Source organism: Lacerta agilis, chromosome 7 (assembly GCF_009819535.1).
Source record: "Lacerta agilis isolate rLacAgi1 chromosome 7, rLacAgi1.pri, whole genome shotgun sequence".
NCBI lineage: Eukaryota > Metazoa > Chordata > Lepidosauria > Squamata > Lacertidae > Lacerta > Lacerta agilis.
In genome coordinates, this window is record NC_046318.1 from 83,247,688 (window position 1) to 83,376,761 (window position 129,074).

Consider the following 129,074-nt stretch of genomic DNA (forward strand, 5'->3'; position numbering starts at 1 on the left):
GGTTGAGCACACGCTTGCAACTAAGTTGCTCACGCAACTTGGGCTGGGTCTGGCTGGCTTTTATCTGGCCCTATGCTTAGGGCGGGGTCCCGATCCTCCGGAGACTCGCCTCTCCTCCGGGCCTGGAGGCGAGCACTCCTCCTGCAGACACTTAACTCCCTTCGCCTCTCTGCCCTGAGCCTCTGTAGCTCAGGAGAGGATGGTGGGTTACTGGACCCAGGGGATGCCTCAGCTTCCTCTGAAGAGGCTGGGAGTGGAGCACCTGCAGGCAATGGGTCCTCCCTCCCATCAGGAGCCAGAGCAGACCTGCTGATGCTGCACCTGGGGATCCAGCACAGGTGGGATCCTTCAGGCTCAAGCCCTGGCCCCGGCTCAGCTGGTTCTGGAGGCGGGGAATCCCGTGCAGGCTGGGATCCCTCAGGTTCAGCATCAGAGTCTGACTCCCAGGCCATCACAATTAGGTAACTAGAAAACATGGATGTCTCGGGTATTACTGGTACAAATCTTCTTCATGTAATTCAGCTTCGTTATAATATTTCCTGCATCCTGTTAGTAACAGTAATGACCTTTCCTCCCATTCCCCAAAGCCTAACCTCTCATTTTCTCTCTCTAATCCTCCACCCCCAACTGCCAAACCCCCAACTGCCTTCAGTGGTTGTTCCCCCCTCCTTTTAGAATGCCAACTAGCTCCGCCTCCCAGGGAACACCTACCTAACATGGGAGTGATAGGTTAACCCATGATGAACCTGAACCATCACCAGGAATTATTCCGCCACATTCGCCCCACCCCACAAAGTCCTTGCATAGGCATAGTTGTACATTTTAAACGATGCCGAAGCAATGTATTGGAGCTTAATCAAAACCAACAACCCAGTATTTCCCTTTGTACACAACTTCTTTGTTCTAACATCACTTAACAAATTCTTTACCTTTACCTGCATCTTATAATCGGATTCCCACCTTTGTCCCCTCCTAATGTTTTCCAAAGAGATGCTTTGCGTTGCTTTGCACATTTCCTGTGTCCTTGTCGTGGCATCATGCAACACCCTGAGAATCATCTGCCTATTTAGCAAGTATGTCGGCATGGCCAATTCCTTCCTTGCAGAACACATTAGTGGAAACACTTCGCGGTGAAGCTGTTTTGCAGCATGGGACCCTCTGCTATGCACTGCCAAACCCATACTCCCCTCCTGTTGTTTCCTCAAATGGCACTCAGAAGCATCACTGTCTCCAACTGTGGAGGCAGAGCTAAGCCACCGTGGCTATTAGGTATCTATAGCCCTCACAATGTTGACAAGCTGGAAGGTGTGCAGAGGGGGCAACCAAGATGATCAAGGATATGGAAACCAAGCCTTATGAGGAACGGTTGAAGGAGCTGGGTCTGTTTAGCTTGGAAAAGAGGAGACTGAGGGGAGATATGATAGCCATCTTCAAATGGCTGTCCCGTGGAAAAGGGAGCAAGCTTGCTTCCTCCTGCCCTGGAGGGTCGGACTCAAACCAATGGCTTCAATTTACAAGAGAGGAGATTCTGACTCAACATCAGGAAGAACATTATGGCAGTATGAGCTGTTCAACAGCGAAAGGTTCTCCCTCGGGAGGTGGTGGACTCTCCTTCCTTGGAGATTTTTAAGCAGAGGTTGGATGGCCATCTGCCAGGGATGCTTTAGCTGAGATTCCTTCATTGCAAGGGGTTGGACTAGATGACCCTTGGGGTCACTTCCAACTCTACAAGTCCACGATTCTATGAGAAGATGGTTCAACTAAGCATCCTGAGTCAGGGGCACCATCTTAGGGGGACCAAGGGCCCCCCATTTTTCAAGAGCGGCTCCCCTCAATATTGCACAGCCTGTAGTGGACCCTATCAGACCTCCTCGGACCTATCCACAGCTGAGGCAGTCCCCGTTGGGCCTACCAGCAACTGCGGCAGACTTCACAGCCTTCTTCCATGTGTGACATCACTTCTGAGATAAATCTGGGACTGTCCTTGGAAAATAGGGACACTTGGAGAGTCTGTTACTGTGGTTTAGTTATATGGGAAGAAGAGGTCTAACACGCCATGCAGATGCAACCGCGATGTGTCTCACATTCTGAAAGCAGAAGCAGCTAAAATATCCCATGTCTGGGTTGAGGAAAAGCTGACATCTGAAAACAAAGCATTAATGCTTTCTTTCTTCTTCTTCTTCTTCTTCTTCTTCTGTGATCCCTCGTAGCCGAGTAAGATTGTCTTCCATGAACACGGTTTTAACAGTGAGTCCGTAAGTGACTGTGGAGGCCAATTCTGGATCCACACCTCCTTCCACGGTGGGGACATGGGTTTCTGGGTGGGAGTTGATCACGGTGTGGATTTGCCAAGCGTGCCTTCCTCTTAGCTCATGTCTCCCTTTTGTCCTGAGTTCGAGTGTCTTCAAAGCCCATGACACCTTTGGTAAAGGCTGTTCTCCAACTGGAGCGCTCGCAGGCAAGTGTTTCCCAATTGTCATCGTTTTTGCTACTTTTTTTTTAGATTTGCCTTAAGAGATTTCTTTAAACCTCTTTTGTTGACCACCAGCATTACGCTTTCCGTTTGTAAGTTCGTGCCGGACACCCTCAAAGACGAGCAGAACCCAGCGCCTGTATCCTGAGCTGCAGACTGCGGCTTGGCAAACCTAAGATAGGCTCAACTGACATAACAAGCTCCAAGAAGTGTTGCACAATGAGAAACGGGCTCCCCCAAGCCTGGCAAGTCACACGCGCAACTGTGACTCACCGTTTCCAAAGCCTCCTACACAATCCCATTGCAAATGTGGCGATACAACCACCCACAGAGACGGCAGGCAGGCCGCACTCTCTGCCAGGGGCGGCCTTGCAATTTGTGAGTCCCAGCGGAAGGGCGAGGAAGCAGCACTTAATTTCGAAAAATTAGAGGTGCCTGGGATCAGCTGTATCAGGAAGAAGTCCTTTCCCCTTAATCCGAGAGGCGGACGAGCTGGTTGAGTAGTTGGGTTGGTTGGGCTTGCTTTCTGCTTGGCCCAGGGCCAAAGACCTGCTTCTTCCTCCCTGAAAATTCCTCCCTCCCTCCCTCACCCCCGCAGTCCTGAACTCACTCTCACAGGGGCCGAAGGTGGTAAGATTTAGCCCACACGAAAGGAAGCACTTTGCACACAGCTAAGCTGTGGAACTCACTGCCACAGGAAGGTAGCGGCGGCCACCAACTTGGATGGCTTGAAAAGAGGCTTAGACAAATTCATGGAGGGCTAAGGGTAACAATGGCCACTGGCCACAATGGCTATCTTCTTCCTCCTCTGTCGGAGGCAGCAATGCATCTGAATACCAGTTTCTTGGAATCGCAAGAGGGCAGTGTGCTGTTGCGCTCAGGTCCCTTATGGAACATGGCTAGGACTTATCAGTGGCTACTGGCTAGGAAGAGGAAACAGAACCTCCATATGGTGGCTAATGGATTGAGGTTGAATCCTGACAAGACAGAAGTACTGTTTTGCAGGGACAGGGAACTGGCAGGTGTGGGGGACTCCCTGGTCCTGAATGGGGTAACTGTGCCCCTGAAGGTCCAGGTCCGCAGCCTAGGAGTCATTTTGGACTCACAGCTGTCCATGGAGGTGCAGGTCAATTCTGTGTCCAGGGAGGCTGTCTACCAGCTCCATCTGGTACGCAGGCTGAGACCCTACCTGCCCGCGGACTGTCTCGCCAGAGTGGTGCATGCTCTGGTTATCTCCCGCTTGGGCTACTGCAATGCGCTCTACATGGGGCTACCTTTGAAGGTGAGCCAGAAGCTACAGCTAATCCAGAATTTGACAGCTAGGCTGGTGACTGGGAGTGGCCGCCGGGACCACATAACACCGGTCCTGAAAGACCTACATTGGCTCCCAGTACGTTTCTGAGCACAATTCAAAGTGTTGGTGCTGACCTTGAAAGCCCTAAACGGCCTCGGCCCAGTATCCCTGAAGGAGCGTCTCCACCCACATCATTCAGACACTGAGGCCCAGAGGCGTAGGAAGCCTCTTGGGTGCCCGGGTAAGCGTTTCCACGCGGAGGCACCCCCCTGGGGGCGGGGCGTCCTGACACATGCATCGTGACAGACTGCCCATCCCGCTGGTGGTGCTGCAACCCGCCGAGCGAGCGCCGGACGGGGAAGCCCCACGAGCCGACACTCGCGCGGGACAGCCGCATAGCGCCACTGGCGGGTGGACCCCGGATGGGCCGCGGGGTGCAGCAGCTTCGCTCCGCAGCTTGCTCGGGGCCTCCCGGCAGGGCGGGGCTGGCCCAAGTGTCACCCCCCCCCTCCCCTGGAACCCGGGGCCTACCGCCCCCCCTCGCGACGCCCGTGCTGAGGTCCAGCGCCGAGGGCCTTCTGGCGGTTCCCTCACTGCGAAAAATGAGGTTGCAGGGAACCAGGCAGAGGGCCTTCTCGGTAGTGGCGTCCACCCTGTGGAAAGTCCTCCCATCAGATGTCATTGAGATAAGTAACTATACAACCTTTAGAATGTATCTGAAGGCAGGTCTGTTTAGGGAAGTTTTTAATGTTTGATGTTTTATCGCTTTATTATTATTATTATTATTATTATTATTATTATTATTATTATTATTATTATTATTATTATTTTTGTTGGGAGCCACCCAGAGTAGTTGTGTTTTTGTTGATGTTGTTGAGCAGCTGGTGGTAAACCATGAGAAAACCAAAGTCTTGGTTTTCGCAAGGAAACATAGGTTACACAGCTGGAGCATGGATAACCACCGGATCGAGCAAGTCAAAGCCTTCAAATACCCAGACATAGTTTTCCAATCTTCAGGGCTTTGGGATGTACATCAAAGATGGGTCAAAGAAAAAGCTGCCCAAAGTGCAAAGATGTTATCCCGCTTTTTCTATACAAAGGGCCATAAATATATACCAGCAGCCCTGAAAGTCTTCCAAGCCAAATCGCTGGCTCAGTTACTCTACGGGGCCCAAATCTGGACAGGCAATCACTGTAGCATTGTTGTTGTTGTTGTTGTTGTTGTTGTTGTATTCAGGTGTGGTCTACCTCTAAACACCAGTGGCTAAGGAGCAAGAGTGGGAGATTGTTGGTGCCCAAGCCCTGCAGGAGAGCCTTCCAGGATCATCTAGTTTGACTGTTTCTGCAGTGCTGGGAATGGCAAAACTCTTCCCCAGCTCTCCCCAGAGATAAAGGTAAAGGGACCCCTGACCATTAGGTCCAGTCTTGTCCGACTCTGGGGTTGCGGCGCTCATCTCGCTTTATTGGCCGAGGTAGCCGGCGTACAGCTTCCGGTTCATGTGGCCAGCATGACTAAGCCGCTTCTGGTGAACCAGAGCAGTGCATGGAAACGGCGTTTACCTTCCCGATGGAGTGGTACCTATTTATCTACTTGCACTTGACGTGCTTTCGAACTGCTAGGTTGGCAGGAGCAGGGACCGAACAACAGGAGCTCACCCCGTCATGGGGATTCGAACCACCGACCTTCTGATTGGCAAACCCACAGCGTCACCCTCGTCCCCTCCCCAGAGATAACACTTCCTATCGCTTTAGCATTGCAATAGGAAAAGTCACGCCTTGTATGTAAATAAAAAGCTATTTCTAAAACTCAGATGTGACTGTGTTGAGGTAGGTAAGCTGCTCTTTGCACAAATATTAGCCTTTAATTCGATTAACAAAACAAGCAGACCATCTCCCAGTTTAACAGGTTGCATGATTAAGGGCTTGGCATGTTCTGTCAAGCTCCTAAATGTCAGGAAACTACAGCCCTGAACAGATGCATTATTTAAGCAATATAGATACGATATGGGGTGTTCACCTGTCCTGAGGGTTGTTCCAGCTTTACAAAGACTTTGGATCTGGATGGCTGTCAATAGCAGAGCGGCGGATCGAAGCCCCAGACACATGGAATGGTAGTCAATTAAGTTTCACTAAGAGTAGACCTAGTTACAGGTAGGTAGCTGTGTTGGTCTGCCGGAGTCGAAACAAAATAAAAAAATTGTGGAGAAGTGTGCATGCACACGAAAGCTCATACCAATAACAAACTTAGTGGGTCTCTAAGGTGCTACTCCCCTTCATGGATCACTGCCTTGTCGTGGCAGCATCTTTAGCATCTTAAAAAGTAAAGACATCACCTTGCCGACAAAGGTCCGTATAGTTAAAGCCATGGTTTTCCCAGTAGTAATGTACGGAAGTGAGAGCTGGACCATAAAGAAGGCTGATCGCCGTAGAATTGATGCTTTTGAATTATGGTGCTGGAGGAGACTCTTGAGAGTCCCATGGACTGCAAGAAGATCAAACCTATCCATTCTCAAAGAAATCAGCCCTGAGTGCTCACTAGAAGGACAGATCCTGAAGTTGAGGCTCCAGTACTTTGGCCACCTCATGAGAAGAGAAGACTCCCTGGAAAAGACCCTGATGTTGGGAAAGATGGAGGGCACAAGGAGAAGGGGACGACAGAGGATGAGATGGTTGGACAGTGTTCTCGAAGCTACCAACATGAGTTTGGCCAAACTGCGGGAGGCAGTGAAGGATAGGCGTGCCTGGCGTGCTCTGGTCCATGAGGTCACAAAGAGTCGGACATGACTGAACGACTGAACAAAAGGTGCTACTGGAAGGAATTTGTTGTTGTTGTTGTTAAGAGTAGACCTATTGAAATTAATGTGCCTGACTTAGTGGGGCAAGAGCAAAGGGGCAACCATTTTCCAAAGGACCCATTCCGAGGCCTCTTCACCGTTCTGAAGTTTCAAACAATCCCTGTTTTTCCAACATCTTCCTTCCGAACTGAGTCAGAGAGAATTAAACAAGGGAAGTCAAGCCCCAGTAAAGACTTCCCATGCCCAGTGGTGGACTTTGGGCACTCAGATTTCCGCGCTGCCTAAATTCAGCGATCCCTGACTCTCCTGCTCCATTCTACAACATTGTTTCGGCACCCCCTGCTGGCCAGCGCCCAGTCTTGCGCTGCCCTAAAACCACCCCTTCATTGCACAGTCGAAATCCCAGCCTGAAGCTTTTAAGCCCTTCGCATCGAGGTGAGCCAATGGCCAATCCAGCCAGGTGGAACCGCTTCAGGATCCAAGGATCTTTCATGCCTTAAGGGAGATGCTCCAAGTCCAACCTGTAACTCTGGAGGTTCAGAAGAAGAAGAAGAAGAGGAGGAGGAGGAGGAGGAGGAGGAGGAGGAGGAGGAGGAGGAGGAGTAGTTTGGATTTGACATCCAGCTTTATCACTACCCGAAGGAGTCTCAAAGCGGCTCACATTCTCCTTTCCCTTCCTCCCCCACAACAAACCCTCTGTGAGGTGAGTGGGGCTGAGAGACTTCAGAGAAGTGTGACTAGCCCAAGGTCACCCAGCAGCTGCATGTGGAGGAGCGGGGACGCAAACCCGGTTCACCAGATTACAAGTCTTACCACTCTTAACCACTACACCACACTGGCTCTCCAGTGGGGGCGCTGTGGGCTCTTGGCCACAGCCTTAGCAGCTCCTGGCAAGGAAAGTGGGGATAATGAATGGGTGGTGGACCAAACTTTGGCCCAAATGAAGTTATTAGGATTCAGGAAGTTGGAGTGGGGTGAAAGTGCCCTCTCCCATGATTATAGAAAATGTTTACGAGAGTGTGGATTTTTGTAAAATGTCTGTCCTTACCTTAACGTTAAATGTGAGATTTAAAACAACAACAAACCCTGACTGCTGATCTGACCACATTCCTGGATGGCATGCCTCTCCCAGAAGGACATTATGTGTGACATTTTTTGCTGGGGAGAGGGGACATCACTGTTGCCGGCATCCGTCCCTCTCGAGAGAAACAATGGAGTGTGCCTCCGGGGGTGGTTGAACCGCTGCGTTAGCAGCACTGAAGTGACCTCCCCAGGGTGCAAGCCTGGGCAGTGTGTCTGGGGGAAACCCAGCCAGATGGGCAGGGTATTATATAGATGACAGGACTCTCCCACCTCTTGGCCTCAGAGCAAGACGTTTGGCACCAGCTTGGCTGCAGGAGGTGTACAAGGTGCCATCCAACTGCCTTAAGGCTCCACTTTAGATCTGTGTAGAGTTTACTCCTTAGCCTTTTATTCCCCCAAAGATATCCTACAAGGCAGCAGAGGTTTAGGGTCAGAGAACAGGATGCTGGGCTAGACGGGCCATCGGCCTGATCCATCCGGGTTTTTATTTTCTTATCAGAGAAGGATACTGACAAGCTGGAATGTGTCCAGAGTAGGGCAACCAAAATGGTTCAAGGCCTGGAAACGATGCCTTATGAGGAACGGCTTAGGGAGCTGGGTATGTTTCGCCTGGAGAAGAGAAGGTTAAGGGGTGATATGATAGCCATGTTCAAATATATCAAAGGATGTCATATAGAGGAGGGAGAAAGGTTGTTTTCTGCTGCTCCAGAGAAGCGGACACGGGGCAATGGATTCAAACTACAAGAAAGAAGATTCCACCTAAACATTAGGAAGAACTTCCTGACAGTGAGAGCTGTTGGACAGTGGAATTTGCTGCCAAGGAGTGTGGTGGAGTCTCCTTCTTTGGAGGTCTTGAAGCGGAGGCTTGACAGCCGTCTGTCAGGAATGCTTGGATGGTGTTTCCTGCTTCGCAGGGGGCTGGACTGGATGGCCCTTGGGGTCTCTCCCAACTCTATGATTCTATGATTCTAAGGAGAGCAGGGACAGGGCTGCTTTTTCTCCAAACAGCCAAATCCGGTAATTTTTTTATTTTTATTTTTTGCTCATTAGAGGGCAGCATTCTTCAATGGAATGTGAATTATGATTTCCTTGGGCAAATGGTATTATCACTTGTTTACCAGGCTGGCCTTTCCCAGCCTAATCTGGAAATGCCAGGGACTTTCTGCATGCAAAGCAACTGCTCTGCCACGGAGTCATGACCATTCCCACTTTGGTTAGGCAAGATTAGGAGTGTCTAGGCTCACAATCCCAAGGACTGGACTAGGGGGTTGGGCTAGATGACCCTTGGGGTCCCATCCAACTCTAAAATTCTATGATAATTCTATGACTGTTTTCGCACGTCCATTCGTGATGCTAAAATCAGCCCCGAATCTCCCCGATGTCTAATGGGTGGAGTACCATCTTCATCCAGTACACTGATATTAGTTCGCCTTTCTTCCCAAGTGATGTGTAAGATTTTTTGGAGACGCCGTTGATGGTTGACCAGTGTTGAAGCAATGATTTTTCAACCTCAACTTCGTTGGACGTGTCATGTGCAGATGCCTGATCCAAAGCAACTACTCTATTCCGAACTTAAGAATGGGAAGCGTAATGCTGGTGGTCAACAAAAGAGGTTTAAAGACTCTCTCAAAGCAAATCTTCTCTTCTCCAGGCTAAACATACCCAGCTCCCTTAGCCGTTCCTCATAAGGCATCGTTTCCAGGCCTTTGACCATTCCAGCTTGTCAGTATCCTTCTTGAACTGTGGTGCCCAGAACTGGACACAGTATTCCAGGTGAGTTCTGACCAGAGCAGAATATAGTGGTACTATTACCTCCCTTGATCTAGACGCTATAATCCTATTGATGCAGCCCAGAATTGCATTGGCTTTTTTAGCTGCTGCATCACACTGTTGATCATGTCAGGTTTGTGGTCTACCAAGACTCCTAGATCCTTTTCACATGTACTGCTCTCAAGCCAGGTGTCACCCATCCTGTATTTGTGCCTTCCAATTTTTTTGCCCAAGTGTAGTACTCTGCATTTCTTCCTGTTAAAATTCATCTTGTTTGCTCTGGCCCAGTTCTCTAATCTGTTAAGGTCATTTTGAAGTGTGATCCTGTCCTCTGGGGTATTAGTCACCCCTCCTAATTTGGTGTCATCTGCAAACTTGATCAGGATGCCCTCAAGCCCATCATCCAAGTCATTGATGAAGATGTTGAATAAGACTGGGCCCAAGACAGAACCCTGTGGCACCCCACTAGTCACATCTCTCCAGGATGAAGAGGAGCCATTGATGAGCACCCTTTGGGTTCGGTCAGTCAGCCAGTTACAAATCCACTGAATGGTAGCATTGTCTAGCCCACATTGAGGCTCCAGTACTTTGGCCACCTCATGAGAAGAGAAGACTGCCTGGAAAAGACCCTGATGTTGGGAAAGATGGAGGGCACAAGGAGAAGGGGACGACAGAGGATGAGGTGGTTGGACAGTGTTCTCGAAGCGACTGGCATGAGTCTGGCCAAACTGCGGGAGGCAGTGGAGGATAGGGGTGCCTGGCGTGCTCTGGTCCATGGGGTCACGAAGAGTCGAACACGACTGAACAACTGAACAACAACAGCCGTGTTGGTCTGCCAAAGTCAAAACAAAATAAAAAATAAAAAAATTCCTTCCAGTAGCACCTTAGAGACCAACTAAGTTTGTTCTTGGTATGAGCTTTTGTGTGCATGCACGAAGACGGGCTTTGAAGACGCTCAAACTCAGGATGCAAGGGGAAACGTGCTAAGAGGAAGGCAGGCTTGGCATACCCTCACCGTGATCAACTCCTGCCCGGGAACCAATGTCCCCACTGTGGAAGGACATGCAGATCCAGAATTGGCCTCCACAGTCACTTACGGACTCATTGTTAAAACCGTGTTTATGGAAGACAATCTTACTCGGCTACAAGGGCTCGCCAAAGAAAGAAGAAAGGAGTACCATCGACGAGAAAGGCAAGAAGGAAGGATCTTATTTGTTTCCCGTTTTTCCAATCTCAAATTCAGTTTGCCACATTCCCGCATCTATTCGTGCTTTTGCTTTAAAGTCCTCGCCAGCATGTTAGTCCAGCTTTCTCCTAACAGGCACGTTTGGGCAAGCGATTTCCCCGCAGATAATGTGTTTTGCCTGTTCTTTTCACTAACAAATGCATTTGTTTGCACGGTTTCCTCCTAGCCTGTGCAGCGCTGCGACATTTCAAGATGTGCCAGTTTTGAAGGATAGTCCCGTTTTTGGTTCGTGTGTTGTTTGGGAAGGTGCAGTTTAAGGAATTTTGTACCCAAATGCAAACTGAACAAACTTCTCCCTCCCAATGAAGAGGGAAGACAAAGGAACATCCCGCCAGCCTAATAGGTTTACTGCAAAGCAATGTAGGAGATTGGCCCCACCCAAAAAATATTGGAGGGGACTGCCCTCCCCCCCCCGGTTGATGGGCATTGCCATTCAAATGGTGTGAATATGCTGTGTCTTGTGATCAATTATGCAGGGCGGGGCTCACCTCCACCCCACCCCCCCATATTTTATTCAAGTTGGTACCCCTGCAAGGCAATGTCAAAACAAGAGGGTTGGGTGTTTGTGGGTATGTGTGTGTGAATATTTGTGTGGTGTTGAGAAATAAAACAGCGAGGCCATGGGAACCTGAGTCTACACACAGATGCAGAAGAAAATGAGGAGAAGGTCAGAACAGAGAATCAGTTTTGTCTAAGTCAGCAGTGGTGTCCAAACTTTTTTCAAAGAGGGCCAGATTTGATGAAGCGAAGGGCCGAGGTTTTTTTTGTTTGTTTGTTTTTTAAGGATTTTACCCCCGGAAATAAACTGCCACAGGGGCCGGGTTAAACCAACCGGTGAGCCGGATTAGGCCCCCGAAACGGACTTTGGACACAAAGACCAAGAAGTCTCGAAGAGTCATTCAACCCATTACACAGAAACAGGGTGGTTGTATTTTGGACTGTGCCACTTCAAAATGCAGTAGGGGAGGTTGTATTTTTGAATGCCCACACACACACACATTAAAAAAAGATTCCCCATTTTGTTGTAAACCTGCTGTGCTCATTTACTTAGTGGCACGCAGAGAGATTTTTATTTTTTCGCATCGGTGAGCGTTACAGAAAATGGTCCCCCCCCCCCGTCATCACATGCAACAAAAGGCAACAGCACCCCGCGCCGTGTTTGTAGCATAGCTCTCAGCGAAGCCAGAATCAGGCCTTGTAAAAAGAAGACGTGGAGATTAGTGCCTCCCATGAGCTTCCAAAACAGACAGTTGCTGATCTCTACCACCTCCCACCCCCCATTACAGCCCCGTCCGGAGGATACAGGCAAAGCTGGCGAGTGTCGCCACGATCATGAGAGCATAGCTGGTTTTCACGCTGCTGGGAGCACCGCTGTTGCAGTAATCGGAAATGCAGCAGTTGGTCTCCATGCCCGTTTGGCCACTCTTGATCTCAAAGTTGTTTGGGCAGCTGTCTGCACACCACTTGCTGACGGAAAACTCACTGCCTGCAAAACAAGAGAATTTAAGGGAGGGAGGGAGAGAGAATGAAAAATTGCTGCGGGATTCAGTGGCAATAGTCAACCCTGTTTGGAGATGAATTTCACTGACTTAAAACAACACAATCCTATCCACGGGCATTATGTAGCAACAACAAAGAACCCCTCTACGCGGGGCTGCCCTTGAAACTGTCCCAGAAACTCCAGCGAGTGCAGAATGCTGCAGCGAGGCTCCTCACGGGGTGCTTGCCGTGGCACTCGGGAGCATATTCACTGTTGTAGCTTGGGGTTAGTGATTTCGGTAAGTGATTTCAGCTCTCTGACATAGCAGGCAGGAGACAGCTTCTTCATGTAACACTCTTCATTCAAGCAAACAAGACTGGGGAACTGAGGAGAGGGAAGCTACATTTATAGGGACAGAAGACTGGCTAGAAAGGATACATTTTGGAGGGAACAATCTCAAGCAATCACAACGCTGCCTTTTGATGGAAACCAATAAGACTGAGGATCCAAATACAGCAGCCTAAATGACCCAATAGTAGCTGTTCCTTCTGGAACAGAAAGGCAGTTACTTTACCCTAATGCGAATTCAGACAATAGTAATACAGATATAAAAACCACTGAATCAATACACAACATTCACCCTATGCTCTACCAGCTGCACTGGTTCCTGGTGGAGTACCGGGTCAGGTTTAAGGTGCTGGTTTTGACCTTTAAAGCCCTATGCGGCCTAGGACCCTCGTACTTACGGGACCGCATCTTATGGTATGTCCCGCAGAGAACCCTAAGGTCCATGAATAATAATAGCTTAAAGGTCCCGGGCCCTAAGGAAGTCATACTATCCTCCACCAGGGCCAGGGTCTTTTCAGTGACGGCTCTGACCTGGTGGAATACTCTGTCCCACAAGATTAGGGCCCTGCAGGACTTGATCTCCTTCCGCAGGGCCTGTAAGACAGAGCTATTCCGCCTGGCCTTCAATTTGAATTAGGCTGGTCCTCTATTCCCTTTTCCCTTTCCTCTTCTATGAAGAAACCCATTCTGGGACGCCACATTTAAATTCTTCCCTGGTCTCCTTGCTGGCCCTAGTAGGACCAACTTGGCCAGTTAGCCCTGGTGATCATTTGATGTCTACTGACTGGGTTTTTGTTTTGTTTTTCTCCCCAAATGACCCCTGAATTTTTGAATTTTATTGATATTGATGCTGCGTTTTACGTTGTATTTTATGCTGTTTTTAAGTTCCATTTTAATCAGTGTTTTATATTTGCTGTTGGCCGCCCTGAGCCCAGTTTTTTAAACCAGGAAGGGTGGGGTATAAATAAAAATTTATTATTATTATTATTTTATTATTATTATTATTATTATTTATATAAATGTTTTTAGTAGCAAACCAGTTTGATACACAGTTATTACAGGAGGAATGGAATAAAGAATCTCAACTAAACATGGTGTTCTATAACAAGGGTTCTCTGTGCCTCAAATTAAGACTCACATAACAAAAAATATTTAGAATTTACTGGACTCCAGTATGCTTTTTTTATGAAAGGGTTATCTAAGACATCTAGCTGCTGGAGATGTCGCAGGGATAAGGCTTCTCTAAAACATACGTTTGTACAATGTCCCGTGTTGATAAATTTTTGGCAGAAGGTAATAGAGACAGTCAGCACGACATTACAGAATAATCTTAAATTTGCAGAGGAAATTATACTTTTGAATGGTTACAAAGAGAGACTATGAATGGACTCTCCCTGGCCTTACTACGGCACAAAAACAGGTTTTGATGAACTGGAAAAATTAAAATGAGGCTCCCACGATTGGATTGAAGATATGCACAAACTTGCTACACATGAACAAGTTGCATACAAACCTAGACTTGCCACGGGCAAATTTAATTTGGAATTCATTTTTTAATACTGTAATAGGTTTAGGACTAAAAGGTAAGGGACCCCTGACCATTAGGTCCAGTCATGTCCGACTCTGGGGTTGCGGGGTCATCTCTCTTACTGGCGGAGGGAGCCGGCGTACGCTTCCGGTCATGTGGCCAGCATGACTTAAGCCGCTTCTGGTGAACCAGAGCAGCGCACGGAAACCATTTACCCTCCCGCTGAGTGGTACCTATTTTCTACTTGTGCTTGACGCGTTTTCGAACTGCTAGGTGGGCAGAGCAGGGACCGAGCAACGGGAGCACACCCCGTTACAGGGATTCGACAGCCGACCTTCTGATCGGGAAGCCCTGGGCTCTGTGTTTAACCCACAGCGCCACCCTTCCCTAGTTTAGGTCTAGTTAACCACAATAGCATTTTTTGGTATGTACGGTTACAGGTCTCCCCACCTCCCGTTCTGTTTTTTTTCATATGCCTGCTATTCCTTTTTTTCCTTCTTCTTTGTGTCTTATCTTACTCTGTTCACTTATCATTATGTACTTTTTATCTTACAATATTAATCCTATCCATGGTACTTCCACAACACTACTATGTTCAGGTGGGATTCAGTCACATGCCACATGCCAGCAAATTCAGGTTGAGCAATCGGTATTGATTGGGAGGTTTCCCTTTCCCAAAAGACTGGGCTTTTTGCTGTGATGCAATGCCTATAATGTGCTGGAATGTGCTTCCAAAACGAAATCTCCTGGAATAGCCCATCCCATCCGATCTTCCAGTAAATAAGTAGACTAAAGGGTCATTTAAATGTCAACACTGTCTTTCTCACTGCAGGGTGTCCACCCACAGGCAAATCTATGCAAAATTAACTGAGTTTTTAATTGATCAAATCTTCAGTTCCAGCCAGCCAGACCTATGGAGTACAGCTTCTTTTTCTCTCTGCCTTCCTGCAAACAGATCATGAATTTCCCTGAAACTTACCAGGACCTCTGTGGGCCAACGACACGCAAAATCTGTTCATATCCGAACACCTCTTCTTGGTGCATTCCTCGTGGGATTTTGCTCTTTCACACGTGTAACAGTGCAAGGATGAAACTGCAAAAAAAAGGTGGGGAAGTGGGGGGTATTAGGTTGCTATAGCTACAAGATTTCTACCGAATATTCTTTGGGTGTATGCGGGGGGCACCAGGGCTGGCATCAGCACTGCGGACCCCTGGGCCACTGCCAGGACCCCAACACAGTGGCAGACCCCCACTACTGGCACCCGTCCTGGGACTCCCTTTATTAAAAAGATTTCCTGGTCAGGGCTCAGAGCGGCTGGGTTCAGCTGCCGTTCTAATTCCAAACAATGCTCCCAATGCCAGCTTGCTGAGGGGCATTGTGGGAAATCTAAGTGGCCGTTCCCAGCCACCCTTTGAACCTGTAGTCCTTGAGATGTTTCTACACTCCAAATCCCATCATGGCCAGGGATGATGGGAGTTGTAGTCTAATAATAATCCCTGTCTGTCTCTGAAGGTGCTGTTTAGCCACATGGCTAATAGCCATTGATAGAACTCTCCCTCCAGCCATGAATTTCTCTAATTTCCTTTTGAATCCACACTTTCATAGAACTGCAGAGTTCGAAGGGACACCAAGAGTCATCTAGTCCAACCCCCTGCAATGCAGGAATCTCAGCTAAAGCATCCATCGCAGATGACCATTCAACCTCGTCTTAAAAACCTCCAAGGAAGGAGAGTCAGCAACCTCCTGAAGGAGTTTGTCCCACTTACTATCAGCGAATTCTTCCTCATGTTTAATTGGAATCTCCTTTCTCGCAACTTGAAGCCATTGGTTTGAGTCCTACTTTCCAGAGCAGGAGGAAACAAGCTTGCTCCATCCTCCATGTGATAGCCCTTAAGATATTTGAAGATGGCTCTCATATCTCCTCCTAGTCTCCTCTTTTCCAGGCTAAACATACCCAGCTCCTTCAACCGTTCCTCATAAGGCTTGGTTTCCAGACCCTTGGTTGCCCTCCTCTGCACATGTTCCAGCTTGTCAACAAATTGTGATGCCCAGAATTGGACACAGGGGAAAACACTGTACTTTGTATTTTTATTTAGAATCATAGAATCCTAGAGTTGGAAGAGACCACCAGGGCCATCCAGTCCAACCCCCTGCCAAGCAGGAAACACCATCAAAGCATTCCTGACAGATGGCTGTCAAGCCTCCGCTTAAAGACCTCCAAAGAAGGAGACTCCACCACACTCCTTGGCAGCAAATCCCACTGTCCAACAGCTCTTACTGTCAGGAAGTTCTTCCTAATGTTTAGGTGGAATCTTCTTTCTTGTAGTTTGAATCCATTGCCCCGTGTCCGCTTCTCTGGAGCAGCAGAAAACAACCTTTCTCCCTCCTCTAGATGACATCCTTTTATATATTTGAACATGACTATCATATCACCCCTTAACCTTCTCTTTTCCATGCTAAACATCCCCAGCTCCCTCAACCGTTCCTCATCAGGCTTGTTTTCCAGACGCTTGATCCTCTGGGTCGCCCCCCTCTACACAAGTTCCATCTTTTCAACATCCTGGTTAAATTATGGCACCCAGAACTGGACCCAGTATTCCAGGTGTGGTTTGACCAAGGCAGAATAGGGCGGTACTACTGCAGTGAAGGATAGGCGTGCCTGGCGTGCTCTGGTCCATGGGGTCACGAAGAGTCGGACACGACTGAACGACTGAACAACAACAACTGCTTGATCTAGACATTATACTTCTCCTGATGCCGCGAATGCTTTGTGGCAACGATTTATATAGATGCAATTACTCATTAGGAAGGAGGGGAGGCCTTTTCCTGGTTTGCCCTGGTTATTATTATTATTATTATTATTATTATTATTATTATTATTATTTATTTATTTATACCCCACCCATCTCCAACAGAATGTTAAAATACAATAATTAAACATTAAAAGCTTCACTAAACAGGGCTGCTTTCAGATGTCTCCTAAAAGTCTGGTATTTGGTTTCCTCTTTGACATCTAGTGGGAGGGTGTTCCACAGGGCGGGTGCCACCACTGAGAAGGCCCTCTGCCTGGTTCCCTGTAACTTGGCTTCTCGTAATGAGGGAACTGCCAGAAGGCCCTCAGAGCTGGACCTCAGTGTCCGGGCAGAACGATGGGGGTGGAGACGCTCCTTCAGGTATACTGGACCGAGGCCGTTCAGGGCTTTAAAAGTCAGCACCAACACTTTGAATTGTGCTTGGAAACATACTGGTTGTAGCACTCATCAATTTTTCCCTCTGTGAAACAACTCTCCCCATTTCTTCACCATCAAGTGCTTGGCTGAGCCATCCCTTCTGTTCCCTAAAGTTGTTTACCTGTGAGGCACTCAGTCTGTTTTGGGTGCCACCCTCCTTTTTAAAGTTGGGTGTATGGTAAGTTGGAGATTATAGGGTGATACTGGGTGCTCTTGTGATGCCAGTAGGCGTGAGGTGCCTCTTTGATGGGAAAGAACTTCAAAACAATGGGGTGCCTGAGCTTCGGGGTGCCTGAGTTATGGGAAGGGAGAGGGCAGGGTGAGGTTTAATGGTGGAGCTGACTCACTCCAAGCCACGAGATCAGTCCATAAACTTCACTCGCACGAAGAGACGCTGAGATGCAAGAACAACCAGATCTTCCACAAGCATTGCTTCATGCTGTGCCATATAGGCAACCCTTTGACGCTGCCCTTAGTACGACTTTTGCATGGGCTTCCAGAGCCAGATGTGACATTTTGGTGCAGGCGTCACCAACCTGGCACCCTTAGGATGTTTTGGACTGCAAATTCGCATCAGGCCTGATAGGAGTTGTAGTGCTCCTCTCTGCCTTGGGGTATTGCTGGCTAATTTGTGTTTCCGTTTAATACAGCTGTATAATGGTAGTTCTGGAGGAGACTCTTGAGAGGCCCATGGACTGCAAGAAGATCAAATCTATCCATTCTGATGGCCATCATCCCTGAGTGCTCACTGGAAGGACAGATCCTGAAGTTGAGGCTCCAATACTTTGGCCACCTCATGAGAAGAGAAGACTCCCTGGAAAAGACCCTGGTGTTGGGAAAGATGGAGGGCACAAGGAGAAGGGGACGACAGAGGACGAGATGGTTGGACAGTGTTCTTGAAGCTACCAACATGAGTCTGACCAAACTGCGGGAGGCAGTGGAGGATGGGGTGCCTGGTGTGCTCTGGTCCATGGGGTCACGAAGAGTCGGACACGACTGAACAACTAAACAACAACAATGGTAATTCTCAATAAAATCAACACAAAACCCCCTAAGACACCAGGTTGATGAAGGCCATCTGAATGAACAACTGCAGCCCACCAGATATTGCTGGACCACGGTTCCCATCATGCTTGGCCACTTGAGTCTGGATTCTGGTATCAAGAGAGGCAGAAGTACTCTTCTTCAACTATGACCCAAACTCGTGTCTATTTTTAGACACCTCAGCATTGTGCCCACATGAAGCATCCTTTTTCTAAACTGAAAAAAAAAGCTCTGCGGCAGGTTTGGGGAACCTTTGGCTCTCCAGATGTTGCCAGACTAAAACTTCCACCACCCCTTGCCATCGGAGGAGGAGAGAAGAGAGGAGGGATTGCAGGGCTGGAAGGCTGGCACCCAGAGATGAGGGAGAGGGGTTCTCTCTTTGTGACTCGAGATGTCAGAGAGGGAGAAGCAGATCTCTTAGATCTCTTTTTGGATCTTCCAGGGGAGTGCAGAGCCGCATCAAGGAGGGTAGAGCACTTTGCCCATCCAGAGGGAGGAGTTGGATGGGAGGAAGTGGAGTCAGAGGGGGAGGCGGAGGAGCAGGACATAGTCTTGTCGCTGGGAGCTAGGCAGCGCCTTCGTAGGTAGGATGAGAGCCACCCACCAGACAAGAGTGTGAATGTGTGTTCGCAACAGCGTCAGAGGGTGAGAGAGTGCAATGGGCAAGATCACCCCACCTTGTCTGTAATCACTTCGTGGGAAGGGTGTGCCAATGGCAGGTGCATCTTTGGAGCTTCCGTTCAGCTATGAACCTCTTGCCCTGCTCCTGTACCTTCAAATCTCAACTTGCTGGTGAGCCTGTACCATGATTAGCCTGAATAAATATCTCTTCCTTGCTAGCAAGAAAGTGTCCTTGTAGTCTGGGATGGGTGCCTGATACTAGACAGGACATAAGAGCCAAAGGCCCATCTAGTCCAGCATCCTGTTCCCACAGTGGCCAACCAGAGGCCCGTAAGAAGCCCCAAAACAGGATCTGAGCACAAGCCCATTCTCCCCTCCTGTCGATTCCTCAAACGGCATTGAAACGCATCACTGCCTCCAACTGTGGAGGCAGAGCTAAGCTACCATGGCAATAGAGGAAGTGGAGGAGGAGTTTGGATTTGAAATCCCACTTTATCACTACCCGAAGGAGTCTCAAAGTGGCTAAAATTCTCCTTTCCCTTCGTTCTCCACAACAAACACTCTGTGAAGTGAGTGGGGCCGAGAGACTTCAAAGAAGTGTGACTAGCCCAAGGTCACCCAGCAGCTGCATGTGGAGGAGCGGAGACACGAACCCGGTTCACCAGATTACGAGTCTACCACTTTTAATCACTACACCACACTGGCTCTCCAGTATCTATAGCCCTCACAATGGTATCAAGCTGGAATGTGTGCAGAGGGGACAACCAAGATGATCACGGATATGGAAACCAAGCCTTATGAGGAACGGTTGAAGGAGCTGGGTCCGTTTAGCTTTGAAAAGAGGAAACTGAGTGGAGATATGATAGCCATCTTCAAATGGTTGTCCCGTGGAAGAGGGAGCAAGCTTGGTGTCTCCTGCCCTGGAGGGTCGGACTCAAACCAATGGCTTCAATTTACAAGAAAGGAGATTCTGACTCAACACCAGGAAGAACATTTTGGCAGTATGAGCTGTTCAACAGTGAAATGTTCTCCCTTGGGAGGTTGTGGACTCTCCTTCCTTGGAGGTTTTTAAGCAGAGGTTGGATGGCCACCTGCCATGGATGCTTTAGCTGAGATTCCTGCATTGCAGGGAGTTGGACTGGATGACCCTTTGGGAACCCTTCCAACTCTAAGACTCTTTGATTCTATGATTCCTCATCCACGAATTTGTCCAAAGTCATCTAGGTCGTTGGCCCTGGCTGCCTCTTGTGGGAGGGAGTTCCATATTTTAACTACTCAATGTGTGAAGAAATATGTTGTTTTAGAAAATTTAGAAGCATAGCATATTTAGAAGAATGTTCTATTGGGAATCACCACTATTGGACTTTAGTTAGACCCAAAGGATTTCGGACATGACCACATCTGTATGTGGTGACAGTGGGCTTGGGCAGTCATTGTTCCCTCTCTGCTATTTGTAGCCATACATTGTCAGCTACACACCGGCAAACTCAACATTTGACACACCTAATTGCAGTCGTTAATGGTCATCAACAGGTTTTCCACACCCATCACCCAATCACCCATACCCACCACCCTTCTGAGTAATACCCCTCCTCACCATCTCACTATATATAAGGGTCTGGTGACTTCTATTTCAGTCGAAACAAAATAGAAAATTCTTTCCAGTAGCACCTTAGAGACCAGCTGAGTTTGTTCTTGGTATGAGCTTTCGTGTGCATGCACACTTCTTCAGCTTCAGTGTGCATGCACACTTCTTCTATTTCAGTGTATCTGAAGAAGTCTGCATGCACACGAAAGCTCATACCAAGAACAAACTTAGTTGGTCTCTAAGGTGCTACTGGAAGGATTTTTTTATTTTGTTTTAACCCAGAAGGTGTGAGAGAACACAACAGCTCGAGGCTCATGGTGATCGCTAGGCTGAGCAGGTTTTTCAGGCTTTCCCTTATCAAGGGAAAGGTAATTAAGATCTGGGCATGGAGCGATGGAGTGGGAACCTCAATTAAGAAGAGCAGAAGAAATTGCCTTATGCTGAGTTGAACCATCTGGTTCACCTTAGCTCAGCATTGCATTGATTGACAGTGACTCTCCTGGTGTTCAGACAAAGGGTTTCTCCCAACCTTACCTGGAGACACCAGAGATTGAATTGGATTGGATTAGGGATCATCTGCATGCAAAGCACATGCTCTGTCTCCAAGACACAGCCTGTACCTGCAGAACTTTAATCTACATAGTCCAGTTTGCAAGAAAACTTTCCCAGCACTCCTCCATTTAGCAGCACCTAGAAATGTGCGAAGCACCGCTTCTTTCCACATCAAGCAAAATGTCTGGAGACCGTCGTTAAAATAAGGACTGTGAGGATGCTCCCTGAGTTTTAAGTCACAAGGATTTTATTTGCTTATTTGGCAAGTGCTTACAGTGTTTTTCGCTCCATAAGACGCTCCTAAAAAGTAAGGGGAAATATCTGTGCGTCTTATGGAGCGAATGGTGGTCCCTGGAGCTGAATTGCCCAGGAGCCAAAAGAGGATCATTATTTTATTTTACAAAGAGAAAAGGGGGTGTTGAAAGGACCCCGCTCAGCAGCTGATCAGCAAGAGATCGGGAGAGAGATGAGTCACCGGCTCCCTTTCAGCCCCGCCCTCTTGCCCAGGCCTCCATTGTTGAATGTGCTGCAGAGGGAGGTTGGATAGATAGATAGATAGATAATACTTTATTCGGCTATAAGCCCACAAGGAAAAACAAATCAATAAGAGGGAGGTTGTTTGTTTCCCCAGCTACATGTGACTGGCTGATTAGATTATCTGCCTGCAAACTGTAGAAATGGCTCCCTTTCCTTAAGAAGCTGTAGAAATGTGAGTTGAACCCCATTAAAACGGGGCTTTTCCTCTTTGCTTTTCCCCCTTTGCAAAAAAGCTGCACAAATCTGAGCTGATCCTCAAAAAAACAGGGCTTTTCCCTTTGCAAAAAAAGCTGCACAAATTTGAGATGATCCTCAAAAAAACAGGGCTTTTAGAGGAGGAAAACCAGAAAAAAATGGTTTTTTTTCTTGTTTCCTCCTCTGAAAACGAGGTGTGCCCTATGGTCCGGTGCACCCTATGGAGTGAAAAATACAGTATATTCCTTTGTGCTTTGTAAGGAAATTGCAGCTGTTGGTGGTTGATGCAAAGAGCCCTCTGTCTCCTTACCTGTGTGAAGTCTGAGCTAGCTGCAGAATAACCACTGCTCAGTGGCAATAAATAGCCAATAGCTAGCAGGTTAAAAAACCCAAGTCAGCGAAAGACTCTTAGATAGCAGGGCTGCCTGCCTGGGAATAGGAAAAGCTGGGGGAGGTTGAACATGGACCACCTCCACTCACTAAAAAGCAGATGCTTTAAGAGCCTGTGTAACGGGGTTTGTCAACAGATTTAGATTGCTTCATCTTCAATTAGAAACGTTAAGTTTCAGCCAGGAGTTCCCAAGCAGAACAGTTGCATTTAGGGATGGACAAGCCTGACAAATCTGATTCTCTCATCTTTGCGTTCTTAAATTCAGCTTTCCACATTTCTGCAGCTATTTGCAAAATATCAAGAATGATAATAATTCTCATGAAAACTCACCGGCATTTTAGTGCTAATTTATTCTAATAAACACACTCCCCCCCCAGTGTACACAGTTTTGCAAACAATTCCCCCGGTATGAAGAAGAGTTTGGATTTGATATCCCGCTTTATCACTACCCGAAGGAGTCTCAAAGCGGCTCACATTCCCCCTTCCCTTCCTCCCCCACAACAAACACTCTGTGAGGTGAGTGGGGCTGAAAGACTTCAAAGAAGTGTGACTAGCCCAAGGTCACCCAGCAGCTGCATGTGGAGGAGCGGAGACGCGAATCAGGTTCACCAGATTACGAGTCCACCACTCTTAACCACTACACCATGAAGCGTTTTTGCATGTTATTTTCACAAATATATGCATTTTGATGCACACGAATGCCGACACTGGTTTGGCTGGGGAACCGCTCTGCAAAAATCAGAGAAGTGCAAATTGCAATGGATAATCTGTGCTTTGTTCCACGTATTGGTCCTAGAAGTGCAAATGATGTGGTTTCTCTTAAAATGCAAACACAGTCAGTTTCTTCCCCCATGTCCCTACCTGCAAAGAGCTGAGAATCTAAAGCAGCTATCAAAACCTGTTTTCAGCAATGGGCATATGCTCTGTCCACTGCAGGATCTCAACAAGAAGATCTGCCCACCCCTCCTTGGCTTAACCCCAGCGAAGCTCACCTTGCTCCAGGCAGAGGGCTGCAACAACCAAGAGTACGGCAGTGAAAGTCTTCATCCTGGCAAGCTCTTAACCAGCTGGAAAGGAACAGCTGGCAATTCTGACATTATATGATGCTCATTTAGGGCGGTGCCGTCAGAGGGAGAAGCATCTGATTGCACACAGGTTTTTTGCCTGGAAATTCCCGCTGCGCTTGTTGTGCTCCTAAAAACTCCCCCCTCCCCCTCCTTTATTTTTTCTGACCCGGGATGGTGAACTGAGTGCCACATGGCAGTCTATTTTTCTTGGCTATAGATGCAGATTTTTTAACAGGACGCAAGCACAGCGTGTTGGATTCCACCTGTTGCAACGTGACACGGATGTTCAGAAGGAATATGACTCAGTTTGGGGGGCTCTTGGGTTAAAACCAACAGAGCCTAGGGCTTGCCGATCAGAAGGCTGGCGGTTCGAATCCCCGCCATGGGGTGAGCTCCCCGTTGCTCGGTCCCTGCTCCTGCCAACCTAGCAGTTCGAAAAGCACGTCAAAGTGCAAGTAGATAATAGGTCCCCGCTCTGGTGGGAAGGTAAACAGCGTTTCCATGCGCTGCTCTGGTTCGCCAGATGGCCACATGACCCGGAAGCTGTATGCTGGCTCCTTCGGCCAGTAACGCGAGATGGCACTGCAACCCCAGAGTCGGACACGACTGGACCTAATGGTCAGGGGTCCCTTTACCTTTACCTTTTTGAAACAGCAAAAGGGAACAAGGAGATTTCCTGCTTAGCCCGAGGCCATTTTCGCCTTCCCAGGGCTTTATTAAGAAACAGTTGTAAATAATACCACACATGCAAAGGAAGTTTGGCTGGGGGAAAGATGCCTATAAAAATGCAATACAGAAAATATGGGAATGCCAATGGGATCACTAAAATGAAATCCAGCCTTAAATTTCACCCTGAATTCCAGGTAGCAACCCAAGATGACGTCACAAGAAATAGATTGTCAGCCAGATAGCTAAAGTTTTTGAGACTGCAATCCTGTGTCAAGCGTATTCAGGGGAAAGACATATATAAGTTTTACTTTTATTAAGTTCCTAGAGTTACCATTGTACCTTGCTGGAAATCATATTTCTGTGTCTCTTACTAGATTTGTCTTAAATACTGAGGCTTGCGATTGTGGCAAGCGTACAAAAGGGAAAGAATCTGAAATTCTTATTAATCTGCCTTTATGCCTAATGTGCCTTGGTCTGAAACTGCCTTGGTTTGCGCTGGTCGATGATCTCCGGCGGGCTAGGGACAAAGGTGAGAGCTGTTCCTAGTTCTGCTGGATCTCTCAGCGGCCTTTGACACCATTGACCATAACATCCTTCTGGACCGGCTAGAGGGGGTTGGGAGCTGGGGGCACTGTTATAACAGTGGTTCCGCTCCTTCCTCCTGGGCCGTGTTCAGAAAGTGGTGATGGGGGATGAGTGTTCAAAACCCCTGGGCTCTACTTGTGGGGTGCCTCAGGGTTCCGTCCTCTCCCCCATGCTTTTTAATATCTATATGAAGCCGCTGAGAGAGATCATCAGGGGGTTTGGGCTGGGTGTTCATGAGTATGCGGATGATACCCAGCTCTACCTCTCTTTCAAATCAGAACCAGTGAAGGCCGTGAAGGTCCTGTGTGAGTGCCTGGAGGCGGTTGGAGGATGGATGGTGGCTAACTGAGGTTGAATCCTGACAAGACAGAAGTACTGTTTGGGGGGGACAGGGGGCGGGCGGGTGTGGGGGACTTCCTGGTCTTGAATGGGGTAACTGTGCCCCTGAAGGACCAGGTGCGCAGCCTGGGAGTCATTTTGGACTCACAGCTGTCCATGGAGGTGCAGGTTAATTTTGTGTCCAGGGCAGCTGTCTACCAGCTCCATCTGGTACGCAGGCTGAGACCCTACCTGCCCGCGGACTGTCTCGCCAGAGTGGTGCATGCTCTAGTTATCTCCCACTTGGACTACTGCAATGCGCTCTATGTGGGGCTAACTTTGAAGGTGACCCGGAAACTGCAATTAATCCAGAATGCGGCAGCTAGACTGGTGACTGGGAGCGGCCACCGAGACCACATAACACCGGTCTTAAAAGATCTACATTGGCTCCCAGTACGTTTCCGAGCACAATTCAAAGTGTTGGTGCTGACCTTTAAAGCCCTAAACGGCCTCGGTCCTGTATACCTGAAGGAGCGTCTCCACCCCCATCGTTCAGCCCGGACACTGAGATCCAGCGCCGAGGGCCTTCTGGCGGTTCCCTCACTGCGAGAAGCAAAGCTACAGGGAACCAGGCAGAGGGCCTTCTCGGTAGTGGCACCTGCCCTGTGGAACACCCTCCCATCAGAGGTCAAGGAGATAACAACTACCTGACATTCAGAAAATACCTGAAGGCAGCCCTGTTTAGGGAAGTTTTTAATCTGTGATATTTTAATGTATTTTAATATTTGTTGGAAGCTGCCCAGGGTGGCTGGGGAGACCCAGTCAGTTGGGTGGGGTACAGATGTAGACCATTCTTGGGCTCTGAGCTCTTGAGTGCTGGAGCATGTACACAAAGAGGCAAACACCATGCAGGATACAACAGGTTTATTTTGAATTGCATATGCAAAGCAAAAGGTGCAGGGCAAAAGCCAGACTGCACGCGGAGAGACTAGCATGCATTCCTTATATAGATGATAACAGGAATTCGAAACTTAATTCATAATTAGGACATGTGTTTTACGGGAAATCAGGTGATTTATAAGGAAACCGAAAATTGGCTCAGTGTTCACGTGTTCTTAGAGTAACAGCCTCCCAAGCCTCCTAGCTCGCCCTCCCCCGTCTGGGAATGGTCCTGGCAAGCCTCCCAGAAATTGGCAACATAGAACCTAGAATGTAGAGCACACAGATCCCTATTGGCTATTGAAGACTGAGTCTCATTCATAACACCTATGACTGTCAATCAACAAAGAAAGCATAACTTCAATTAACTGGCAATAATTATTGCATTAGGCTTTAGAATACAATGGTATAAAGCAATAAAGCAATACATAGCAAAAGGTACATAACTCTAACAAGCATGATACTTATAATATGATTAATTAATAAGGCTAACTCATAAGGCTTAGACACATTCCACCTTCAAAGAGGCCTCTTCCCCTCTCTTGTACAGGCAGGGTGCTATTTTTATATTAATAGACAGTTTCAAGACTCCTTTGTTTTGCTCAGACAGTTCTTATCTCTTAACTTCGGCCGATTCTGGTCGCCCAACAACTCTCAGCAGAATTGGTGAGCTTGGCTCCCACTAAGGGGGCACACTTCCAAACGCCATCTCTAACTCCTCGAAAGATTCCATCAACGGTGTCTCCGAAAAATTTATACATCACTTGGGAAGACAGGTGAACTAATACCAGTGTACTGGAAGAAGCAAAGATCACCAATGATTCTTCAACATCAACTTCGTTGGACTGGTCATGTTGTGTGGATGCCTGATGATCGTCTTCCAAAGCAACTACTCTATTCCCAACTTAAAAATGGAAAGCGTAATGCTGGTGGTCAACAGAAGAGCTTTAAAGATTCTCTCAAGGCAAATCTAAAAAAATATAAAAGAAACTCGGACTCAGGACGCAAGGGAGAAATGTGCTAGGAGGAAGGCACGCTTGACAAATCCACACCGTGATCAACTCCCACACGGAAACCCATGTCCACACTGTGGAAGGATGTGTGTGTGGCGTTTCACCCCTAAGGTTCTCCAAGGGTTAACTTGGCAGGGAGATTGACCAATGGGAGCTCTCCAGGCAATTAGAGTATGGAAGGATGGCAGTTAGAGAGGATAGAAAAGGCAGTTAGAGGTTGGAAGTGAGGCAGTTGAGTTGAGTTAGGGAGGGATAGAGAGAGGGAGATAGAGCCAATGAGCAGAGCTACAGCAGAGTGAATAATTAACAGGAGGCATTAGGGATAGTTACTGGAATACTAGGTAGAGAGTTGAAATATACTTATCTGAATAACCATACAGTTATATTAAACGTTTTACCAAGTGTTTGAAACCATTACGCTTTGTACAAACAATAAAGAAACATGTTTATTTTTACCACAATCCGAATCTGAAGTGAGTTATTCATTGCCAGAGTGAATACTGGCTGGTGGCAGCGGATATAACATATGTCGTTGGGGCAGTTACCAATAGATTGTTAAATGTCCAGGGGTGCTGCTCAGGTCTGGGAGAGTGACCGCGACAGTGTGGATCCAGAATTGGCCTCCACGGTCACTTAAGGACTCCTCGTTAAAACTGTGTTTATGGAAGACAATCTTACTCGGCTACGAGGGATAGCCAAAGAAGAAAATGAAGCACACCCAGGGGGATGCAGAAATTGTGCTGCTGGTGAGTGTGTGTGCAGGAGGAAAGGGCTTGTGAATCCACCGTCTCTCTCTCTCCTTCCAGGTTTGGCGGCATCAACCTGGCCAGAGGCAATGTTGTCAGGGATTTGGAGTGTGGCTTCATCGTGACGCAGGGCTCTCTTTCTGTATTCCCTCCGTCACCAGGTGTGGCTCAGAACAGGCTCCTGGGATCCGTGACTGCCTGGATGAGGGCAAATAAGCAAGAGTTTAATCCGGAAGACAGGTGTGTTTTGTTTTGCAGTTTTGAAAAGCAGACACCTCTGCAATCCTTGGCCCACCCAGGTGGCAATGTGAAGCAACTGCCTCAGGTGCTAGGGCTGCAAACCCTCCAACATTGCTCAGATGGAAATGTTCTATTCTTTGGTAGATTTACAAAGAGAAGATCACACACCAATAAATAAATTCTAGAAAGGAGTAGGATTAGACATGAAATTGGCACGCTAAAGATGAGGAAGTTAAAGGGGTGATGATACAATGGGCTAAAGATTTTGGACATAATATTCAGTTAGAATCGAATCTTGGGGAAATCTAGGACCGTATTGTGGGCAACACAAGATATGGATTTTTACGTAAGAGAAACAGCATAGAAGCCCATCTCCAAAAGTCAGCAATGGCGACTGGTCCCCCCTGCAAAACAAACAAGGTAAAGAAGAGGAGTAAGGGGGGAGGAGGGGGAGGAGGAGGAAGAAGAAGAAGAAGAAGAAGAAGAAGAAGAAGAAGAAGAAGAAGAAGAAGAAGAAGAAGAAGAAGAAGAAGATTAGACATGAATGCTGTGATGAACCCCACCTCTCAATTACTAAAAATTGTGTCAACAAGAGTACAGGGGTGAAACCAACCCCCCTCCACTTGGTTCGCCTCAAAAAAAAAACCTCTTACTGTAAGGGCTTATTAGTAATGAGAGTCTATTTCCAGCTTTCGTGGCCTGGTATCCTCACTACTCTGGGTTACTTAAATGGACAACCTCTTGCCTACAGTAAAGGGCCTCCCTCAGCTCGGATCCCCACTGTCTCGATTTGCCTCAACACTCTGGCAACTTCATGGCACTCTGGGTTTTCACCATCTAACCCTTTTCTGTGTGACTCTAGGACACAAGCTATCACCTCCCTTTCCTCAGGTAAGTTTTGCCCTTCCTTGAGTCCACACTTCTGTAAGATTTGATACCCTGCTGGACCAATAATGACGATTCCTCCTTGGCACCAAAAAGAACTGAACTTTATTTTCTTGAGAACATAGTTGTTTTAATGATTCATGCGTTCACAATCTTAGTTGCATTAATACAGAAACTCTTTCACTCTATAGTTTCATGTTAAACTAATCCTAACCTAAACCACCACTATCCTGGCCCCACACCCTTCTTCTTCCCTGTCTCCACACACACACCCTCCCTCTTCTCAACTGTTTCCTCCTTTTAAACCGGGGACCGCCCCGCCCCCAAAGGATGAGCTGTCAGTCAAGATGAAGGTGGATTAACTCCTTCTGAGCCAGGAGGTAATAACTCCTCCACCCTAGGGCCAATCCGTCACAAATGCTGCTTCCCTTTTCTTCCCACCCAGGGTGGCCCTACCGGTGGCAGCCTCTCTTCCTGCTTGCCTGCTCTCTAGCAGTCACCACAAGCTGCCCAAGGGAGGAGGCCTGCAGCAGCAGCCATGGAGAGGCCATGGGGAGCCCATGGTATGTTCCCTCGCAGCCACAGTTGCCACCACCGTTGTCGATCGGGACAAGCGCCGGCTGATCCTCCTCCCTGAGCTTTGTGGCAGCAGTGCTGGCGGGCAAAATAGGGTTGTTCTGGGATCAAATTTAGAAGCTGGGGAAGCTTTTAATGTTTAATAGATTATTGTATTTTAACATTCCGTTGGAAGCCGCCCAGAGTGGCTGGGGAAACCCAGCCAGATGGGTGGGGTATAAATAATAAATTATTATTATTATAAATTATTATTTTGTAATTCTGGGTCTGTTTCTTCTCTCTTGCACTGGCTCAAACTCTCCTCCTTTGCACACGCCACCTTAAACCTGACCACACGTTCAACATGCAATTGCAACATAGCCTCAGAGGGGATTCTAACCATTAGGTGCTAGCAACCTTGTTTTCCAGCTCCCCATTTGAATTAATTAAATCATAGGGTTCGTTAATGACGAAGTTGTGCAACAAGGCTCTTGAGATCAGCCTACTCTGCTTACTTCACTGATGGCAGGAAGTTCCCCGTGTTTTGCCAATTCAGGAAGTGATCTGCCGCATTTTGTCCTGGTGCTCGATCTAATCTTTTATCCCTTTTCCCACAATCACCAGCAGTCGTGTGGTTTTCCCCAAGGCACAAAATCCCAGAAAATTTCTCCGCAGATTACACATGCCCTCCAACTCAGCCAGCATCCACGAACCATTTCGTGTGCCCCCATTAAGGAGGTAGCGTCGGGCTGGTGTGGGGGTATCGACAAAATATCTCTGACTCCAAGCTTTCCACATCAGAGGGAAGAGACATATGAAAACATGTAAGAACAACAACAACTTATTCTCTCTCGCCTTCTTTAAAACAAGGCATTATTAACTTGTGGTTTCCAGGGCCATAAACTTCCTCTGGCTTATTGGATTTGTGCAGCTCTTTCCATTAAGGAAGTCCCAAAGAGACGCTCAAAAAAATACTATGACGAAAACAAATAAACATTATTAAAAGCAGATTAAAACAGCACAGTCACTTCACTGGCAATGCCCTATTGTTTTCCTGCCTTTAGGACGAAGTGGCCTCCAACAGGTGAGGGATGAAGGCCTACTTCCTCCTTCTGGAAGCACCACCAGCTCTTCATTTCTATGGCAACGCAGACAACTCTTTAGTCATGTAAGGGGATGCTCAACAGACACATTATATTAACAGAGGGACCGGCTTGGCTACTCCCATTTTGCAGACCCCAAATCCACAGACATCATCCAAACCAACCCTCACAATCCTTTCTCGCCCGTTTTACAATGCTGCTGCTGTTTCTCATTTGATTGCATTTGTTTCATTTTTGCTAACCAACTTGTAGTTACAGGTGAAACTCGAAAAATTAGAATATCGTGGGAAAGTCCATTTATGTAAGCAATTGTTTTCGTTAGCTACTGGAGTTTAATATACGAGATAGACTCATGACACGCAAAGCGAGATATGTCAAGCCTTTGCTTGTTATAATTGTGCTGATTATGGCGTACAGCTGATGAAAACCCCAAAGTTGAAATTGGTAATTTGGGGTTCTCATCAGCTGTACGCCATAATCATCACAATTATGACAAATGAAGGCTTGACCTATCTCGCTTTGCATGTCATGAGTCTATCTCATATATTAGTTTCACCTTTTAAGTTGAATTACTGAAAGAAATGAACCTTTCCACGATATTCTAATTTTTTCGAGTTTCACCTGTATATTGATGAAAAGTAGTTTATAAAGGACTTTGGACAAACAACAGAGGTTTTCTGCCTTTCATAGCCCAACTCTGGCCATATTTACCTGGAAGTAACCCTCACTGGTTTCAGTGGAATTCACTTCCAGGTAAACATGCTAAGGACTCCATCCACTGGCATTTATTTCTTTTCTTTTTTAATAAGAATTTATTGAGATTTTAACAAATTAAAAATACAAGGAATACAAAAAATACATACTACAAAATACAAAATACAAACAAACATGATAAACAACAACCTAACTAAAAAAAAAGACACAAACACCACCACACAATCAAACATTCATTTAACTATTCTAATCTTATTTAAAATCTTACTTAAGGGACTTCCTCACGTCCTCTCCTCTGCGTTCATTTCAAATATACTGTAGTAACTTTGTAACCCCTTTAATTCTATTTTTCCAATTAATCTTAATCATTATCTATTATCTTATACCTATCACTTTGCTCTTAATAAAAATACCATTTTTTAAATCACAATTCTATCTTCTTAAATTCTATTTTAAACTAACATTTTAATGCTATCGCCTATAATATCTGCTGATTTCAATTTCAAATATCTAACTTTTCACGTCTCTTCAAATATTCTTTAAATTTCTTCCAGTCTTCTTGCACCTTCTCCTCCCTCTGGTCTCGGAGTTCCACTGGCATTTATTTCAAACAAGGCAGGAAAGAGATGTTTTTGTTTTGTTGCAATGCGCGCTTCTCGCTTTCCTTCCCTGCAGTAACAAAGCACTTCTGCTTCTGATCCTAATCTTGTTTTGTCTGCTCCACCCCCACGCACACACTAATTTCAGGAAAGGCAGGCTGGGGGTGCCGGGTGGAATGCACCAACTTGGCCCTACAGAGGCACGGCCTTGCTTGGGTTCCCATCAGCACATGCGCTCCCATTTACACGCACGCCAAAAACCACACCGGAAAGTGGTGGAGCAGGTGCGGAACGGGAGAATCCTCACCCACACATGTCCTGAAATGGAAACCCCGTTGTGCGTGGCTCCCACAGGGGAGCTGCAGAAAGAATGTGGTTGGTCACGGGCACCGTGGACTTGGAAAGGTTGGGAACCATTGCGTCAAGGAGTAAACCCTGCAAAAATCCGGGGGGGAGTCCCTAAGTTGGATAGTATCTTGCACACTTCCTTCCCGTAACTCCTGAAGCCAAGCTGGTGCCAAATGTTGGGCATTTCCATTTGGACCACATTGGCAAATTTCTTCAAAACAGCTCACACCCTGTTGCGTATAAACAGGGATTCTAGAGCAGCCTTTGTCCCTTTATAAATAACCTCTCCATAGGAGAACTTGATCGTTCAGAGTGAGCTGGAGCAACAACAATGAAGAAGGCGTCTTATCTTCTCTCCTTTTTGGGCGCGGTGATCATCTGCACGGAGATAGGTAAGCTCTTCTTTTGCCCTCCTCCCTGAGCAGAACGACGCTTTGGGAAACCAAAGAGAGGCTGTCTGCTTTAATACAATGACCCTGGCTGTTTTTGCAGGGAAATTAAGGCTGCTGGTTTCCATTCCAAATGGGGGAGGAAGCTGGTTTGCTTTGCATTTTAAGGAGAGCCTAGTTAATTTGCACTTCCCAAAACAAGACGTGGGCGAGAACACAGCTGTCCTTCAAAAATTCCCCCCCTTCTCTGAATTTTGCAGTGCAGTTCTCCAACCAAATAATCTGTACAAAGATGCATACATTAAGGGGAAATAATGCGCGGAAATGCAATATATGGAAACTTGCTCACAAAAATACGTACATTCAAAATTTCATGCAAAAACATTAGGGGAAGTTCGCAATTAAAAGCTGAGGAAATATGTCAAGGACATTTTTTTTAAGGCAAATTGGTGCCGAAATGTGGAGAGCTGGGGGGAAATCGGAACTGAAAGAAACCCAAATTCACAAATCTATCCCTAGCTTCAGTGGGATTTGCTTGCAACGGAACATGCTAAATCCATAAGGAAATTGTGTTGGCATTCATTTCAAACTGGTATCTGAAGAAGAAGAGGAGGAGGAGGAGTTTGGATTTGATATCCCGCTTTATCACTACCCGAAGGAGTCTCCAAGCGGCTAACATTCTCCTTTCCCTTCCTCCCCCACAACAAACACTCTGTGGGGTGAGTGGGGCTGAGAGACTTCAGAGAAGTGTGACTAGCCCAAGGTCACCCAGCAGCTGCATGTGGAGGAGCGGAGACGCGAACCCGGTTCACCAGATTACAAGTCTACCACTCTTAACCACTACACCACACTGTATGCACACGAAAGCTCATACCAATAACAAACATAGTTGGTCGCTAAGGTGCTACTGGAAGGAATTTTTTTATATTTTATTTCAAACTGAGTCTGTTTTGCTTATTCCTGAAAGAGCGGGGTGGAGGAGGCAATGAAGCTGAGCCTCCAAAAGAATTAGCCAACCTTTGATTGGCAACACCTCAAAGGCAGAAGGAGCTGCTGTGTGCTGTTTACGCAGCCAAGAATTTCTTGCATTGACCTATCACAAATGCTGACCTGGTTTCTCCTAACTGCTTTCACCACAATCCAATTCCTTTGCAGTGTGCCTGGGAGGACTTTAAAGCATCGTTTTGCAAGATGATGCCACCTACTGACACCACATAATATATGAAACTGCTGTACGGTTTCAAAAGATGTTGGTGCTATGACCGGGGGGAAAATTGCACCCAGCAAGGCCAGCCCTTTGTCATGGCTAAGGTGGAGGTTGTTAATCATAGAATCCTAGAGTTGGAAGAGACCCCAAGGGCCATCCAGTCCAACCCCCTGCCAAGCAGGAAACACCATCAAAGCATTCCTGACAGGTGGCTGTCAAGCCTCCGCTTAAAGACCTCCAAAGAAGGAGACTCCACCACACTCCTTGGCAGCAAATCCCACTGTCCAGCAGCTCTTACTGTCAGGAAGTTCTTCCTAATGTTTAGGTGGGATCTTCTTTCTTGTAGTTTGAATCCATTGCTCCGTGTCCGCTTCTCTGGAGCAGCAGAAAACAACCTTTCTCCCTCCTCTATAGGACATCCTTTGATATATTTGAACATGGCTATAATATCACCCCTTAACCTTCTCTTCTCCAGGCTAAACATACCCACCTCCCTAAGCCGTTCCTCATAAGGCATCGTTTGCAGGCCTTGGACCATTTTGGTTGCTCTCCTCTGGACAACCAAAGGAAAAGGAAGCCAAAAGCAGTTTACAAAAAATAGAAAACAATGAAGTTATCAGTTTTTTGTTTTTGTTTTTTAAAGCTAAAAGCAAGTATTTAAAGTGATTGTGCTCTCCAGGAATTTCCTGCCCCCAAAGTCTTATCTCCCTCTCTCCCTTTACTTTGCAGCTCATTCGATTATTTGTTTCACTTGCGAAAGGCAGACCTCTAATTGGAAGTGCCTGCGAATGACTGTTTGCCCTGACCATGAAAATAGGTGTCTAACAATGAGAGATGTTGACGAAACGGGTGAGTCATGTGAACAGATCTCAAGACTGGCCTGCCTTCTAGAGCAGGGGTCAGCAAACTTTTTCAGCAGGGGGCCGGTCCACTGTCCCTCAGACCTTGCGGGGAGGGGCCAGACTATATTTTGGAAAAAAATATGAACGAATTCCTATGCCCCACAAATAACCCAGAGATGTATTTTAAATAAAAGCACACATTCTACTCATGTAAAAACACCAGGCAGGCCCCACAAATAACCCAGAGATGCATTTTAAATGAAAGGACACATTCTACTCATGAAAAACACCAGGCAGGCCCCACAAATAACCCAGAGATGCATTTTAAATAAAAGCACACATTCTACTCATGAAAAACACCAGGCATGCCCCACAAATAACCCAGAGATGCATTTTAAATGAAAGGACACATTCTACTCATGAAAAACACCAGGCAGGCCCCACAAATAACCCAGAGATGCATTTTAAATAAAAGCACACATTCTACTCATGAAAAACACCAGGCATGCCCCACAAATAACCCAGAGATGCATTTTAAATGAAAGCACACATTCTACTCATGAAAAACACCAGGCAGGCCCCACAAATAACCCAGAGATGCATTTTAAATAAAAGCACACATTCTACTCATGAAAAACACCAGGCATGCCCCACAAATAACCCAGAGATGCATTTTTAATAAAAGCACACATTCTACTCATGTAAAAACACCAGGCAGGCCCCACAAATAACCCAGAGATGCATTTTAAATAAAAGCACACATTCTACTCATGTAAAAACATGCTGATTCCCGGACCGTCCGTGGGCCGGATTTAGAAGGCGATTTGGGCCACATCCGGCCCCCGGGCCTTTGTTCGGGGACCCCTGCTCTAGACCAAACAAACAAATAAAAACCCTACGAAAATTCCACACAAGCAATTTCCACACGCACAGATCCTGGGATGAGTAGAGGGAGGACAGGGACGCAGGTGGCGCTGTGGCCTAAACCACCGATGCTAGGATAGATGGAAATATAATATAATAGTTTATATAATAGCTGGTTGGAGAAAACATCCTCTGGGTCCTTCAGGGGCATTTTGGTCCATTTTGGTGGAATTTTGGTCCATGTAAATTTGTAAAGTGCTTTGGGAATCTTTATCACTATTAATATACTTCTTCTTAATTGCATTTCACTATTAATATACTTCTTCTTACCGGTAATTGCATTTCAGTTCAACAATTACTTTGACAAAAGACATATTTTGTTATGTGCAAATGGCTTTAGATACCTACTAGGTCTATAAATTACCATATAGCAATGTATTCAACACAAAAAAACAGTGACAATTTGTTGTTGACAAAAGGACAGCTGGACATATAAAGGGCCCCATTACCTTCAGTAGCTTCTTAGGGCCTCATCAAACCTAAATCCGGCCCTGGCCATCATCCCCCTGCCCCATCCATGCTGCCCTCAGGACAAATCTTCATTACAACGGCAATTATTTACCTAGGATCATCAATGCACTTTTACAGACTGACATAGGCAGTCGAAAACTCAAATGAATCGCAACCAAAAAGCCTAGGTCCCTGCTGCAAGGAGCTTACAAGCTAAGTTCTGGCAGTTGAGGAGACACCAGAGAGTGAATATGTCAGTATCTGTAATTAATAAACACACGAGACGTAACCGGCTGTACTCTTGCATAAATAAAGAATACTATTCACTGTATCGCAGCTACTCCTATGACATAAAATCCACTATCTTGTTACATCGCATATACCGGTAACCTTGTACAACTGATGAAGCCCAGGACAGCGAAACAAGGTCAATATTCCTGAAATCCTTGTCTTAGACTCTGGGAAAGGATTATGTGGAACTGTAACAACCCTTCGTGTGGATTGTTTGGACTTTATGAACAGACACAGGTGGAATAGAAACTAGTACATGTATGGACCTTATGCATGATTAGAGAATGAACTGATCCACTGGGTCTTCGGATTTTCCCATTGAACTTTATGAGTTATTTCCGTTGAAATCTATAATATGATACAGTGAATAGTATATTTATGCAAGAGTACAGCCGGTTACTTCCCGTGCGTTTATTGAGTATGTTTTACGTAACCATAGGATTGGTGTTGTTCTTGCAAGTATCTGTAATTAGGCTTGAATTCTGCATTGGGCGAGGGCTTCAGATGTGCTTTTTGCTTTCCTTCCTGCCTCAAGGTGACGATGCCAAGGTTCTCATCACCAAGAAGTGTGCCCAGGCATGTCCCACCGAAAGCAACAATTCAATCACGGCACCCAAGTCTCTCTTCTGCTGCGAAAACAACTGGTGCAACCTGTGGCCTCCCAAGTGAAAAGGATCTGGTCCATGCTGAGTGGAAGTACAAAAGTTCAAGAACGAACCTGAATCCCAACATCTAAGAGCCTTGGGAGATGACAAGGACCCCGAAATCACGATCAATGTAGCTAAATTTTGTGTATCTGCCATTAGACGTAGGAAACAAGAGCTTCTTAACGGCTGACCCTTTTAACGGCAACCAGTGGGGGGCATGCCAACATTTAATCTTAATTGCTGTTTTACTAGCACTGTAATGCTCTTTGTATCCCTCTTACGTTTTGCTATGTGATTTGTTGTATAAGCTGGAGCTGGTCTGAGACCGTTTTAATAAATTATTATTATGCTGAGTGGAAGGGCCAGTCTGGAATGCCCTCGAAGTAAGCTGCTTTCTCTGGGCTCAGCTATTGAAAGTATATTGATCTCTTTTGTGAAAAAGATGGTGGGAGCTCCCCCGAAACGGCTATCCCATGGCTGCATTTTGACCCTGCAACAACAGGCAAGCATTGGCCCCCTCCAGGCACCCTGTGTATTCAATTTTTTTCTTTACGTGAAAGGTTCTAACAAAATAAAAATTAAAAAAAATTCCTTCCAGTAGCACCTTAGACACCCAGGGGCGTCGCTGGGGAGGGGCGGTGGGGGCGGTACGCCCCCAGTGACAGGGTGAGCAGCGGCGGGTGGGGGTGACAAGCGGCGGCCCCTCCCGCCACTCCCACGCGCCGCCGCTCCCTCCGTCACCCCGGGAGCAGCAGCACACGGATGGGGTGCTTCTGCCGCTTTTTTTCGGCGGGGGGGCGACCAGCGAGGGGGGTTGTCACGCTTGTCACCCCCTCCTCGCTGGTCACAACCCCCCGCCGAAAAAACCGCGGGGGGGCGGGGAAAGCCTGCAAAGGAAGCAGAGCAGGCGCGTTTAAGCGCCGCTCTGCTTCTTTTTCCGCTTTCTGCCGCTTTTTTCGGCAGGGGGGGGGCCGACCAGCGAGGTGGGGTCACCCTTGTCACCCCCTCCTCGCTGGTCACCACCCCCCCGCCGAAAAAAGCCTCGGGAAGGGGGAAATCCCCCCTTTCTGTATACACGTGCGTCGTGACGTCATGATGACGTCACGGTGCGTGTGCCGTGCCCCTCCCCCAGGGGGTGCCTCTGCGCTGCCGCCGCCCCCAGCAGCGCAGAGGCTAGCGACGCCACTGTAGACACCTTCATGGATCACTGCCTTGTCGTGGCAAAGGGGCTTGAATAACACATAGAATCCTAGAGTTGGAAGAGACCACAAGGGCCATCCAGTCCAACCCCCTGCCAAGCAGGAAACACCATCAAAGCATTCCTGACAGATGGCTGTCAAGCCTCCGCTTAAAGACCTCCAAAGAAGGAGACTCCACCACACTCCTTGGCAGCAAATTCCACTGTCCAACAGCTCTTACTGTCAGGAAGTTCTTCCTAAGGTTTAGGTGGAATCTTATTTCTTGTAGTTTGAATCCATTGCCTCGTGTCCGCTTCTCTGGAGCAGCAGAAAACAACCTTTCTCCCTCCTCTATATGACATCCTTTGATATATTTGAACATGGCTATCATATCACCCCTTAACCTTCTCTTCTCCAGGCTAAACATACCCAGCTCCCTAAGCCGTTCCTCATAAGGCATCGTTTCCAGGCCTTTGACCATTTTGGTTGCCCTCTTCTGGACACGTTCCAGCTTGTCAGTATCCTTCTTGAACTGTGGTGCCCAGAACTGGACACAGTATTCCAGGTAAGGTCTGACCAGAGCGGAATATAGTGGTACTATTACTTCCCTTGATCTAGACGCTATACTCCTATTGATGCAGCCCAGAATTGCATTGGCTTTTTTAGCTGCTGCATCACACTATTGACTCATGTCAAGTTTGTGGTCTTGACATATTGACTCATGTCAAGTTTGTGGTCAGGGAACAGTGTTCTTGAAGCGGCTGGCATGTTGGACAGTGTTCTTGAAGCGACTGGCATGAGTCTGACCAAACTGCGGGAGGCAGTGGAGGATAGGGGTGCCTGGTGTGCTCTGGTCCATGGGGTCACGAAGAGTCGGACACGACTGAACAACAACAAGCACCTTAGAGACCAACTAAGTTTGTTCTTGGTATGAGCTTTCGTGTGCGTGCACACTTCTTCAGATACACTGAAACAGAAGTCACCAGACCCTTATATATAGTGAGAGGGTGGGGAGGGGTATTACTCAGAAGGGTGGTGAGAATGGGGGATTGACTGATAGGTGTGGAAAACCTGTTTACCACACTTCTTCAGATACAGGTTTACCACACCTATCAGGAATCACAAGATGGAGAAACCAGCAGGAGAACACTTCAATCTCCCAGGACATTCTATACAAGATCTCAAAGTAGCTGTCTTATTACAAAGGAATTTCAGAACTAGACTGGAAAGAGAAGTTGCTGGATTCCAACTCATTACCACACTCAAAACCATGGAGAGACCTGGTCTGAATAGAGACATTGGATTCTTATCTCATTATACATGACAAAGCTATCTTTGGCCATCTCACCCCTTGCTTTTTCCTGTAAGACCAATTGCAGTTGTTAACAGTCGTCAACAGGTTTTCCACACCTGTCAGCCAATCAGCCACCTATACCCCGCCATTCTGGCCGGCTCCCAACAAAATATTAAAAACACATCAAGACATCAAACGTTAAAACCTTTGGGGGTATGGCTTTGAAGAAAGATCATGGGATTACACAGAACAGGTCCATGCGCCGACTTGCAAAGGGCATTCCATACATGCCACCCCAACCGACCAAAACCACCACAGTGGGAGGAGGATGAGAGCTCTGGGGGGGGGGGTGAAGTCAGGGACTGGGCAGAGGAGGGATGGTGGAGACCGCCTCCCCAGCCTGACCCTTCCAGAGAAGAAGAGGACGGTTCGGAATTAGAACAGAGAGTTGAGGGAGATCACGTCTCAGAGGCAGATGTGGGGGAAAGCTGGGAAATAATGGGAGAGGAGGAGGAGGAGGAAGAGGAACCACCAGGAGGGCAACAGCTGGTGAACACAATGTCTTTAGAAAGCATTCCACAGCCCTCCTCTCCCAGAACCCGGTGAGCCTTGAAAGTAGGAGAGTAAAGGGCTCAGAAGCAGAGGACGCCCAGCGCCACCCGTAGAGGAGATGATGGTGAATGAGGAAGTGGGAGTAAAAGCGGGTGGAGAGTCACTCGGGACAACGGCATTATTCCAAGAGGCTGAGTTCCAAGCCTTTGCCCATAAATATTGATTAAAAAGCAGATGGTAAGCGCAAAATAAGCAACAACAGACCCTGATGTTGGGAAAGATGGAGGGCACAAGGAGAAGGGGACAGCAGAGGATGAGTGGTTGGACAGTGTTCTCGAAGCGACTGGCATGAGTTTGGCCAAACTGTGGGAGGCAGTGGAGGATAGGGGTGCCTGGCGTGCTCTGGTCCATGGGGTCACGAAGAGTCGGACACGACTGAACAACAACAAAAGGACTTTTCCGTGCCTTATCCGTTCCTGGCAGCCTGCTGTGGGGTTGCTTCCTCTGCCGCCTGACACAAGTAACGAATTCAAATTACAATAAAGGACATTCCGACTAAACATTAGGAAGAAGTTTCTGGGCAGCGAGAGCTGTTCCACAGTGGAACGGACTTCCTCAGCGGGTGGTGGATTCTCCTTCACTGACTGGAGTTTTTTCAACAGATGTTGGACAGCCATCTGTCAGGGATTCTTCAGCTGTGATTCCCGCATTGGAGGGGGTTGGACTAGATGACCTATGAGGGTCCCTTCCAACTCTGCAATTATTTTTATTATTTATTATTTATTCAACTTATACACCGCCCTATACCCAGAGGTCTCAGGGTGGTTCACAGCAAGACCACAACGTATAAAATCAAACCAAAAGCAATAACCCAATCACATTATTCTATTCTTCAGTTTATAATATTGTCATGGCTACTGAAACAGAATATCAATGACGACTGAGGCCGCAGGTCTTAAATGGCAAAACTTTATTAACATGGGCTCCAGCTTTACAAATCACAGGAGCGAAAGAGCAGAACAGAACATCAAATCTGGAGGAAGGTGCAAAGTGGGAGAGACTTTTAAAAACGTCCTGCTTGGTGCATGTACCTTCCACCTCCATCAGCTGATGGCTCCCTTTGCTTCTGCCTTCTCCCTACCCAAGAAATGCCAATCCCGGCTTCTGATCTTGTGCCCAGCCAATCGACGGGGGCTGGCCTGGTCCAGTTACTATAAGCCTGGTTTATTTTTATTTTATTTATTAGATATATTTTTTTTTAGATCAAAATATCTCAATTCTACTGAAAAATCCAGGAACCATAGCTTGGCACAGCCTCTGTTGTTGTTGTTTTTTAATTAGGGATCTCTAGCAACCACCACCCAAAATACATACACACGTTTTTAAATATATATATATATACTTCTTTGAATGCTTGGGGAAATTAGGAAAGGTGATCGTGGAACCTTTCCTCACCTGGGGCATTCCCAGGCTTTTGCCATTGTAACATAAAAGAAAACTCAGGTAGAAAAATAAAAATCGGTTTGTGTAATCAATCTGCTCCCCCCCCCCCCCGGGACTCCCTGCAGTAAGGAAAGCAATGGGGAATGCTAAAGGAAAGTACGAGATAGCATTTGCTTGATGCAATGTCATCTAATATCCCCCTCTGCCACAAATGCATAGCAAACAGCTGATATTATTTAACTTCCTCAGAAACTTTGTGCAAACTGGTTTTGCATGTCGGCTGTCTGGGAATGGCAAAGGTTGTGCAAACCAAACTCTGTGCAAAACCAGTCAGAAAACGTGTTGTCTGGGAATGACCAGAGGCTTTGGGGGGGGGGGAAATGATAGAGGGTGGCTGAAGGAGAAGATTCATCAGTCGAGGGACTGGAGAGCACTAAAGAGGCACAAGAGGTTTCTGGGCAGGTGGAGAGAGATCCATGCTCTGCAATACCATGCAAGAAGCCAGGAATTTTAGCATTCAGGGCAATGATCCAGGTGAGCAAGCCCTTCCACGATGCTTTGGGGGGGGGGCTTTGCCGTCCACGGCGGGATTCCTGATCTCGAACAAGGGAAAGGGGGAGCGACATTTGACAGTTTTTGAAAGGAGAACTGTGACCTTTGCTCCACAGCGCTTCCTCACAAGACGGATTGGAAGATGTAGAAAAAACTGGCCAGGACACCCACGGCCATCAGCAGGCCGCTGGTCTTGATGCTGGTGGCCCCGCTGATGTTGCAGAAGGAAGTGCTGCAGCACTTGGTGGAAACGCTCGTCAGGCCTGTGTCAATGAAGCTCTCTGTACAGGTTGGGGTGCATCTCTTGCTAAGCTGGTACACGGAGTTCTTGCCTGGAGGACAGGAAGGAAATGGAGAGATTATACATGGGTAGGTAAAAGGTAAAGGAACCCTGGATGGTTCAGTCCAGTCAAAGGAGACCATGGGGTTGCAGCGCTCATCTCGCTTTCAGGCCAAGGGAGCCGGCTTTTGTCCACAGACAGCTTTCTGGATCATGTGGCCAGCAGGACTAAACCGCTTCTGGTGCAATGGAACACCGTGACTGAAACCAGAGCGAAGGCTGAAATTTCAGTTCAGTGGAGCACTTCCTGTTCCCAACCCTAACCCCGTGGAAAGCCATCTAATTAGACTTTAATTTGATTTTGAGATGTTTTTTAGGAGGTAATTTAATTATTGTTTGATTTTTATACCAATGTTATGTATCTGATGTTAACCACCCTGAGCTCGACTTCGGCCGGGGAGGGTGGGATATAAATAAAAGTTTATTATTATTATTACTTGTTATTATTCCTTTGTAAGAAAATATGAAATAACATAAAACCATTTTTGCGGGGGGAGGGAATCAATGGGGGAGGGTTGAGAAGAAATCTTCTGTGCCACGTACCACCTGATCTTCCTACACCTCGGGGGGGGGGCATTGACAAAAAATATTGCCCCCGGGTACCAATTTACCTTGCTACGCCCCTGACTGTAGCTTCAGAGAGAATATAATATAGGTTTGATACCTACCCGTTCCTGCAGTGGAAGTGACTGTGGTACAGAACTGATCCTGTTCTGAGCACTTATATGGTTTTAAACAGTTCCAGTTGGAAGGCTCATTTTCGCACCTGTAGCAAAAAAAGGAGTGGGCTGTGCGGAAAGAAAACAGAGAAGCAAAAGTCAAGCAAAGGCATCTCTTTCCCGGGTCAACACAAATCAACGTTTGTCTCAGTCTGGATGTGACCTTCAAGGCTGCCAGCACCTTTTGGCAAAGCAGCACACCTTAGAGCAGGGAGTGTGAGACACTTTGCTCTTCCAGATATTGTTTAGCCTCAGCTCCCATCAGTCCCAGCCAGTCAAGGGCCAGGGATAGCAGGGGCTGTCATTCAACATCTGGAAGACCACAGGTTCCACACTGGTGCCTTAGAGGCATGGATCACTCCAAAATTAGCTGAGAGATCCCCATCAGATATAACGCCCAGGTGTTTTTTTTCAATGTCCCATGGAGAACTGGTTGCTCCCACGTCCTTCATCCTGAAGTTTACCCAAACCAGAGGATGAAGATCTTCCAGAGACCAAATTCAGACTGTTCTATTGGGGCAAGTGTTTCCTGGTGAGAGGATTGTTTGAATATTATTATTATTATTATTATTATTATTATTATTATTACAGTGGTACCCCGCTAGACAAATGCCTCGCAAGACGAAAAACTCGCTAGACGAAGGCATTCGTCTAGCGGAAGGCTGCCCCGCAAGACGAAAAAGTCTATGGGGCTGCCTCGCAAGACGAAAAAATTTCGTCTTTTTTTTTTCCGTTTTGCGGAGCGCGGCTGTCATTGCCGCTCCGCAAGACGAAAAACCCGCTAGACGAAAATTTTCGCAGAACGAATTATTTTCGTCTAGCGGGGCACCACTGTATTATTATTATTATTATTATTATTATTATTATTTGTTGGGGTTTTTGTTTGAACTGGAAAAGCCTCAAAACCAGTGTAGCACTTGGAAAACACCAACGGCGCCCAGCAACGCTTCTTGCTCCCTTTCCCTCTGCTTCTCCAGTGCTTTTGCAGAGTTGTTCAAACTTCTCCTGTGCAACGGTGTGTGTGTGCCTTCTTGCCAGCAATAACTTCCACAGAGTCCAGCTTGTTTTAAGCAAGCAGGCTTTATTTACAAGCATAAATCACGGACATTCTTTCCCCGGAGACACGGACGAAATGTCTCTCTCCGGTTAAAAGTGAAACTGAATGAACCGAAAATAGTGCATCACAAATCACATAGGCTTCTGTATACAGCAGAACTACCCGGATGTCTGACACATCTTCCCTATGGGCGGGGCGGACTGCTGAGCTTATTTAACCCTGTAAGCTCCAAACCTCACATTATTATTATACCAGCCACTCTGGGGAGCGTCCAACATATATAGAAACATAATAAAACATTAGTGTTGCAAAACACTTAGTGGATTGTATTTATGTCGCTTTTGACTTTTAAAATACTGATTTTGAGCCTCTGTTGATCAGATGGACTATCAAGCTTCTTCCTTGGGCAGTAAGAAGCCAGCACAATGCTCACTTTATGGTTCAAGGGGCTGCACTGAAATGAATCAACGCAAGTTAGCCATGGTCATTAATTTCATTGGGTCTACTCTGAGTAAAAGATGATTCGAATACAACCCAGGATGTCCACCCTGCCTTTCTGCTCAAAACAAAGTGCCTCTCACATCTTACAAATCACAATACAGTAGATAGATAGATAGATAGATAGATAGATAGATAGATAGATAGATAATTTATTACAGTCGGAGACCAGCATAAAAAACACATTTGGAGGTACAATCTCAAGCAAAAAACAAACATATATTACATTGTACAAAATTAAAATTTATAAATGAGCATAAAGCGACTTAAAAACTTTAAGATAAGCTACAGTAACAACAGTGTTGTGGTCAGAATTAGCACTCTGCCCTTCGATCCAAATATTTAGTTAACAAATAAAATATGCAGATCCCTACCAAAAAGAACCCACAAACTCAAAAATATAAAATATCAAAAACAAGGAATCAAAATTCCCAATGCATACTATACATGCAAATTGAAATGCAACATATGGAAGATCTATTTATGCTGTCAGGGCAGGAACTCGGGGCTGCAGTCCAGGGACCCCACTCAGCAAAATGGGCAAGTGTCGCAACCCTGGCGATTCACGACCTGGCTGCAACAGCAGCTGATCCAGAAGCCCTCAATGCACGTTTCCTTCTAAGGAGGTTCTGCATGAGGCTATTATTTATGACCAGAGTTTACGTCTGAGCTGGCCATGAAAACCACAACACACTAAAAAGCACCAATGAGAAAGCAGGTCAACTGCTTGCCCAATAATAATAATAGTAATTATTATTATTATTATTATTATTATTATTATTATTATTATTATTATTATTATACCCTGCCCATCTGGCTGGGCTTCCCCAGCCAGCCACTCTAAAGCAGGAATGTTTTAACTAAAGAGTGTGAAATCATAGTAAGAGCTAGAACAGTGTTTTTCAACCACTGTTCCGTGGCACACTAGTGTGCCGCGAGATGTTGCCTGGTGTGCCGTGGGAAAAATTGAAAAATTCAAGAGAATTACTTTATATATAGTCAATATAGGCACAGAGTTAATTTTTTTAACATTTTCTAATGGTGGTGTGCCTCGTGATTTTTTTCATGAAACAAGTGTGCCTTTGCCCAAAAAAGGTTGAAAAACACTGAGCTAGAAGGTAGTGGAGTCTCCTTCCTTTTTCAACAGAGGTTGGGTGGCCACCTGTCGAGGATTCTTCCGCTGGGATTCCCGCATTGCTGGGGGTTGGACTAGATGACCCATTGAGACCCCTTCCAACTCTACGATGCTGGGATTCCTCCAGCCAGCGGCTTCAGAGGTGCATATTGTAAGGTTCTATGCAATGCGCTATGGAAATCTAGATCAGCCATAGGCAAACTCCGGCCCTCCAGGAGTTTGGGACTACAATTCCCATCATCCCTAGCTAACAGGACCAGTGGTCAGGGATGGTGGGAACTGTAGTCCCAAACATCTGGGACTTTGCCTATGCCTGATCTAGATGCATAGATAAGGACCTTGTTTACATTCCGCTCTGCACATCTCCAAAGCCTTCATTAAGCGCAAATTATGGCATGGGCGTTGAAACCTCTTGGTGGTAAGATCCCAAACAATTGGGCAAACAGCCAGCCTACTGAGGTGCTCTCAAGGCAGGGCAGTTTCACTGGCAACACTTCTGTTGCTGGGACCTGCTCACAACACATCTCCTAGCCAAAGACCAAGACCAGAAGACAAAGAAGGGTTGGGGGATGCTTCCTTAGACAGGAAAAATGACAGCAATAATTTTAAATTTATTATTTATACCCCACCCACCTGGCTGGGTAAAGTGATCCATTAATTTGCAACCTGCTGAAATACACAACGGCCAGTGTTGAATTGACTTGCAAACAGAAATACAGGTGAAACTCAAAAAATTAGAATATCATGGAAAAGTCCATTTATGTAAGCAATTGTTTTCATTAGCTACTGGAGTTTAATATATGAGATGGACTCATGACATGCAAAGCGAGATATGTCAAGCCTTGGCTTGTTATAATTGTGATGATTATGGCGTGCAGCTGATGAAAACCCCAAAGTTGAGATTGTTAATTTGGGGTTCTCATCAGCTGTACGCCATAACCATCACAATTATAACAAATAAAGGCTTGACATATCTCGCTTTGCATGTCATGGGTCTATCTCATACATTAGTTTCACCTTTTAAGTTGAGGTGGATAGCCGTGTTAGTCTGCCATAGTCAAAACAAAATAAAAATTCCTTTCCAGTAGCACCTTAGAGACCAACTGAGTTTGTTCTTGGTATGAGCTTTCGTGTGCATGCACACTTCTTCAGATACCATGCATGCACACGAAAGCTCATACCAAGAACAAACTTAGTTGGTCTCTAAGGTGCTACTGGAAAGGAATTTTTATTTTGTTTTGACTTTTAAGTTGAATTACTGAAAGAAACGAACTTTTCCACGATGTTCTAATTTTTTGAGTTTCACCTGTATTTGGCTTCTGAAGGCTCCCAATCATTATTATAACAGGATTATATTATTATTATTATTATTATTATTATTATTTCATATTATTATAATAGCAATACTGATTATAATAATTATAACAAAAGAGCAAAGCAGGCTTTTCCAGCCTGGTGCCTTCCAGATGTTTTGGGCTATGTCTATCATCAAGCCCCACCCAGCACAAGAACTGCAGAAAAGTAGGAGACAAACAGGCCAGGCCACTCCCTCAAAGCACACTTCATTGCATATTTATTCTTCAAGTATTGCCACGTTCACAGAGCAAGGTTCTGCCCAGCTCAATTCCCACAGGAATACAGCTTTCAGTTTGTAATTCTTTCTGGCTTTTATTAAAATGTTTGGCGCAATCTGCCACCTAGACCTTATCTCACACCGCCCTGCAGCTGAAGGATTCTGTGAGAAGTTGCGATGGACCGAGGAAGCCAAATCCAAGTGAGGGCAGGAAACTTTGCCTTCATTCTGAATAGGCTTCCTGGTGACATCTTGTAAGCAGTCTGATGGACGTCACAAAGTCAAATATGGGCAATGGTTTGTTTCACAGCCCTGTGCCCCTGACAGGTTGGCAAAATGGAGGGGTGGGTTTTCGTTTTCTTTTTCCAAATACCGTATTTTCCGGCGTATAAGATGACTGGGCGTATAAGATGACCCCCAACTTTTCCAGTTAAAATATAGAGTTTGAGATATACTCGACCGCAGATTCTCCACCCGGCGTATAAGACGACCCCAGACTTTTGAGAAGATTTTCCTGGATTAAAAAGTAGTCTTATACGCCAGAATATACAGTATGTTTTTTTTGGTTTTCCAATATCGTTCCAATAACAGCCTCATTATAACAATACCATTTTATCCAGTTAATACAATTATTAATGCCAATTATTCAAATGTCAAATTATACAGTTTAATCAAACTGGCCTCTCCGTGTGCTAGATTTGATGGCTTCGTACTTCTACATTTTTTCTGCATTCCGAAATCTTAATAAGTTCCATTCCATTCCATTCAGATATAATAATCCCTTATATAGCAGCTACAGTCTTGTGATTTCATTTGTGTTGGTATATTCGGTAATTTGGGACCCAGGTGGCGCTGTGGGTTAAACCACAGAGTCTAGGGCTTGCTGATCAGAATGTCGGCGGTTCGAATCCCTGCCACGGGGTGAGCTCCCGTTGCTTGGTCCCAGCTCCTGCCCACCTAGCAGTTCGAAAGCACGTCAAAGTGCAAGTAGATAAATAGGGACCACTCTGGCGGGAAGGTAAACGGCGTTTCCGTGCGCTGCTCTGGTTCGCCAGAAGCAGCTTTGTCATGCTGGCCACATGACCCGGAAGCTGTCTGCGGACAAACGCCGGCTCCCTTGGCCTATAGAGCGAGATGAGTGCCGCAACCCCAGAGTCGGACACGACTGGACCTGGTGGTCAGGGGTCTCTTTACCTTTACCTATTCGGTAATTTATAAAGTTTCAAGTGAGGAACTCTAAGTGTAATCCTTATTCTTTCCTGCATGTGATAGTTCCCACACCCCATGATATTTTCCTATCCTATTTTCCGTGGAAAGCCATCTAATTAGACTTTAATTTGATTTTGAGATGTTTTTTAGGAGGTAATTTAATTATTGTTTGATTTTTATACCAATGTTATGTATCTGATGTCAACCACCCTGATTTTGAGATGTTTTTAGGAGGTAATTTAATTATTGCTTGATTTTATACCAATTTTATGTATCTGATGTCAGCCACCCTGAGCCCGACTTCGGCCGGGGAGGGCGGGATATAAATAAAAAGTTTTTTATTATTATTACTTGTTATTATTCCTTTGTAAGAAAATATGAAATAACGTAAAACCATTTTTGCGGGGGGGGGGATAAATGGGGGGGGTTGACAATAAATTTTCCACACCGGGTACCACCTGACTTTCCTATGCCTCTGGGGGGGGTGACAAAAATTTTTTTGCCCCCGGGTACCAATTTACCTTGCTATGCCCCTGGTCTTACAATCCTACTGGATTGTATTTTGGAGGGTGGGACCTCAAACATGTCATGCTCCAAAAGAGCCCAGCATGAAGGCTCTGCGTGTCCTGAAAAAAATTCATTCTCCTGAGCAACTTTTCAGCACACTGTGCAAACTGCATGCTGTTCAACATCCACAGACATAGAGCCATATCCTGTATGTTCACCCCTACAATCTTTCTGCTGGGGAAAAAAAACACAGGGTGGCTGGAACGCCTGAGCAGATTGTTCATATACACAACTTTCAGCACACTAATGTCAGATCTAATAACATGTTCTATGCACAGGAGCAGGGCAGAGCATGACGGCGCATTAGACAGATACTTGTTCCTGCCACAGGTACATCCTGCATATCTGGGTGTGTCTGGGTGAGCCAGCCTTTCTTAGGAAAGTTTTCTGCAGGGAAAGTATCTTCCAACATTCAGGGACAACCTAAACCTGTTGTTGTTGTTCAGTCGTTCAGTCGTGTCCGACTCTTCGTGACCCCATGGACCAGAGCACGCCAGGCACGCCTATCCTTCACTGCCTCTTGCAGTTTGGCCAAACTCATGTTAGTAGCTTCGAGAACACTGTCCAACCATCTCATCCTCTGTCGTCCCCTTCTCCTTGTGCCCTCCATCTTTCCCAACATCAGGGTCTTTTCTAGGGAGTCTTCTCTTCTCATGAGGTGGCCAAAGTACTGGAGCCTCAACTTCAGGATCTGTCCTTCTAGTGAGCATTCAGGGCTGATTTCTTTGAGAATGGATAGGTTTGATCTTCTTGCAGTCCATGGGACTCTCAAGAGTCTCCTCCAGCACCATAATTCAAAAGCATCAATTCTTCGGCGATCAGCTTTCTTGATGGTCCAGCTCTCACTTCCGTACATTAATACCGGGAAGACCATAGCTTTAACTATACGGACCTTTGTCGGCAAGGTGATGTCTTTGCTTTTTAAGATGCTGTCTAGGTTTGTCATTGCTTTTCTCCCAAGAAGCAGGTGTCTTCTAATTTCGTGACTGCTGTCACCATCTGCAGTGATCATGGAACCCAAGAAAGTGAAATCTCTCACTGCCTCCATTTCTTCCCCTTCTATTTGCCAGGAGGTGATGGGAACCTAAACCTACTTTTCTGTTATTTAATCCGATAGTCTATTACACATCCTTTGTTTGAGTGGGGTGTGGTCACTTCTTCTCCCATCGCCTTTTAGTCATTTCTGAAAGGCTACTCACACAAGCCTGTTGTTGTTGTTGTTCAGTCGTTCAGTCATGTCCGACTCTTCGTGAGCCCATGGACCACAGCACGCCAGGCACGCCTATCCTCCACTGCCTCCTGCAGTTTGGCCAAACTCATGTTAGTAGCTTCGAGAACACTGTCCAACCATCTCATCCTCTGTCGTCCCCTTCTCCTTGTGCCCTCCATCTTTCCCAACATCAGGGTCTTTTCTAGGGAGTCTTCTCTTCTCATGAGGTGGCCAAGGTACACACAAGCCTACATTCACACAGTCCCTTCCGCCTTCCCTCATCTGACTTGCCCTCTAAATCCCACACCATCAGACAGACAGGACAAAAAAGAGGAAACAACACTTCTTCACACCAGTACCTAATTAATTCCTAGAATTCCACTGGAAAAATGGAACCTCCAGAGTTAGTGCAGTATACCTCAGAATGCCAGTGGCTGAGGGGGACAACAGCTGTTGCCTTCATGCACTCTTTCCTGAAAACATATGGCTGGGAACTAACAGAAACAGGATGATAGGTCAAATGGATCGTTGGTATGAGCCAGCAGGGCTCCTCACATCCTTGTAAATCTTCCGGAAAAACTTCTCCATGGTGTTAGAAACTTAAGCGTTGGTTTTTTTTTTTTTAATGAGGCATTCAGTATTAAACACGAGTCATTGGTCTGAGCAGTATATTTTAGGTAGAATCATAGAATCCTAGAGTTGGAAGAGACCACAAGGGCCATCCAGTCCAACCCCCTGCCAAGCAGGAAACACCATCAAAGCATTCCTGAAAGATGGCTGTCAAGCCTCCGCTTCAAGACCTCCAAAGAAGGAGACTCCACCACACTCCTTGGCAGCAAATTCCACTGTCCAACAGCTCTTACTGTCAGGAAGTTCTTCCTAATGTTTAGGTGGAATCTTCTTTCTTGTAGTTTGAATCCATTGCCCCGTGTCTGCTTCTCTGGAGCAGCAGAAAACAACCTTTCTCCCTCCTCTATATGACATCCTTTTATATATTTGATATAAAATAAAAGGTCCCCCTTTTAGATTGTAGATCACAGAATCGTAGAGTTAGAAGGGACCACGAGGATTGGCTAGTCATCTAGGATCGTCCCCTGCAATGCTTCCACCCAATGTGGGGCTCAAACCCACAGCCCTGAGATTAAGAGTCTCCTGCTCTGCGGCTACAATGCTCTGACGCTTACACCTTATGCTCTTCCCCTGGGTTTCGGCGCGTCGCTTCCCTCCCAACCCTACCATCCTGCAATTCTGTGAGTTTCCAAGTCTCCCGTCCTTTTCTGCAGCTCTTTCCCTAAGCAAAGGTGAGAAGAGTGCCTTACCTTTTCCGGCGCATAAGATAGCCACCAGCAAGGCAACCAACAGAGTCTTCATCTTTCCAGAGGTCTGTGCAACCGTATCCCAGACTGCTGGCCACTATGGTTATATATACCTCTGAGGTGTTTCCCTTTTGTTGCCATGGTCACAATAATTTTAGGGTTTGAGAAGCCGAGGATGGGGAGGGACACACGTGGCTGAGGAATGAGCATAGGAGTTGGTCCATGTGGAAGTGGGTGTGGGTCTGTGAGATTCCCCAAAGGCAATTCATCATCATACAGGAGAGAGAGAGAGAGAGAGAGAGAGAGAGAGAGAGAGAGAGAGAGAGAGAGAGGACATGCAGGTGACAACCTCAAAGGGGAGAGGCTTTAGGTCTGCAGCAGGAGAAGAAGAGTTTGGATTTGACACCCAGCTTTATCGCTACCTGAAGGAGTCTCAAAGTGGCTAACATTCTCCTTTCCCTTCCTCCCCCACAACAAACACTCTGTGAGGTGAGTGGGGCCGAGAGACTTCAGAGAATTGTGACTAGCCCAAAGTCACCCACCAGCTGCATGTGGAGGAGCAGAGATGCGAACTCGGTTCACCATATTACAAGACCATCACTCTTAACCACTACACCACACTGGCTCTCTGCCTGCAGAAGATCCCTGGAAACTCAGTGGTAGACATTCTTGACCAGGGGTCGGCAACCTAAGGCCCATGGGCCAGTAGTGGCCCATGAGGCTTGTCTAACTGGCCCATGGCAACCCCTGCCACCCTCCGCTGACGCCGCCCCGCTCTTACTGGCGCAGCGCAGGGACCGACTTCTGGGCTGCTGGCGCCTGTGTGCATGTTCATGGGCACTCCTCCAACCCGGATGTGCACTGGAAATAGCATGTGCGGACACGTGCGGGACAGAGAAGTGCCCGTGCACGCACACACACAGACACACACACACAATTTCCGGTGCACTTCCAGATCAGAGGAGCGCCAGAAATAGCGTGCACGGGTGCTACTCCGACCTGGAAGAGCGCGAATGCGCACACGCTCCGGCCCATCCTCCGACGGATGGAACGTGGACCGGCCCATCCTCCAATTAAGGTTGGCGACCTCTGTTCTTGACTGTCTTGTTTCGGTTGCATATGATCTGTTCTGGGGGATCTGCTCGGCTCTAAGAGCATGGTACAAATGCTCTAAGTAAAGAATGGAACAAAATGTCACACAAGCAAACAAAATTGGAACAGCAGCATTATTGCAAAAAATAAAAATAAAAAAATAACAGAACCCTAAAACACAGAAATTTGGGGCATTTTGATGTATGTTTAGAACATCCTCAAATATTATGTTTGCAAAGACAGGGGCTGCACACATACATCTGTAGGGCACCTGGGGCTCCCTTGTAGGACTGTGGGAGGAATTCAGTTCCGTTTGCCTTTAAAGCAGAATTTACCTCATTTGCACTTCCTGAAACAATACATCAACCGAAACACAGATGTCCTTCAAAATTCGCAGTTCCCCGAATTTTGCAATCCAGCTACATGCTAAAATGAATATACTAGAGTAAGGTGTGCGTGAAAAAACATACAGTGGTACCCCGTGTTACGTATGCGATCCGTTCCAGGTTGCACCACGTAACCCGGGAGTACGTAACGCGAACGGGGGGAAACCCCGGAAGTTCGCGAGTTTTTGCACTTCTGCGCATGCGCGAAGTGCGCAGAATGTGTTGCGCACCCGCGCGTTGCGCATGCTCGAACGTATGCAACATGAAGTATGAGTGTACAAAAATGCATAGTGAAAATTCATCGTGCAAATGTGTACACTGGGGGAAACCCACATATGATATGACAATGTGTATAATAGGAAAAATTCACACTAAAATCATGTGAATTGTCATGTGGATTGTATTGCAACAGCAGCAGCAGCAGCCTGCTGTGAAAATGTGGAGAACAAAATTTGAGACTGGAAAAACGAGAAGCTTGATAGATTTGCCCATCCCTACTTCCGGGTGATCATGACTGAGTAAGGGCCTCTCTTACCTTACAGGAATGCAAATCTAAGATAATTGAGAGTGATTTGGGACAACTCTGATCCAATGTGCTGTGATTAGATTGTGTGCCTGGTGCCCCCACGATTTCTCATTATGTTAGCCCACAGGCATTTATCATCCTGACCAGATTCACTTTGGATCGTCCCACGTCCTAGCAGATCCTTCCATCTCACCATGCCTGATTCCCCAGGCGAGCTTCCTGACTGAGCAGGGATTTGAATCTGAGTCTCTGCGCTCATAGTTCAGCATGCGGACCACAGTGGCTATTTTCTCATGCTTCCGTTTAAAAGTAATTCTGGGAACAAACTGGACATTTAACGCCACAATGAAGTCCTGGAGCCAGGGAGTGAGGACTGGTTTCTCCACATTCATTTGACTCCCTTGCTTCCAAGTTTCACTTGTTGGGAAAACAGAGTGTTCCAGGACTGGTTTTATCACCAGTGGAAGCTTCGATGGCTACAAACAGGTTACGTCAGCCTCGTATAAGAGGATGCATTGTTCTTCGTGTGCCAGATCTCTGGAGGAGACTGGGTTATGCAAGGAATGAAATTATGTATGTTGGTATCTGTGTTGGATTCCATATTTGCAAATGTTCCATGTGTAGAATCACTTCATGGTGCCTCATGGGAACCACCTCATAAATGAAATGAAAATGACACTTTTGTTTTGGAACAAATCAACTCGTTTCAGGGTGGTGGATTTTAAATCGGAGCGGCTGAATATAATAAATAATAACAATAATAATTTTTTATTTATACCCCACCCTTCCCCGCCAAATCGGGCTCAGGGCGGCTAACACCAATAAAATCACAACAAAAACATAAAACAATTCATTAAAATACAGGTTAAAATACAGCCTCATTTTTAAGTAGCCCACCAATCACACCAAAAGAATGAAACATCAGGGTTCAACTGAAACCAAGCCAAAGGCCAGGTGGAACAGCTCCGTCTTGCAGGCCCTGCGGAAAGATGCCAAATCCCGCAGGGCCCTGGTCTCTTGTGCCAGACTGTTCCACCAAGTTGGGGCCAGTACTGAGAAGGCCCTGGCCCTAGTTGAAGCCAACCTAGCATCCTTGTGGCTCGGGACCTCCAAAAAGTTATTATTTGAGGACCTTAAGGTCCTACCCGGGACATACCAGGAGAGACAGTCCCTTAGGAATAAGGGGAAGTGGTCCAGATGTTTTGCACTACAGACCCTTCAGTCTACCAGAGTAAAGCACATTTAGCAACTGCCATGGAAAAAAGGAGCAGCTTACAGAGATGGGATATCCTTCTTCCCAGTTTTTAGCAATCAGTTCCCCAAAGGATCAGTCCACAGCAGCCTTCCTTAGCCTGGAGGATGATGGGATTTGTAGTTAGAATCAAATAATCGTAGAGTTGGAAGGGAGCCCAGAGGGTCTTCTAGTCCAACCCCCTGCAATGCAGGAATCTCAGCTAAAGCATCCATGACAGATGGCCATCCAACCTCTGCTTAAAAACCTCCAAGGAAGGAGAGGCCACCGCCCCCAGAGGGAGCGGTCCCATGAATCTTGCAGTCCATGGGACTCTCAAGAGTCTCCTCCAGCACCATAATTCAAAAGCATCAATTCTTCGGCGATCAGCCTTCTTGATGGTCCAGCTCTCACTTCTGTACATTACTACTGGGGAAACCATAGCTTTAACTATACGGACCTTTGTCGGCAAGGTGATGTCTTTGCTTTTTAATATGCTATCTAGGTTTTCATTGATTTTCTCCCAAGAAGCAGGCGTCTTCTAATTTTGTGACTGCTGTCACCATCTGCAGTGATCGTGGAACCCAAGAAAGTGAAATCTCTCACTGCCTCCATTTCTTCCCCTTCTATTTGCCAGGAGGTGATGGGACCAGTGGCCATGATCTTAGTTTTTTTATGTTGAGCTTCAGACCATATTTTGCGCTCTCCTCTTTCACCCTCATTAAAAGGTTCTTTAATTCCTTACTTTCTGCCATCAAGGTTGTGTCATCAGCATATCTGAGGTTGTTGATATTTTTTCCAGCCCAGCCTTTCGCATGATGAATTCTGCATATAAGTTAAATAAGCAGGGAGACAATATACAGCCTTGTCGTACTCCTTTTCCAATTTTGAACCAATCAGTTATTCCATATCCAGTTCTAACTGTAGCTTCTTGCCTATGCAAAATGACATGGCCAAGCAAGGGCCATTAAGAAACAATGCAGGCCATTGAGGGCCATTGGCGATGCATGAGAAATGTCCTTCGCCCTGCCCTGAGGTGTGAAAAGACACAGGGGTTTGGAAAGCTGCCAGGGTAACTGGGTGTGAGGTGACAGGAAAAGATACTCTGGGGCAAGATGTGCTGGGAAGAAGAAGGAAGGAGGAAGAAGGAAGACAGGGATCCATCTTGGGCAGGCTGGCTGAAGGCTGGCGGCACTGCAGTGAGGGACAAGCCCCGCTTGAAACGACCATGCTGTAATATCTGGAATCCCTCCACGCAGACTGAAGAAGGCTTAAATAGGTGAATAAACCATATTCCTTAAAGCACAACAGTGTCTGTCATGTCTCAGTTCTTCAAAGAACATGGGGTGGGTGCGCTCAGCAGAGAGAGGAGCAGGCACCTAACTTTTGTAACTCTATATAAAAGCATAATGAAACACTTAAAACTTCCCAGTACAGAGCTGCCTTCAATGTCTTCCAACCCTGGTGACTCCTCTATAAAGAAAGGTTGCAGCGTTTGAGACTTTTTAGTTTAGAGAAAAAGTGAGTGAGATAAAATTATTCGTAGCGTAGAGAAAACTAATGAAGTTTCTCTCTCTCTCTCTCTCTGAGCACTAGAACCCATGCACTTCCACAAAGCTGAATGTTTGAGGATTCGGGACAGATAAAATAAATCACGCAGCGCCTAGTGGATCTGTGGAACTCATTCCCACAAGAAACGATGGCCACTAACCTAGATGTGTTTTAAAGAGGATTGGAGAAATTCATGGCTATCAATGGCTACTAGCCAGGATGGCTGCACTCTGCCTCCCCAGTTGGAGACAGTAAATGCTTCTGAACGCCAGTCGCTGGAAGCCACAGGAAGAGAGATTTGCTCTTGAGCTCGAATTCTCTTTGCTGTTTTCCCACAGGCATCAGGCTGGCCCCCGTGAGAACAGAATGCCGGACAAGGTGGGCCATTGGCCTGATCCTGCAGGTTCTTTGTATGTTCCTATTCAAATAGAACGCTGGTGACGCTGTGAGGGATTCAGGTGGTGCTGTGGTCTAAACCACTGAGCCTAGGGCTTGCTGATCAGAAGGTTGGCGGTTTGAATCCCCACGACGGGGTGAGCTCCCGTTGCTCGGTCCCAGCTCCTGCCCACCTAGCAGTTCGAAAGCATGTCAAGTGCAAGTAGATAAATAGGTACCGCTCCGGCGGGAAGGTAAACGGCGTTTCCATGCGCTGCTCTGGTTCGCCAGAAGCGGCTTAGTCATGCTGGCCACATGCGGGACCACATAACACCGGTCCTGAAAGATCTACATTGGCTCCCAGTACGTTTCCAAGCACAATTCAAAGTGTTGGTGCTGACCTTTAAAGCCCTAAACGGCCTCGGTCCTGTATACCTGAACGAGCATCTCCATCCCCATCACTGAGCCCAGACACTGAGATCCAGCGCCGAGGGCCTTCTGGCGGTTCCCTCACCGCGAGAAGCAAAGCTACAGGGAACCAGGCAGAGGGCCTTCTCGGTAGTGGCGCCCGCCCTGTGGAACGCCCTCCCATCACAGGTCAAGGAGATAAACAACTACCTGACATTCAGAAAATACCTGAAGGCAGCCCTTTTCAGGGAAGTTTTTAATGTGTGATATTTTTGTACCTGATTTTTGTTGGAAGCCGCCCAGAGTGGCTGGGGAAATCCAGCCACATGGGCGGGGTACAAATAAATATTATTATTATTATTATTATTATTATTATTATTATTATTATTATTATTACATGACCCAGAAGCTGTACGCCGGCTCCCTCGGCCAGTAAAGCGAGATGAGCACCGCAACCCCAGAGTCGTCCTCGACTGGACCTAATGGTCAGTGGTACCTTTACCTTTACCTTTATGCAAATACAACATGCCTTCATTGCATGGGCCTTCTTGTTTTGCAGCTCTTTCTAATTGGCACAAGCTATATTTAGCATCAATTTGCACCCGGTTTCTCTCGCTCCCTAGGTGTCCCCATAGCTCATGTGTGATTGAGTCAGGATGCCTAGCAGATGCTGTTTTGGATACGCCCCGAAACTCATAATGGGGCTTAACGCAATTGCATACAAATTGCAATGTAAATTACCCTCTTAGATTGAGCCATTAATCCTCTCCAGGGAGAAGAACTTGGCTGCTTTTGCCAGGTGGTGAAATAGCTACACTGCGTTGGATTTTACTGGTGCAAACATGGGCCACTTATCCGCTTTTGGGCAGCCTAGGCTGTGTTCACACTCCCTTTTACCCCCTGATTTTCCAGTGCTGGGTCTTTCATCCACGTTCACACGACATTATCCAAAATAAATAGGTACCCTGTACTTCGAGATATTGCACGAGATTCCAACTCGACATTATGGAGATTTTTCTGGCATTAAGAGCTGTTTGGCAGTGGAACGGACTTCCTCGGACGGTGTCAGGCTCTCTTTCCTTGGAGGCTTTTAAACAGAGGTTAGAGACAGCCATCTGTCAGGGTTTCTGTTGCCGCAATTCCTGCATTGTAGGGGGTTGGACTAGATGATCCTTGGGGGGTCCCTTCCAAATCTGCAGTTCTATGGTTACTGTTTGATGTCCTGTTTATCAAACCAGTCCTTAAGCTGCCCCTAATTCATTCCTATGCAAACATAGCGTGAAGACAGTCCTGCCCTGTCAATGTCCCCTGGTCACTACACAAACAGAAACGAATCTGACACTAATGAAGCTGTGCTGATGTGGACATACATCAGCTTCAACTTCACTTTGCTCAAAGGGGCTAATGTGAACATGCCCTGGCATGTGCACCTTGGCCTGAACTCAAAAGAAGCTGCCTTATGCCAGCTCACACTCTTTCCACAGCTCCATAGTGTCTACTCTGACTGGCAGCAGCCCTCCATGGTTTCATGCAGAGGGTTGTCAGGCTAAGTGGATCTTTGCTCCAATCGGGCAGGGCTTTTTAATGCTCTTATACAGCACATCCTAATGATCTTTTTAAATAGATGCAGTATATATTAATTTCAATTTAATTGACTTGAATTGCCACACTAAGAGCTGGTTTGCATTTCTGAATACTATTGCGTGTTTGCATCAGACCCTGCCCTGTTAGATCTCTGCAAAACACGTTTTAATAGGAGACGGGGAAATGGAACTGAAATTTATGGTTCTGCTTTTCCTCATTGCTGCCTATGTGTGTCATGAGTTGTTGTTGTTGTTGTTTATTTGATTTCTTTTTTCTTTTTTATAAATAATTTTTATTCTTTTAATCTATAACACTACAGAAAATAAAATAAATTCACATATATTCATCCATTCTGGCTATCATAGCCGTGACTTCCCTCAGACCTTCCAAATGGCTTTCAAATTTCTATCTTTTAAATCTATACTTCTAAAATCTATCATTGCTTAAAATATCATATACATATTAATCACTTTAAAATTCATAATTACAATAATATTTCCACCTTTATCTACAAAGCTTCTTGAAGTCCTATAAACGTATTCAGTTGAGTATTATTGTCTCTCAAATAGTTCGTAAATTTAGACCAGTCTTTGATGAATTTCTGGTCCCGCTGTTCTTGGATTCTTCCCGTTATTTTGTCCAATTCTGCATATTCCATTAATTTCACTGTCCAATCTTCCTTTGTCGGTGTTTCTTCCTGTTTCCACCTTTGTGGTAACAAAATTCACTGCATATTGGAAAAATTTAACATCTTGCTTCTTAATGTCCGTACCTATAATACCCGATAAGAAAGCTTCTGGTTTTTTAACAAATGTATATTTCAACATTTTCCTCAGTTCATTATATATCATGTCCCAGTAAGCTCTTACCTTCTTACACTCCCACCACATATGGTAAAAGGTACCAACCTTTTCTTTAAATTTCCAACACTTATTATCAGTCTTACACATCTTTGCCAACTTAACTGGGGTAATGTACTATCTATACGTCATTTTTAACATATTTTCCTTTAGTGCACTGCATGCAGTAAATTTCATTCCTTCTTTCCACAGTTTTCCCCAATCCTCTAACATAATATTATATCCAAAGTCTTTTATTTGATTCCTTACCTGCCCTTACCCAGGGCAATTTGCAGCAGCTTGAAAACGCCAATATGAAAACCAGTTTGAAGCACGAGGCAGGCACCGGTTGCAGTTTAGCCTGCCGTGCAACATAGGGAACCAGCCCTTAAGAGGTGGGCAAGCTTGGATATTAAGAATGTAAGCAGAGCTTGCAGGATCAGGCCAGTGGCCAGGCTAGTCCGGCATCCTGTTCTCGATGTGGCCAGCCAGATGCTTGTGGGGAAATTGCAAGCAGGATCTAAGCACAAGAACAACTCTCCCCTTCTAGGGTTTCCAGAAACTGGTATTTAGAAGGATAAGTGCCGCAGACCACGGAGGCAGTGCAGAACCACCATGACTCGTAGCCTTAATAGCATTCTCCTCCCCCATGAATTTGTCTAGGTAAAGGTAAAGGAACCCCTGAGGATTAGGTCCAGTCGCGGACGACTCTGGGGTTGTGGCGCTCAGCTCCCTCTATAGGCCAAGGGAGCCGGCGTACAGCTTCTGGGTCATGTGGCCAGCATGACTAAGCCGCTTCTGGCGAACCAGAGCAGCGCACGGAAATGCCATTTAGCTTCCCACCGGATCGGTACCTATTTATCTACTTGTACTTTGACGTGCTTTCAAACTGCTAGGTGGGCAGGAGCTGGGACCGAGCAACGGGAGCTCACCCCGTCGCGGGGATTCAAACCGCCGACCTTCTGATCAGCAAGCCCTAGGCTCTGTGGTTTAACCCACAGCGCCACCCGTGTCCCTAATCCTCTGTTAAAGCCATCCGAACTGGGACAGCAGCACGGATGGAAAGGTGATAAAGTCCCGACCAGAGACAAATGGTGGAATGGATGAAATGGCAAAAGTGACCGGGAAAATCAGAAACCAGGAAGACAGAAACTTTAACAAGGAATGGGGAGAAATTATAAGTTATCTAAGAGAACACTGTAATTATCTAAAAACTTTGGTAGGATCATAGCAACACTTGTAATGTATGAAAAACTAAGGTTAAAAAAAATACGGATTTTTAAGATAAATGGACAAACTATCAGATGCGGTAGAAAAAGTTTGACAATGGAAACCATGGAGGTGGGGAGAGAAGTGTAAGGGTTCAGAGAATCCTATATGTTTATGATTATGATTAATGTTTAAATTCAAAGGTATATTGTAAAACTGAATTTAAAAATGAATGAATAAATAAAATAAAGCCATCCAAGTTGGTGGCCGTGACTGCCTCCTGTGGAAAGGAGTTCCACAGTCTAAATCTGCGCTGCACAAAAAAACTTCATTTTCGCTGTCCCGAATCATCGAACATTCAGCTGCATCGAATGCCCGTGAATTCTCATGCTATGAGAGAGGGATAAAAAGGTTCCTCTCTCTGCGTTCTCCATGCCAGTCATCATTTTACAAGTTCCTATCGTGTCTCCTCTTCTTCGCCTTTTCTCCAAACGCTGCAGCCTTTACTCCTAGAGGAGTTGCTCCATCTGCTTGACTGTTTTGGTGGCTCTTTCCCGAGCTTGAGAGATAGGGAAACCAGTTGCGATTACAGGGGGAAATGTCAAGTACTACACTTGGGCAAAAGAAATGAAAGGGACAAATACAGGATGGGTGACACCTGGCTTGAGAGCAGTACATGTAAAAAGGATCTAGGAGTCTTGGTAGACTACAAACTTGACATGAGTCAACAGTGTGATGCAGCAGCTAAAAAAGCAAATGCAATTCTGGGCTGCATCAATAGGAGTATAGCATCTAGTTCAAGGGAAGTAATAGTACCACTGTATTCCGCTCTGGTCAGACCTCACCTGGAATACTGTGTCCAGTTCTGGGCACCACAGTTCAAGAAGGATACTGACAAGCTGGAACGTGTCCAGAAGAGGGCAGCCAAAATGGTCAAAGGCCTGGAAACAATGCCTTATGAGGAACGGCTGAGGGAGCTGGGTATGTTTAGCCTGGAGAAGAGAAGGTTAAGGGGTGATATGATAGCCATGTTCAAATAAATAAAAGGATGTCATCTAGAGGAGGGAGAAAGGTTGTTTTCTGCTGCTCCAGAGAAGCGGACACGGGGCAATGAATTCAAACTACAAGAAAGAAGATTCCACCTAAACATGAGGAAGAACTTCCTGACAGTAAGAGCTGTTTGACAGTGGAATTTGCTACCAAGGAGTGTGGTGGAGTCTCCTTCTTTGGAGGTCTTTAAGCGGAGGCTTGACAGCCATCTGTCAGGAATGCTTTGATGGTGTTTCCTGCTTGGCAGGGGGTTGGACTGGATGGCCCTTGTGGTCCCTTCCAACTCTATCATTCTATGATTCTACAATGTTAGCATCCCAGCAACCAAATCTCATAGCATGCCAAAGCCAGAACACAACACTCTCATGTCACGCCAACTACCGTGTATGGGAGAATAGATGCAATGTTGGACTCGCCAAGGTGGCCTGGGTTCAAATTCCTACTCAGCTACGAAGCTTAGTTGGGGGCGGGTGTACTGCTAAATGAAGGCAACTCATTATCTCTGCTTAATGTACCTCGCAGGGCTGTTCTCGCTTCAATTGGATATTAACCTTTGAAATCTGCTGCATCAACTCATGGCTGCAGCTCCCACTCGCGATCTCCACATTGCAGTTGTGCAAGAGAGCAAGAGGACAACTTGTTCTTTCCCCCCATAATTTGTATTGATATTCATATAAAAAATTCAATTCAGTTTCAGTACAATATTCGCTCAACGTATTGCATTTTCATCCTTACTTCCATAGAATCATAGAGTTGGAAGAGACCACAAGGGCCATCCAGTCCAACCCCCTGCCAAGCAGGAAACACCATCAAAGCATTCCTGACAGATGGCTGTCAAGCCTCCGCTTAAAGACCTCCAAAGAAGGAGACTCCACCACACTCCTTGGCAGCAAATTCCACTGTCCAACAGCTCTTACTGTCAGGAAGTTCTTCCCCATGTTTAGGTGGAATCTTCTTTCTTGTAGTTTGAATCCATTGCCCCGTGTCCGCTTCTCTGGAGCAGCAGAAAACAACCTTTTACCCTCCTCTATATGACATCCTTTTATATATTTGAACATGGCTATCATATCACCCCTTAACCTTCTCTTCTCCAGGCTAAACATACCCAGCTCCCTAAGCCGTTCCTCATAAGGCATCGTTTCCAGGCCTTGGACCATTTTGGTTGCCCTCTTCTGGACACCTTCCAGCTTGTCAGTGTCCTTCTTGAACTGAGGTGCCCAGAACCGGACACAGTATTCATGTTCAAATCTGTCTACTGCCTTAAATGTAATACTTATTTCTATAACATGTATCCTACATTACATTCCTTTTTGACTTTATGATTCCTTTGCTTATATTTCCAATCCTGGCTGCTAGTATTATTATAATTTCATTTGACTATAATATTTTCCCAGGTATCCACAGCCTTTGTTCAAAAGCTCCCCCTAGTGGGCATTTGATGTCAAAGCCACCAGACCGCTAACCGAAAGAGATTCCAGCAAATCGGGACTCTCTCGTATTTCGGAGCCGGCATTTGACTTTCACTGCAGACGTCCTTTGGCGACGGAGAATACAGGGGCTCCGCGAATCTGCTTGGCTCTGTTTTGAAGGTTCTGTCAAGCTGGGCACTGGGAGGACATGATGCATAGAAGCAGGGCTAGATTTAGGTTTGAAGGTAATGGGGCCCTTTAGATGTCCAGCTGTCCTTTGTCAACAACAAATTGCCGCTGGTTTTTGTGTTGAATATATGCTATATCTGAAGAAGTGTGCATGCACACGAAAGCTCATACCAAGAACAAACTTAGTTGGTCTCTAAGGTGCTACTGGAAGAAATTTTTTATTTTGTTTTGAATATGCTATATGGTAATTTATGGACCTAATAGGTATCTAAACCAATTTGCACATGTGGCCATGCAACCATGCAGAATGTAGGCACCCTATATATATAGAAAGGAGCAAACCAGTGATATTTTAGGGAGCAGGCTAGCAGGCGGGGTCCATTACTTACATCATAGGAGCCTACACAACACAAAACACTGTTGCTATTGGCAATAACTGTGAATTAGGGTTAAAATCAGCAGGGGGGGAGGAATCGGGGAAGTCTGTAAAAGCAATGACGATAAGTGTAAAGCAAGTGGTTAAATTGGGAAAGAATTGCTGATCACCCCAGTGAGAGGGGGGTTTGTTTGGTATGCTCCCCTTGGTGGGAGAAAGGGGAGTTGGGAAAAATTTAATCATGTATTGTAATCTGGAATTAATTGGAAAAAATTTAATAAACATTATTTTAAAAAAACCACTGTTGCTGTATGTACGTTTTATTTTATTTGTTTTTTATCTTATATTTTGGAAATGTACATCCAGGTTTTTTCCCTTTAATTTTTTTTTTGGGGGGGGGTCCCCAAGAGAGTGGGGCCCTAAGCTATAGCTTGTTTAGCTTATACGTAAATCTGGCGCTGCTCAGAGGTACCACAGTGAGGGTCTGCCTGCAGATGTACAATGGAACTTTCTTTATATGTCAATCAGTCTGCAGGGGAGTCTATTGATTATTTTGCCTCTTTTTATGATCGAAAGACACTGATTTATCAATGAAACATGGGCTGAAGCAGCACAGGGGGGCTGAAAGCAATATGGTGGCTGTGTTTTAAACCCTGGTCGACCTCGAAGACCCTCTCCAGTCACGTAGGTGGGAATTCCTTTAAATTGGGGGGGGGGCAGAGAGTGGAGCCCTAAGCTATAGCTTGTTTAGCTTATACGTAAATCTGGCACTGCAGAAAAGTTACACAAACAACCTAGAATCAAAGAGTTGGAAGGGACCCCCGAGGGTCCTCTAGTCCAACCCCCTGCAGGGCAGGAATTCTGCCCACAGACCCCACCTTGGGAGGAGAGGGCGGGTGCTGCTCTTACAACAGTCTGGAATAAGGCCTGTTTGCAAGGGTAGTGGGGGGCTGGTCCGTGAGAGTGAAGGGGGCACTGCCCCACCAACCTCGGCCAGCCCCCACCTGCCGACATCCTGGGGGCGCCCTGGCTGTCGGCTTCTTCCTCCTTAGTCCCAGTGCTGCCTTTTTGCAGGACTTAGAAAGGAAGAGGAGGGTGAAGTAGTAAAATTTATTACGGCCATTGGCCCATATCAAGAACAAATCAGACAAGCGAACGAAACATAGAATTTAAAACAACTTGACATAAGACAATTAAAAAAAAAAAAAAACACGAGGCAGCAACGCTGCAATTTAAACAATATCAAATCTAGCAACCCATCAAGAACAACATTTTACCTCAATTTAGTTAATATATATACAGCATAGGGATTCAGCTAAAACTTAATTTAAGAGTTGATTAATAACTTAATCTCCTCTTAATGATACTTAGTATTAGTTAAAGTATCGAAACTATGCAGCGACCCATTTCTCTTTTTCTGGGATAGGACATTTATCAAAAATCTAGCGACTGCAAGAGATCTACTCGGTTCCTCATCATTCAATAAATGAATTAATTTAGCCTCCTGGGTTCTGTCAGCCTGTCCTATCAGAAACGGGGACAGAAATCTAGACCGGGCTGCCGAATAAGCTGGGCAGGAAAAAAGTATATGCTGTAATGTTTCTACGGAACCACTATTACAGTCGCATAGCAATGAGATCTGTCCATTTGAGAGTCTGCTGCCCATGACATTAGAAGGAAAGGCATTGAATCTGGCCTTGATAAAGGCATACCTATGCGCTGCCACAGAAATAGAAGATAAGTAAGATGGTAATTTCGTTATTGGTGCTAACCCCAGGTTTGTTGGTGAACAAGTGCCACCTCCTGTCAGAATGTTATGCTGGAGATCAACCTCCTTTAGCCTTATATTAACAGCTCTCTTGGCAGGGCCTAAATCCATTCCCAGTAGTTCAGATGGTGATAATCCAAGGGACACCAGTTTAGAATGTAGAATTTTTGCCCAAGGGCTGGGAAAGTTATCTCTCCAGAGACACTGCAGTAGATAAAGGTTAGGGAGTCTGTGCCATAATGACAACCAATAACTAAACATGCGTTTCCATAGGGTGCTTTCAAGTGATGTTATATTCAATTCCAGACGTATCGCCGAGTTGCTTACACATCGGGGTAGTTTTAATAACCGTCTCAGGAACTGGATTTGGATTGTAGAAGGGTGAAGTTAATTGGCTCTGGCGCCCCCTACTGTTGGCCTCCACCTTTACACCCCCACCAGCCCCAGAGGACACCAGCAACCACTGTACGAAGGTGATCAGCTGCAAAGGAGGAAGGGACTCTGGGGCTTTTTTTGCGTGCAGGAGAATGCAAAAGCTACAGCCCACCAACCCATGCTACAAGCCAGCTAGGGTGCATGCAGCCTTAGAAGGATTGTTTTAAAGAAGGAAGGCCGGCCATTGTGAGAACAGGATACTGGATTCGATGGGCCATTGGCCTGATCCAGCAGACTCCTCTTATGTCCTTAAGGCCTTCAGTAGGCATCTAACTGCCATACATTCTATTTCACTTTCATTTTGAAAACTGAAACTCTCCCAATCTCAAGCAGCCCAGGACTATCAAGAATGGCTAAGTCGGTAGAGTGTGAGAATAATAATAATAATAATAATAATAATAATAATAATAATAATAATAATAATAATAATAATAATAATTTGTTATTTGTTATTTGTACCCCGCCCATCTGGCTGGGTTTCCCCAGCCACTCTGGGTGGCTCCCAACAAAGATTAAAAATACATTAAAATATCACACATTTAAAACTTCCCTAAACAGGGCTGCCTTCAGGTGTCTTCTAAAAGTCAGGTAGTTGTTTATTTCTCTGACATCTGATGGGAGGGCGTTCCACAGGGAGGGTGCCACCACCGAGAAGGCCCTCTGCCTGGTTCCCTGTAGCTTTGTTCTTGTAGTGAGGGAACCGGCAGAAGGCCCTCGGTGCTGGACCTCCGTGTCCGGGCTGAATGATGGGGCTGGAGACGCTCCTTCAGGTATACAGGACCGAGGCCGTTTAGGGCTTTAAAGGTCAGCACCAACACTTTGAATTGTGCTCGGAAACGTACTGGGAGCCAATGTAGATCTCTCAGGACCAGTGTTATGTGGTCTCGGCGGCCACTCCCAGTCTCCAGTCTAACTTCCGCATTCTGGATTAATTGCAGTTTCTGGATCACCTTCAAAGGTAGCCCCACGTAGAGCGCATTGCAGTAGTCCAAGCGGGAGATAACTAGAGCATGCACCACTCTGGCGAGACAGTCCGTGGGCAGGTAGGGTCTCAGCCTGCGTACCAGATGGAGTTTGAGCAAAAATCATGGGTTTGAGCAAAAGGTTTCTTGCATTGCAAGGGGTTGGACTAGATGACCCCCATGGTCCCTTTGAACTCTGTAGTTCTGTGATTCTATGACCATAGCCAAGGATCAGCCACCTTCTACAAACCCCTTTCTTTCTGCCCAAAGGAGCTATTTTCCATTCCTTGGAAGCCTTTACAGTGGTACCTTGGTTCTCAAACGCCTTGGTACTCAAACACTGAAAACCCGGAAGTAAATGTTCCGGTTTTCACATGTTTTTCGGAAGCCAAATATCAGATGTTGCTGTCAGCTATTGTTTCTGGAGCACCTGCTCCAATCAGAAGCTGCGTCTTGGTTTTCGAATATTTCAGAAGTCAAACGAACTTCCAGAACGGATTAAGTTTGGCAGTTTCGTTTTTGCTATTTATTTTGCATTTTTTTTATTGAGGCTTTTTCGGTTAATTTATTTTTGTGACTGTGTGGAACCCAGTTCAGCTACTGATTGATTGATTGATTGATTGATTGACTTCGGAAATGGATAAAAGCCCTCCATCCAAACAATGACCATCATCAGTGCAGGCAAGGAAAAAATAATAATTTCAATTTTTATCATCTGCAATACTGTCTTATTTATTTTATAGTACAGTACGCCAATTATTGCGTTCATTTTATGGATCAATGATCTCGTTAGATAGTAAAATTCATGTTAAATTGCTGTTTATGGGGTTGTTTATAAAACTCTGCAATGGATTAATCCATTCTGCATTACTTTCTATGGGGAAAGCACGCCTCGTTTTTGGAACGCTTTGGTTTTGGAACGGACTTCCGGAACGGATTAAGTTTGAGAACCAAGGGACCACTGGTTAAGAAAACCACACATGGGAGGCTTGTCATATGTTCGCCACAGGGGGGCAGCACTCTTCCATTTACTCCCGCCTTTCTCCAGCTGGCTGATGAGAGAGGGAGAAAATATTTTCTCCGTCCATTCTCCCCATGCCAGGCATAATTTCGTAAACTTCTATCATGTCGCCTCCTGTTCACACTTTCTCCAAATGAAAAAGTCTCAAATGCTGGGTCCTTTTCTCACGGGGGGAGTTGCGCCACCCCATGGATTATTTTGGCTGCCCTTCTCTTCTCCTTCTCCAACTCTACATTATCCTTTTTGAGGCGAGGCAACCAGAACGCTACACAGTGATACAAACACGCAGGGGTGTAGCAAGGGGGGTGGTCCGCCCCAGGTTCCATAATGGAGGGGGTGACAAATTATCAAGGAACAAAAAAATTTGAGAGAAAAAAATTGAATTATTTTTTTTGAAATTTTTTTTGAATTAATTTTTTTGAAAATGCCTGCTCTGAAGGTCTTATCTTACTATACTAGGGATTATATAGCGTCATATACGAAATTTCATGCATATCAGTTAATATCTTGACCCTCCTCCACCAAAATAGCTGTTCACTTGGCTATTTTCCTATGTCGTGAAGGCTGAAATTTCAGTTCAGAGAACACTTACTGTTCCCAACCCTAACCCTGTGGAAAGCCATCTAATTAGATTTGATTTTGAGATGTTTTTTAGGAGGTAATTTAATTATTGCTTGATTTTATACCAATGTTATGTATCTGATGTTAGCCACCCTGAGCCCGACTTCGGCCGGGGAGGGTGGGGTATAAATAAAAGTTTTTTATTATTATTACTTGTTATTATTCCTTTGTAAGAAAATATGAAATAACGTAAAACCATTTTTGCAGCGGGGAGGGAAATCAATGGGGGGGGGGGTTGACAAGAAATTTCCCGCACCGGGTACCACCTGACCTTCCTATGCCTCTGTTCCCCAGATCATATGGCAAAGACCATGGAAGTGGATTGTAGGCTATATTCTCCTTGGTATAAGAGAGCTTTTACTGTAAGCTCCCCTTGTGTCCATCATGCTGTGCCCCTGAGGTCTACAGCTTGATGGAACCACGTCTCTTCTTTCCTTCTCCTTCTTGTTTTTTGAAATCATTTTTATTTGATTTTACAAATGTAAATTTATAACAGTACCAAATCCATATCCTTACACCATCTACAGTCACTTCCAAGCAGGGTGGATAAAAATCAATATTTTTAAATAATAATAAATAATAATAATAATAAAATAGGAGTTGGAAGAGTTGTAGAGTTGAAAGTTGTAGAGTTGGAAGGGATCCCCGACGGTCATCTAGTCCAACCCCTGCAGTGCAGGAATCCCAATACACGGTCCCCCATCCAATTCAAAACCACACCAAAGCCTGCTTAGCTTTGCTAGCAGGTTCCTTTTTTTAAAAAAAATGTTTATTAAGTTTTCAAAAGTTTACATACTTTCCTTTAATTTATCCATTGACTTCCCACCCCCTCCCTCCGTGGTGTTCTGTGTTTATCCTTTAATGCTGCATGTTTTAACTTATAACACGCCATATGTACATCCTGAGTTAGCCTTAATGCCTTCCTGCTGCTGCTCCTGTTTCAAATCCTGCTCCCGTTTCCTTGCAACAATAATAGTTCTTCAGATATTCTACAAAAGGTTTCCAAACCTCAAAGAATGTTTCGTCATTTTGATCTCCGATTTTTGCTGTTAGATTTGCCAGTTCCACATACTCCGTCCTTTTAATAAACCCTTTTTCCTTCGTTGGAACCTCGTCTTCTTTCCTTCTCCTCCTTGTTTTTTGAAATCATTTTTATTTGATTTTACAAGTGTAAATTTATAACAGTACCAAATCCATATCCATAAAATGAGATTTCTCTGAATCTCAAGACTTGCCCCCCCCACCCCCTCCATGGCTCCTATTGTCAACATTTCCAGCTGCGTATTATTTCATAGCCATATGTTTTATATCTATCCATATTGTCCATAGTATTTGTTACATTTCAAATGAGATTCTTTCCATTTTTGAGCATACATTATCCTTGCTCTTCTCGCTGCAGACATAAATAAATCAACCAACTTTTTCGGTACAGGGGTACCTTGGTTCTCAAACTCCGAAAACCCGGAAGCACCGTATTTTTTCACTCCATAAGACGCATTTTCCCCTCCTGAAAAGTAAAGGGAAATATCTGTGCGTCTTATGGAGCGAATGGTGGTCCCTGGAGCTGAATTGCCAAGGGGCCAAAAGAGGATTATTATTTTTTTACCAAGAGAAAAGGGGGTGTTGAAAGGACCCCGCTCAGCAGCTGATCAGCAAGAGATCGGGAGAGAGAGAAGAGTCCCGGCTCCCTTTCAGCCCCGCCCTCCTTTGTTGAATGTGCTGCAGAGGGAGGTTGTTTGACATGGGACTGGCTGATTAGATTATCTGTCTGGAAACTGTAGAAAAGGCTCCCTTTCCTTTAGAAGCTGCAGAAATGTGAGTTGAACGCCATAAAAACAGAGCTTTTCCTCTTTGCTTTTCCCCCTTTGCAAAAAACTGCAAAGCTTTTAGCTGATCCTCAAAAAAACAGGGCTTTCCCCTTTGCATAAAAAAGCTGCAAAACCTTTAGCTGGTCCTCAAAAAACCAGGGCTTTTCCCTTTGCAAAAAAAAAAAGCTGCAAAACGTTTAGCTGATCCTCAAAAAAAACAGGCCTTTTAGAGGAGGAAAACCAGGAACTTCCGGCAGCGACGCCATCGCGGGCGGTCGTGGGTTGCCTCGGCAGCGAGGCGACCCAGGCCGTCCCGGGGGTTGGAGCCCCGCTACCGCAAAGCGGGGCTCCGGTAAGGCGCGGGAAGAGCATCCCGCGCCTTGGGCTCCCCGGCGGGCCCACTATGGCTCCGAACCCTTCCCTCGTTCCCCCTGTAAAGGGGGAGTGGGGGTGAAGGGACTACGGAGCTGGGCTATAGGGGAAATGCCCCAACCGGGACGGCGAAGCGGCGGCCGCTGCTTGCGGTGAGCGACATCGTTCTCCCTGCAGAAAGAAAGAAAAAATGAAGCCTGGGGGTCGTGAGTACTGAACTGGATTTATTTTTGACATTTAACGACCCGGGAGGTATCACGAAAAGGAAGCCTGTTCGCCTCCCTTCGGTGCAAAGAAAATAACCGTATTGATAGACTGCTGTTACAGTGATGGTTACAATGTTACAACTTTTGACAAGTGAGACTGTTTGAATTTCCCTTCGGGGGCTAAGACAGTGGAAAATATCTCTTTTTGGATTTGCAATTCTTGCGCCCTGGCTCCAGGAAAAATGGCTGCGAAGGCTTGAGACTGAGCAGAAAAGTACTGGCACTAAGATGGAAAAACATGGAAATCTGACACCTATGCCCATTTCAGCCATGCTGGGTTTCGTTTTTGAGCTGGCCCTGGACTCTGGACTAAATGACGAACAAAGGATTATTTTTTTGAGGCTTGAACTGGCTAACCAGAAATTGGTGTTGTTGAACCGGGATATGGCAGAGAAGGTATTTCCCACAGAGGAGACTTTTCAGGACATTGCTGCAATGGAAGAGAACCTTGGCAAAGAGCTGAAGGGGATTATGGAAGAACAGAGCAAAACGGCTTGGCATCTCCGAGAAGAATTAAGTCTATCAACAAAAGAAGAATGGAATGTCGAAATGGAGAAGCTGGAAGACGAAGAATTGTGTACCCTGATGCTCTATGCAAGGATTCCTGTGAACTGTGTCTGGATCTGTGGATGTACAAGAAAAGAGGACAATTTGAGGAGTGGTTCTGAAGTAAGAAGGAAAAGGAAAATGGTTAGAAGTGGGATAGGATGAACTGTATTGTTATCTGGAAGCCGGTGTGTCAAGTTATTTCTTTTTAAGCTTTTGAACTAGATAAGGGATATTCTGTTTTATTTTATTTTTATTAGCAGCAGTTTTAGGGAAAGAAGTTGTTTGATATGATTTGATCCAAGAATAATTTGATAAGATATGAAGAATAAGTTGTTAAGATATGTTAATAATATGTTAAGATATAAAGAACAATATGTTTTGTTATTAACTATATGAAGTTACAATATGATTTGATTTTATACAAGATAAGGAGTGAAATATTATTGTAAACCAAAAAATAAGATCTTTTGAAGAATGTTTAGTTTTGAATTGTTAAGTGAATTTAATTTTAGAGATATGAAGTTATTAAAGTAAATTTGGAATAGGAGCCGAAGGAGAGAAAACAGGGGAAGTCAATAATGTAGATTCGACCAAGAATTTTTTTAAAAAAAAAAAAAACAAGAAGAAGAATCGTTGATGTGTTTGTAGTTGTTTAGTTATAGTGGTGGGTAAGTGTTGGGGTTTATGTTGGTGAAGGTGATGGAGTGTTTTGTGTTATGGAAAAACCAATAAATTCTTTATTTAAAAAAAAAAAGGAAAACCAGAAAAATATTTTTTTTCTTGTTTCCTCCTCTAAAAACGAGGTGCGCCCTATGGTCTGGTGCGCCCTATGGAGCGAAAAATATGGTAGGTGTTCTTGTTTTCAAATGTTTCTCAGAAGCCAAACATCTGATGTTGCTGTCAGCTATTGTTTCTGGGGCGCCTGCACCAATCAGAAGCTGTGCCTTGGTTTTTGAACATTTCGGAAGTCAAATGGACTTTCGGAACTGATTAAGTTTGGCACTTTTGTTTTTGCTATTGATTTTGTTTTTGTTTTTGAGGTTTTGTGGAAATTGATTGATTGATTTTGTGACTGCGGAAATGGGGAAAAAACCACCCAAACAATGACTAACATCAGTGCAGGTAAGAAAAAAATTGCATTTTAATTTTTGTCATCTACAATACTGTCTTATGTATTTTATTTTATTGTACAGTACATTGATTATTGCTTTCATTTTATGGATCAATGACCTCGCTAGATAGTAAAATTCATTTTAAATTGCTGTTTTAGGGGTTGTTTTTAAAAGTCTGGAACGGGATAATTTGTTTTGCATTACTTTCTATGGGCAAGGGCGCCTTGGTTTCGGAACGCTTTGGTTTTGGAACGGACTTCTGGAACGGATTGAGTTTGAGAACCAAGGTGCCACTGTATATCCGTTTCTATAATCCCTAAAAGAAAAGCTCCGGGTTTCTTAGGGAACATCATCAGATGGGATAGCAGTTTTATCGCTGCACCCCTTAGGAGGGCAGGGTGTTTAAAGGGTGAAAATGGGCAGATCTGGCCTTGAGACCTGGTAGCCCTATGCTAAGTTGGCTTCTCAAACAGCCACCGGGAAGGGGGTTGCATCTGAACACAGATCCGAACACAGAGCCCGTCACCGGGTCTCGTTTTTAGCTGCCACGTGACCGAAAAGGTTGCAGAGGAAACTTTGGCAACAGGATGTTCCGAAGGAGCCAATGCCTATATCCATGTTGAGGTTCGGGCAGCTCGGCGAACACTTCTTGGTGATTCTCTTTCTGACGGTCAAGAAGCCTTCGGAATGGAAGGGGGAAGAGAAGGAGAAAGCGTTATTCTACTGGCCCCACCTGGGTTGCAAGGAGAAAACAGTTTTATAGGTGAATGTGAGGAATAAAGATGCATTGTATTCCCAGGGGCTAAAAAGGAAAGGTTGCTAGCTTGCCTTTTTGAAAGGTCAAATGGTTGCTCCAGTTAATGGTTGCTCCTTGTAAAAGGAGCTTTGCTTTCCCCCCTTTGCAAAAAAAGCTGCAAAACTTTTAGCTGATCCTAAAAAAAACAGGGTTTTTCCCTTTGCAAAAAAGCTACCAAACGTTTAGCTGATCCTCAAAAAAACAGGGCTTTTAGAGGAGGAAAACCAGAAAAAAAATTCTGGGTTTCCTCCTCTAAAAACGAGGTGCGCCCTATGGAGCGAAAAATACGGAATGGCTTAGCGCCAGTTGCCCGAAACAGCCGGAGGGGGAGTTGCTCTCGCACTCAGATTCCCGTTGGGGCATCTGGTTGGTCCCTGTAAGAAGAGGATGGCGCACTAGATGGGCCCTGATTCAGCAGGTTATTCTCATGTTTTTAATGTGCTGGATAAAAAGCAGGCCTTCCAAAACCACTGCCCTGTTTGTCAGTAGTGGATGCAGGGAAATCAGCAATCTCCTGGGCTGGGCAGTTAAAAAGCTTTTCATTGGTGGCGGCTGGTGGGACAGTCTCAAACAGAAATGGGGGGGGGGGGTTCTTCCACAGCCCTGTTACCTTGAGCTGGATTTTGGCAAGGATTGACAGTTTCTGCAAAAAGGGCTAGATTTCAGGGCAGGAGACCAGGATCTCAGTTACCGGGTGGGTCCCAAATGCCATACCTCCTGAGAATGTTTGTTTGTTTAGAAAAAGTAAATAAATAAATAAGAATAAAAATGTGTAACTCACCACCAAGACCATTCCATTGTAGCTATCCAACCTCCCACAATTTTAACACCTCTTGCGATGGTTTGAGCCCTTTCCGTTTTAACAGTACAAAATCTACAAACACCTTCCACATTTCTTCAAAATCATTTCTCCTGCACATTCCCCGTCTTTCCTTAATGGCACATGTTTATTTGTCATTAACAGCTATACCCCACAACTCTTTGTACCATTCTTCCATTTTATATTCTGCTTGCCCCTGCCACTTCTTGGCTATCATAACTCATACGGCTGTCAATAAATTTGTGAGCCAGTCCTTCATAGCCTGCGAACCTTCCACCCCATCGTAAATTGATAACAATGCTACCTCTGGACTTTCGGTCAGCTTTAACCCATTCATTTCTGTTATCTCCTTAAAAACCTTTTGCGAAAAAAATTTTGTACATATTTACACCCCCACAACATGTGAACATAATTCCCCGTTTCCTGGCATCGATCCTAGAACATTCTGCCCGAAAAGCACATAACCAAATGTTGCTTTCGCTGCAACATTTTAGAGCTTAAAAAAAATGGGTTGATTGTCCTGCTGAACCGGAAACCTGCTTTCAACGTACCAATCTTGAAAGAGGCGACCGTGGTCACGCAGTGGTTGTCGTTCTCCGAGCATTTGGTGGCCTTCAGGCAAGACCAGTTGCTGGACGATTGTTCGCACGTGAAGCACACCAGCGGGTGAACTGGGGAAAGACGATGCACGGAGTTATTGAATTAAAGCAAAAGCATGTGGTGATACGTTGGGAGAAAGATGTGGGACATAATACAGTGGTATCTCCGATTGCGAACGGGATCTGTTCCGGAGGTGCGGCCATATCCCGGAGTTTTCTCAACCGGAGGACCGCTTCTGCGCATGTGTGAGCGGCGAAACACTTCTGGGTTTTCCGCTTTCGCAACCCGAAGTTTATGTTACCCGAGGGTAACATAACCCAAGTTTCCACTGTATACAAGTGACAGGCTGGGAGAAGCTATGGAAAGCAGATCTGAAATTTAAGGCATGTTCTTTACTGAAAGAAAAAATTATGAAAATGATGTGCCGGTGGTATTTGACCCCGGTAAAAAATGTACAGAGCAAAAAATGTACAGAACAAGTACCAATATATGCTGGGAATGTGAAGAAAAAGAATGTACTTTTTATCATATGCGGTGGACGTGTAAAGTAACTAAAAACTTTGGGGAAATGATATATAATGAAATGGGGGGGGGGATGTTCAAAATAACTTTAGTTAAAAAACCAGAAGCTTTCTTATTAGGAAATATAGGTACTGAGATCCCAAAGGACCAGAGGAAACTGTTCATGTATGCCACAAAGGCCACTCGGATGCTACTAGCCCAGAGATGGAAGGAAGAGATAACCCTGACCAGAGAAGAATGGCAAATCAAGTAGATGGACTATGCCGATATGTCAAAACTAACTGGGAAGCTCAGGAATCAAGGAGACAAGAAATTTTAAAAAGAATGCGAACTGTATATAATGCAGTGCTTTTTCTGGTCAGGGTTATCTCTTCCTTCCATCCCTGACCAGAAAAAGCACTGCATTATATATAGTTAAAATACAGCAAAGGTTTTGTTAGCATGCCAGCATTTGAGGGATAAGGGAAGGGAAGTAAGACAAAGGAAAGACGGTGGAGTAAACAAACTTTGAAGAATGCACTGGATAGTAACCATACGAGAAAGTGTTGTGTTGTAAGCATTCAAATTGAAACCTAGTCGAAGCAAGGGGATTTGATAGGAAGTCAGACTAAAAGGTTTTTATTTTTATTTTCACTATCATTTATCTTTCTTTTTTTCCTTTTTCCTCCTTTTTTCTTTCCCCATTATAAAAGGATTTGGCAAAAGGCCATAGGTCCAGAAGGATGAAAGTATGACACAAACAACCAATGAGTACTGTATTTAATTTTATTAAAATTTTGTATTGGTTTGAGTTGGTTTGGTAAATCACTGGATAAGATATTCATTTACATTTGATATGCATTTGCTACTTTGTTAATTTGAAATTTATTCGGGAACAAAGTTATGCATTTGTTGTTTGTTAATTTGAAGAAAAGACTCCCTAGAAAAGACCCTGATGTTGGGAAAGATGGAGGGCACAAGGAGAAGGGGACGACAGAGGACGAGATGGTTGGACAGAGTTCTCGAAGCGACTAGCATGAGTTTGGTCAAACTGCGGGAGGCAGTGAAGGATAGGCGTGCCTGGCGTGCTCTGGTCCATGGGGTCACGAAGAGTCGGACACGACTGAACAACAACAACAACAAAACATTTTGTGAATCTTTGTACTTTTGTCCATTTACTGTATTTATTTTTCCTGATTTGAACTATAAAATGTTGGTTTTCTTGAGTCAAAATGAGAGTATTCCTATTCCTATTCTTATTCCTATTCCTATCCACACTTAGTGTTGCGCTGTGTTTCTAGCCACAGGTTCATGTTCGAACACTGTTCTTTTCTTTCTTTCTTTCTTTCTTTCTTTCTTTCTTTCTTTCTTTCTCTCTCTCTCACTCCCAAAGGAGTCTCCTGTAAAGACTAAAGGCTCATCCACACTTAGTGTTGCGCTGTGTTTCTAGCCACAGGTTCATGTTCAAACACTGTTCTTTTCTTTCTTTCTTTCTCTCTCTCTCTCTCTCTCTCTCTCTCTCTCTCTCTCTCTCTCTCTCTCTCTTTCCCCCCAGTGCCTTCCCCGTGAAGACCTTCATTCCCCTTAATGGCTCATCATCCAGGTTCTCAGCTCACCAGGTGGCTATTCCAAGAATCAGAAGCCTTGATCAAATTCTATCACTTACTGGACCCGGAGATTAAGGGGTCTGGCACCCAGTTTAACACCGCAAACTCATAACAGTGCTTAGTGGGATGAGGCTCCCAGTTCCAGGACAAAGGGGTCATTTGTTCCTTTTCTCGGAGTCTGTACCAAGAGTCCTTGCGGTGCGCTTTTGCTGCACAAAATCCTATTTGAGGCAGAGACTTAAAGAAGGGTCATTGAATTGCAGAGCTGGAGGGGCCCCCACAGGTCATTTGATCCCCTGCAATATGGGATCGCTGACAGATGGCCTGACAGATCCCCCCTCCCTTCCTTGTACAATATCCAGAGACTTCTGGATGGTTTTACAACATCTTTGCTAGAAATGCTAGTAAATTCCTGCCCTCCACGAGAACGCAGGCAGGTGAACTGGGCTGAGCTGGAAACGATTATCCCCATCCGTGCCTGAGGCTGGTCTGGGTTTCCTGAAAAACAGGCAAATTCCACCGTTCTTGGAATCAAGAGGGACTAGCAGCTTGTGCTGTCAAAGCTGGGCAGGCTTACCTTCGTTTGTGCAGAGGAGCAGCACGCAGATAGGAACAAGGAAGGACGTCTTCATCTTCAAGGGATCCCGTTTGCCTTGAACTGGATCCTCCGGGGCTGTTCATAAACCTTAGAGGTGTGCCGGGGCGATGGGCTGAGCAGCTCCACTCCTTCCCAGCTGGATGGGAACGTCTGTGGACAATGGAATGTGGTGGGTGACTCACCGGTGCCATGCCTTCAGGAACAGCCCATCGCCAGGGGAAGGTGTTACTTCCAGAAATCATTTGTTGCCTCGGCCCAGTAGACCTGAAGGAGCGTCTCCACCCCCATCGTTCAGCCCAACACCGGGGTCCAGCTCCGAGGGCCTTCTGGCAGTTCCCCCACTGCGAGAAGTGAGCTTACAAGGAAGCAGGCAGAGGGCCTTCTTGGTGGTGGCGCCCTCCCATCAGATGTCAAGGACATAAACAACTATCTGACTTTTAGAAAACATCAGGCGGCCAGTGGCAGAGCTTCATGCTCCGGCACTGGGGGCGGAGAGCAGGCGGGGGCAGGGCTGACGCACGCCCCGGAAATGTGGGACGCGAGTTCTGGGGGTGGGGCGCCCAGTGCGTGCAGGGGGGGCAACCACGATGGAACCCCACCGGGATCGCGCTGCTGGGGGCATTCGCTCCCACCGCCCCCCTCCGCCAGTGCAGAAGGCAGCCCTGTTTAAGGAAGTTTTCAGTGCCTGATATTTGGTTGTGCTTTTACATACATACATACATTCTTTTTATTCAACCGTCAGTCAGAAAGAATACATTTGTACAGAATTAAAAAACCTCTGAAGGAACTTTGAAGAAGAAGAAGAAGAAGAAGAAGAAGAAGAAGAAGAAAAAAGGAAGACATAACCCACAATGGAATGGAGCTAGACAGATAGCCCCATATCGAGGTTGTGCTTTTAATTTTAACAAGGAGAAATGTAAAGTACTACACTTGGGAAAAAAGAAATGAAAGGCAGAAATACAGGATGGGTGACACCTGGCTTGAGAGCAGTACATGTGAACAGGATCTAGGAGTCTTGGTAGACCATAAACTTGACATGAGTCAACAGTGTGATGCAGCAGCTAAAAAAGCCAATGCAATTCTGGGCTGCATCAATAGGAGTATAGCATCTAGATCAAGGGAAGTAATAGTACCATTGTATTCTGCTCTGGTCAGACCTCACCTGAAATACTGTGTCCAGTTCTGGGCACCACAGTTCAAGAAGGATACTGACAAGCTGGAACGTGTCCAGAAGAGGGCAACCAAAATGGTCCAAGGCCTGGAAATGATGCCTTATGAGGAACAGCTTAGGGAGCTGGGTATGTTTAGCCTGGAGAAGAGAAGGTTAAGGGGTGATATGATAGCCATGTTCAAATATATAAAAGGATGTCACATAGAGGAGGGAGAAAGGTTGTTTTCTGCTGCTCCAGAGAAGCGGACACGGGGCAATGGATTCAAACTACAAGAAAGAAGATTCCAACTAAACATTAGGAAGGACTTCCTGACAGCAAGAGCTGTTGGACAGTGGAATTTGCTGCCAAGGAGTGTGGTGGAGTCTCCTTCTTTGGAGGTCTTTAAGCGGAGGCTTGACAGCCATCTGTCAGGAATGCTTTGATGGTGTTTCCTGCTTGGCAGGGGGTTGCACTGGATGGCCCTTGGGGTCTCTTCCAACTCTAGGATTCTGTGATTCTATGATTCTAATTCTGTTGGGAGCCACCCAGATTTGCTGTGGAAACCCAGCCAGATGGGCATAGCTGTCAACTTTTCCCTTTTTAAAGGGAAATTCCCTTATTCTGAATGGGATTCCTTGCAAGAAAAGGGAAAAGTTGACAGTTATGCAGATGGGTGGGGTATAAATATATTATTATTATTATTATTATTATTATTATTATTATTATTATTATTATTATTAGTGTCCCGGTCTTCCTCTGTAAGGGGACAAAGTGCTTGAGATGGCTTCCACAGCATTCGGTCTAATTCCATAGAATCCTAGAGTTGGAAGGGGTCCCATGTGTCATCTAGTCCAACCCCCTGCATGACACATGGCATCCTTGTTGTGTTACGAACACGGTGACTCAGGACTGTCAGCTTCCCGTGATGAAGGATTGAGGATTGGAGAGGTCGTTTGTGGTATTATGGCAGAGGACAAAGCTTTTCGCTTTTTGTTTTTTTGTTTTTTTTACTGTACCTGCCTGTCGTTATTAAAACTCAATAAAGATTAAAAATAAAATACAAAATACAAAATTGTCCAGTAGCACCTTATAAACCAACTTAAAAATGCTTATATGAAAGCTCATACCAGAACAAACTTAGTTGGTCTATAAGGTCTCCTGGAAAATTATTATTATTATTATTATTATTATTATTATTATTATTATTATTATTATTATTATTATTATTATTTCGACTGTGTCAGACCAACACAGCTACCTACCTGAAAATTAAAAAAATAAATAATTTGAAGGAAAGGAACCCCGGGTGGCAAACGAGTGATAAAACATTTCGTCGTAGCTGTGACTTGGAGACTCTGTGGAACCTCCATGGTCAGAAGCAGTGTACCTCTGAATGTCGCTCGCTTGGGGGGGGGGAAGCAGGCAGAGAATCCTCTTGCCTTCATTCCCTGTTGGGCAGCAGAGGCTGGGCAGGTGGATCTTTGAATGCTTTGATGGTGTTTCCTGCTTGGCAGGGGGTTGGACTGGATGGCCCTTGTGGTCTCTTCCCACTCTATGATTCTATGATTCTATGATTCTATCTTTGGCCTCATCCTGCACGGTTCTTCTTATGACTCCTGAGATGGCCCAACACCACAGGGGTTTGCATAACTACACCCCATTGGAAAGGTCGGCAGGTGCATCGTGATGCTGCAGAGACCGTGCACACCTCTGAGGTGCAGCTACTGGAAAAACCACTCCTGCAGCTTCCAAGGGCAGGGCAAGCACCTCAAGCCACATTATCCCGGGACTGGAAGTCGATGGTGTGATCATGGTGGGTGAATAAAGCAACCACTCAGGGCATTTTGAAATTTTCAGGTGTCGGAAGATTATGTAAAGGGGATAAAAAATGGATAACCATGGAACTCCGAAACCGGAAGGGAAAAAGAGTGTATGAGTATGGCAAGAAGCATTTAATTAATCGATAGAAGGTGATTAATTAATATCTGAAATTGGAATCAGAAGAGATTTAGGCTACAGTATTTAGAAGTTAAGTTAAGAGAGGATATAAGAAGCTGGAGATGTGTAATGTTTATTAGTTAGACATAAGATTTTAAGATATATGATGATTAGGATTGGTGAGATTAAGATTAGTTGTGAGATAGAAGATTTTACAATGTTACAAAGTTACCAAAGAAGATTAGAATTGAACGCAGAAGAGAGGATGTGAGGAAGTCCCAGAACAATGATTATAAAGAGGATAAGGATGGATAAGTGTTTTTCTTTTCGTATTTTTGTATTGTTTTTTGTTGTATATGTAGTTTTTGTATTTTGTATGTTTTTATGGCTAAAATCCAATAAATTCTCATTAAAAAAAAAAAAAAATTCAGATGTCGACTCCCCTCTGGAAAGAAAAGAACCGGAGCCTTCAGATTTCAACCTGCTTTAATATTTTTAACTTTTGTACATCGGCTGTCATTTTTATTTTATCGTTCAATATTTTGGCAAGACACTTTTGAGGCTGCTGGGTTTTGTCTGGCATTTTTTTTTACAATTGAGCGGAATATAGATTTCTGAAAGTAAATGAATAAAATAAGAGCCACAGCCCCAGTGCAGAGACCACCTCCTTTCAGACCAGGACGAAAGGAGAGATCCCATGAGGTCATTTCAGGCCATTCCGTGAAATTTATAGGGTGTGGATTCAGGAGAGATTGAAGAAAGGATCCTTTTGCTCAGCTTCATAACATGCAGGGAGTTTTCTTCATAGGAACATAGGAAGCTGCCATATGGTGAATCAGACTATCCATAGGAACATAAGAACAGCATGGATGGGTTATAAGTCATCATTATCACCATCATCTCCTGGGTGATGTGGATGTAATTAGGTAGTTGAATGCGCATGCGTACTCCGCCCATTTCCCATCCACTCTGTGCAGCCCCGGGCACTGGCAACCCATGCTATGCCACTGAAGCCATGCAAGTTGGGGACCATCACTGCCCTCCTATGGGAGTAAGTTCTGCAGGTTACCTACGCGCTGCGTGAAGAAGGGCTTTCTTTCACTTGCCCACCCAGATAAATTAGGAGAAAGGAGTGGGAAGAGAGGGTGCTGGCACAGATCGCAGTACATGTGTTGCACACCTTCCTTGCATGTGTCTTCTGGCACCAAGCAACCATTTATTTCCTGGTAAACACAGGCTCGAAGGAACATGCCACAGGCATGTGGCAGTTTCTCGCTCCCAGCAGTTGCATCTGGTTTCACACCAACAGGTAACACTGCACAAGGGCAGTGGCGTACGGAGACGCTTTGCCACCCAGAGCGGCAAACGCAGGGGCACCCCCCGGGGGCGAGGTGCCGCTCCGTAGCGCGCGTGCATCATGACGTCACAACACATGCGTGCTACGGAGCACAGTCCGTCCAGGTTGCCGGGCGCAAGCAGCCGCTGCATGGAGGGCTGCGGCAGTCCATCTGTGCGGCGGCTGCTCGCACAGCAACTCGCAAGGCTGCCAGGCGCAAGTGCTCACATGCGCAGTCCACCCCGGATGCGGGGCACGAGCAGCAGCCCGTCCGGGCGGCAGCTGCACATGCGGCAACTCGTAAGGCTGCAGCGCGCGAGCAGCCACCACACGGAAGTGGTGCCGGGAGGCGGCTTGGGAGTCGAGTGTCACCCCTCCTCAAGGCTGGAACCGGGGATGTGCCACTCTCAACACCCCCACCTTGCTACGCCACTGCACAAGGGAAGCGTGAATAGCTAAATCGAATCAATGCCAAACTTCTCTTTTCTTCTTTCATTTATTTCCCCCCTGCTTTGGAAGAACATATAAGCACGACATGATTCTGTTTTTCTTCTGTTCTGATGTTCAAAGGATGCTCACCAGCATATTGCATAATACATTCATTTACTTTTACTTTGAACTTCAGTGTTAGAATCAACTTTTGCGTTACGATTCCCCTGGGATGACTGCGTTAGTTGGAGTTATCAGCAGGGCTGAATCTGAAGAAGGAGCATCAGGATTGCACCCCAAAGTGAGCAATGAGCCACATGAAGCAGCATTTAGAAACCTAGGACTGGATCATCTGGCCCAACCCTCTTCAATGCAGGGATCTTTTTGCCCAGCAACCCTGAGATTCAAACCCACGACCCTGAGATTAAGAGTCGCATCTTGCTGAACACTACGATTATACAACAGAGAAGGAACTTCTAGTGGGTGGACCAGTGTGGGGGTGGAAGTGATTTCTGTACAAAGAGGATGCCTGCTTGTTTCTGGAACAATTAAGAACCCCTGCAATTATTAATTCAATGGTTCTGTGAGTTAATTAAGATTTAAGAATCTTTACAACAACAACCTAATTTATGTTCTGGAAGCTAGAGCAAGCTTTTTTTTCTGAAGAGTTCTTGTTGCAGCCCAAGCTCTTGAATGTGACAGAAAGAAATAGTAAATGGGATGTGATATCATTCCTGTTATATGCTATCATTCCTGCACTGCAGGGGGTTGGACTAGATGACCCTTCATGTCCCTTCCAATTCTGCGATTCTATGATCAAACCAAATTCTCATTGGTATTCAATCAGGCAAGATTCCACATCACACTGAATGCTTGATTTGGGGAGAATAGGGAGGTAGCTACAGACCACAACTGGGTTAACCTGGAAACATTCCTAGTTAAGGTCTCCAGAAAACATGAAAACTCTTTGTTAGCCAAGGTTACGATCTGCCTTTTGGCCGCTCAAGGAATCCTCTTAGGAGTCCACAACTGGTGACAAAAGTCTTCAGCCACATTGGGACTAGAATTGGCAACTGGTTTTGCTTCAGATGCGGCGCTGTGGGTTAAACCACAGAGCCTAGGGCTTGCCGATCAGAAGGTCGGCGGTTCGAATCCCTGCGACGGGACAAGCTCCCGTTGCTCGGTCCCAGCTCCTGCCAACCTAGCAGTTCGAAAGCACGTCAAAGTGCAAGTAGATAAATAGGTACCACTCCAGCAGGAAGGCAAACGGCGTTTCCATGCGCTTCTCTGGTTCACCAGAAGCGGCTCTGTCATGCTGGCCACATGACCTGGAAGCTGTACGCTGGCTCCCATGGCCTATAGAGTGAGATGAGCGCCGCAACCCCAGAGTTGGACATGACTGGACCTAACAGTCAGGGGTCCCTTTACCTTGACCTTTGCTTCAGATGAACGTGGAGATGCCTCCATTGGGGAAGCGCCATAATGGCTCTGTTAGTGCGTACATAAAAATGCATATATTCATGAAAACCACGTACAAAAAATCTTTACATTGGGGAGGAATTGCTTGCAAAAATTGTTTGCATGTGAGGAAAATATGCAATAAAATGCCAATCGAGTTTGGAGGGGGCTTTTTTAAAAATCACAGGCAAATGCAGCAATGCAGAGAACAAAATGTAAGGTTGGGAAAATCAGGGAAACGAAATCTACAGGCTCATGCATCCCTCTCCAAAAGAGGCCCCGGAGATTGTCAAGCTGACATCCACTTCCCATTGCTGGACCCCTGTGTTTTATTGTCGAAAACACACTTTTCACATACAGATTGTAACCGATTGAGGCTGGGAATTAGAACAAGACTGGGGAATCCTAAGGATGCTCACTCAAAAGTTAGTTCTATCAAATCAACAGGACATTAACTTCAGAGAAAATGCACTTAGGACAGGAATGCTCCTATGAAATGCACTTAGCATTCAATTCCCCCCCCCCGGTGTCCCCCAATGAATATGATCTATAATTTTACGGCCCCACAAATAGAAAAGGAGAACAATCTGGGTGAAAGTTCTTTGCCCGAGGCTTCAAGGTCCAACCCAGAGAATTGCGCTGGCAAGAGGAACCACGATGGCCAGCTCCACGTTGCCGAGCCTGGTTCTGGCCGCTCCGTTCCGGTTGCAAAAGTCTCTCTGGCAACAGGAGGTGGAAACGCCGTGCTGGTTGGTTTCGGTGCATTCCGCCGCGCACGTCTTGGAGACATGTGCCGTGCTTGAGGAGCCTTGTTCAACGGAGAAATAGCAAGAGAGAAGGAGGGGAGTTAAGGAGAAGTCTCACCCATTCCTGCTATGCTGTCCTGGCTCCTCACATCCTAATCCATAATCAATCGGCAACCTTGCAGCTTGTGACCTCGTCTGAGAATGAAGGGATGTTGGCACATGTTGTTGCTAGGAAACCCAACCCTACCCAGAAGAGTTAATCCTACTGAGAAGTTCCAAAGAAATGTGATCATGCATTCCAACTGCCCCCATTGACAAGGGATATTCCCTGTTTCCTGATAAATCTCCCCGATGAACCATTATCTCTACAAAATAAAAAATAAAAAAATTCCTTCCAGTAGCACCTTAGAGACCAACTAAGTTTGTTCTTGGTATGAGCTTCCGTGTGCATGCACACTTCTTCAGATACACTGAAACAGAAGTCACCAGACTCTTATATATAGTGAGAGGGTGGGGAGGGGTATTACTCAGAAGGGTGGTGGGAATGGGGGATTGGCTGATAGGTATGGAAAACCTATTGACGACTGTTGACGACTGCAATTGGTCTTACAGGAAAAAAGCAAGGGGTGAGATGGCTAAAGATAGCTTTGTCGAGATAAGAATCCAATGTCTTTGTTCAGACTAGGTCTCTCCATGGTTTTAAGTTTGGTAATGAGTTACAATTCTTCGTGTTCTGAAGAAGTGTGCATGCACACAAAAGCTCATACCAAGAACAAACTTAGTTGGTCTCTAAGGTGCTACTGGAAGGAATTTTTTTATTTTATTTTGTTATGCAAAAAAAAAAGTTGTTGTTGTTGTTACTACATACCGGTAAATAAATTTGTACAGTGCTTTTTTTCCTTTAAAAAATGCTTAGGGGTACTCTCATTTTGACTCAAGAAAATCACCATTTTATAGTTCAAATTGGGAAAAGCAAATACAGTAAATGGACAAAAGTACAAAGATTCACAAAATGTTTAGGGGTATGCGTACCCCTGCATACCCCCAGAGGGGGGGGGGAAGCACTGATTTTGTATACCATTTTTTTCCTATCGGTAGATCTCAGGGCAGTTCACAACATAAAATCACAATATAAAAAAGACAGAATACATAATAAAAACAAGAACAAAAGGAAACTAATTACTCTGCTAATGGTAATGCAAATATATCCCATCCTGAGCATATCCATATTGCAAGGGAGGCAATGCTAAGGCAGAGAGCGAAAGCGATGTACCAGTAAGCCTTGCACTTGCGAAATGTTTAAAAACCTTTTTGTGATGGTGCTGGGCAGGTTCAATGCCAGGTGCCTTGGTTTGCTTGCACCTCTCCCTTACTGCAAAGGTCCGTATAGTTAAAGCTATGGTTTTCCCAGTAGTAATGTATGGAAGTGAGAGCTGGACCATCAAGAAGGCTGATCGCCAAAGAATTGATGCTTTTGAATTCTGGTGCTGGAGGAGACTCTTGAGAGTCCCATGGACTGCAAGAAGATCAAACCTATCCATTCTGAAGGAAATCAGCCCTGAATGCTCACTAGAAGGACAGATCCTGAAGTTGAGGTTCCAGTACTTTGGCCACCTCATGAGAAGAGAAGACTCCCTGGAAAAGACCCTGATGTTGGGAAAGATGGAGGGCACAAGGAGAAGGGGACGACAGAGGATGAGATGGTTGGACAGTGTTCTCGAAGCTACTAACATGAGTTTGGCCAAACTGCGAGAGGCAGTGAAGGATAGGCGTGCCTGGCGTGCTCTGGTCCATGGGGTCACGAAGAGTCGGACACGACTGAATGACTGAACGACAACAACAACCCCCTTACTGCTCATTTCGCACACTGATATTAGATGCAAGCGTGGCTGCTTTCCCGAAGGCGTGACTCGACTTACCCGTCTCCACTGTCCCAACCGTGGTCTTGCAGTACTTGTCAAGCTCTGAGCAGACCATGGGGATCATGCAGTGGGAGCTGTTGGAATGCGCAGCGCACGAGTAGCATTTCAGCGAGAGAGCTGGAGAAGGAAGACCAGGAGAATTAATGCAAAAGCCCGCGGTAGAACTTCGCTCGCAGTAAAATATATAGTTGTCCACTACAGATGTACCTCCACTGACAGGGGCAGTCTACCCCTATGAGAACAGGATAATGGACTAGGAGGCCCCACTTTGGTCTGATCCAACAGAAATTCTTACACCACTTGGACTGGGGCCATTATCCTTGTCCAACACACTTGCAAACGCTGCATTCTGACTGCCCCACGTTCAACCCGCTTCTCACCCACCAGATTTCTCTCCGGCCGGAACTCTAATCCATAAGTTATCGCATTCTGCCCTGCTTCTGGATTAATCAGATTCCAGTGTTGCTCCGTCTCTCTGACCGCCAGATTCTTCCCCGACTCCACTGCCTTTGAAAAGCTGTGTGTCGCCGGGCAGAAATCCAACAGGTGAGTCTTTCTCCCAACCACACCACCAGGGTTTCTCCAGCGGTGATTCCCGCATTGCAGAAGGTCGAACTAGATGACCGCTTGGGGTGCCTTCCCAATCCTACAGTTCTGTGATCTCCGCACCGGGAATCATTTTACTTTTTTCTCCCCGCCATGCAGTTCTTAAAGCGAGACGGGGGATCCTTGCGGTGGTTGTGTATGCACAAAGAAAACAGTCTCCTTTCTCACCTTCGCCGGACCAAAGGATGGCAGCCAAAACCGTAGCTAGGAGGATCCTCATCTTCTTCTGATGACAAGAGGAAACTCCTTCGCAGAATATATACACACACGCCCTGATTCAAGCTTTGGTCACCGTAAAGTCTGGCGTTCAAAGGACAGGGGTCTAAATCAGGACTGCGCCACTCACAATAACCTCAGCTTTACTTTTAAATAGTTTTCGGGTGTCGAGGTCTTCTACAGTCAGCACCTAATTCCTGCGTCAAGAGGCACTGGGGTCAGGTTTCTCTGGCTATTGCTTGTAAGCCGGTATAATAAAGTCCTTGGAGTCTGTAATTTTTGTCGTCATCATCCTTTCATCGCTTTTTACGGTGCCTGATGCAGGGAAAAAATAGGAACATGATGCATAGAGCCCAATATAAAAACACAGCAATAAAACATGACCTAAAGCGCTCATCCAAAAATAAAATAGGAGGAAATAATGCAGAGGAATGGCAAACCAAGCTGCCAAACTACCCCAAAATGGCAAAACTGACTGAGAAGCTCAGGGACCAATAATACAAAAACTTCAAGAAAGAACCGGGGGGGGGGGTCATAATTTATTTAGGAGAACACTGTAAGCAGATGAAAACATTAGCAGGATTTTAATCTCACTTGTAATGCAACCAATACTATGGAAAATACAGAGAAATATCTACATATATAAAAATCGTTCAAGTTTGTCAACGATCGCCTTTCTCCGTAACCCCTTGACTGATTCTGTTCAAATTTGGACACAACGTACCAAGGCCATACGGGAGTCAACATATGTACTTACATTGTACAAATACCACACCTTTCCCAGGTAAAAATGTGATTTTGTGCAAAAAATATAGCGCCCTCCAGTGGACGGTAAAACAGCACAGCACACCACACCCATTTCCGACCCCTCCTCCTCCTCTCCCGACATCACTGCCACCATTTGGATGTCATATAGAGGAGGGAGAAAGGCTGTTTTCTGCTGCTCCAGAGAAGCGGACACAGGGCAATGGATTCAAACTATAAGAAAGAAGATTCCACCTAAACACGAGGAAGAACTTCCTGACAGTAAGAGCTGTTCGACAGTGGAATTGGCTGCCCAGGAGTGTGGTGGAGTCTCCTTCTTTGGAGGTCTTTAAGCGGAGGCTTGACAGCCATCTGTCAGGAATGCTTCGATGGTGTTTCCGCTTGGCAGGGGGTTGGACTGGATGGCCCTTGTGGTCTCTTCCAACTCTAGGATTCTATGATTCTATCCAATCGACAGGCAGACCAGCCGCAAACGCTGCTCCTGCCTCCGCCGGCGGGTACAGAGCCACGCCGGGCAGAATCGCCATTTTCGCAGTTTGCAGCGCTGCCTCGACCGGGTGTAGAGAGAGGCCGGACGACAACACCACTACTCACATTTGGGGCCTTGCCAGGCCGGCTCCACACGAGGCCACCTGAAAATGGGGCCTCTCCTCTACCACACCTTGCAGAGCTACAAACGTCAAAACAAAATAAAAAATAAAAAATAAATCCTTCCAGTAATACCTTAGAGACCAACTAAGTTTGTTCTTGGTATGAGCTTTTGTGTGCATGCACACTTCTTCAGATACACTGAAACAGAAGTCACCAGACCCTTATATATAGTGAGAGGGTGGGGAGGGGTATTACTCAGAAGGGTGGTGGGAATGGGTGATGGGTGTGGAAAACCTGTTGATGACTGTTAACGACTGCAATTGGTCTTACAGGAAAAAGCAAGGGGTGAGATGGCTAAAGATAGCTTTGTCATGTATAATGAGATAAGAATCCAATGTCTTTGTTCAGACCAGGTCTCTCCATGGTTTTAAGTTTGGTGATGAGTTGCAATTCAGCCACTTCTCTTTCCAGTCTATTTCTGAAATTTCTTTGTATTAAGACAGCTACTTTGAGATCTTGTATAGAATGTCCTGGGAGACTGAAGTGTTCTCCTACTGGTTTCTCTGTCTTGTGATTCCTGATGTCAGATTTATGTCCATTTATCCTTTGGTGTAGGGTTTGGCCTGTTTGTCCAATATAGAGAGCTGAAGGGCACTGTTGGCATTTGATTGCAACAGTGCAACTACCTGTAACTGGAGCTACAAACGTGTTCCTATAAAAACCAACATACAGCCCTCCACTACACGTCAACAACATCGAAGAAGGCCATTGACAAAATCAGGACAAAGAACCTCATAGAGTAAAAGAGTAGTAATAATAAGTTGTAGAAATGAAGACAAAAACAGGAGGGGCAAACGGAGAACACGCAGACTGAACTTCAACGAGATCAGGTGTAGGTAAGCGTACGCTTTCTCTTTCCTACTGTATCTTACTTTTTCCATTTCACCATATCAGCCACAGCAAGGCGTGGCCGGGTCAGCTAGTAAAATATAGATTATGAAATGCAGTTGCAAAAGTTGACAATAGGACCCATAGAGGGGAATGGGGGGGGGGAGTCTCGAGATTCAGAGTAATCTCTTTATATGTATTTGGTTTTGTTATAAATTTATATTTGTAAAATCAAATAAAAACGATTTCCAAAAAAAGGGAAGTGGAAGTGTTTGGATTTGCTATCCCGCTTTATCACTACCCGAAGGAGTCTCCAAGCGGCTCACATTCTCCTTTCCCTTCCTCCCCCCCCCCCACAACAAACCCTCTGTGAGGTGAGTGGGGCTGAGAGACTTCAGAGAAGCGTGACTAGCCCAGGGTCACCCAGCAGCTGCATGTGGAGGAGTGGAGACCCGAACCCGGTTCACCAGATTACAAGTCCACCACTCTTAACCACTACACCACACTTCATAGAGAAACACATACACAATGGAAAGGAAAATGCATCCTCCCCAGTTCACTTAAATGAGGAGCACAGACAGAGGCTGAGGGCATAACTGGTTAACCTCCAAATCAAAGACCGAAGGCCTGTGCGTGTTGCCTGCTGCCTCACAAGTGACAATGGGGGAACCGGCATGCTGCCCTGGGGGCCACCACTGAAAAGGCCCATTCTCAGACTGCCTTTTTGTGTGCTTCCCTCAAAGGCAACATCACGGAGAATGGAATTGCTCAGGACTTTGTGATGTCCATAATGACCAGGGATCAGTCTCAACTAGAATCAGGCCCCATTCAGGCTGCAGGGCACATTTTGGCTCTTTGCAATGTGTGTGTGTGTGTGTGTGTGTGTGTGTGTGTGTGTGAATTGATATAGCTACATGTATTTATTGCATTTATATCCCACCATTGTATTTTAATATTAGTATTTTAATATTTTGTTGGAAGCCGCCCAGAATGGCTGGGGAAACCCAGCCAGATGGGCGGGGTATAAATATTATTATTATTATTATTATTATTATTATTATTATTATTATTATTACTTTTGCTGTCCAAGGAACTCAACGTGGCACTCATGGTTCTTCCCCTCCCTATTCAGTCCCCACAACAACAGTCCCAAGGTCACCCAGTGAGCTTCATGGCCGCAGAATTTACACAGAAGTAGACTTACAACGGAGTTCTCCTAGTTTGTTGCCACTGGCATAGGAATAAACAGCGCCCCCGAATTTCAGCCAATTTTTGGTTCTGTAAATATAGATCACCTGGGACAATAAATAAATTTCACGAAATCCATTGCTTTTTGTCACTGCAGTGGTTTTTTTTCTTCTTCATTCCAGTCAATGTCAACATATTAGGGTTATTTAAAAAAATGTCCCATGTTTATTTTTCGTTGTTGTTGTAAGCAAAATGGTAAAAGCACACTTTTACTCTGGGCTCTCGCAATGACCTGACCATCTCATAAAGTCAGGCAAAAGACAATGGCTAGCGATACCTCTGCTGTATCAAAGCATGAATTGGCTTAAATTATACTGGCTTCCCTCAAATATCCCTGGGATTATTATTATTTCCTTGCATGTTTACAGGCACACCTAGCCCCCATTGCAGAACTGTACAGTCAAACCTCGGATCCCGAACGCCTCTGTTTCAGAACGTTTCGGCTCCCAAACGCCGAAAACCCAGAAGTAAATGCTCCGGTTTTCGAACGTTTTTCAGAAGCCAAACGTCCAACACGGCTTCTGCTGAGTGCAGGAAGCTCCGCTCCTGCAACCAATTGGAAGCCAAGCCTCGGTTGCTGAACATTTCGGAAACTGAACGGGGTTCTGGATCAGATTACGTTCGACAACCGAGGTTCAACTGGATCTGCTAGATCTTTTGAGGAGGGGAGGGAGCCATGAGCGGGGGAAATCAGCTTAAATCTGTGCTGCAGAAAGGACCAAAGAGCCCCCTGTTGCAGCCACAGAGCCCCCGAGAAGAGACCAGTAAGTTGGCTCCCCATCTTCAACCTTTTTACACAAAAGACGATGATACAGGCACCACGCCTTCCTTTAGAGATGTATTTTCTGCTTGCAAAAGAAAAGAAACAGGGTCACAACGAAGGCACGGAAATTCCGGGAAAGCCACCAAAACAAGCAAGAGGTAGCCGGGATCTCGTCAGAATACAAAATCTTCGTCCGCCATATCTATCGCCCACGCAAACTTTTCCCTCTGGGTCTTGTTAAAAATCTTCTCAATGGGCACGCAAAACCTTTTACACCTGTGGGCAAAAAGAGCACATCAGGGCGCCTTTGGGTATCAAAGCCGGGCCTCTTGGGGATTGGGTTCAGATCTCACACAACCCCCTGCTTTTAAAACAGCTGCGCTGGTTGGCAGTTCATTTCCGGGCCCAATTCAAGATGCTCCTATGGGTGTTTGAAGCCCCAAATAACTCAGGAGCTGAATAAATGAAGGGCCACCCCTTACCCTACAGACCCTGTCAGGTGCCGAGATCAGGAGAGGGGGGCCCTCTTGGTAGCTCCTCTACCCTCAGAAAGTGGTGGCCCAGGGGGACAGGGCCTTCTCTGTCATGGCCCCCCAAACTGCGCAACTCCCTCCCCACAGAAGTGCGCTTGGCACCTTCATTGTACAGCTTCCAGAGGATACTGAAGATGCGCCTCTTTGCCCTGGCCTTTGAGGTGTATGTTTTCAGGACCCTGTGACCGTATGTTGTCCCAAACAATTTTTAATATTGTGTTTCGATTGTTGCAACCCTAACCCTGGAGCTTTAGGGTGGAGGGCAGGCAAATCCTAGCAATCATGACCGGATTGCCGCTTTTGCACCAAACTCACGGCAGGACCGCCCTTCCTCAGGCATTCAACCCACCAGGCCACGCTGATGCGCGGGTCCGAGTAATTCAGCTTGGAGGTGCCCAGAGCGATCTGCTTGTTCTCCTCTTTGTCTGTGGCTTGCAGGACCAGCTTCTCCAGCTGCTCTTCCAACTTCTCTACGTGCTTCAGCTTCTTTTCTAAAGCGCTGGTTCGGAAGAGAGGCACCGCCGCACACGTGAGAACGCAACAGCGACCGGCAAAGCGAGCCGCTAGTCCTCATGGTTCACTACCAGAATAGCTTGGCAGACGCTGCTCTGCTTCCTTATTAACATTCCGACTGTGACCTCTGTCGCTGTAGTCCAGGCACAGGCAAACTCGGCCCGCCAGCTGTTTTGGGACTACAACTCCCATCATCCCTGACCACTGGTCCTGCTAGCTAGGGATGATGGGAGTTGTAGTCCCAAAACAGCTGGAGGGCCGAGTTTGCCTATGCCTGCTATAGTCTTAAGATTTCAGTCTGCTTGTCTGTCTATTTATTTAACAAAACTTTCATACAGCTTAATTGTAAAAGCAAACCACCACCGCCACCCCAAAGTAATTTACAAAAATAAAATAACTTTCCAATTTAAAAAAGGCAACTGACAGGACAGGTAAGAGGCATGTGAAATTAAGACATGGCAAGAGGTCCGTAACATTTTGCACAGTGAGCTTGGCTGGCAGCCAATTTAGGATAGATGAAAAGGAGGGATTGTTGTTCTATAATTCTGTAATTCTATAACAGCTTGGTACGGTACAGCCTCCAAGAGAGACAAGAAAAGGCTCCAACGAGCTGTAAGAATTGCAGAAAAGGGTAACTGGTGTTAGCTTGCCTTCAATAGAGACAATTTATGCTACCCGAATTAGGAAGAGAGCAGAGGGAATTGTAGCAGATCCTTTACATCCCGGTCATCATCTGCTTGATTTACTTCCATCTGGACGTTGCTACAGGACTTCATATACAAAATCGGCAAGGCACAAGAATAGTTTTTTCCCTTGTGCCATTAAATTGTTAAATTCGTAGCTGTATAGCTGAAGGGGAGGTAAATTATGGGTGGGGTTTCTTTGCTTCTTTGTATTGTGAGAGGAACCGTGTCTGTATGTTTACATTGCAATGTAGCCGAAACAAATTCCAAGTATGTTGGAAAATGGACTTAGCCAATAATAAATTATTCTGATTCTGATTCTTATTGTTGTTCAGTCGTTCAGTCGTGTCCGACTCTTCGTGACCCCATTGACCAGAGCACGCTAGGCTCCACAGGTTTAATTTTTGGAAATTCAATCTGCTGAGTTGTGGCGATGAGCGCTGGCTTAGACGAAGGAGGAAAGGTCCGCTAACAGCCATGGAGGCCATATAGAACCTCCAGCGTCAGAGGCAGTATACCTGCTGGGAAGCAACAGCAGGGGAGAGGGCGGTGGCTGCCTTCATACCCTGCTTGCTGGTTTCCTGGAGCCATTTGGTTGGCAGGGCACTGGACTAAAAGGGGCCATTGGTCTGGTCCAGCAGCCTGGCTCTCCTTTCGCTTTTTTCCTAATAATACGGGAGGCGACTCTAGCATAGAACGTTTATCGCATAAGCAACCGCTTTGCCAAGGTTACCCTGCAAGCACTTGCATATGGGAAGAACAAGCATCCTGAATTAGTTCCCCGCATGTCAGTTCTACGACGAACCTCCTAGCAGGTAGTAGCCGTGTTGGTCTGCCGTAGTCGAAACAAAAGAATAATTAAAAAGAAATCCTTCCACTAGCACCTAGGAGACCAACTAAGTTTGTTAAAAAGCAAAGACATCACCTTGCCAACAAAGGTCCGTATAGTTAAAGCTATGGTTTTCCCAGTAGTAATGTACGGAAGTGAGAGCTGGACAATCAAGAAGGCTGATGCTTTTGAATTATGGTGCTGGAGGAGACTCTTGAGAGTCCCATGGACTGCAAGAAGATCAAACCTATCCATTCTCAAGGAAATCGGCCCTGAGTGCTCACTAGAAGGACAGATCCTGAAGTTGAGGTTCCAGTACTTTGGCCACCTCATGAGAAGAGAAGACTCCCTGGAAAAGACCCTGATGTTGGGAAAGATGGAGGGCACAAGGAGAAGGGGACGACAAAGGATGAGATGGTTGGACAGTATTCTCAAAGCTACTAACATGAGTTTGGCCAAACTGCGGGAGGCAGTGAAGGATAGGCGTGCCTGGCGTGCTCTGGTCCATGGGGTCACGAAGAGTCAGACACGACTGAACGACTGAACAACAACAACAAAGTTTGTTATTGGCATGGAGAACAAACTTAGTTGGTCTCTAAGGTGCTACTGGAAGGCATATTATTATTATTATTATTATTATTATTATTATTATTATTATTATTTATTGTGTTTCGAACCTCCTAACAGTTAACTGAAAGGATAACCCAGGACGCAAAAGGAACCGGCTTCACTCACGCTTTAGATTTCCCATCCCTTTTAGTCCTGCAATCTGTCTTCGCCCTCTTGAGCTCCAGCTTTGCATCGCACAACTGGTCCCTTTTGACATTGATCTGCAACGGCAAAAAGCAGGCTGGGTTCAGGCCTTGTCTTTCTCGGCAAGCGTGGATGGGCTACAAGTCCAGTACAATGTTATCTTCACAGTCCTCCTTCCCACTTTGAAAAACACCCCCCGCCCTGCCCTCCTGCAGCTTCTTCTCCACGTTCCTGTCTTGAATCCAGCTTAACTGTCTCGCCAGAGTGGTGCATGCTCTGGTTACCTCCCGCTTGGGCTACCGCAATGCACTCTACGTGGGGCTACCTTTGAAGGTGAGCCGGAAACTGCAATTAATCCAGAATGCGGCAGCTAGACTGGTGATTGGGAGCGGCTGCTGTGACCATATAACACCAGTCCTGAAAAACCTACATTGGCTCCCAGTACGTTTCCGAGCACAATTCAAAGTGCTGGTGCTGACCTTGAAAGCCCTAAACGGCCTCGGCCCAGTAGACCTGAAGGAGCGTCTCCACCCCCATCGTCCAACCCGGACACTGAGGTCCAGCTCCGAGGGCCTTCTGGCAGTTCCCTCCCTGCAAGAAGTGAGGTTGCAGAGAAGCAGGCAGAGGGCCTTCTCTGTGGTGGCACCCTCCCATCAGACGTCAAGGAAATAAACAACTATCCGACTTTTAGAAGACATCTGAAGGCAGCCCTCTTTAGGGAAGTTTTTAATGTTTTATCATGTTTTTAATTTTATCGTGTTTTTAATATTCTATTGGAAGCCACCCAGAGTGGCTGGGGAGACCCAGCCAGATGGACGGGGTATAAACAAATTATTATTATTATTATTATTATTATTATTATTATTATTATTATTCACCCAGCTGTTCAGTCCCAACAGCACACCAGGAGAGCTTTGTTCAAGGAAATCAGGAGGACTAGATGATTATAAATATAAATATAAATATAAATATAAATATAAATAATAATTTATTTATACCCCGCCCATCTGGCTGGGCTTCCCCAGCCACTCTGGGCCGCTTCCAACAAAATATTAAAATACAATAATCCATCAAACATTAAAAGCTTCCCTAAACAGGGCGGCCTTCAGGTGTCTTCTAAATGTCTGGTAGTTGTTGATCAGCGAGACAGATGGAGATACCCTCGGATTGTCTCGGCGCCCCCCTCTGCTGGGTTACCTTAGCCTGGAGGTTTTGCATGGACTTCTCAAAGGTTTTTGGAGTTGCCCGCTGGTGGTTGCAAAGGATGGCGACCGCGCGGTTGGCTCGGTTGTAGGAGAGGAGCTTGGAAGCCACGTTGTCATCCTCTGTCAGTAACCAAAAGGCCAGGTTGAGGTGTATCCGTGTCTCTGACACAGAAGCAACCGGGAACAAGCACTATCGCGCCAGCCTTGTTGCAAATGCAAGAATTCATAGGAACACAGGAACATTTCTGATAAGACCGGTAGCCTCTCCATCCCAGCATTGCCAAGAAGAAGAAGAAGAAGAGTTTGGATTTGATATCCCGCTTTTCACTACCCGAAGGAGTCTCAAAGCGGCTAACATTCTCCTTTCCCTTCCTCCCCAACACTGACTTGCAGCTACGGGGGTCGAGGGCGCGACCTTCCCCATCTATGGCGGGGGCTCTCCCAGTTTCTGACAACAGACCCCACCCTCTTGTGCCTCTGAATACCAGTTGCAAGTAGGGCCAGGCAATATATTGACATATTGTCCAAAACTGGTTTGAGGGTCCATATCGTGATAAATCAGCCCTGAGTGCTCACTGGAAGGACAGATCCAGAAGCTGAGGCTCCAGTACTTTGGCCACCTCATGAGAAGAGAAGACTCCCTGGGAAAGACCCTGATGTTGGGAAAGATGGAGGGCACAAGGAGAAGGGGATGACAGAGGATGAGATGGTTGGACAGTGTTCTCGAAGCTACTAACATGAGTTTGGCCAAACTGCAGGAGGCAGTGGAGGATAGGGGTGCCTGGCGTGCTCTGGTCCATGGGGTCACGAAGAGTCGGACACGACTGAACAACAACAAAATCGCAATAACATTTTCTAAACATCTGACCTGGCAATATATCGCATATCCTGATGTGTGTGTGTGTGTGTGTGTGTGCTATGCAAAAATCGCAATGTGGGGGAAACCGTGAAACCAGGCAATGCCTCGACATGGCTCCATCCTTATTTCAGACATTGTGATGCATCACAATGTTTAGCTGGTGATATATTGCGATGTTGAAAACCAGGTATCACACAGCCATGGTCGCTAGGCATCGTAAGGTCTCTCCCCTTGTGGCCTTCACGGAGGATAAAGTTCTCAACGGCTCCTAGCCACAACAGCTACGTTCTGCCTTAGCTGTTGGAGGCAGAAATGTTCCTGAAGGCTAGTTCCTGGAAACACAAGCGGGGGAAAGTGATCTTGTGCTCAAACCCTGCTTGGGGAGCTTCCCAGACACATCTGCTTGGCTGCTGTGAGAACTGAAGAAGGGATCCGATAGGACCTTGGCCTGATCCTGCAGCCAGACCCTTCTTACGTTCTCCTAAACTTGAACACCACCCAAAATTCAAGAGCGACTCGAAGTTGCACTCCCCATTTGGAACAGGAGCGCATCTCCCTCCCATATCAAAAATGTGGTACCTCGGGTTACAAACTTAATTCGTTCCGGAGGTCCGTTCTTAACCCGAAACCGTTCTTCACCTGAGGCACGCTTTCGCTAATGGGGCCTCCCACTACCACCGCGCCGCAACCGCACGATTTCCATCCGCATCCTGGGGCAAAGTTCTCAACCTGAGGTACTACTTCCAGGTTAGTGGAGTTTGTAACCGGAAGTGTTTGTAACCCGAGGTACCACAGTACTAGTATTTATTCTGGACGACCCAGCCAGACGGGTGCTGTGTTATTATTACCGTTACTAACTACTGCTGTTCTAGAAACCCTGCAGAGACTTGCTGGAATTAAATCCAGCTGGTGCAGCAGAAAAACCCATTTACCATCCGTCAGGGCATCCAGCTGTTCTTGCAGGGTGATGGAGGCATTGTATGTCCTGAAGACCTTAGCTGTCAAACCTTCCATCAGGTCCTGGAGATGTTTGTTCATGGTTGATGTCTGGAAAGGAAAGGAAGTTAATTGATTAAAAATAAATAAAAAATTGACAAAGGTTTTTTTTTTTTAGTTTAAAATACATTTAAAGGGACGCAGGTGGCACTGTGGGTTAAACCACAGAGCCTAGGGCTTGCTGATCAGAAGGTCGGCGGTTCGAATCCCTGCCACGGGGTGAGCTCCCGTTGCTCGGTCCCAGCTCCTGCCAACCTAGCAGTTCGAAAGCACGCCAAAAAGTGCAAGTAGATAAATAGGTACCGCTCCGGCGGGAAGGTAAACGGCGTTTCTGTGCGCTGCTCTGGTTCGCCAGAAGTGGCTTAGTCATGCTGGTCACATGACCCGGAAGCTGGACGCCGGCTCCCTCGGCCAGTAAAGCGAGATGAGCACTGCAACCCCAGAGTCGTCTGCAACTGGACCTAATGGTCAGGGGAGCTCACCCCGTCGCAGGAATTCGAACCGCCGACCTTCTGATCAGCAAGCCCTAAGCTCTGTGGTTTAACCCACAGCGCCACCCGTGTCCCTTGGCCACCCGTGTCCCTTGGGTATACAAATCTGCTATTGCTTGGAGAACTTGGGCATTCAAAATACACGGGATCGAAACATCCATGAAGGTCAGCCTTTACTTACAGATAGCGTGTCGAAAAGATCGTCCCTGGGTCCTTTGTTCTCCATGAACAACTGCAAATTCTTGAACACCTGCATTGATCAAGAAGGAAATTCTGAGACCAAGGTCAGCTCAGGAGAACGGCAGGAGTAAGTATAGTGACTCACAAGTAAAGGCTGGCAAGAGGGACAAAAGCCAAATATACCTTTGCGGGAATAACACTGGAGCTTTATTTCATTTACAAATTCTCCAGAAGCCCAGAGGCCAGTTCCAAAGGTGGATACTAACTCGTGGATCACTTAATAAGGACATTCTTTATAGATGTAAACTGATTTTTGTTTTTTTTAAAAAAAGTTGTTATTCAGGATTTTCTTTCTTCACAAAACAAACAAACAAGGAAAAGCACATATAGCGTCTCTAAACTGTTATAAGTTGTGGTGTATGTTGAGGAATACAAGTTTTCATAATGTCTTTTTTGTGTCCTCCAGGGAAATTTAAAGAACAATAATAAGATTTTTATTTTTTATTTTATTTTTTTAAAAAAAGAGGACGGGCTTTCCGGGAACACTGTAGCAGAAACAGCTTCAAATGCCTCAAAGGAAAGTCAAATTCACAATCCCCCAACATGAGCAAGGACAACTCTCTGTAATTTTCACTGCTGGGAAGCTGCAAACAGCTGGGCTTTCAACGAGACTTTTAAAGAGACAACTTTCTACATCTGTATTACAGATGGCTTTAGATGTTGTAACTGCTTTATCTGTTTTATCACTAGGCTATCTCTCAGTATGCTTTTTAAAAATATTTTTTATAGATTTTTTCATATCACATTGCACTACACACCTATCACAACCACCCCCCTTCTCCCCCCGTATCTTATATATCATCAATCAATCATATTTATTATTTCCTCTCTTCTCCCAATTCCTTCTGCCCCAACACTATTTCCTTCCTATTTCATTCCTATTTCCTAGTTACAGTAATCTTTGCATTCTATAAACTTCCCAAATTTTCTATGTATTCTTATTTTCTATCTTTACAAATTTTCCTTCTATCTACCATATTTTTCGCTCCATAAGACGCACTTTTTCCCTCCTAAAAAGTAAGGGGAAATATCTGTGCGTCTTATGGAGCGAATGGTGGTCCCTGGAGCTGAATTGCCCAGGGGCCAAAAGAGGATCATGCTTTTTATTTTACAGAGAGAAAAGGGAGTGTTGAAAGGACCCCGCTCAGCAGCTGATCAGCAAGAGATCGGGAGAGAGATAAGAGTCCCCGCTCCCTTGCAGCCCCGCCCACCATTGTTGAATGTGCTGCAAAGGGAGGTTGTTTGTTTCCCCAGCGACATGTGACTGGCTGATTAGATTATCTGTCTGGAAACTGTAGAGTAGAAAAGGCTCCCTTTCCTATAGAAGCTGCAGAAATGTGAGTTGAACCCCATAAAAATGGGGCTTTTCCTTTTTGCTTTTCCCCCTTTGCAAAAGGAGCTTTGCTTTTCCCTCTTTGCAAAAAAAGCTGCAAAACTTTTAGCTGATCCTCAAAAAAAACCCAGGGCTTTTCCCTTTGCAAAAAAGCTGCAAAACCTTTAGCTTTACATTATTTCATATTTTCTTACAAAGGAATAATAACAAGTAATAATAATAATAATAAACTTTTATTTATATCCCGCCCTCCCCGGCCGAAGTCGGGCTCAGGGTGGCTAACATCAGATACGTATCATTGGTATAAAATCAAACAATAATTAAATTGCCTCCTAAAAACATCTCAAAATCAAATTGAAGTCTAATTAAATCACTTTCCACAGGGTTAGGGTTGGGAACAGTAAGTGCTCCACTGAACTGAAATTTCACCCTTCATGACAAAACAGCCAAGTGAACAGCTATTTTGGTGGAGGAGGGTCAAGATATTAACAGATATGCATGAAATTTCATATATAGCTGTATAATCCCTAGTATAGTAAGATAAGACCTTTGGAGCAGACATTTTTTTTAAAAAAGTTTTTTATTAACCGCCCTATTAGGGCAGTAATTGTTCCTTGATCATTTTAATCCTTCTGAAACACAATTGGCTTGCTTGTTGCAAGATGCGACCCCCCAAAGAACATTACAGGTTGCTAGATTCTTGATTTCAGTTATCTCACATAAAAGACGCCATGGAACACTCCAAGAATATTGATATATATTATTCAATAATTCCATCTTAAATGGCCTTGTAATATTATTGGCATCATTTTACCTGTAAAACCGAGATGACTGGGTGTGTTAGTCTTCTAATTGCTGTGTCGATGTTCATGACGTGTGTGCTTTTGTAATCTGAATGTATTTTATTTTATTTTAGTTTATTTTACTCCTGTTGTGGGCTTATAGCCTAATAAAGATACCTCTCTCTTCCTTGATAATTTGTCACCCCCTCCGTTATGGAACTTGGGGTGGTCCGCCCCCTACTCCCCCCTTGCTACGCCCCTGCCTGCATCCCTCCTCTCCAGCGACGCTGCCTCTCTCACCTGCTTCTCCACGGGCACCAGGTTGTAGTAGCGAATGCAGTCCTTGCCCAAAAAGTCAAACTCCACCACGTTCTGCTTCCCGTCCATCCGAGGATGCAGCCTCAGGTGCTCGACGCGGAGGGAGCAGCAGCCCACCGTGTCTGCCGTCTCCCCTTCCTCCTTTTCATTCCCCGCTCTCAGGGCCAGCTGCGGAGGGACACAAGAGCCAGGGGGGAAGGGGGGAGTCAGGCGCAGGCTCTCTCCAAAACACTGCTTCTAACTTGCGTTGCAGGGGGGGGGCGAATGAGTGACCCCGCCTAGGGAACCCCTTCCAACTCCATTGGCACAGCTGAGAGACCACAAACTTTTAGTTCCTTCCCTCCTCACTCACTCCTTTGGACCCCATGTCAGGGACATGGTGGAGACCGCTCCCCTTCTTCCTGCACCTTCCCGAGAAGAGGAGGACAGTATAGATTCAGAACAGCGGTTTGCAGAAGGTCACAGTTCAGAGGCTGCAGAGGGGAGAAGCTAGGAAATATTGGGAGGGGATCAGGAGGAGGAAGAAGCACAAGGAGAGAGACAGCTGACAGACTCAGTGTCTCTAGAAAGCATTCCTGAATCCCCCCCCCAGGACCAGGTGTGTATTGGGAGTACAGTGGTACCTTGGGTTACAGATGCTTCAGGTTATAGACGCTTCAGGTTAGACTCCACTAACCCAGAAATAGTACCTTGGGTTAAGAACTTTGCTTCAGGATGAGAACAGAAATCGCGCAGTGGCAGCGGGAGGCCCCATTAGCTAAAGTGGTACCTCAGGTTAAGAACAGTTTCAGGTTAAGAACGGACCTCCAGAACGAATTAAGTTCTTATCCCGAAGTACCACTGTAGTAGAACAGAAAGCAGAGGCAGAAAGCACAGACCAGCCGGCGCAGGGCGAGACGGAGGGGGTGGGACTTTACTCGGAGCAACGCCATTACTGCAGTGGAGAGGCCCTTCTCAAAGTCTCTCTCTGTAAATATTGAATAAAGGACTTGGTAAGAACTCTTCTTGTTATGTGCTTCTGGGCTGCCCACTATGGAAGGGATGAGGTTCCCTGAAGCCTGATTCCCCCATCAGCAAGGCTGAGAGGTGGGTCTTGACAGTCAGTGTGGTGTAGTGGTTAAGAGCGGTAGACTCGTAATCTGGGGAACCGGGTTCGCGTCTCCACTCCTCCACATGCAGCTGCTGGGTGACCTTGAGCTAGTCACACTTCTCTGAAGTCTCTCAGCCCCACTCACCTCACAGAGTGTTTGTTGTGGGGGAGGAAGGGAAAGGAGAATGTGAGCCGCTTTGAGACTCCTTCGGGTAGTGAAAAGCGGGATATCAAATCCAAATTCTTCTTCTTCTTCTTCTTCTTCTTCTTCTTCGGGCAGCCCAGCACCTCCAGACACACTGCCCAGGCTTGCACTCCAGTGGAGTCACTTGGGTGCTGCCAGTGGTGGAGAACGGGGGGGTGCAGTGGGGGCGGACCAACCCAAGTGTCACCATGAGGAGGGGTGACAAAATGGCAGGCGGCACTCACCGTGGGGCCTGCAGCACATCCGAGCCAGGCATCTCTCCTGGGAGTGATGCGGTGGCTTGGGCACCGGCAGGCTCCGCAATGCCCCAAACGGCCTGCCCGCTGCCTCTCCCCAGGACCGGTGCTAGGGCTTCTTGTGCCCTAGGCGAGACCCCCCCCCTCTTGCGCCCCCCCCCCCCGCCCAAGCCTGCTTTAGCGGGAGCCGGGGGGATGGAGAGGCAAGCAACAGTTTCTCCGCTGTAGCAGGGAAGCTGCTGCTCACCCGTCCCGCCTAACCTGGCCAGCGCCCCCTCTATTTTGGCACCCTAGGCAATTGCCTAGTTCACCTTAATGGACGCACCGGCCCTGCCTCTCCCCCAGCAGTAGGGCGTCTGAGTGGGATGAGGCAGGCAGACTCCAGAGGCCCCGTGGGGCGTCCTGCCCTGGCTGGCCCCGCCCCTGCAGGCAGCTGACCCCGCCCCCGGGCGCAGGGCACGCGCGCCACCACAGGCGCCCGATTGGTTTGCTCCACCGCTGTGTGCTGCTAACGCTCTCGAGGCAGGCGGGTGCCAACGACAGCAGCCAACACTGCATGGTTGCCGCTCTGGCAACACCTGTGCTCTCCAGGTAGCGACTGTCCGAAACGGGCAGCGAGGTGGGAGAAGCAAAGGCAGGTTCCTACACTAGCAGGGCCACAGCTCAGGGAGGGCCCTGAGCTCAGCTGCATGTGCTCTGCATGCAGATCATGCACAAGGACCAATCCCAAGCAGCTTTTCCAGGCAAGGCTTGGAGGGACACCCTGTCAGAAATCCTAGAAATCTGGCTCTGAGGGCCTTCTGGCAGTTCCCTCCAGTGAGGTTACAGAGAACCAGGCAGAGGGCCTTCTCGGTGGTGGCGCCTGCCCTGTGGAACGCCCTCCCATCAGATGTCAAGGAAATAAACAACTACCTGACTTTTTGAAGACACCTGAAGGCAGCTTTGTTTGGGGATGTTTTTAATGTTTGATGTTTTATCATGTTTTTAATATTCTGCTGGGAGCCGCCCAGAGTGGCTGGGGAAACCCAGCCAGATAGGCGGGGTATAAATAACAAGCTATTATTATTATTATTATTATTATTATTATTATTATTATTATTATTTCTAGAAAGGAATATTCGCAACCGGCTTTAAGAGCGATATTCCCCGCCCCGGAAAGCAGCCCTTACCTTGTCGATGAAATAAAGGGCCACGGACCTCTGCCGCTTCTTCATCTCCTTCGATTTCCAGTCCGCCCGGTACTGAGCACGAATCTTGCCCACCACCCTTTTCAAGCAGCGAGCAATTTCGTATTTCTGCCAGTCCTTCTCCCCCTGGAAAGAGAAGCAGAACTGGAGATGGCAGGCCTCCCGGAGAAGGAAAGGAGCCCCAAATCTGACGAGTGCCTTGGGAATTAATGGATCCCCTTGTGGAGGCTACCAAGAGAGGGAGGGAGGGAGGGAGGGAGGGAGGGAGGGAGGGAGGGAGGGAGGGAAGTCTTGCAGGGAGGACTGCTATCTCAGTAGGAGAGTATCTGCCTTGAATGGAGAAGTTCCCAGCTTCCACCTCCAATGGCCTCGCCAGGTAGGTCTGAAACTCTGGAGAGCTGCTGCCAGTCAGAGTAGACGTTACTGAGCTACATGGACCAATAGTTTGGCTAAAGGCAGCTTTCTACATTCCTAAGGAGGGAGGCAGGCAGGCAAAGGCAGCAGGGCAGGATCCATTTGGATCCCAACCCCAACAAGAGCCAACTTGTGGCAACTGCATTCTGTGAAAGAACATCTCAAGGATACGGAAACCAAGCCTTATGAGGAACAGTTGAAGGAGCTGGGTCTGTTTAGCCTGGAAAAGAGGAGATGAGGGGAGATAGGATAGCCATCTTCAAATATCTCAAGGGCTGTCACACGGAAGAGGGAGCAGCAAGCTTGTTTTCTCCTGCTCTGGAGGGTAGGACTCGAACCCATGGCTTCAAATTACAAAAAAAAAAAACGAGATGCCGTCTAAACATCAGGAAAAACTTTCTGATGGTAAGAACTGTTCAACAGTGGAGTCGACTACCTCAGAAGGTTGTGGACTCTCTTTACTTGGAGGTTTTTAAGCAGAGGTTGGATGGCCATCTGTCACGGACTCTTTAGCTGAGATTCCTGCATTGCAGGGGGTTGGACTAGATGACCCTTGGGAGTCCCCTTCCAGCTCCACAATTCTATGCTGGTTCCTGCTGTGGGGTTTTCAGCACTACTCTAGTGGGATTTAGCATACCGTATTTTTCACTCCATAAGGCGCACCGGACCATAGGGCGCACCTCGTTTTTAGAGGAGGAAACAAGAAAAAAAAATCTGGTTTTCCTCCTCTAAAAGCCCTGTTTTTTTGAGGATCAGCTAAAGGTTTTGCAGCTTTTTTTGCAAAGGGAAAAGCCCTTGTTGTTGTTTTTTGAGGATCAGCTAAAAGTTTTGCAGCTTTTTTTGCAAAGGGAAAAGCTCTGTTTTTTTAGGATCAGCCTAAAGTTTTGCAGCTTTTTTTGCAAAGGGGGAAAAGCAAAGAGGAAAAGCCCCATTTTTATGGGGTTCAATTCACCTTACTTTTTAGGAGGAAAAAAGTGTGTCTTATGGAGCGAAAAATATGGTATATATGACGCTAACACAGATGAACACGTATACCTTATTAGCCTGAATATAAGCCTCATGGTTTTTTTTTCCAAATTCCGACCGTCAAAAGTTAAAAGAGCGGCTTAAATTTGCGACCTTACAAAAACAGGCTTTTACGATACCGCTGCTGAAACAGACATCCGGTAAAACGGAACGGACGTGAGTGGCTGCGGAATTTTAAGGGAGTGGCTTATATTCGGGTATTGTCTTCCCCCCCCCCCGCCTTGAATTTCATAGGTGCGGCTTATATTCCGGCCAATGCGGTATTTGCACCCAGGGATAAGACACATGATGTTGAACATGTAGCCCATGTCTGGGCTGGTGCAGAGAAAGAGCTTGAAACAGATACAGTGGACCCTCGCGTTGCGTACAGCTCTGGATACGTAACTTTCGGGTTGCGAACACGGCAAACCCGGAAGGGTTTCACTGTGAGGCCATACGTAGAAGCATGTAGAGGTTTGGAGCTAACAAGCTCAGAGTTAACAAGCTCAACCAGGTCACCCCGCCCACAAGAGGAAAAGCGTCCCCGGAAGACTCTGTGTAATGTGTAATGTGATACTTGTTGTTTCTGCATCTTTTTCTTTCGTTTTTGGCCGGAGAAGGCAAAATGTCTTGTGTCTCTCCTGGAATGTAATTTATGCCTTGTAAATAAAGCTTCTAGATCAGCAAAAGAAGCTGGACTTTGTCGTTTATAATTGCTGGCATGCACACACACCGTTGCGCGAGAAAATACTCTGCGGATGGCACAGGAGAACGCAGAAGGAAGCGTGCTGGACTCCATTTGTGTGCAAAGTTGTTTTGAGGCTTTTCCAACAATCCAAAAGCCTAGAAAGCAGCGCATCCAGTTACAGACTTTTCAGGTTAAGTACGGACCCCCGGAACGAATTTAATTCATATCCGGAGAGTCCACTGCCCCCATTCCTCACCTTCAGCTTGGAACTGGGGTTCAACATTATGTACTTTATGGCCCCATTAATGTTCTCCGTCCAGGACGCCAGCCAGGTCACGCTATTGTCACACCGAACTTCCTTCCATTTGTGCCCGGGAGGGGGTTTCGGGGTCTTGGGACCCCTGGCCAAAATAGGGGGGTAGAAGAGGGGGAAAGGTTAAGTTATCGGAAAGCAGAACAGGAGACATCACAATCTGGATGGTGAAAATACGCGTTTTGTGCATATAAGCGACCAAACAACTGAATTCTCTGGACTACTTTTACAGGGAATCAGGGTGGATAAAAATCAGTGATTTTTTAAAAAAAAAAAAATCCAAAAAAATCAGTATTTTTTTATTTAAATTGGATTATTTAAATTGGATTTTTGAAATAAAAATGCTTTGGGATGAAAAATCTTTCTAAAGATAGTTTTCTATTTAAATTACACCATAGTCCAAAGGCTATTCATCAGGAAATAAGGATTTGTTTTAAGTTTTTCATGTGTACTTAAAACTTAGTCTAAGTTTTTTATTTAAAAAAAAAAACACGTTTAACCACATCAGTTAACAAACATGGATACATATGCTATAATGTTATTGCTTTAGTTAAATAAATTGTTTAAAATGCTATTAAGGAAATGATTGTTTTTCAACTCTTGCTGACTTGTGATTTAAATCGTGATTAAATCAATCTGATTAAATCAATCTGATTAAATCAATCTGATTTAAATCAAATTCACCCTGTCAGAAACACAATCAAAATGTTAGGCAATTAAAAAATAACCCTACTATCAATTATAAATGAACGATTTTTTTTTAAAAAGCCAAAAAAAACCCCAGCCGAATAAACACTTTCCATTTCCATCTTTGCTGATGCTGCAGGTGGAATCAATGGAGTCGATGAGATGTAGCCATTGGTAGATCTAAATGCATTCCGCTTGGATGCTAAAAATGATTCCAAAATTATTATTTTATTTCTCGACTGCCTCTCTCTTACAAAGACCCACGGCCTTGTAATGCACAATACACAACTGAAATAGCAATTTATAAAAATAATATAATAGTAATAGTAATTTATTTTTTTCTACCCTGCCCATCTGGCTGGGTTTCCCCAGCCACTCCAGGCGGCTTTCAACAGAACATTAAAAACAGAAGGAAACTTCAAACACCTAAAACTTCCACAGGGTGGGCGCCACCACCGAGAAGGCCCTTATAAAAACAGATGAAACCGTTGTTTGAGAGTGGGACGCAGGGGGTTGGACTAGATGGCCCTTGGCAGCCCCTTCCAACTCACCAGTCCTATGTCTCCTTCTGTATCCCTTTTATTTAAGTTACAGGTGGGTAGCCGTGTTGGTCTGCCATAGTCAAAACAAAATAAAAAGTTCTTTCCAGTAGCACCTTAGAGACCAACTGAGTTTGTTCTTGGTATGAGCTTTCGTGTGCATGCACACTTCTTCAGATACACTGAAACAGAAGTCACCAGATCCTTAAATATAGTGAGGGAGTGGGGAGGGGTATTACTCAGAAGGGTGGTAGGAATGGGTGATCAGCTGATAGGTGTGGAAAACCTGTTGACGACTCTTAACGGCTGCAATTAGTCTTGCAGGGAAAGGCAAGGGGTGAGATGGCTATGTTATGTATAATGAGATAAGAATCCAATGTCTTTGTTCAGACCAGGTTTCTCCATGGTTTTAAGTTTGGTGATTAGTTGCAATTCAGCCACTTCTCTTTCCAGGACATTCTATAAAAGATCTCAAAGTAGCTGTCTTAATACAAAGAAATTTCAGAAATAGACTGGAAAGAGAAGTGGCTGAGTTGCAACTAATCACCAAACTTAAAACCATGGAGAAACCTGGTCTGAACAAAGACATTGGATTCTTATCTCATTATACATAACATAGCCATCTCACCCCTTGCCTTTCCCTGCAAGACTAATTGCAGCTAATTGCATGCACACGAAAGCTCATACCAAGAACAAACTCAGTTGGTCTCTAAGGTGCTACTGGAAAGAATTTTTTATTTTGTTCCTTTTATTTAATTTCTTTCCTGCCTTTCGCCAGGGCAGGTTCCAACAATTAAAAAAAGCAATATTGAAAGAAGTTTGAAACAGGCCTCTCTATCTTTGCTCCTCAAGGGATGAAATCCCCTTTGAGCCCAACAGAGCCGGCCTCCCAAGCCACAGTTACCCACTTGCTACAGTTTATGATGACATCTTCGGGCATGATCCTCTTCTTGACCCTCCCCATCTTTGGGTGGTCCCCACGGCCTCGGAAAAGACCCGGCGGCTCCGTCTTGAAGTTGCCAATCTTCTCCCGGTGCCCGTCAATCGTGCAGTAACCGTATTCCTCTTGGATTCTTTCTGCTTCCTTTTTTAATTTCTGGGTTTTTTAAAAAAGGGCAAAAGAAATCAAAGAAATGGGACTGAGAGGTAGATTAACGTGCGGGGCCAGGTGTTATTCTGAGAGTTTTAAGTTAGGCTTTGATAAGGGTAGAGGAAGAATGGGCGGGGTATAAATAATAAAAATTACTACTACTACAGCCTGTCTCGTCCTTCTCGTGGTGGACTGACTGTACAGCCTTCAGGTTTTTGCTAAGGCTAGCCCATTTGGAACGTATGTGGCTGGGGAAACCCAGCCAGATGGGCGGGGTATAAATAAATTATTATTATTATTATTATTATTACGTGCAATAGCCTAAGCTTCAAGACTATTCATTTTGATGTCAATTAGTTAGAGAGAGTTGATAAACCGCTTTATCACAGAGGTATCTAAGCGGTGCACATGATCAAACTGCAGGCAACACAGAGCCATTAAAAGCATGTACGCATAAAATAAATAATGGTTTAAACGCAGGTGGAAGTCTGAAAACAACTTGTTGTTGTTCAGTCGTTCAGTCGTGTCCGACTCTTCGTGACCCCATGGACCAGAGCACGCCAGGCACGGCTATCCTTCACTGCCTCTCGCAGTTTGGCCAAACTAATGTTAGTAGCTTCAAGAATACTGTCCAACCATCTCATCCTCTGTCGTCCCCTTCTCCTTGTGCCCTCCATCTTTCCCAACATCAGGGTCTTTTCCAGGGAGTCTTCTCTTCTCATGAGGTGGCCAAAGTATTGGAGCCTCAACTTCAGGATCTGCCCTTCCAGTGAAAACAACTATAAGTAACTAAATTATGTATCTGGGAAGGCTTCCTGAAATACCAAAGATTTCAGTGGGCAAACAGGGAGGGCACCTGCCCAACGTCAAGAGGCGGGGAGTTCCAAAGTGCAGATGCTGCCACAGTAAATGATCAACTCCTGAAAACGGACATTTGGAGGCACTTGCAAAAGTTCCTCTGATCAAAGTGATTGAATAATTATTATTATTATAAAGTGGTTGAATAGGTGCATTTGGGGGCAAAGTATCCCCTTAAGTTAGGAGAAAAGCACAAATCTACAATTGCAGTTCAGTGGCGAAAGAGGCCCTGGGTTTTATCAGCAAGCAGGGGTGAGTCTGAACCTGTTTCTCCTCCTTTGACAGAGATTTCTGTTCCTCCTGTCTCTCCACAAAATATTCGTGAATCTCTCTGAAGTCGCATTTGTCCAGCTGCTTGATCTTCTTCCTCTCCTCCGACGTCATCTGCTACAGGAAATCAAGGAGGCAGGGGTTTGAGTTCTAAAGCTGCCCGCCACACCAAGAAATAAGGCACATCAGCCATGAGCTTATTGTCAGTAACGCCTGCCTTCACCCTTAACAGAGAACCCCAATTAGCTGCGTCCGGCGGATTCACGTGTCTGTCTAGGGACGCGGTTGGCGCTGTGGTCTAAACCACTGAGCCTCTTGGGCTTGCTGATTAGGTCAGCGGTTCGAATCCGCAACGGAGTGAGTTCCCGTTGCTCTGTCCCAGCTCCTGCCCACCTAGCAGTTCGAAAGCACGCCAGTGCAAGTAGATAAATAGGTACCGCTGTGGCGGGAAGGTAAATGGCGTTTCCATGCGCTCTGGCACTCGTCACGGTGTCCCGTTGCACCAGAAGCGGTTTAGTAACACTGGCCACATGACCCGGAAACGCAGGCTCCCTCAGCCTGAATGCGAGATGAGCGCTGCAACCCCACAGTCAGCTTTGGCTGGACTTAACTGTCCAGGCATCCGTTACCTTCTTTTTTACCTTTACCTAGCTCAGGAACACCCAAAATGGCTGGTAGTGGCTCTTCAGTGGAGCCTCCATGTTGGAGGTAGTCTACCTCCAAGTACCAGTTGAAGGGGACGAACCACAAGGCCCTGCCCACCATCCTCATCCCCCTCGCCTGCCTGATTCCCAGAGGGACCGGGCTGACTACTGCCAGAAACACAATACTTTGCTCTGATCCATTAAGATTGCAATTATTTTCTAAACTTATGCACCTGAGGATGCACCTTAGGGAAATCTCAAGGCCGGCAGGAAATTAGCCTGATACAACAACAACAACAACAACAAAAATGTGTCTAGAATGTCAGTAAAATGCAAGTATATGGTCCCAGGACTTTCCAAGTTCTGGGGACCTTCCTGGCTCCTGCTCATTGCTGATCTTTGCAACAGCATAACAATGGGGGCCGCCAGTTCCAGTTCCGGGACCTTCCATGCTTGCCTTCCTAAAGTCCTAACAAAATAAAAAATAAAAAAAATTCCTTCCAGTAGCACCTTAGAGACCAACTAAGTTTGTTCTTGGTATGAGCTTTCGTGTGCATGCACACTTCTTCAGATTCCTGAAGAAGTTGGTCTCTAAGGTGCTACCGGAAGGATTTTTTTTATTTTTGTTTTTGTTTTGACTATGGCAGACCAACACGGCCACCTACCTGTTCCTAAAGTCCTGTTACTTATTTAATGTTTAATTTTACATAGTCGTAGACTGCATACAGGAAGCGCAGCTCAATCTATTTGATTCCAGCTACGAATTACTTCCTTCCTGTAAAACATCTTAAAGCAATAAAAACGATTCCATATCTACAAATGATTACAAGCAATTCCATAGATGCTGTAAGGACGTTCAGTGGTTGCTCATGAGTAAAACGCCAAGACGTAGAACTTCTAAACTAAGTTCTTTATTGTGCAAGTTATGTACAGTGGAGCAAAAGTTCAAACATCCATCTCATCCCTCTGCAGAGTCCAGGAATGAACCCTTCCGGTTCTTTGTCCAGCAAAAGAGGCGCGGGATCCTGAACCCCCGCCTCCCCCTTCCACGTCCTTCCTGCCTGCGACCTCGGAGCGTGGGAACCTGACCCCGTTCCCCGCTATCCCCTCGGCGTTCAGGCTCTGCGATCCTTTCAGAGCCCCTGCACCGCCTTCCTGCCTCTAACTCCCCCTCCCCACTGGAGGAATGGTCGCTTCCGGCGGAGGAGGGGGAGGACGAACTGGTGAATAGCGGAGCGGGTTCTCTATACTGCAAACGCTCCCGCGACTCTACCACCCGTGGGGAGGGGGGTTTCCTGACAGATGCAAAGGATTAAAAGTGATTGTTGTTGTTGTTGTTCAGTCTTTCAATCGTGTCCGACTCTTCGTGACCCCATGGACCAAAGCACGCCAGGCAACCCTATCTTTCACTGCCTCCTGCAGTTTGGCCAAACTCATGCTAGTCGCTTCGAGAACACTGTCCAAAGTGATTGCAAAGGTAAAACAGATTTCAAATCCAACATAGATAGACTGAGATAAAGATCTCCACTTAAAAGCCTTGTTGAACCCTCTTGGACCAATTTTTGGGTCATAACTGACCTACTGTGGGGCAGTTGCCAGAAGCACAAAGAGCTGCTCACTAACCCATTGAGCCCTGTTTTGTCTACACTGACTGGCAGCAGCTTCCCAGGGTTACAGTTGCCAGCCTCACCTGGACTGACCCTGGGACTTTCTGCACACAAGGGAGATATTCGGCCACTGAGCCACACACACACACCCCTCTCCCTAGGAAGCCGCAGGCAAATACCTCTGTCCAGTCACAGAAAAAATTCTTCTTGAAAATCGCCTTTCTCGTGTAGTCGTGATCGAGCATCTTCGCATAAAACGTGGCTATCTCCTCCGTCGCCGCGCTGAGTTTCATAGGCTTGCCTGGAAAGAACAACAACAGCGCCCCGGCAGGAAGAAACAAAACTGTTTTAGCCATCTTGCGGTCTGCTTTTGAGTTGTAAAAAGGTCGATTTTTATTTTATTTTTTGTCCTAGAGACAAAAACGATCTCTAAGCAAAGTACACAAAATCATCCTAAGTAATGCACAGATAGAAACCAGCAACATTTTCAAAGCAAATACGGATAACTAAATAGCATGTTTGTGAAGGCTTGCTAAAGTATTTTTTTAAAAAAAGGTTTTCCGTAGGTGCTTGAAACAGTGAAGCAAGGGTGGACTGCCTAACATCAAGAGGCAGGGAGTTCCAAAGTACAGGTGCTGCCATGCTAAAGGAGGCTTCTGAAGAGCATCTGTTTGGACCAGATCTGCTTTTGGATTAATCCAGCAGACCCTTCTTAAGTTTTTGTGACCCCCTGCAGATGTGGTTAACTGTTCAGACTGGAAAACCTTTACCAAAAAATACGTTTGTTTTAGTTGACCTTTGTCCAAGACCTTGCCATTCAACCATTGCCTGTTTCCTTCACCAACCTGTCCGGCACAGAGGGTTGGCTATGCCAGTAAATAAAGGCCCTTTCAGTCTAGGGTGGAGTGTTTTGGGGGGGGGGGCATTGCAGGTACATTCTGCAACATGGTATTGATGAAATTATTCATGGTGGATTTATACTGGACTGCCCACACATCATTCCATTTTGCTCTGCAATGATTCCACCACGTTACCGCATAATTGCCACCTGGGGGGGGGGCATCTTATGCTATGACACAACCAAAGCACGACCAAAAGAAAACCCTGACCCGGAACATGATTTATTGAAACCAAAAGTTGCAGGATTTCAGCAGGGAGCTCTGGGGTGTGCACCGATTGAAAAGGAAGCAGTATCCTGAATCTCTTGCAGGAGGTAACAGCATCGGTTGCATATAACCGCCCCATCATCATCATGAGCACAAACCGTCACGATTGCACAATAAAAAGGACATCTGGGCGGCCCTAAACTCCAGAGATTAAGGGGTTGTTTAGCGCAGACGGTCAGGGAACAAATATATCCAACTTGGCGAACTTGGGGAGGGTCAAAGGAGCAGCATCTGGGCTCTAGCAGGTTTTCTCTTGCTCTCCTCCTCTTAAAGGCGCAGGCTACATCGACGTGGTCGCACCAATCCTGACTGGGCTGTTGTGCCATCTCTTTCTCTCATCCCAGCCCCCTGCCACTCAGGGTGACTTCAGGGAAGCCAGGGACCTGCACCCCATTCCAAAAAAAAAAATTGAAGGAAAGATCACCCACCGTTGTAGTAGAAGCAGACTCCCCGCGGCAGCCGTTTGTAGGGCGGCGCGAAGTACGGTCCCCTGTGCTCCAGCTGCTGCCACTTCGCGCCACTCGCATGCTGCTCCTCTTCCCACCTGGAGAGAGCAAAAGATGCTAGAGAACCAAGGGTGAGATTTCCCCTTCCTGCTCAAAGTTAACTCGGACAGCTTTGTTTATTGTATTTGAAAATCTGATTAATAATAATAATAATAATGCAGAATGCCACGGCGAGGCTCCTCACGGGGTCTTTGCCGCGGGACCACATTCATCCAGTGCTTTACCAGCTGCACTGGCTCCCGGTGGAGTACAGGGTCAGGTTTAAGGTGCTGGTTTTGACCTTTAAAGCCCTATGCGGGAATGGGAGATTGGCTGATAGGTGTGGAAAACCTGTTTACCACACTTCTTCAGATACAGGTTTACCACACCTATCAGGAATCACAAGACGGAGAAACCAGTAGGAGAACACTTCAGCCTCCCAGGACATTCTATACAAGATCTCAAAGTAGCTGTCTTACTACAAAGGAATTTCAGAAATATACTGGAAAGAGAAGTTGCTGAATTGCAACTAATTACCAAACTTAAAACCATGGAGAGACCTGGTCTGAACAAAGACATTGGATTCTTATCTCATTATACATGACAAAGCTATCTTTAGCCATCTCACCACTTGCTTTTTCCTGTAAGACCACTTGCAGTCGTTAACAGTCTCTACAGGTTTTCCACACCCATCAGCTGATCACCCATTCCCACCACCCTTCTGAGTAATACCCCTCCCCACCCTCTCACAATATATAAGGGTCTGGTGACTTCTGTTTCAGTGTATCTGAAGAAGTGTGCATGCACACGAAAACTCATACCAAGAACAAACTGAGTTAGTCTCTAAGGTGCTACTGGAAGGGTTTTTTATTTTTTATTTTGTTTTGACTATGGCAGACCAACACGGCTACCTACCTGTGTTGAAAAATTATTATTATTGTTGCTGCAGTGCTGCTGCTGCAAATCTCTCTTACCTGATCTTCGAGGTCTTCGCATTCCTGCACGCTGCGCGAAGCCGCATGGCATTAAATGTCAGGAAGCCTTGGAGAGAGGCTGGAGGGAGCCGGGCATGGAACGGGCAGGGTGCCCATGCAGCCAGTGAAAGCACATGCTTAAGCATTCCAGGATGCCGGGCATGTCAGTCTGCAAAAGCCTGACCCTGCTATGCCTCCTTGCCTGCTAAGAAGATCTTGCAGCAGCGCATCCCGCAGCCCAGCCACATGGCAACAGCTGAGTGTCACTCCTGCATGACCTTCCACCTGGAAATGCTTTGATCTCACCCAGCCCTCTTAAAGCAGGAGTTATAAAAGCAACAAAAATTAAATGCATGTGTTTCCATGCATGCTTTCCAAAATAATCACCATAATCATTAAGGACAACAATGCACTTTAAAAAAAAAAACGATAAAAAGGAGGCATGTTTTGATCAGCAGTCCTGGCTACCCACAATGCCAGAGTGCTGAGGGATGATGGGAAATGTAGTTCAGTGCGATCGGCCTCTGCCTTGCTCGCCACGTGAAGCAAGCAAAGCGGTTGCTAGGCAGCCTTTCCGTCCCGGACAAATTCATTTAAAGAGACAGGACCAACATTGGGGGGGGGGGGTTCTTGCTAGTTTGGGAGGTTTTGGGTGGGAAATGGGTGACGCAGCCTTCGCCAAGCAGGTGCTCTGCAGATGTTTTTGGACTCCAACTCACATTGTTGCATTGGGCCTTTGGGCCACTGCTACAACATCGCTCCCCCCTCCAGTATTTTAATATGTGGTAAATGACAGTATCGTTTCTTACTGTTTCTAATACATGTGTGTATATGAAAAAAAGTTTTTAATTAAGTTAGTTTGTATGTTGTCAAACACAATTGTGGCAAAAAGTCAGGTTTTTTTGTTTGTTTTTGCACAGTACAGAAGGAAACATTTGAGAAATCTTGCATTAATACGATTTAAATAAGTAACAGCATCTTAAAAAGCAGAGACATCACCTTGCCGACAAAGGTCCGTATAGTTAAAGCTATGGTTTTCCCAGTAGTAATGTACGGAAGTGAGAGCTGGACCATAAAGAAGGCTGATCGCCGAAGAATTGATGCTTTTGAATTATGGTGCTGGAGGAGACTCTTGAGAGTCCCGTGGACTGCAAGAAGATCAAACCTATCCATCCTTAAAGAAATCAGCCCTGAGTGCTCACTAGAGGGACAGATCCTGAAGTTGAGGCTCCAGTACTTTGGCCACCTCATGAGAAGAGAAGACTCCCTGGAAAAGACCCTGATGTTGGGAAAGATGGAGGGCACAAGGAGAAGGGGACGACAAAGGATGAGATGGTTGGACAGTGTTCTCGAAGCAACTAGCATGAGTTTGGCCAAACTGTGGGAGGCAGTGAAGGATAGGCGTGCCTGGTGTGCTCTGGTCCATGGGGTCACGAAGAGTCGGACACGACTGAACGACTGAACAACAACAACAAAATAAGTAATCAGATCTCAACAGAAGTGGCCCAAACTGATGTATTAAAATATCAAAAAAGGAGATTCTGACTAAACATTAGGAAGAACTATCTGAATGTAAGAGTTATTTGACAGTGGAAAGTGGCAGGCTGTTCTTCCTTGGAGGTTTTTAAGCAGAGGATGGATGGCCATCTGTCAGGGATTCTTTAGGATTCCTGCATCACAGGGGGTTGGACTAGAGGACCTTTTGGGGTCCCTTCAAACTCTATAATTTGATGATGATTCAAGATGCTGATTGTAAGACAACTTACAGGTGAAACTCGAAAAATTAGAATATCGTGGAAAGGTTTGTTTCTTTCAGTAATTCAACTTAAAAGGTGAAACTAATATGTGAGATGGGCTCATGACATGCAAAGCGAGATATGTCAAGCCTTTATTTGTTATAATTGTGATGGTTATGGCGTACAGCTGATGAAAACCCCAATTTAACAATTTCAACTTTGGGGTTTTCATCAGCTGCACGCCATAATCATCACTATTATAACAAAGGCTTGACATATCTTGCTTTGCATGTCGTGAGTCTATATCATATATTAAACTCCAGTAGCTAATGAAAACAATTGCTTACATAAATGGACTTTCCCACAATATTCTAATTTTTCGAGTTTCACCTGTATGTGCTTCTATGGAACCTGAGAACGTGAAAATGAATGCTTTATGCTGACACCTAGTGGGTAAATAGATATAAGCCACAAGAGTATACAATATAGGTAAAGGTGTATATACTTTAAGTGAGAGATTTCACTTTCTTGGGTTCCATGATCACTGCAGATGGTGACAGCAGTCACGAAATTAGAAGACGCCTGCTTCTTGGGAGAAAAGCAATGACAAACCTAGACAGCATCTTAAAAAGCAAAGACATCACCTTGCCGACAAAGGTCCGTATAGTTAAAGCTATGGTTTTCCCAGTAGTAATGTACGGAAGTGAGAGCTGGACCATCAAGAAGGCTGATCGCCGTAGAATTGATGCTTTTGAATTATGGTGCTGGAGGAGACTCTTGAGAGTCCCATGGACTGCAAGAAGATCAAACCTATCCATTCTCAAAGAAATCAGCCCTGAGTGCTCACTAGAAGGACAGATCCTGAAGTTGAGGCTCCAGTACTTTGGCCACCTCATGAGAAGAGAAGACTCCCTAGAAAAGACCCTGATGTTGGGAAAGATGGAGGGCACAAGGAGAAGGGGACGACAGAGGACGAGATGGTTGGACAGTGTTCTCGAAGCTACTAACATGAGTTTGGCCAAACTGCGAGAGGCAGTGAAGGATAGGCGTGCCTGGCGTGCTCTGGTCCATGGGGTCACGAAGAGTCGGACACGACTGAACGACTGAACAACAACAACAACCTATACAGTATAGGTAAAGGTGAAGAACATGGAAAATCTGTGGAATTTTTGCTCAGAGATGCAGAGCCAGCCAACACTGTTGCTCTGAGAGCCTTAGATCAGTGAGCATTTAGTCCTTATTGATAAGGACTATTGATAAAACAGATAAAGGTTTCGTGTGACAGTGATATATGCTAAAGTTGGGGGGGAAACAAAACTAGAAGTGAAATAACTCTAAAATCAAATACTGGATTTCTAAGATATCAGAAATTCCAGTGTAGTTTTACAGAGGTTGGGGGAGATATATATACGTGGAGGACTGACTCAAAGGGTTTTTTGCGCATCCTAATAAGAACTCCAGAAAAATACTACATTCATTCAACAGGAAAGCTAAGAATTCAGTGCTTAATGAAACAAGGTCCCGGCATTTGTCCACAGAGAGCTTTCCGGGTCATGTGGCCAGCAGGACTAAATCGTTACTGGCGCACGGGGACCGTGACAAGTGCCAGAGTGCATGGAAATGCTGTTTATCTTCCTGCCGCAGTGGTTAAGTCCAGCCAAAGCTGACTGTGGGGTTGCAGCGCTCATCTCGCATTCAGGCTGAGGGAGCCAGCGTTTGTCCACAGAAAGCTTTCCGGGTCATGTGGCCAGCGTTACTAAACCGCTTCTGGTGCAGCGGGACACCGTGACGAGTGCCAGAGCGCATGGAAACGCCATTTACCTTCCCGCCACAGCGGTACCTATTTATCTACTTGCACTGGTGTGCTTTCAAACTGCTAGGTTGGCAGGAGCTGGGACAGAGCAAAGGAAGCTCACTCCGTCGCGGGGATTCGAACCGCCGACCTTCTGATCGGCGAGCCCAAGTGGCTCAGTGGTTTAGACCACAGCACCACCCGCGTCCCGCCATAATAACGCGAATTGAACTCAGTAAGAGTGCAGCTGATTTTTGCAAAATGGAAAGTAACCAGAAGCAAATAAGCACCTGCAAACACAGTTAACGTCAGAAATCAAGGATGCATCAAGAAGTCACCTAAACAAAACTGAATCAATTTGGAAATAATTTGCATAATTGGGTTGAAATTTAGAAATCAGTTTCAAAAATAATATTGGCAACCCGAACGCAGCACGTACCACTTCCACTTGTCCTCTTTCCCGCATTCCTCCTCCTTCTTCCTTTTCTTCCTCATGCCTCCATCATCCTCCTTCGCTTTTCTCTTCCGGGAGCCTCCCGGACACCCAGGTTTTGAGGTGGATCCTTTTCTCCGGCCTTTATTGGCCTTTCTTCCGCTCATGCCGTCCTCCGAGGCCTCTTCCCCCTTGATCTTCCTCCTCCTGGCCTCCCCGACACCCTCTTTCTGCACCTCAATCTCTCTATCCAACTCTTGCTCTGTCTTCACCTCGCTTTTCTCACTTTCTTCTGCGTCCTCTCCTTCTTCCTCGTCCCTCTCCACCTTTTTCTCCACTCCCTTTGCCCCGTTCAAGTTCTCCTGCTCCGGAGCCCTCGCTTTGCTGCGGCTTCCTGGACTCTCTCCCACCTCCTCCGTCTCCGCTTTAGCACCAGAGACTTTCTTCTTCCTCCTCCTCCTCCTCCTCCTTTCCTCCGCTGAGGTGCTGCCCGTTTCCAAGCAGAGCGGCGTGTTCTCCACCTGCCGACCTGAGACCTGTCCAAAACGAAAAGCGGGGGAAGAGTTTGCCACAAGAAAAGCCGCGTGGATGTCCTGTGAGTGCACCACAACAAGAATCGGGAAGGAAAATTGGCCTCCTTGAGATTCTCATCTCTTTACAGTTAAAACACACAAACACGCTTCTCTGGAACTTAGGGCCTCAAAGGTAGGCTTGGGAGCATTCAGGCAAGTTTTTAAAAATCATGCCGTTCGTAGACAGCAGGTAGGGAGATAGTTTGTTCCTTCTCTCCCAAAAACTCAATGCAACGCAAGGCATATACAGTCGTACCTTGGTTGTCAAACTTAATCCGTTCCGGGAGTCTGTTCGACTCCCGAAACAGTTCAAAAACCAAGGCGCAGCTTCCGATTGGCTGCAGGAGCTTCCTGCACTCAATCGGGAGTCGCGGAAGCAGCGAAGGATGTTCGGCTTCCGAAAAACGTTCGCAAAGCCAAAGCATCCAATTACCAAGGCATTTGACAAACCAAGGTACGACTGCATTAGAAAGTCCCTTTTCACACAATGCATAATTTACTTTGCTGGGCGATATCCGGTTTTCAACTTCGTGATATATATCACCAGCTAAACATCGTGATATATCGCTGATATATCACGATGTCCGAAATAAGGATGGAGCTATACAGAAGCACTGGCTGGGTTCGCAGTTTTCCCCACATCGTGATTTTTGCATAGCACACATGCATCCATGCATCATGATTCGCGGGGTATAATAATATTATTATTATTATTTATTGTGCTGTTTTGTGATGTACAAATGACGTAAGAAGACTTGGTCTATTCATTTGTATTGTTTAATATCCCTATGGCCCTCATTTAGAAAACCTAATACAGTAAAAAAAAGGTATTCAAAAGAAAAGAACGGTGTTAGTCAAAAGCTCATCTCATGGAACTGAGGGATTGACTACTGATGGTTATTATGGAGCCTCCACAATCAGAGGCAGTATATCTCTGAATGCCAGTTGATGGGGGACAAAAAATGCTGGGCGCCTCCTGCTTTCAGGCCCTGCTGGAGCAAACAGACCTTTGGTTTGATCTGCAAAACCCCTGCTACATTCTGGCATAATAAAGCGGCTTGGCTTAGGTGTGAAATGTTGTTGTAGAAAACCCCATGCTACTCACTGCCTTATTTTCGTCCCTGGTTGCAGGCAGCCGTTCCTCTGCTCCCAGCCTAACTTTCTTGGCCAAGGGCTCTGCTCTGAAATGCAAGCACAGCAGAGGCGATGGTTAAACCAGCCTGGCCTAGTTGAGATTCCTACGTTGCAGGGGGTTGGATTGGATGACCCTAGGGGTCCCTTCCTACTCTGCAATTCTATGATTCTGTGCTGCATCTCCCTGTGCTCCCCTCTTCCATCACAAGTTAACAGGATGTCCTTAAGATAAAGGGACCCCTGACCATTAGGTCCCAGTCGCGGACGACTCTGGGGTTGCAGCGCTCATCTCGCTTTACTGACCGAGGGAGCCGGCATACAGCTTCCGGGTCATGTGGCCAGCATGACTAAGCCACTTCTGGCGAACCAGAGCAAGCGCACGGAAACACCGTTTACCTTCCCACCGGAGCGGTACCTATTTATCTACTTGCACTTTGACGTGCTTTCGAACTGCTAGGTTGGCAGGAGCAAGGACCGAGCAACGGGAGCTCACCCCGCCACGGGGATTCGAACCGCCAACCTTCTGATCGGCAAGCCCTAGGCTCTCTGGTTTAACCCACAGTGCCACCCGCATCCTTACCAGAGTGGAATGGCAGACCAAGTTGATGGACTACACAGAGATGGCAAAAATGACCGGGGAAAATAAGAAATCGGGACCATCAAAACTTCAGCAAATAATGGGCGGAATTTATATGATATTTTGGAAACCACTATAAACAATTGAACTCTTTAGGAGGACTTAAATAACACTTGTAACAAAGACTTTGGATATAATGGATAATCAAATAATTGGAGTGTCTAAAAATAGCAGCAAAAAGGACAAATATGGAGCCCATGGAGAGGCGGAGGGAAATCTAATGATTCGAGAGAATCTTGTGTATATGTTTTATTTGTGATTTTGAATGTAAACATTGATGGGGAAACCAAATAAAAAATTAATACAGTAACAACAACAAAAAGGAAGTTAGCATGATGTAGTAAACAGGGCACCCAAGTTTTAACGCATTAGGCTCCAATCCTTGCTCTTATTTATTTTCCCTAAGCAGAACAGGTCCAAGAAAGACGTCTGGGTAAATCCAAAGCTTGCACTCTCCTTGGGCTTAATAAATCTAAACAAAATAGAAATTCTTTCCAGTAGCACCTTAGAGACCAACTGAGGTTGTTCTTGGTATGAGCTTTCGTGTGCATGCACACTTCTTCAGATACCTTTCTGAAATGCACACGAAAGCTCATACCAAGAACAAACTCAGTTGGTCTCTAAGGTGCTACTGGAAAGAATTTCTATTTTGTTTCGACTATGGCAGACCAGCACGGCTACCCACCTGTAACTGTTAATAAATCTATTAAGTGATTTCCCGCCCCCCTCCTTTGCTACACGTGTACAAAACACTTTTTTTTAAAAAGGGCTGCTCTTTCTAAGTGCGTATATAATTTTATTGGCGAGCATTTGGCATCTGAGCTTGCTCCCGAAATCCCTTATCACAACTTACCTCAGATGAGGAACGCCGTGGCAGTTACCCTCTGTTACAACGTCCATGGTGCTCTCCAGGCCTCTGGAAAAAGAGAAAAACCCAAGGTTGCCCCCCCTTGAGACACGGCGCTAGGTGCGTTTCAGTAGCATTTACACAATCTACAGTTCAACAGAAGAAAAGTTTCGAGGGCAACACACAAAAGATTTCATACCAGGCCAGGGGGGCAGCCTTGGCCAACCTGGTGCCCCCCCCCGAGGTTTCGGACCACAACTCCCGTGGGAGTTCTAGTAAGAAAGGCCTGGAGATTGCCAGGATAGCAAAGGCAGCCCTGGGGCAATTTTGCCACCAGCAAGTCTGGCCCTTGGAACAAGGGAGGGCCAGCCGGGGGTGCCCAGGTGCCCACATCCCCTTTGGCGATACTTGCCACCGAGGAAGTGTGACTCCATTTTTCTAACAAGGAGCACTCGCTGGCGGCGTCAGAACCGGAGTGATGGTGGGGGAATGGAGAGCACAGTGGTTGCCCAGCAACCGTGGCATCCCTGCCCTTTGCGACTTCCAGCCCGCTTCGTTCCGTCCATCCCTCCAGGGAATGGCTGACGCGGAGGCCCTTGCGGTCACTTGGAAGGGACACCTCTGTACCCAGGAAGCAGCCCTGTGGGTCAGCCCAGAGTTCCAGGTGAAATTCCACACATTTTAAACACATTTCCAGCGGCATTTTCCTGCATCGCTCCGTCAGATTAAGCCGACGGCGTCAATAGCAGGTTCCCAACGGTAGAAGAGGAAGAGAAGAAGAGTTTGGATTTGATATCCCGCTTTATCACTATCCGAAGGGAGTCTCAAAGCGGCTAACAATCTCCTTTCCCTTCCCTACAACAAACACTCTGTGAGGTGAGTGGGGCTGAGAGACTTCAGAGAAGTGTGACTAGCCCAAGGTCACCCAGCAGCTGCATGTGGAGGAGCGGAGACGCGAACCCGGTTCACCAGATTACGAGTCTACCGCTCTTAACCACTACACCACACTGGCTCTCGGTGGTTTCTGCACCCTTGTAACGGAAAAATCCCAGGTGTGGAACTGCCCAGCCACCTGGCCCTTAGGGATAAGCCCACTGGTTTCTGCGGAGTTAAATAAAAGAAGCCCAGCCACTGGAGCAAGGACAAGACAGGGTTTATTGCGCAATAGGTTACAGTCAACTGCAGACCCAGAGCAGCGTTACAAGAACTTTTAAAAACTCCTATCATATCCCAGAATACAGTTGGAACATCATTACTACATCATCACTACATCACGAAAGGGAAGGGTTATACATGATTGACATATAGGTGGGAAAAGATTAACATATGGGGGAAACAGAGCAATATCAGGGAGATAGCCCTGAGAAGTGTGAATGGGTGTTAAGTATTGGCAAGGGATACCTTGAGCACTTTTCTGGGAGAGAACAATGGGATTCCAGTTGAGGGATATTAGCCCAGTGGCTTCCTGAAGCTCCCAGAGATTACCTGCTGAGGCATTTCCCTGTGTATGTGGTCACTCGCCTACTGGATCATGGCAGAGAGATGGGTCCCCTAAGGGCATCACTCCATACCCCAAATGAGTTTACTCGGGAAGAGACTTTGCTTAGGTGACCCCCCCCCATAATTTCCGTAACAACCTGCAGAAATTGGGGGCAGATGGGGCTCAGCAACCTGGGAAGGTGGCCCTTCTAGGAGAAGGAAAACTCTGACCCTAAACCTCCGCTGCCTTGCGGGATATCTCTGGGAGAAGAAAAGGCTCAGGAGTAAACCCTACGCAGGTGTAAAGTGGAGCCCCTAAGGCAGTTGGACGGCAACTCCTGCAGCCAAGCTGGTGCCAAACACCTCGCTCTGCTTTCCTTTGGACCAAGAGGGGGTCTGGGCAGCCCAGGACCTCCATGCACACTGGCCAGGCTTGTGCCCCAGGGAGGTCACTTCAATGCTGCTAACCCCTGGAGGCGCACTCCATTGTCTCTTGGGACAGACAGATGCCCCAAAACAGGCACCTTGTTGGTCCCTTAAATGCTGCTTGTAATCTGGGCCGATATAATATTTATATAGCATTTATATTATTATTAATAATAGAAGCCACACTGGTTGGTGCTCAAAACAGGCTGCTAGTTTTGCCAGCACATAGAAGACACACAGAAAGAGACCAGCTTGCTGAGGCTCTTTAAAAATGGGTCACTAAATACAGTCCTGACTCTGGAAACCAGAAAAGAGGCTTTCAAAACCAATGGAACCATTTAATTGAAACTGAAGTTGGATTAATCTGCAAGAAATCCCAGACCTTGGGTCTTCCGTCCCCGTCCCCACCCCCACCGCTGCCCCATAACCTCACAGCTGGATCTCAAGCGGCATTAAATGCGTTCGGCTTCCCACCCTATAAAGAGCATTATTGAGAACAGAAGTCCTGCACAAACCACCGAGGAAGTAATCATAGAATTCAAAACAGAAACAATTAATTGCACTCCCCCGGAAAAAAAAATCCAATTAAAACTATGTAGTTTAATTAATTCAACAAGAACTGATGGGCTTGACCCGGTGATAGCAGCTTTCCCACCCTGTGGAACGCCCTCCCGCCAGATGTCAAGAAATAAACAACTATCTGACTTTAGAAGACGTCTGAAGGCAGCCCTGTTTAGGGAAGTCTTTAATGTTTGATGTTTTATTCTGTTTTTAATGTTCTGTTGAAAGCCACGCAGAGTGGCTGAGGAAACCCAACCAGATGGGCAGGGTAGAAATAAAAATTATTATTATTATTATTATTATTATTATTATTATTATTATTAATCAAAGCCTGATCATCATTTTACCTCCAGCAACCCCTTTGAAATATACTTGGAGTCAAGTGTGATTTCATGCTCTTTATTCAGCTCATAGTAGTGAGGAATGCAGTTCCCCAAAACGTCTGCTTTATATACACTATTTACACAATGGGCCCCACGGGTTGGCTAATTCCGGGATACTCCTGTATGCCAATCGGGTTGCGGATTCACTTCCACCTGGAGCTGGATTGGGTGGCTCCTGCGGACCAATCAGAATGCTGCATTCTGGATCCTATTGTTCTAGGGACCAATCAGACTGCTGCATTTTGGATCCTATTCTTCTAGGACCAATCAGGCTACTGGCATTCTGGATCCTATTGTTCTAGGACCAATCAGACTGCTGCATTCTCGATCCTATTGTTTCTAGGACCAATCAGACTGCTGCATTGTGCATCCTATTGTTCTAGGACCAATCAGACTGCTGCATTCTGGATCCTATTGTTCTAGGACCAATCAGACTGCTGCATTCTGGATCCTATTGTTCTAGGACCAATCAGACTGCTGCATTCTGGATCCTATTCAACTCAGTACATAACACCGCTTGCAGATAATCACGTAGTGTGTAAACGCCTCAGAACAAACAGAAAATGCCTCACCCTTTGATGAGCTCTCGTCCTCTTCCCAGGGAGTTTTGGATGGGGTGAAGTCAGCCTTGTCCTAAAATAAAACTATTATTATTATTATTATTATTATTATTATTATTATTATTATTATTATTATTATTATTATTATGGTTTTTATATCACCCTTCATATGAAGATTCTGATCCCAGGATGGTTCACAACAGAAAAATCCATAATAAAACAAAAACAACCAATAACCGTCCTCCTACACATTAAAAAAGTCACAGAAAATTAATCAAATGAATGCGTGGGTTTTCACCAATGAAGGTGCCAGGTGAGCCTCCCTGGGGAGAGCATTCCACAGACGGGGAGCCACCACACAGAAAAGACCATTCTTGTGTTGCTACCCTCCGAACTTCTCATGGAAGGCGACCATTTCAGAACGTGCAAAGTTTTGGGAAGAAGATGTCAGACGTATCAAAGCAAAGCAAACTTCGGCAACAGCCTCACAGGAGGATTGAAGTGACTCGGGTCCTCAGCTTTCAGTCATCCGTCCATTTTAAAATCAAGTTTCTAGCCCTTTTGATTAGAGACATGTAAGGCAGCACAGCACCCAAATGTCATTGAGAAGTGAACTTGCTTCCAAACACGGGTGAATTTGCAAACCTTACAAGAGATACCCAACACTAGCCGGCAGTATAATTGCACTTCGCTGCTAACGTTCAGCTATTTCCCCAAACGGTCACATCTCATCTTGGCTAACATACCTGATGACATTTCGGCTTCCCTGTCTTCACACTGTTCCCTCCAATTTCGGCTTCCGGTTTGAGCTGTCATTCCCAGCAGTCTTCTCCAGCCTGCCTTTTAGCAAAACAAGAGAATCTAAAAATGGGATGGATGGAAAAGTGAGTTTTGGTATCAAGTCCAGGCCTTGATGACAAAAAAAATCTAGGGGTCTTAGTTGACCACAGGGGGTAACGTGAATCAACAGGGGATGCAATAGCAAAAGAAAATGCAGTTTTTGGCTGCATCAACAGAAGTTTAGTGTCCAGGTCAAGAAAGGTAATAAAGGTTAAGGTAAAGGGACCCCTGACAGTTAGGTTCAGTCACGGACAACTCTGGGGTTGCAGCACTCATCTTGCTTTACTGGCCGAGGGACCAGCGTCCAGCTTCCGGGTCACGTGGCCAGCATGACTAAGCTGCTTCTGGCGAACCTAGAGTAGCGCATGGAACGCCGTTTACCTTCCCGCCGGAGCGGTACCTATTTATCTACTTGCACTTTGCCGTGCTTTCAAACTGCTAGGTGGGCAGGAGCAGGGACCCGGCAACGGGAGCTCACCCCGTCGTGGGGATTCGAACCGCCGCCCTTCTGATCGGCAAGCCCTAGGCTCAGTGGTTTAGACCACAGAGAAGTAATTTTGTTGTTGTTGTTGTTCAGTGGTGAGGTCGTTCAGATCGTGCCCGACTCTTCGTGACCCCCATGGACCAGAGCACGCCAGGCACCCCTATCCTCCACTGCCTCCCGCACTTTGGCCAAACTCATGCCAGTCGCTTGTTCTGACCAAACAACAGGAAAAATTCATTGATAGTAATAGCTGTTTGGCAGCGGAACAGAATTCCCACGAAAAGGTGGTGAACTCTCCTTCCTTGAATGTTTTTAAGCAGAGATGGATGGTCATCTGTCATGGATGATCTGGTTGAGATCCTTTGCATTGCAGGGAGTTGGACTAGAAAACCCTTGGGGTCCCTTCCAACTCTACCATTTTGTGATATTACTGTGGCTTTGCATTGCAGCAGGCCAGTACGGTAAAGGTAAAGGGACCCCTGACCATTAGGTCCAGTCGCGGGCGACTCTGGGGTTGCAGCGCTCATCTCGTGTTACTGGCCGAGGGAGCCGGCGTACAGCTTCCGGGGTCATGTGGCCAGCATGACAAAGCCGCTTCTGGCAAACCAGAGCAGCGCACGGAAACATTGTTTACCAGTACCTTCCCGCCGGAGTGGTACCTATTTATCTGCTTGCACTTTGATGTGCTTTCAAACTGCTAGGTGGGCAGGACCCGGATGTAGGGCCAAGGGGGTTAATTTAAAAAAAACCATTAAAAATCCATAAAATGCTCCAAAACTTATATTTTTTGAGGAGATGTGTCCCCCCAAAAAAGCTCAAAACTTTGAGTAGTTTTGGAGAATATGGCAACTCTATTTTTAATTCTCTCTCTTCTCTGTGAGAGTCTCTTGAAATCGGAGGGCTGAGTTCAAGTAACCTGTATTCAGACATAGATCCATTGAAATTAATGACCAGGTGATTAATTGAGGTCTATTGATTTCAAAGGATATAAGTTAATTCGAAGCAACTCTGTGCCGTTTATTCATCCTGAAAACTTAATAAAGCCCCTGTTGTTGTAGCTGTTGCTGCCGCCATTCAACACCTCCCCCCCCTTTGAGATATCTCAAAAACTTGCTTGGTTATTAAAACCCCCATCTGGAAGCCCCACATATTGGATTTCCCTCTTGAAAGGATAATTCCAGATTAAACAGGGAGTAGGGTGCATGACATCTTGTAGAAATTGCAAAAAAAAAAAAAAAAAACTTGCATGCATTAGGAGCACAATAAGCACGTGTCTTAATTATTTGTTTGTTTGTTAAATTGTATATCACCCTTCATCCATAGATCTCAGTGTGGTTCACAACACAAAATCACAATATTAAAAAACACAATAGAAATAAGAACAAAACAAACACAAACCGTACTCTCCCCCATGCAGGACTTCTTCTCTTCTTGCAGCTGCAAAACTCCTGGAACTGTACTGTAGTTTGCCACAACAGGGCTACAATTCCTAGCAGCCTTAGAAAACTACAGTTCCCAGCATACTGGGAACAGCATACATGTGTTTTGAATGACCAGTGTACATGTGTTTTGAATGAACAGTGTAGCTATACCACCGTCTTTTGTTATTTGCTACAATTATCTTTCTCTTAAAAACACAGGACTTCCTTTTCTACGGCAGAACCCAAACTCTGGGGGCTCAGTCTTTGCAGGCCAGAAACCTCTCCCTCTGCATGTTTCAACAGGCTTTGAACATGCATTGATTTACATAAATAAATACATCATTTATTTGTATGCTGACTTTCCATAGCCAAAACTATGCTCAAGGCAACTTTCAACATGAAAAAACACATAATTACAAATCTAACACAATAGTCAAACAGCACACAAAAGACACAACCAAATTGAGCAATTCCACATTGAGATCATGTTGGTGTTCAGTCATGTGTGGCTCTTCGTGACCCCATGGACCAGAGCACACCAGGCACGCCTATCCTTCACTGCCTCCTGCACTTTGGTCAGACTCATGTTTGTGGCTTCGAGAACACTGTCCAACCATCTCATCCTCTGTCGTCCCCTTCTCCTTGTGCCCTCCATCTTTCCCAACATCAGGGTCTTTTCTAGGGAGTCTTCTCTTCTCATGAGGTGGCCAAAGTACTGGAGCCTCAACTTCAGGATCTGTCCTTCTAGTGAGCACTCAGGGCTGATTTCTTTAAGAACAGATAAGTTTGATCTTCTTGCAGTCCATGGAACTCTCAAGAGTCTCCTCCAGCACCAGAACTCAAAAGCATCAGGGACCAGTGGCCATGATCTTAGTCTTTTTTGATGTTGAGCTTCAGACCATATTTTGCGCTCTCCTGTTTCACCCTCATTAAAAGGTTCTTTAATTCCTCCTTACTTTCTGCCATCAAGGTTGCATTGAATCATAATAAGATCTAAAAACAGAGATGGGAAAAAACCCCTAACCCCCCCCCCAGTAACAGCAACAATGGCACTTGCCCCTAACAATCCCACACTAAACAGTTCCCCAACCCAAGAGTCCGTTCAGCAGCCTCAGCTTTTTAGTAGTGGGTCTCTTATAGTTTTAATCTGCATGTACTGTACCAACATTTCTATTCTTATATGTGGCCTTTTAAAATATATACTGTACTGTGTTTTGTTATATTGTGCCTTGATAGTTTTTGCAGACTGATAATTTTGGGGCTTTATAATGTTATTTAATACTATTTTTTCCACACATATTAGCTGTC

The 129,074-nt window shown here is 46.0% G+C and overlaps 7 protein-coding genes across 7 annotated transcripts; 1 reads left to right on the forward strand and 6 right to left on the reverse strand.

Annotated features, from left to right (window-relative positions):
* Positions 1 to 11,678: 11,678 nt before the first annotated feature.
* On the reverse strand, positions 11,679 to 23,285 carry LOC117049415 (lymphocyte antigen 6E-like). The gene is made up of 3 exons (XM_033154070.1): positions 23,169 to 23,285; positions 14,997 to 15,110; positions 11,679 to 12,147 (listed from the first exon to the last, which is right to left on the reverse strand). Exons 1-3 carry the CDS (start codon positions 23,221 to 23,223, stop codon positions 11,942 to 11,944), a joined length of 375 nt encoding a protein of 124 aa, XP_033009961.1. The 5' UTR covers positions 23,224 to 23,285; the 3' UTR covers positions 11,679 to 11,941.
* Positions 23,286 to 32,108: 8,823 nt separating this feature from the next.
* LOC117049416 (lymphocyte antigen 6E-like) lies at positions 32,109 to 37,282 on the forward strand. Its single transcript, XM_033154071.1, has 3 exons — positions 32,109 to 32,349; positions 34,283 to 34,402; positions 36,596 to 37,282. Exons 1-3 carry the CDS (start codon positions 32,289 to 32,291, stop codon positions 36,727 to 36,729), a joined length of 315 nt encoding a protein of 104 aa, XP_033009962.1. The 5' UTR covers positions 32,109 to 32,288; the 3' UTR covers positions 36,730 to 37,282.
* Positions 37,283 to 41,714: 4,432 nt separating this feature from the next.
* On the reverse strand, positions 41,715 to 51,445 carry LOC117049417 (lymphocyte antigen 6E-like). Its single transcript, XM_033154072.1, has 3 exons — positions 51,354 to 51,445; positions 42,735 to 42,854; positions 41,715 to 42,058 (listed from the first exon to the last, which is right to left on the reverse strand). The coding sequence occupies exons 1-3, from the start codon at positions 51,403 to 51,405 to the stop codon at positions 41,850 to 41,852; spliced, it is 381 nt and encodes a 126-aa protein (XP_033009963.1). The 5' UTR covers positions 51,406 to 51,445; the 3' UTR covers positions 41,715 to 41,849.
* A 21,410-nt stretch (positions 51,446 to 72,855) lies between these two features.
* Positions 72,856 to 77,541, reverse strand: LOC117050490 (lymphocyte antigen 6E-like). Its single transcript, XM_033156157.1, has 4 exons — positions 77,391 to 77,541; positions 74,657 to 74,776; positions 73,574 to 73,659; positions 72,856 to 73,209 (listed from the first exon to the last, which is right to left on the reverse strand). The coding sequence occupies exons 1-4, from the start codon at positions 77,443 to 77,445 to the stop codon at positions 73,012 to 73,014; spliced, it is 459 nt and encodes a 152-aa protein (XP_033012048.1). The 5' UTR covers positions 77,446 to 77,541; the 3' UTR covers positions 72,856 to 73,011.
* Positions 77,542 to 84,263: 6,722 nt separating this feature from the next.
* On the reverse strand, positions 84,264 to 87,224 carry LOC117049418 (lymphocyte antigen 6E-like). The gene is made up of 3 exons (XM_033154073.1): positions 87,166 to 87,224; positions 86,389 to 86,508; positions 84,264 to 84,531 (listed from the first exon to the last, which is right to left on the reverse strand). Exons 1-3 carry the CDS (start codon positions 87,215 to 87,217, stop codon positions 84,338 to 84,340), a joined length of 366 nt encoding a protein of 121 aa, XP_033009964.1. The 5' UTR covers positions 87,218 to 87,224; the 3' UTR covers positions 84,264 to 84,337.
* Positions 87,225 to 91,530: 4,306 nt separating this feature from the next.
* On the reverse strand, positions 91,531 to 114,702 carry TOP1MT (DNA topoisomerase I mitochondrial). Its single transcript, XM_033155938.1, has 14 exons — positions 114,462 to 114,702; positions 113,431 to 113,546; positions 112,016 to 112,137; positions 109,580 to 109,702; positions 108,276 to 108,463; positions 106,085 to 106,229; positions 103,704 to 103,847; positions 100,986 to 101,171; positions 98,512 to 98,580; positions 97,776 to 97,890; positions 95,977 to 96,104; positions 94,762 to 94,856; positions 92,351 to 92,500; positions 91,531 to 91,744 (listed from the first exon to the last, which is right to left on the reverse strand). The coding sequence occupies exons 1-14, from the start codon at positions 114,605 to 114,607 to the stop codon at positions 91,642 to 91,644; spliced, it is 1,830 nt and encodes a 609-aa protein (XP_033011829.1). The 5' UTR covers positions 114,608 to 114,702; the 3' UTR covers positions 91,531 to 91,641.
* Positions 114,703 to 118,391: 3,689 nt separating this feature from the next.
* Positions 118,392 to 119,636, reverse strand: LOC117050491 (YTH domain-containing protein 1-like). The gene is made up of 2 exons (XM_033156158.1): positions 119,610 to 119,636; positions 118,392 to 118,958 (listed from the first exon to the last, which is right to left on the reverse strand). Exons 1-2 carry the CDS (start codon positions 119,634 to 119,636, stop codon positions 118,392 to 118,394), a joined length of 594 nt encoding a protein of 197 aa, XP_033012049.1.
* Between the last annotated feature and the right edge of the window lie 9,438 nt (positions 119,637 to 129,074).

Coding starts and splice junctions, on each gene's coding strand:
- LOC117049415 (XM_033154070.1), bottom strand. CDS start 23,223: ATGAAGACTTTCACTGCCGTACTCTTGGTTGTTGCAGCCCTCTGCCTG. Junction 15,111..23,168: donor AGCCCTCTGCCTGGAGCAAG/GTGAGCTTCGCT, acceptor TTTTTTTTGCAG/TTTCATCCTTGCACTGTTAC. Junction 12,148..14,996: donor GTTGGCCCACAGAGGTCCTG/GTAAGTTTCAGG, acceptor CTTGTTTTGCAG/GCAGTGAGTTTTCCGTCAGC.
- LOC117049418 (XM_033154073.1), bottom strand. CDS start 87,217: ATGAGGATCCTCCTAGCTACGGTTTTGGCTGCCATCCTTTGGTCCGGC. Junction 86,509..87,165: donor CATCCTTTGGTCCGGCGAAG/GTGAGAAAGGAG, acceptor TTCCTTCTCCAG/CTCTCTCGCTGAAATGCTAC. Junction 84,532..86,388: donor GGTTGGGACAGTGGAGACGG/GTAAGTCGAGTC, acceptor CCGTTGAACAAG/GCTCCTCAAGCACGGCACAT.
- LOC117050491 (XM_033156158.1), bottom strand. CDS start 119,636: ATGTGGGGAAAACTGCGAACCCAGCCA. Junction 118,959..119,609: donor GAAAACTGCGAACCCAGCCA/GTGCTTCTGTAT, acceptor CGTTTTGGACAG/GTCTCAGGTCGGCAGGTGGA.
- LOC117049416 (XM_033154071.1), top strand. CDS start 32,289: ATGAAGAAGGCGTCTTATCTTCTCTCCTTTTTGGGCGCGGTGATCATC. Junction 32,350..34,282: donor GATCATCTGCACGGAGATAG/GTAAGCTCTTCT, acceptor TTTACTTTGCAG/CTCATTCGATTATTTGTTTC. Junction 34,403..36,595: donor GAGAGATGTTGACGAAACGG/GTGAGTCATGTG, acceptor TCCTGCCTCAAG/GTGACGATGCCAAGGTTCTC.
- LOC117050490 (XM_033156157.1), bottom strand. CDS start 77,445: ATGAAGACGTCCTTCCTTGTTCCTATCTGCGTGCTGCTCCTCTGCACA. Junction 73,660..74,656: donor GGTCGCCTCTTTCAAGATTG/GTACGTTGAAAG, acceptor CTCTTCTTACAG/GGACCAACCAGATGCCCCAA. Junction 73,210..73,573: donor AACTGGCGCTAAGCCATTCC/GTATTTTTCGCT, acceptor TGGGGCCAGTAG/AATAACGCTTTCTCCTTCTC.
- TOP1MT (XM_033155938.1), bottom strand. CDS start 114,607: ATGCTTAAGCATGTGCTTTCACTGGCTGCATGGGCACCCTGCCCGTTC. Junction 112,138..113,430: donor AGTCTGCTTCTACTACAACG/GTGGGTGATCTT, acceptor TGTTCTTTCCAG/GCAAGCCTATGAAACTCAGC. Junction 109,703..112,015: donor TTTTCTGTGACTGGACAGAG/GTATTTGCCTGC, acceptor GATTTCCTGTAG/CAGATGACGTCGGAGGAGAG.
- LOC117049417 (XM_033154072.1), bottom strand. CDS start 51,405: ATGAAGACTCTGTTGGTTGCCTTGCTGGTGGCTATCTTATGCGCCGGA. Junction 42,855..51,353: donor TATCTTATGCGCCGGAAAAG/GTAAGGCACTCT, acceptor CTTTCCGCACAG/CCCACTCCTTTTTTTGCTAC. Junction 42,059..42,734: donor CACTTCCACTGCAGGAACGG/GTAGGTATCAAA, acceptor CCTGTCCTCCAG/GCAAGAACTCCGTGTACCAG.